This window comes from Alosa sapidissima, chromosome 1 (genome assembly GCF_018492685.1).
Source record: "Alosa sapidissima isolate fAloSap1 chromosome 1, fAloSap1.pri, whole genome shotgun sequence".
NCBI classification, from domain to species: Eukaryota; Metazoa; Chordata; class Actinopteri; order Clupeiformes; family Clupeidae; genus Alosa; species Alosa sapidissima.
Window position 1 is genome coordinate 15,933,964 of NC_055957.1, and position 120,079 is coordinate 16,054,042.

Below are 120,079 nucleotides of genomic sequence, written 5' to 3' on the forward strand. Positions count from 1 at the left end.
GCAATGTTGCATGGCCGTTCCTGAGCAATCCTGTTGGGGGAAACTTTCTCATTGGTATTGGACAACATTCTTTATATTTGGACCGTCAGATTGAAATTGACAATCATCGTCTGAACACATGGAAATGATCATATGATGTCCTGCAATCCAGCATGTAAAACAGGCTGCTGGATGGTAAAAGTTAAATTTTCTACGTCAATATTAACCCCTTTTAACTGCACACAAACAGTGGCATTTTGGGGGGCAGGGGTTGAGGTAGGTTATATATGCTATAAAGTCAATAAAGCAAGAATCCTCTAAATGAACCCCTTTCAGTACATCATTTAGGGAAACGAGGACCAGCTCTCCTGTATCCCGGTAGATTGTGATGAATGGTCCATACTCGAGAGGTCCTCCTGAGTATTTGCAAGCTGGTCCTACTCTGAGACGAAAACAAAAGTCACTCATGTCCTTTTCCCTTGTTGCCAGTGAATTTATGACTTAATTCTGGTTGAATAAAAAGAGGTGAAAACAGCCCTAAAACCAATGACAGCATATGTTCACTGTCTCTGCAATACACTGTTGTGCCGATCATGTGGGTGACATCTAACTGTGGTGTGTTGCTAGTGCACTCTGTCATGTACTCAATACTACAAAAATGGTTGACTAGTCTTCTGCTGAAGGACTGAGGGTTTGAAACATGAAACATGGCCACTGCTATGCAAAATCAGTAGCAGCTCACACGTCTGAGTCCTGAATCTGACCCCAAGATCCCGAGGTCTGGTGGACTGCTGCACAGAGAGTGATGTAGGCCTACTCTATCTCTCTCTGTCTCTCTTTCACCACTTGGAGCAGTGTCTAGTGGAGGCTCTGATCTCTGTCTCGAGTCCATATCTGAAGGGCCGCAGCTTGAGGCTGGGTGGGCACGACAGGCTCCAGGGGTGCTTGTTGGGCATGGCGGGCATGATGGGCTCCAGAGGGGCGGCCACCCTCACCGTGTTCTTGCCATAGAGGCGCTTCTCGTAGTCCAGCAGCTGGTCCCAGAAGCTGGCATTGAGGCGGATGCCCGGCCGGCTCTCCCTCACGCGGCCGTGGGCCTGTCGCAGCGTCAGCCCCTTATGCTTCATCAGGTAAGCCATGACCAGCGCTGGTGAGCGGCTCAGACCCACCGCGCAGTGTACCAACGTGCCCCCGCCACAGTTGCCCTGGATGCGTGCTGCCACACGCTCAAAGTGGTCCCCGAGGCGGGCGTGGGGCAGGTCGGACACGGGCACGCGTACACACTCCACGCCCGGGTACACGGGGCAGGCGTGGGACAGTGTGACGTTGATGATGAGGGTAATGCCTTTGCGGGCAACCAGTGCCTGGTTTAGCGCGGCATCAGCCCCACTCAGGAAGAGCGTGGGGGTGATCTGGGAGACAGACATTGTTCTTCAGGAAAGAAACGATACCTATCAAAGTACAGAGTTCTGATAAAAATAGGGAAACATACAAAATGTCACAATGGTATCTTAACAAGACTTGAATAGACATGAAGTAATCTGGAAGACAATCACTGTACCACAGGAAGACAACAGATAGCCCACTTTCTTAAAGCATTTACTGTCCCCGCAACAAAAGGAGGTTGCTAACATGCAACATTAACACAGACCAAAATAGCAACTTTACACAAATGTGTGATGAGAATTTGAATAGGGCAGATGTAATCTTAAGGGTAGAGATTAAGTTGCAGGAATACACTGTCACCATTATCAGATAGCACGTCCCTGTGTGTTTCCTGTAAAATTTGCATGGGAAAAACTGTGAACTTATATTTACAAATGGATTAAGAATGCAGACGTTTGTTCACAGTCATATTTAAACAGTGTCTGAAGGAACTCTATCCACTGGATCTCTGGAACAGATAGCACCTCCCTCCTTCCAGGTCAACACAGAGCACGTGTTTTCAGCACGTGCATTTTATGGTTGAAGATTAGAGCATAAGCTTTTTTTTGCAAATTTCAAAAAGCACTTTGATTCTAGTCTATTATTGATATTATTTGCTGTTTGGAGAAGTCATGTAACCCTCTATAGGGATATTTCCACTTTGTTTACATATGCACATGTACATCTGAGCTGTGTTCCCTCAGTGTCTCATAATCCTTTCTATGTGTTGTTTGTGCAGTGCTGTGCTGTTCAGTAACTGACCTGGTCCCTTGGTTTGGTCTTTCCCTCTCCTGTTTGAAGGGACTTCTGTTCTAGGACTTAATGTTAGAGTAGAGAGCCGAGATTGCCCCTTTGGTTCACTTAGAGACCCTAAAAAGGCTCTAAGGTCAAAATGGCCAATGGAGAGGGAGATTAAATTTAGACTATCTCAGCAGCTGGGGGCTAGCCTAGGGGGGAGACTAGCCCACTCATCTTCCTGACAGCTGTGCATTTAGTCATATATGCACCTACATCGCACACATTCAACAACCTACCATTTATAGAGTGTAATAATAATGATAATACTACTACTAATAGTAATAATGATGATAATAAGAAATATGACTGCAAACGGTGATAATTGGGGTCCAAGCATAGGAAGAAGTGGCCTTAGGTGGGAAAAGGTTGAGGATCACTGAGGAAATGGGACAGAGTACACCAAATTTCACTTTTCTACGTGAAGCAGATCTTGATATATTGACGTGGCAGTTAAAGCTCATATTATGATGCCCCTTTGTGGCCAATTTGTGTCATATTTGATACACAGCTTCAATGTATCACATCACCACACCAGTGCAGTAGGGGTTAGTTCTTTGAGTGCCATGAGACATATGACACCGAAAGAGCGTCATATATCAGAAGTGACATACTAATATGCCCAGCAATCTGTCAATCAGCAGAAACAACAATGAGATATATTGAACGTGACATACGAAACAGCTGCAAGCAGCCCAGCCGTGTCGACAGTAGGGCAGGGGTTAGTTCTTTCAGCGCCCTGAGATACATGCCACAGGAAGTTTGTCATACCAGAAGTGACATAATGAATATGTCCAACAATTCAGAAAGGGTTAGATTTTTGAGCAGGTCCGGTCACATGACTGATTGCTGTTGGGATTATTCCGGATTATTCCTTTGGCAGTCTGACGGACCACTTCATCCTGTTCCTGTCCCCTGAGAGTGACCTTTACCACTTCTGGCCTTTAAAGGCCTAATGCACAAGTTATTTGTCTCATATACATCCAAAGGGTGTCCATTCAGTGCTGTACTAATAGGCTGTCCCGACTTGCCCAAATCCCTTGAGCCCCATAGTACCGCTGACATGCTGAAAGGCTTATCCAGAAGCTGGATCAGGGGATATCCAAGAACATCAGTGCTCACTGCCAACTCAAATCTCCATGACACCCAGCGGCTGAAATACGCCACCGTGTGGCAAAACAATAACAAGAGTTTCCATTGACACCCATGACATCTGATGTGCTTGTTCTTTAATTCATTGTTACTCGTTGTCTCAACCTACAGGTCTAAACTTTCCTCACAAGGAGAACTGGACACTGAATGTCCACCTCTCTGTGTGCAACCCCATTTCCAAAAAGTTGGGGCGCTGTGTTAAATAAATAAAAACAGGATACTATGTTATGCAAAACATGTAAACCATATATTTGAAAAAAGACAACATATCAAATGTTGAAACAGAAAATGTTTTTGGGAAAAAATATATTCATTCTGAATTTGATGGCAGCAACATGTTTCAAAAGAGTTGGGACAGGATTTACCACTGTGTTGCATCACCTCTTTTAACAACAGTCTCTAAACATTGTAGGGAACCAAGAACCTAGAGTTTTGAGAATGAGATGTTGTTTCTTGCTCAATATAGGATTTCAGCTCCTCAAGCTCCTGGGGTCTTCTTAGTCTTTTTTTGTTGCATGATACACTAAATGTATCATGGACTCTTCTACTATTGATTTTCTGACATATTTAAGGCCTTCTCTTAAAAAAGACATTGACTGGATGGCAGCATATATGTCACTCAAAACCTGTATGTCATTCAGTACTAATTGTGCCTTTACAGATATGCAACTGCCTACTAATGCATCCCCATATCACCATCGATGCCGACTTCTAAACTGTGCACTAAGAAGAAGCTGGATGGTCCCTCTCTTCTTAAGCCCAGAGGATGCAGAGTCCATGATTTCCACATTCCAAATTTTGATTGGTCAGGATAGTTTTCCACTTCACCTGAGTCCATCTTAAATGAACTCTGGCCCAGATAAGATGGCAGCATTTCTGGATTTAATGTGTCTTAAATATGGTTTTCTCTTTGCATAGTAGCCTAAAGTTTTAACCAGCACTTATGGGATAGAGCATCAAACTGTTTTAGACAATGCACATTTTCCAAAGCCCATACAATGATTTTCATTACAGAAACAGCTGTTTTTAATGCAGTGCCATCTGAGGCCCTAAAGATCACGGCCTTCCGAAAAATTTTCAGCCCTGTCCTGTATTCAGAGATGTGGGTTCTCTGAATATTTTTAATGATATACACTTAAGATTATGAAATCCCTAAATTCTTTGTAATTTGAGAAGCATTGAGCATTAGTTTTATTTTGTTGCATATTGTTATAATGTTCCCAGTCCATCAGGGTGATAAATACCTCCACACCTTTATATCTTTCCCAATCATGGTTTCAGTTCACATAATTAGTCGTGAGATGTTCCTCCTCATGTTTTCTTTTGCATTTCACAACTTTTCCAGCATTTTGTTGCCTTCATCCCAACTTTTTTGAGACGGGTTACTGACATCAAATTCAAAATGTTTCAATATTTGAAATATGGTCTATATTAATATGCAAATTTTGCAACTATATATGGGTTTACATGAATTGCAGATTATCACATACTGTTTTTATTTACATTTTACACAGCGTCCCAACTTTTTGGAAACAGTGTTGTATTCTCTTAATTACATTCGTAATTACATTTGCGTTGCCTCTCCGTTGGCTTGTGAGCTCCAGAAATCGAAACTTAATCAGGCCAATGAAATCGTGTATAGAGTCGTTAGGTGGGCTTAACATAATGATTGATGGCAGAGTTGCAACGGTTTGGCTTGAATTCCCTGCCACTTGAAAACAAATAAGATGGATGTTGCTGTTGGCGAACAGTGTGACATGAGTTAAACTTTTATTAAGTTGGCAAACGTTTGAACTAGCCAACTAGCTCCGCTGGTGGGAAACGCATGGGACTCATAGCGCTGCCGCTGTCCTATTGCGTGCAGAGGGAATTTGAAAGACAACTGATTATCCCGCCCCTCGGACTGAGCACTGTGAACGGTGAGTGCCCAGACCCTACATTTTAATGTGGGTCTGGCTCATCAGGCTACTGAAATGCCCAAAGCACTGAAAAAAGAATCAAAGTAAAACCTCCAGTGTTTTTATACCTTAACTGGTTTTACTTACAAAAGTAAATAGAGGAAAGATATCCAGCTTGGCAGTCAGACTAACATCCATTATGTCTAGGATAGTTCCCCAAAAAAGTAGTACAATGAGGATATAGTTCAAACAGTAATTACACTGAAATAAAAAATCTCACATTTGAATACATTCTTTTCATCCCTCAAGCCCTCAAGTAAATATGATCATTGTAAACATGTCCAAAACATCTGGAAAGTGGCTGTTGTATCAAGTGGTTAGCGGTGTTCTAGGCGTCTCAGTCTTATCCATGAAGGCTGGACACAATCAGGTGGACAGGGTAGGCCAGTCGCACGTCCAGTGCCTCGTTGTGCTGAGCCAGAGAGGTTTGATGGTAGTGCAACACCAGGTCTTTCAGCGACCTGTACAGGTTGTAGGGTTCAGCAAAGCCGTAGCCATGGGGTGTGCAATGAATTATGCAATGCCCAACTTCCTGGTGCACCCTACAAGACAGTGTGATACCGGTAATGAGCAAAGCATCTTTAAAATGCAGAAATTCCTGAATATGTTTGCCATTTTATTTCAGCATTTACAAGGTGGTTTAATGTGTAGTATTTACACACAACCTGAAAACTCAAAGAAGAGTGTAAATAGTTCAAAAGTACTCGCAAATACTCACACCACGGAGCAGGCATAGCAGCCTTTTTTGCTGCTTTGGCGAATGAGGAAGGCTCCTTCTGGTTTTCCAAGGAGCAACTCCTCTGCCTCCGTTCGACTCAGGTCACCAACAAACCAGCTTGTCTCTTCCCACAATGACAAGCAGTCCTGCTGCGCCGCCAGAAAGTGCGGCCTGCAGAAACAGTAGTGCATTTGGGGTGAAATCGTTAAGCATAAGAATGAGTATAATTTTGACAATAGCTGATGAACTGCTCCTCACGTCAGATGTAGACTGATGATTTTACAAAGCTGCTTCAGATTGGGCTCTGTGCGATCCTCTTTGTTGGACAAAACAGGACTTGGCACCTTGCCATGGTGACATTCATCTTGCCAAAACTTTAGCTTACTATATAGCATTTTGACCCTTTGGGAAAATGCACAAACGAAAAAGCCTCAAACTCAAATACAATCACAAATTAAACTCAATGCCTTTCATTACAGGTCAAGGACTATTTTTACCAGCTCAACTAACAAATATAAAGACTCACCTGTTCAGATCTGCCATGACTCTTTCTTTGTGAGGATGCTCCGACGAATTAACGTTACACTGATTCTCAAACACAGCAAGAATATCACTGAAATCATCGATTGCTTTTGTAATTCTCTGAATATCCTAGAGCATGACAACATCAGTCAGTAATCTGATACAGGTTATGATGTAAATTACCATTAGACATTACAGTGCCTGGTTGACACTTAAACATCCAAAGAGTCCTGACAGAATCAGGTGATGGGACCCGTGAATTGCACACTTTCTTAACCAAAACAGTTCAATGGTTTATCAGCAGAAATACCTGTGTGTAAGATCCACAAAGTTGATTATATTCCTTCAATGTTTGGTCACACTGACTCTGATAACATTCCCTGGTGGCTTCAGGAATCTCCTTTGCTTTTTGAGTCTGAGAACAAGATGGGGAGATACATACAATTACAGTACAATATCCTGGACATTTTATTTATCACTACATCCTGGATATTTTGTCTCACATACCATACAGAAGCGAGAGACAGGGTGCACAAGTGCCACGTCCAATGCGGGATTGTATTGGGCCAGTGATCGGTTTTGGAAGTATCCAATGAGCTCCACAACTGAGTTGAAGCTAAGAGGTTCTATAAATCCATATTTCCCATCTCGATGAAGGATTTTTATGAGCTTCTGGTCACCATTTATTCTGAAGCATCATCAAATAGTCAACATGAGTCCACACAATGTACAGCTGTCTGCATTGATCTAGTTATTTTGGAAGCAATATCTTAACAGAAAAAATAAATATTTTTCACAGTATCAGTGGGAAGAATTAAAGTAACAGGTATTGTGGTGGCAGTTACCTCACAGTTAGAGTGTATTCTCCTGGGATCTTAGAGGAGGCATCTCTCACCAGGAAAGAGCCATTTGGCCTGTTTTGCAACTTCTCATTGACTAACTCTCTAATGGACAAAACATACAGTTTTCTTACCATTCATGATTTAGTCCAGAGAAACCAATTAAAACTATTAAAAAATACAAATGAAAATACACACCTATTTACGTAAACACACACATGATTCGTTAGGAGCCACAATGAAATTATCAGCCAATTGGCGATGTGAAAACTTGTCCAATGCTCACCTTGACACATCACCCCAGTACCATTCAGCATCCACTCTGTGAAGCCTAAGAGCCTCATGGTAGTGATGAAGACCTGCTTGAGAAGGATTTGGGATAAGGTGATTCAGGGACTTAAAACCTGATGTTGCAGAAATAAACTAAAACTAAAAAAAAAACTAAAAAAAGAGGTAAGACTGATTTCCATGGGGTTGTCCCTGTTCAGCATATTTCCTGCAGAGAAAGGTTGTAGGCTACTGTTCACAATTAATCAGACCTACCTGATTCTTCCTTGTCCATTTCTATGTAAAACAACAGTTCTTCAGAAATCATCGTCCACAATCATTTGAAACTATAACCTAGGCAACAAAACATAACATTGTCTATAAAATAGCACTAGCCTACTAGGCCTACTTCATATGAATAAAAATGAACATTGATAAAACAAAAGAGAAACGCTAACGTTAGAACTTAAACATCGAACGGATAAAAAGTTGAGTGTCAATATTCAAACAGCTCTAATTTGGTATATTGAATGGTCGTTACAACAATTTTGTAATAGGCTACTCGATGTCTATGATGACAAAATGAACTGTTAAAGTAACTAACTAGAAGGTTAGGAAGACGCTGAAATCCGACCGTACCATTACTGACATATAAGAGGGTGAGAGTGCTAACAAAAACGCTGATGCAGGATGCAGCACCACACAAACTGAGAATTGGATGCTACAATGTCCCGTTTTCGAAAAATAATCTTGCAATCATATACTGTGGGCTCACACATTTAGCTACATTTTGAATTATTCGAAAGTTTGTGTTCAACACTCACCCAAAGATGTGTAAGGAATAATGGTTTAATCCATTAGTTCTGAGTTGTTCGAGCTCAGGGGCCTACACCTATAGTCTGGTAGGAAGGAGGGGGGTCACCTGCACCCGAAAGGTATATTTTTTTAACCTAGTTTTTTGTAATCCTTAAGGTGTATAGAAAAGGAATTTTGATGTTCCCCACGCAAATTATTGTCCCATATGTGATTTTTTGTATCATCTTTTGTGTCCGTGCTTGATTTTCGGCTGTGAAAAATGAAAACTTTAAATCTACATAGAATCTGAACAATCTGAATACAGACACAATCCACCCCATTTTCTCTTCATCTTTCTACGAGGAATTGATAGATGTGAGGATTGTCATGATTAGATGATGTATGGTGGTATTAAAACTCAAATAAACACAAATGTAAAAAATCGGTGACATTGGATCACTGGAACTCCTCCACTATGGACCCTATTGATATATGTGTTCTAACTTTTGTATTTTTACAGTCTTTAAGATGTCTAATAAGCAAATGTTGATGATCCCTACTTGAAATATTGTTACTCAATAACTTGTTTCAGGTGACCACATGTGAGGTACCTCAGGTGGAGTCAACCCAGGAAGAGACAGACACCCGGGTTGTTCTGCACCTGCTGTATGCCGCTCAACTGGGGCACAAAGTGGCTGTGGTGAGGACTCCAGACACAGACATTTTCTTCATCCTCCTACACCACGCCTAATCCGTGCCGCTGACCATCTACGTCGAAATTGGGACCAGAAAGCACAGGCGGATCCTAAGGCCTAGTCCACACGTACCAAACCGATCTTTTTTTCCTCCGTCTTCCCTGGAACCGTATCAAGAATATTTGCGTCCAAACTGATCCATCTCAACACGACTCAACACGTTACTTCATACCCCAGGCCTATAGGTGGCACTGTGTCTTTACAGAAATCACCAAAACTTGCAAAACTTGCGCTTTGTGCTGAGGTGCGGCGATGACATCATCGATACGCAAGCAGGATGTGCGGTTTCGCTGTCTAAAAGAACTCAGGGCCTGTCCACACGGAGACGCTTTTTAGGTTAAATGCAGAGGTTTTGCTTCGTCTTGGCCGAGCGTCCAAACGAATCCTGTAAACGCACTGCCCGAAACCGCACTTTTCTGAAACCTGGTCCCAGAGTGGAGAAATCTGAAACCGTAGCCCGTTTGAGTTCGTTTAGACAGCGAAACCGCACATCCTGCTTGCGTATCGATGATGTCATCGCCACACCTCAGCTGCCCTGGACTTGCACTTATAGTATTGCCTAACAATACTCGTTTTCATACATGACATTACCTACGATTACACTCCGTTAAGATAAATATCACAACTGATGCTGCGCAGCGCCGATAGCTTATGACTTGGTGGACTGAACACTGTTTTCCCCGGTGTTTTTTTTATGCATTCTAGCTACAGTCAGTGACGCGAGAGAACTTAAGTTATTAGGAAAGTGCGGTGTAAGTTTAGGCTACATTAATTTGTGCGTAGTGCCAGTGTCATTCATTTATTTTACACGTCTTACAACATATATACATGCATTCACAGTCGAGTGAAATCAGATATAAGCATACAAAGACGCTTAGAACTCACGTTAAGCCGATGGTAGCACACTGAATGCGAATGCACGATTTGATGCAGGCAAAAGTATTGACTGTTACTAACGAAGGTTTTATAGCAATGTTATAAATGTGGCGACAGAATAGTAGTGATGGGGACGAGACCGCCTATGCCGAGTCCGAGACAAGACCGAGTCTTTGAAGGGTCGAGACCGAGTCGAGACTGAGTCCGTTGGTTTTCAAATACAGTCGAGTCCGAGTCAAGACCGAGTCTTTGAGGAAGCAAGTCCGAGTCGAGACCGAGTCCTTTAGGAGTCGAGACCGAGTCGAGACCAAGACCATAAAAACATGTCAGTTTTCATATTCATGATTTAATATCACCCCAATTAATAATCAACAGTTAGGCCCATGGAATTTCACCATTTTATGGGCAAGGCCACTTGGCCTTCAGTTGGGCATATTTGGTGGGGGGCACAAAGGCCACATGTCAGGGCACCAAGGCCAAAGTTAACTATACAGTAGTGGGCTATAAAAATAATCAAAGTTGTATTTAGCCTATTCACAGCAGTAGACCTGCATCACTGTATGAAACATTACAAAAACATGAAACATGACATATTACATAGAACTGTAAATCATCTGATCATCTAATATTTAGATGTCTAGGCTATATTTAATATTTATATTTATTTTATATTTGGCCTGTTATGGAATCATGTATTGAACAATTTAAGCACAGCTCAGCTTTAAGAAACTCAAATAGCCTAGATGCATGCTTAGCATTTTTTGATCATTAAGACTCCTTTCACAAACTCTTACTCAGCTGTATATCCTCTGATTTTAATATTTACCTATATCTAGGCAATATTTGTAACATTTATTTTGTATTTGGCCTGTTATAAAATCATGAAGAACGATTTAAACACATTTTGAAACACTTTGGGCACCAAGGCCAACGCAAGGGGCAAAGACGTGGCCGCCGTGAAATTTCATTTTCATTTTTTTTTATATGAACATAAAAAAATGCGCTGGTCTCGAGGACTCGGTCTGAAATTACGAGTCCTTCTCTTCCCACTGTGGTCCGAGACCGAGTCAAGACCGAGTCTTTGAAGGAACAAGTCCGAGTCGAGTCCGAGAAAGCAGAAATCGGTCTTGAGACCGGTCTCGAGTCCGAGACCGGACTCGAGTACTACATCACTGCAGAATAGCCTAGAACTTGGGTAAGCCTTGCGTTTAGTAGCCTAATTGCGGTGATAGCCAAAACTAATGTGAATCACGGACTATCCTACAACCAAAGAAAGTAATGATGTTTTATAAACAAAGTTCGGGTGGAGCCTTCGGGATGATTGACAGCAATTAACTCACCCACTGCCGCCGCAGGGTAGGCCTATTTAAGCCGACCTCCTTTTCCATACGTCACACGCTCCGACGTTAGAGAAATCAACCAGTCCGCGTATCGTTTGCCAAAGTCAAACATGGAACTAGAAATCCACGCCTCTTCCAGCGATCTGGAGGACAACTTCGTCCCGCCAACACCCGACACCCAGGGCCCTCCGTCGGGCGAAAATAATCCTTATCGTTCCCCTCGCCGCCAGCGTAGGGAACCCAGGACACAGGGTCGCAGAAGGTGCTCCTCTCCTGCCCCCGTGCGGGGCAGTATTTCCCGCTCTGCAGCCTCAACTCGCGGCAGCACCAGGACCCAGCGCCAGCAAGGCGACGACCCTACCCACTGGACAGTGGCTCGCATCCGCAGCACCCTCCATTCCCGCGGCATCGCGTTCCGTAGGTCGGATAGGAAGTTCCATCTCCTCCGCCTGCTAACGCAGTCGGATAGCCCGGTCCGTTCGCCCTCCCGCTCCCTCACTTTGTTTTCCTCCCCGGACCAGGAAGCAGGCTGCTCTTTCTGGCATCCCGGCGCGGTTCCTTCCGCCGGCCATTCAGCCGGACGAAGCACACACCACCAGCCACCCCGCGAACCAGGCTCGCCGACAGAACCTTCCGGCACCACACGCTTCAGAGCGCACCATTCCGCTGCTTCAGCCACAGCCACTGCCACGTCAGCGGCTCAGGCCCATTCCCGCCGACTTTCTTCCCGCCGCATCTCCGCCGTATTTCCGGGTCCAACCCCACTTCTCCAGACGGCCCCGGTAGCGACAGCGTCGCTACTCCCCCCACCCCTTCTTTCCCTCCCCCATCCACCTCCCCTAGCCAGGACTCGGTCCAGGGCTGCCCCACCTCCAGTCGTTCCGACGACTGCTCCCTCCCTCCCCCCTTTTCCCCCTCCCCTTTCCATTCCGGGAGCCACGTCTGCACTGCACGCCCCAACTCACCAAGCGTCAGTTAGAAGATTCACCTCGCTAGCTCCCCAGCTCCCTCACGAGTTAGCGAGCACCTGGTCTCAGCCGGCGCCGATAGCGACAGCGTCGCTATTCCCCCCTAACCCTCTCTCCCTCCCCGTCCCACTTCCCGCGACCCTGTCCCAGGTTGCTCCCCTTCCGGTCGCATCAGCGACCGCTCCCTCCCTCCCTCCCTTTCTCCCTTCCCATTTCTTCCCCGGCCCCGCGCTAGTCCAGCCCGCAGCAGCGGGTCATCATCAGCACTCAGCGAGTGCTCCGGACCACGACGTCCCGTTCCGGCTGCATAACTTTTCTTTAGCCACAGCACAGGCCCTGCCACCGCCTCCTCACGCCGCAGCATTCGAACCACCACCCGTCACAGCGTCCACCAGGAACCTCATCTTGTCAGGTGCAGACGTAGACCTTTCTACCATTCTTCCCTCCCTTCCTATTCCCTCTCATAACCGGGATCTAGTCTGCGGCGAACTGGTTTTTTCTCTTAAAAATTCTGGCCCAGCATCAAAAACCCTGTCATTTCCCGAGTTCACCGTAGCGTTTATTTACTACACGGAAGTCATCTGTTTCGCGTTCCCCAGCCGACGCAAAGAGCTGAACGACTACCTGGCCATCATCGCCGGTCTAGCCGTATCCTACGGGGGAGCTCATTTTTACACTTATCACCGCCTGTTTTCAGCTAAATGCGCTGCCAGAGTCGGCCTCTGGAACCAAAACCCCTACTGGGGCGCGCTCGATATGGAGCTCCATAACCGCGTTTTTCTAGGACTTAAGCCATCTTGTCCCCTCTGCAATAGCCCCAGTCACGGCACGGCCGAGTGTCCACTAGTCAACCCCGACCATCAATTCCCCAGCACCAGCTCCACAGCCCCTAAATCCTCTTCCTATGTTCCCCGCATCCCCGATGCTACGGCAGGAGAAGCCAGGGAAGAGGACGAGCGTTTCTGGAAAGGTCGAGAAATCTGCCGAAGATTTAACTTCGCTCAGTGTCGCCAATCCTCCTGCCGTTACCTCCACGTTTGCAGCTACTGCGCAGGCGCCCATGCCAAGTCAGTCTGTTCCGCACTCAAGAACATAAATAAAAAGTTTAAAAAGTATCTCTCTACTCCAATCATTGTTTCTGCTCTCCATTCAGAACTTCAGTCCAATCCAAATAGGGGATTTTGCGATTATTTGACTTCAGGGTTGAAGCATGGGTTCCATCCAGGTGTTTTAGCAAGACCTACAGAGTCTTTCGTTTGTAAAAACCTACAATCTGCCGTCAAAGATCCGGAGGTAGTCACCTCACTCCTAAGCAAAGAGGTCGAATCTGGTTTTATGATCGGTCCGTTCACCAAGCCTCCATTCCCAGTCTACAGGATCAACCCCATAGGCGTAGCTACGCGCAAATACTCAGGAAAAAAGAGACTTATCATCGACCTCTCAGCTCCGCACAATAGTACCACTCCCAGCATTAACAGTCTGATTCCACTAGAAGAGTTCTCGCTGCACTACCACTCTGTCGATTACGCTATCGCTCTGATCAAAAAGGCAGGTAGACGTTGCTGGCTAGCTAAAGCGGACATCACCTCAGCCTTCAAAGTCATGCCCATTGATCTCGAATTCTGGCACCTCTTCGGAGTCAAATGGCATAGGAGATACTATTTTGCAGTTCGCCTCACCTTCGGCTGCCGCAGCAGTCCCAAAATTTTCGATACGCTATCAGAAGCCCTGTGCTGGATTCTCCTAAATAACTATAAGCTCCCATTTCTCGTTCATCTTCTGGACGACTTTCTAGTAGTTATCCCCCATTCCTACCCACCGGCCCTAGGCATCTCTACGCTAACTGACGTATTCAACAAACTGGGAGTCCCACTCTCAGAAGAGAAAACGTGCGGTCCCTTATCCAGACTCGAATTCCTCGGCATCATTTTAGATACCGAAGAATTCTCTTCATCTCTCCCCAAAGAGAAAAAAGACAGAATCTCTTTACTGTTGAACGAGTTTATAACCTCACCATCTCACACCAAACAAGAAGTTCTCTCCCTTCTAGGCCACCTCAATTTCGCCATGCGAATCATTCCCCAGGGCCGCCCTTTCATCTCGCATCTCCTAAACTGCGCCTCAGCATCCCCATCTCTCGAAGACGTAGTATATCTAGATGCCCAGTGCCTGGCCGATCTCAAACTCTGGAGGATGTTTTTAGACGAATGGAATGGTTTGTGCATGTTCTACGACGACTGCCAATCATCTCCAGAAGACCTCCAGCTGTACACAGACGCAGCCCCCTCAATAGGCTTCGGAGGCTTTTTCAAAGGGCGCTGGTTTGCATCCCCCTGGCCACTAGAGTTCAGAGCGCTAATAACGGAAAACGAATCGTCAGCCGTGTTCGAACTCTACCCCGTAGTCATTGCGGCCCTACTCTGGGGGAAGGAGTGGACCTCCAAGAGCGTGCTAATCCACAGCGACAACGAAGCCGTAGTGCACGTCATAAATAACTCGCGCTCAAAATCGCCTGCGCTTTCCCCTCTTATTAGGCGTCTAATCTGGATAGCAGCCAGCTACCAGTTCATTATAAGAGCCGCGCACGTCCCCGGTTGCCACAATGAAATTGCTGACTCTCTTTCTCGTCTTAATTTCCAGAGATTCAGAAGCTTGGCTCCAGAGGCGGACCCGTACCCTACTCCACTCCCCAGCTTTTCGGAGACCATCTTCCTATAAACCACCCCCTCAGTTATCTTCAGCCCATCACGGCCGACCTAGCCCTCCAAGCCCTCGCACCCAGGACCATGCAGTCCTACTGGACTGCTTGGTCGTGCTTCAAACAGTTCCATGCAAAGCACTCACTACCATTTCCCAGTTTCGATGCAGTCACCATATCATCATTTATCACCTACGCCCACACTTCACTCGGGATCAAAGTCTCTTCCATTAGAGTCTACCTAGCCGGCATTCATTTCTTCTACAAACTCCTCCACGGCTCCGAATGCCCTTCCTTCTCCGACACCAGGATAGGCTTGTTAATCAAAGGTATCCGTAGGCATCAGCCAGTCCCCCAAGACTCCCGCCTTCCCATTACCTCAAGTATTCTCGCCACCTGCCTTGCTACCCTTCGCAAAGGGTTCATATCACCACATTCCGATTTCACCATCTCCGTTATGTTTATACTGGCCTTTTTTGGGCTGCTGAGATGTAGCGAGTTTACATGCCCTTCGTCTCTCTTCATCCCCGATGTCCACCCGTGCATCGCAGATCTAGAGCAGCTAGACCAAGACACCATTCGATTTACCATCAAACAGAGTAAAACCGATCAGTTCCGAAAAGGACACTCCATATTCATTTTTAACTCCACCTCAGATCTTCAGCCTTTCCAATACCTGTCTCACTACATCTCATACCGGTCAGCTCAAGCTTCGCCTACTAGCCCGCTCTTCGTGTCAGACGAAGGGCTACCCATCACTCGCCACAGATTCCAGACTCTCTTAAAAAACATTCTAGTCGAATCTGGTTTTCCCGCGGATCGCTACTCCGCACACTCCTTCAGGATAGGAGCTGCCACAACAGCTGCGCTCAACGGCTTATCGGAGCAACAAATTAAAATACTGGGCCGTTGGTCCTCGGATGCCTACCAGTCTTACATCCGCTCCAATCTAGCGGATTTACGACTCGCTCAGCAAGCACTTATGTAGTTGGTAGCGGCCTTTCTCTGTGATCTTTTGGGGTGCAAGCGGTCATCGCTCTATCGCGATGTCCGCTCCAGGCACTCCAGGACCACGGACAGCTACCTTGCCAAACACGCACTTCTCCCATACATTCTAGTCTAGCTGAAGCAATCATATAGAAGGGCGAACTAGTGAAATGATGTTTTATAAACAAAGTTCGGGTGGAGCCTTCGGGATGATTGACAGCAATTAACTCACCCACTGCCGCCACAGGGTAGGCCTATTTAAGCCGACCTCCTTTTCCATACGTCACACGCTCCGACGTTAGAGAAATCATCCCCCCTCCTCCCCCTACTCCTCCATTTCACCAATTGCCCTGTTACTCATCCTCCTTACACAGGGGGGTGCAAGCGGTCATCGCTCTATCGCGATGTCCGCTCCAGGCACTCCAGGACCACGGACAGCTACCTTGCCAAACACGCACTTCTCCCATACATTCTAGTCTAGCTGAAGCAATCATATAGAAGGGCGAACTAGTGAAAAGATGATTAGTAGGCCTACCTGCGTTAGCCAAATAAAGGACGGGACTGCACCCTTCACAAACCGTAAAATAAAGTTTATTAGTTTTACAGTTGACAGTTCACCATCAGTCCACACAAACAATTCTGGTTTCCTTGCACTAGCCATTTCGCCGTAGCCTATTCTGTCTGTTTTTAAAGCGCAAGTTTTGCAAGTTTTGGTGATTTCTGTAAAGACACAGTGCCACCTATAGGCCTGGGGTATGAAGTAACGTGTTGAGTCGTGTTGAGATGGATCCGTTTGGACGCAAATATTCTTGATACGGTTCCAGGGAAGACGGAGGAAAAAAAGATCGGTTTGGTACGTGTGGACTAGGCCTCAAACGGGCTACGGTTTCAGATTTCTCCACTCTGGGACCAGGTTTCAGAAAAGTGCGGTTTCGGGCAGTGCCTTTACAGGATTCGTTTGGACGCTCGGCCAAGACGAAGCAAAACCTCTGCGTTTAACCTAAAAAGTGTCTCCGTGTCTCCCTAAATGTCAGCGAACTGGCAGACTACTGCACAACAATACTCGGCCTATACGTCTTCAGGGGAAGACGTTACAAGTGCCTTTAGAGGCAAAGGGAAGGTTGGGCCTCTGAAAAATCTGCAGAGTAATCCAATGCAGCCTTCAAGTGAAGTGAATTTAGTCAGATATTCTGTAGCATGTAATGGCAATTAATGCTGAACATAGGTATTGATCAGACATGTGGACTCGAGTCACATGACTTGGACTCGAGTCAGACTCGAGTCATGATTTTAATGACTTCAGACTTGACTTGATAAAATTCGGCATGACTTGCGACTCGACTTGGACTTGAATACTATTCACTCGAGACTTGACTCGGACTTTGCCTCTTTGACTTGTGATGACTTGACATGTCTCGAATCAAAAACTAAATTTCCTGATCGTGTACCAGTCAACCCAGAGACGCTTTCCCGCGACTAAAAAAAAATAAAAAAAATAAAATAGCGGAGACAAGCGGCCAGAGCACAGTTAAGTAGATTACTGCCACTACCCCCACACGCGTTACGCACTGTGTGTAGGGCACCAAGAGACAGAGGAAGGACCAACATTTAGCCAATCACTAGTAGCTTTACTGCAAACTGATTTGCACTCTTGTTAGAGAACGTTTGTCAAAAAGCACCAACAGCATGTTACATAAAGATGATACTTTTCGAGTCCTCTCCATTAAGATCCAACTTAAACTTATGCTAAGCTACTGCATTTAATTGAGAACACATCTAAGCACGCACGAGAGGGAGAGAAAACGAGTAGGTTCCAGCTGGCTTGTCATTGTTGATGATGATTGATATCTTCTTTTAAATATAAGAAACATATAAAAAGAAATCGTGGAGGCAAAAAAATACGATTAGAGGAGATTGTGAATTTATCCGTTTCTCACTAGCCTACTATACTGTTATAAACTATGAGATCCAGGTCACTATGACATAGCTGCACTCACTGTGATTTGGAAAGTGGACAAGAATATTATGAAGAGTTGTCTTTGCCTTGTGTAATGGAACTGGTGAGTCTTGAAGTATTCAATAATTTATTTACATGAAGCACATGATATGCCGATTGAAACGCATTCCACTCAGCTACTGTAGCTAGGTGGCTACTGGCTACCAGGCTCATAATTCACTTTTAATTGCAAACAGAAAATGTCAAGCAAGCATCATGTCATACATGCTTCTCTTTCCAAAGGAATGAAAGCTGTTTGTGCCAACTTAATATCATGCTTATCATTGTTAAAATTGTGCTATACATGTGGCACAAACAAGTTTGTGGACTAGCCATAGGCTATATTTGAACGGAGCTGGTAAAAAAAGATCATTATGAGAACGTGTGGACAGTGGCACACAATGGGCTTAAAGTGACCGTGCACCATTTACAAATTAGATAAACAGCATCAAATGTCTAGTATTTCTTAAGAAATTAATACTTTAAAACAAAATTACTGTCATTATTATCTTTTAAATAATATAAAACTGTTGACCTTGGCTTCCCTTATGAGTCACCACTGGCAGACAGCCTAATAAATTGTTTGCAGGCAAATCTGTGGCCTAGCGCAGTGAAATACCATCAGTCAAATTATTACTCGTCCTTACAGTGGGCTCCGCAATTTGGAAAAACATTATATATATTTGCAGCTGTGCTGAGTGTCATGTAGCTATCCATTTTGTAGAGATTACTCAGGTATGCACATGTATATATTACACAGGTATGCACATGCATATGTCGTAAAAGATTACAAGACAGAAACATTGAACATATTTTAATCTGTATTTATAGAAAAAATACTGTGGATTAGATGGAAGTGCTAAAATTATGATCGATAGTCTAATAATGGCATTATTAAGTGAAGAGTACCTGATGACTTGTTCAGGACTTGAAAAAGATTGGGACTTGGACTTGGACTCGACTTGGCTTTGATGTGACTTGGACTTGGACTCGACTTGCCCTTCTCTGTATTTACTTGGGACTTGACTTGGACTTGACTGCTAAGACTTGGGACTTACTTGTGACTTGCCAAACAGTGACTTGGTCCCACCTCTGGTATTGATACATTGTGACTTTGTAATACTATAATTATTTATGTCCTCAGAAAACTTGGTGATCAGTGGTCTGTGGAGCCAGATGTGGTGGAGGACATCGAGGCATTTAGATTGTGTAATGTATGGCCGGGCCCGTGAAAAATCGTGGGCAGCATCATGCTGAAAAATTGATTGGAGAGGATGAGACGCTTACCACCAGATCCAAGGTGGATCTGTCCCAGCTCCCGCACTGCAGAGACAACCTCGTCCCACACATCAACCGTGTCAACCACCGTCTGGCCATCTACAAGAGAGCAGCCACAACGACATTCTGGTGTTGTTCAGATTCTATGTAGATTTAAAGTTTTCATTTTTCACAGCCGAAAATCAAGCACGGACACAAAAGATGATACAAAAAATCACATATGGGACAATAATTTGCGTGGGGAACATCAAAATTCCTTTTCTATACACCTTAAGGATTACAAAAAACTAGGTTAAAAAAATATACCTTTCGGGTGCAGGTGACCCCCCTCCTTCCTACCAGACTATAGGTGTAGGCCCCTGAGCTCGAACAACTCATAACTAATGGATTGTGGTAACTGTGGAACTAATGGTTTCAATAAATATAATACCAATATAACGGTTTGAATAGTAACTCCTTACTATGGGAGATTTTCATTTGGACCAACATGTGACAATTAGGGATCATCAACATTTGCTTATTAGACATCTTAAAGACTGTAAAAATACAAAAGTTAGAAAACATATATCAATAGGGTCCATAGGGGAGGAGTTCCAGTGATCCAATGTCACCGATTTTTTACATTTGTGTTTATTTGAGTTTTATTACCACCATACATCATAATCATGACAATCCTCACATCTATCAATTCCTCATGGAAAGACGAAGAGAAAATGGGGTGGATTGTGTCTGTAGGCTGTATTGTTCCGATTCTATGTAGATTTAAAGTTTTTAATTTTTCACAGCCGAAAATCAAGCACGGACACAAAAGATGATACAAAAAAAATCACCTATGGGACAATAATTTGCGTGGGGAACATCAAAATTCCTTTTATAAACACCTTAAGGATTGCAAAAAACTAGGTTAAAAAAATATACCTTTCGGGTGCAGGTGACCCCCCTCCTTCCTACCCTACTACTAGTCCACACACCACAGGCTTCATTTGGATGAGACACTAGCCTATTCCAAGGATGTGAGTAGGCCTAAACATGAACTTTAAATTATTTATTTATGCATTGAACCAAGACAACACAATTGAAGTTGCCCTTTAGCCTATCTTTGTTTTTCGTCAAGTTGTATGGTATTTTCTGAATTGACTGGAAGTCAGCTCCTTAAGTTCTATCCGTCCCATCTTTTATGAAGAACAAAGATAGGCTAAATGGCAACTTCAATTGTGTTGTCTTGGTTCAATGCATAAATAAATAATTAAAAAGTTCATGTTTTAGTATCTTTCTTAACTTGTAGCTCACTTTAAAACCAACAACCTAATCAATTATGTAAATGTAAAGCCAGTCAAAGCCAGTAGGCTATTAATGTAGAATGACAAACAGGGCTGTGCACTAAAAAAAAATTGATTTACCAACTTAGCACTGGTGACACCAAAATGTTTTCTAGAGTGTAGCCTACAGAGGTATTTGTAACGATATGCTAGAGATTTTTATGGATTTTGCTACAAAACTATCAACCTCTGTAGCACCAGTGCTAGAAAGCCATTTACCTTGGAAATCTACATGTATGTGCTGCGGACGAGAGTAAAATAGCTCTGGAATGCCACCACACACTTCAGCTTGAGCTTTCAAAAAATGAAGACATAATGCTGGTAGACAAAGCATGACCAAACACTGTGTGTGTGTGTGTGTGTGTGTGTGTGTGTGTGTGTGTGTGTGTGTGTGCATGCATTATGGCATTATGTTCAGTTTTAGGCAGCTCTGGAGGGATCAAGATTGAGATGCTAAACTGAGATTTAGCAGGCTCCGGTGCTTCTGCAGGACTTCCCAGCTAGAGGCCACCCTGAGTCGTGCTCACCTGACCTGTCGACCCACAGGATTACATGACAAAGGAGGGGTTCAATGTTCCATCTCCGCAACGCCTTGTAACACAATTTGAAATGAGATTTAACTTTTTCTCCTAAACTATAAACCCGAGAAATAAGGAGCAATAAGAATAAAAAGAGAAGTAGACAATAGGGGTATTTTGAAAATCTAAAGTAGAACTTTAATTGGGCTAAGACAAGAAGAGGGCTATATTTTGCAAATGTTTATTTCAGGGGTTATCTCTGTAAGAGCTGATTTCTCGTGAGACAAAGAAAATACATTTTTAAGACAAATATTTACAGATGGAGACCAAAAGAAGGTTGACAAGATCTCAAGACAAGGCCTCGTTTTCCTCATGCATTAAACAGAAATGTAATTCCGAAGAAGGCTCTGGAATTCATGCAGAAAAGGTTGACTGAAGCATTTTGTAGGTCTATACCTTAAGTATAAGTATATATACTTTTTTGATCCCGTGAGGGAAATTTGGTCTCTGCATTTAACCCAATCGGTGAATTAGTGAAACACACTCAGCACACAGTGAACACAGTGAGGTGAAGCACACACTAATCCCGGCGCAGTGAGCTGCCTGCTTCAACAGCGGCGCTCGGGGAGCAGTGAGGGGTAAGGTGCCTTGCTCAGGGGCACTTCAGCCATGGCCCACTGGTCGGGGCTCGAACCGGCAACCCTCCGGTTACAAGTCCAGAGTGCTAACCAGTGGGCCACAGCCACCCCCTTAATGGGTATAATCACTTTTATAATCTGTGGGCGTTGAAATTATGACAACAAAATGATAAGTTAAATTCAAGTCTAGTTATACTATATGTTCAAGTTAGGTTGTGACCTGCACTCAGATGTTACATCATTGCCACTGCAAAGGCATGTCAAAAACTGCTATGTAAAGAATCCTTTTCTCCCCAAATCTGAATTGTGACATTACCGGATTACTGTATTTTAACTATAATGTATTTCTGAGGAACTGCAAAGTGTGCTTGCTCACGTGCGGCTGACCAATGGTAGAAGACAGTGAAATAATGTCGCCGTCGTTGTTGTCGTTGTTGTTGTTGTGGGTGAGTGAATGTGGACCATGTGTGGGGTGTATGGCGGTGGGGGGGGGGGGGGGGGATGGGTGGTTGGTTGGTAGGGGAGGGTCGTTATAATCAATAATAAATACTAAAAAGTATTGAAGGAAGCATATTGTGTAAAAGTAGAGATGAAATACTGATTTGATGAAATTCTGAAACTGTTCCCTTTTTTTCATTGAGGTTGTTTTTACCTTATTTGATGTACTTCCTGGTACCTAATTATGATGACTCACAGAAATTAATAATAAAGAAATTCTAAAAAAAATAATATTTATAATTATACAAATTTCCACAACAAAACTCAGACGTACCAGTTGACATATTTCCAGACAACCTCCTTGGCCCACTTTTGTGAGCATAAAACAGATTACTGATCTTCCTGAACGACTACAAAACAGGACACAACACAACTGACCTGCTATCTTTACTGGGGTTGTTCTTATTAAACAATTGCAGCATGAGCTTTATATACCTGCTCTATCTCTGTCACCATGTCCCTGGCTATATGGACTGGAATTCTCATGCTTTTCTCAAAGCTAAAGGTGGAGAGACACAATCATTTCAGGAATGATGAAAACTCTATATGTGTATTTTTATATGATCGCGTAAGCTAGTTCCTCTTCAATTAAATCATACAAAACCAAGCAACTGTAAACTGATGGAAGCCTTTCTTAACTAGTTTTAATGAGAAGTTCAAATCTTAATAGGTTTGGTGTAATATGCATAGAAGTCCTTGAAGACCATCAGTTTATTTTTGATCCCCGTTTTCTTGAGATCTCAACTTGTCTTGAGATAACAAAACAGTTTCCTGATAACAGCATAATTCCACATCTCAGAAAAGGAATGCATAACTTAAGACATCCAATGAGCTGATGGAGCAGTCAGCTTGATGTTGTGGTGTCACACATCGATGATCAGCAATGAGGCCTTGGGGGATTAGGGTTAGGGTGATGTGTGATGTAGCCTACGTATATCTGAAATTAAATAAAACAAACCCTGTTGTTTTCATCTTAGAAGCAAAGGCATGCTATGTGGCATCTTGTTGACTGAGTCAATGTGAAATGAAACACATTGTGATAATCCAAAATGTTTTTGTTGTGGAATTTCCTCCAGCAAGAGAAGCTATTTCAGCAGCCACAAAGATTTATTAAACGTGATGCGCTGTAGGCTGAGATATCAAATTATTTATGGCATTATCTTGGGAAAACATTGAGATGTGTTATCTCTAGATATTGATATAAATAAGTTGAGATCCTAAGAAAATAAAATATAATAACTCAGTCGAAACTCAGTCAAATCATGTGAAAGCTATACAAGATTTGTAATAAAGCTTATTAAAACAGGGTCAAAATTAACATTTGATGGCAGCTTAGGGCTTATGGTGTACACATCATGGATATAGGGTACCAATATTTTGTGTCAAACTATAAGTTATGTAAATTATTAATATATAATATGTATTAATATGTATTAATATGTATAACATGTAATTGATTCAGGAAAAAAATAAAAGATAAAGCATTTGTATGTAGCCATACTGCTCAAGGTTTTCTAATGTGACCTACAATTTGCTTCAATCCGGGAAAAGTTGTGACTATCTGGTTCAAGACTCAGTGTTCACAGACAGCTTACACTTTCTCTAGACATGTGGCCTTGAAAGATGTTTATGTGCACAGTGCTGCTACACTTACTGAAAACGTATTACCAGAAGCAAGGTCATTCTTTTTCTCTCTCTCTCTCTCTTTCTCTCTCTCTCTGATATGAGTTTGGTTATGTGAATTCAGCAAATTGTGAATTCAGCAAATTTCAACACAGCCAGTCTGCTGACACCAAGTCCGAGAAATTGATGATAAAAATGGTCCACTAACCCTCAGCATAAAGCATCATGTTCTTGAAAGAGTAACCTCATGTTCCCAAAGATATGGATGAATGATACTTTATGACTGAGTCCAAGCAAAAATAAATAATAGTAATCAAATGTCCTTTACTCAAAGAGGTTTGAGGTTTCATTATTGATTATGTTAATAGTAACACAAGTGCATGATATTAGGTTTGTCTTATTGAAACAAAGCTTACATCTAACGCTGCATCATACAACATAGCCCTGCACTGCCACTCTATGGACGCCTTGAATTATAACATGCTGCCATATCTGGGACAGTAAGTCGTAATTACGGTATATCAAGTATTATCTTGTTTTGTTGTGAACTTTAGGCCTATCACCTTGACAAAACTGAGGGTATGCTATTTTAAACCTACTAATAGGCTATACGCTATTCCAGTCCGTTGTTATTTTACCCTTTAAATAGCCCAATCAATGTCCAAAACATGCGACCTCTTGCTCTTAAGATTCTATGTTCCTTTTATGTTTATTGAAATTGCTAAATGTACACCTACACTACACGCCCGTGAAATGTTATTTACTTATTTATGTGGAAGCGCACAAATATAGGACACACATGACGTTTGACACCCGAGTGACCAATTGAGAGCCTGTCGTCAAGAGCTTCAAACATGATAGACACGGCCGAAGCTAGAGTATCGAATTATGGTGTTCTATTTTGAAAATGAACAATTTTACGCGTATAGATTGTGTTGCATACGAATGGTTTACTTAGGCCTATTTGAATTGGCGAATACGGGGTTTAGAATAATGTGAAGTTAGTAGCGTTACAAGCTTACTGCACTTCACGAGAAGTTTTTCCTCTACGAGCCTCCTCTGCAGGTTGTCAAGATCTGCTACCTTTATTCCACTATGGTGAGTTGGCTTCGTGTTACTGCCTTTAGTCGTCTGACTTTCACTCATGATAATGATTTTAAAGAATTAAAGGTTACTGGCTATGAAAACCTGTCGTGCGTGTTCTTGGCGGCTACTATGGGATTAGTCAGAAGATTTAAAAGGATTTAGGCTAGGTTGCTTCTGAGTGTCCTGTTGTTGGTAAAAGACCTGCTGCGCATGCAAGGCAATGCAGACATTCACTGCTTGTCAAAACCATTTGGAACTGTTATCCCAGTTCATATGTTTGGTCATTTGAAAACAGTCATGTGTAAATGTTTATAATTTGCATTTCAATTCAATTACATGTTGCGTGTATCTTTAGCCTATACATAATAACTGTCAGTTATTACCTTTTGCAGGCCTTTATCGCCACCCAGTAGACTCCTAAATTGTTGGGTAAACATTGTCAACAATATTTTGGTGTTGCAGTTTATCATGTCAATAATTATTTCAATTGTTGTTGTTAATGGGTTATGAAATGAATCATTCAACTAAGCCATTGGAAATTCACCAAGCCACAGGCCACAGGCTTCTACAAAATCAGGCTATTAGAATCCATTTTGTTGAAATTGCATAATTCCTTTTAACCACCTTTGAAAAAATCAGCACATGGTGCCTCAACTTCAAGTGGTCTGACAAAACTTATGTTCTCCTTCTCTCCCTATCCCATGCACAACTTGGGGAAAGGGTGAATGATTGATGCCACAGTCCTCTCAAATTCTTGTGATGAAAAGTATCATTTTAATTGTTTACTGTATATCTTCTATAAACTCAACCACATTCGTCAGAAGATGAATTTGTCATGCTTGTTTGCATACAGGAAGAGGATAACCCTGCGGCCCTGGTTGACATCTGTCTAGCCTGGGTCTGTCACAGCATGGAGCAGCTCTGTGTGAAACGTGAGGATGGATCGCTTCGTTTCCACCACTGCCCCGTCTTTCCCCAGCTGCTAGCAGACCAGCTGCTCAGCAAGATGGCAGAGGAAGGTGAGTGTGGGAGCACAAAGAGAAGGACAAAGATGAATGAGTGACCTGGACACTTTTCTACTTCACTAATCTACTGTGCCACTATTGTTTTAAAGGTAGTGTGTTAGTCAGTGGCGTGCCACAGAACTGGCTCATATGTATTGTAATGTGTATCTCTTCTACGATTTGACACCAGGTGTGTTAAATGATAGCACCATCGGAGTTTTCCGCAGCCATGAGCACCTGCGCCTCCGCCGTGTGTGCCTGCGAGCGTCGCACCTCTCCGCCGAGGCCTTCTGCCTCGCCACGCAGCCCCACAGACTGCAGGAGTTGGATGCTTCCAGAGTTCACGGCGGCTTGACTGTATCAGATGTGCTGCTCAGCCTCGCAGCCAACACTGAGTCTTCAGACAACCTGCAACGGCTCAACCTGAGCAGACTGGAAATGGGAGAGGGGTTCCTCGAGAACGAGCGTCTCAGCTTCAGCTCGATGCCGGGCCTGAGGACAGTGCTTCTGGCCGGCACGGAGCTGGACGACTCGGGGCTGCAGGACCTCTGTACCCTTCCTCGACTGGAGGCTCTGGACATCTCTAGCACTTGCGTCACTGACCTCACGTCACTGCTGGACTGTCAGGCCACCCTGATGTCCCTTTCGGCCCACGGCCTCAGACACCTGGAGATGCCTGCTGCGCGCCTCCTGCTCGTGCTGGGCCGGCTCGAACGGCTCCGGCACCTGGACCTGTCCGACGACAGACTGACCAGCGACGGGGACAGCGTGGTGGAGCAGCTGTTGGAGAAGCCCGGCATCCTCCCGGCGCTGCTGTCGCTCGACATGTCAGGCCGGAGGGGCATCACAGACAATGCGGTCCAGGCGTTTCTGGAAGCAAGGCCAAACATGACCTTCATTGGACTGCTAGCCACTGGAGCAGGCTTTAGTGACTTTTTCACTGTTAAGAGCAACCTGAAGGCACGTACCGAGACGTATACAAAAACACCTGAATACCATGACACTCACAGGCTGATAGTAATTGTCTTTTGTTTTCCAGGTTGCTGGAGAGGCCAACATCCACCAGATCAGTGAGGCCCTGAAGAGGTACTGTGAGAGGGAGTGCTTCATACGAGAGGCTCTAGTTCACCTCTACAGCCTGACCAATGACACGGACGAACCTCAGTCAGATGTCTTGAAGGCACAGTGCAGTTCTTTAATGCTATTGCTGTCCACAGATTTTTTATGTAGCTGTGTATGTAGAGAGACCTTAGAAAACTCTCTGTGTTGTGAGCTCTCCAGTTAAATTAGTAATAATGTAACAGCTGTGATCTTTTTTATTTTATATTGTCCTGAAAAAAGAGATAAAAAACAAATAGGGTGTTATATAATGTGCCTCTAATGTTATCTAATTAGTGCTGGACTTACCAAAAGCAAGTAACCAGTATCCAAGAAACAGAATTCTAGCATAGCTGAATTGAATTGAATTCAATTCTATCAATTTGAAAGAAAATTCATTTCAAGAAATCATTAATTTAGTCATAAGTGAAAATTGTAATGATAGTACAAATGTTGCCCTGAGTTGCATACTTTAAATACTGAGTATTGTTCTATTATTCACAGCTTGTAATTATGGGAATGAAAAGCCATGAGCAGTCATTGCATGTCCAGCTGGTGGCCACAGCCTGCATATTCAATCTCACAACTCAAGATAAGGTCCTGGGCATGCCACTTTGCCTTCTGAGAACCACAGTCCATCAGCTTCTGATCGCCATGAGGCATTTTCCAAACCATGAACAGGTTCCTTTGCACACTAAAAAACTTGCACACTCACACAAACATGTATTTGTCCTTGTAATTATGCATAAGCAGTACATTTACCAGACTTATGCATGTATAACTACAATATAATTATAATAATTTTTGACAATTCCTTGGTATATTTGTTAGCCTGACATAGTCATACTCAATTCTAGTCAGAATATGAGTCTGATACTGCTCCATTGGGACATAATTATGGGGCGTGTTTCAACCGATACAGGGGGGGAATGCCTCTGCACACAATTGGATAGACCTAACCAGTCAGAGCAACGAAATAGCTTACCGTGAGGTGTAGGAAGAAAACACACGAACCATCCTTCTTCTCCACAAATGCCTTAACATTGTTTTCTGGTCTTTTGTAAAAGTTAGTGCCGTAAGTCCCTTCAACATACTTGCAGTACACTGCCCCCCCCCCCCCTCTCCCCTACATACACAGCACATTATTTCATCAGGAAGCTTCTCCAACACACATATTGCACACTACCCTCTCCCCACATACACAGCACACTATCCCATCTCCCCTGTCATCCCCCCAACACACACACCAAGACCCCTGGCAGTTGGGTTAGCCCCTTGAGCCGTGGATCTGCCCAAGGTTTCTTCCTTGGTAAGGGAGTTTTTCCTTGCCCCTGTTGCTCTTAGGTGCTCCTTGTTGGTGCCCCCCCCCCATCCCAATCCTCCCCCACCTTTCTTATGCAGCCCTTGCCACTTAATCTACTAAACCCCTCTTCTACTGCACTTTTTACCCCCCCCCCATAAATGCACAAATAGGCTGACACCAGATATAATTTCACTGCATTTCTTACTTCCAGTAACAATATGCATGTGACAATAAACTTCCTTGTATCCTTGTAACTCCTAGCCTACAACACTCATTAGCGAAATCTAAGAGTAGTACGGTAGGCTATTAGTAAAAAACTGATAGCCTATATCCCCTCCGTTTTTAAAAATAATAAATAATTCTGTTGAACACTGATATGCTACAAACATGTTAAACAGCTGGGAAAGGCTGTCGCAAATCCCTCAAACAGGTGGTCAATCAGAGATTTCAAACGAACGAGGGAACATGTCGCAATGCAACAGCGCTGTTTTCCCTTGATGAAAGTGAAACCACGAGTTTTCACACATCTCTACTTTGGCCAAAGTTTTCAGAAATAATCGTTTTCAATGATAAAACCTCATTAAATAATATGCATTTTCCATTTGAGGTCTTAAAAGCCATGTATCCTTCTAGCCACAGTCTTTTTGTTTCAAACATAAGCCTAATCTGTGCTCAGATGACATGATAGACCAGGCGCTGTTGCTCACCTGTCCATAATCATAAAGCCCGATTTGATTGGTCCGCCTGATCTAGGGCGAGCATACTTGCTCCACAATGGAGCAATGCCAGACCGAACTTCCCGACATCAAATGTTGTGGGCGGGACTAAGTTCGGAATGGCACCCAGGCTACATATTTGTACCCCATGTGGATGATAAGGAAAATAAAGTTTTTAGCTGACAATACATGGCTGTGCCAATATCTTGTCAAAGTAAATGTATATGTAACATGTAAATGTTCAAAGTGCATGACGTTTAATATGTTGTATCACTCCCAAATGTTATGGATGTATGCATGTAAGGTACTGTATACTCTCACCTTTCTTTTTTAGTTTATGTTTCTCTTTAAAGTAGGAGTCAGTAATATTGGAGATCTGGTTACACATAATATCTGTATGGATAGAACATAGTAATGAAAGAATATTTCCTCTTCCTCTCAGTTACAGAAGAACTGCTTGCTTTCACTCTGCAATGACCGAATTCTACAAGATGTCCCATTTGACAGGTCAGTCAGTCCATATCTCTATGTAAACTTTAGGATAACCGTCGGCTTTACATTTTCGACACTGTAACAATTTGGCATGTGTCTGTTCAGATTTGATGCAGCTAAGCTGGTTATGAGCTGGCTGAGCAGCCGTGAAGACCACACCCTTCAGAGAATGGCTGTAGCAATTGTCTCCATACTGGTGTCTAAGGTACAGAGAGGATGAACTATGGATTTATTCTGGAAAAGTGTCAGTAACATCATTTACAAGATCCTTTTTGTGTTAAATTAATTTGGTGAAATCAGGGTGCTGTTTAAACATCAATCTAGGAACTGTGTGAAAGATAAACAAGTGGAGCCATTGTTTGTGTGGGCTGAGAGTGTTGTGCAGTCCTTCATGTGAACCTGGTGTGTGGCTTTCCACAGCTTACCACTGAGGAGACTACACGACTCGGTGCTGAGGCCTTTATCATGGAGGTATGTACTCCGCCAGTGGTATCATTTAATGGCTACGTCCCACATATTTTTCCATAAACTCAAATTTACTTCACTCCTTTTTATATTACCTGTTTATACATATAATGTAATACCACGTTATAATGTATTATATAATATGTTTCTTTGTTATTTCAGCAACTCCTCAGCATTGTCCAGCAGAAGGCTTCAGCTGGGGTGGTGGACTCCACCTTGAAGTTCGCTCTGAGCGCTCTGTGGAACCTCACAGATGAGAGCCCAGCTGCCTGCCGCCACTTCCTCCAATGCCAGGGCCTGGAGCTGTATACAGAGGTGCTTGAGGTAATTTAGAAGGTTTTACAGAAAAGTATCATGACTTATCTGTTGTGTTTATTGTTTACATGCCCAATTTAAACTATCCTGTAATCTTCAGTCCTACTACACAGAGTCCTGTATCCAGCAGAAAGTCATGGGTTTGTTGGTGAGTGGCACTGTCGTTGGAATGAACACTGAGCTGTAAATGTCTTGTTTTTGTGTTTTCTTGGTAAATTCTCAGTTTTGACTGTAAATATCCAAATGTACTTTCATATTTTTAATTTAATATACATTGCAACTCATCACTCACTCATTCACCCACCCTCACATACACAATTTGCTTTGCTCCGTAGAATAACATTGCAGAGGTGGTGGAGCTGAGGGCTGACCTGATGGATGAAGACCTCCTGGAGCACGTGCTCACTCTGCTGGGGGGTGCTGACGTGGAGGTTGGGGTCAGTTACTTTGCAGGTGGGATATTGGCCAACTTGACCTCCACAGGAGTATCAGCCTGGACCCTGGACTTGGAGCTTCGTGACACCATCCTGTCCAAGCTGGTATTCATATGTGTTTGTAGTAGGCTACTAATATGTGTATGTTAATGTGTTGGTTTTTAACAAGTTTGCAATGTATAGTTGGGAAAATGTGTCATAGCCAGTAAGTGACGTCTATCTCTTTATAGCATTCTGCCATCCTGACATGGACCCCACCCCAACATGAAATGGTATCCTATAGGTATGTGAGAAATATGTTGGACAATTGTATCACATCTGACTCATTACAATGACCAATCCATCTTTCATATGCTCTTACATCCATGACTTCTACAATTTGTTGGAGGGTCTCCATTAGCATACTGATATAAATAATGTATTGTAACAGTTAATGACACTAATGATCGGTTTCCTATGCAGATCATTCCAGCCATTCTACCCTCTGCTCAACAGCTCCCAGCCCACTGGAGTACAGCTGTGGGCAGCCTGGGCAGTGCACCTGGTCTGTAGACAAAATGGTGAGTGTGCAGGATAGGGATGCCAGCCAGCATAGGCAGGGTGTGTGCTTTGGGCAGATTCAAACCTCCAATTCAAGTTCAATTCTCGCCCAAGAGACCATTTAGTTAAGACATTTAAGTCCACTGTGACAGTCCCAGTTGCTACCATCTTAATGTTAATCGTATCCTCTGTAATATATGTCATTATGAAAAACACTTACTAGTGAGACATTAATATTGTTAGTAGGATTAATGGGTGTTTTGGATCCTGTCAGCAAGATAAGAGTTCATAAGAGGTTTAATTAAGGTAAATCTTATTTGTTTCTTTGTTGGTAGAACTTGAATGAAATCTGAGACATGAAGGTTATCATTAGTTGAGCGCACATATGCATAACCCCTCCCTCCATGCCACAGCCGAACTGTGGCCACACTTATACCTTTTCTTAAAATAGTTATATATATATATATATATATATATATATATATATATATATATATAGACTTTATTCTTGCACTGTTGCACTGTTGGACTTACTCATTTGCACTATTACCATGACACTCACTCACACAGAGCACCTTACTATGCACAGAGAATCACAGGCTCAGGGCCCCATCATGACATTCTAAAGTGCATCGTCACTCGTCAAAAGTCTATTCAAATTTAGTAGGATGTCCAGTTCACATTGGGAGGGGTTTCGTTATCAAACGTAGAGCGCATGGCGCAACAAGGGGTTCCTAGGTTTTTTAATCAGTCATATGGGTGTGTTTGGGGCGTAACATCATTTAAACCAATAAGAATGACATCAGTCATTCCTTTTAACGGCGCAAAGTGCGATATGTCAAATAAATGCATCGGTATTTTGGCATTCAACGGCGCATTTGAAGGAGGCTGTTTGCGAGACCGTATGAAATAGTCATTCTTAAACCATGCTTTAATAAAACCTAGCATAGCCTTCACGCATTTGCACTCGTCTATTATTTGAACTCATTGGCAAAGTTCACCAAGGTGTCAGTCAACTAAGACAGTTATATGGTGACAGTTACTTTCACTATTGACTGACAATGGGTTACCATCGAAAACATAGGCTGGAAAAAGTAACACTTACCCTAATATTGCTCAAATGACTGAATAAAACAACATTTATCCTGCAGAGGGGTTGCTTATATCTCGTGACAGTGCGTCTTCAGCTGTGCTCCATACGCCTCTCCCGCCTCTCCCCTAATCACTTTTAACCGTCATTACCAATTTGCAAATGATGGTGAATAACTACTCATCATGAGATGTACAGTATTTCGTAATATCTTTATTCTAATTATGTTTTCCATTGTAATCGTGCAATTTGTAATGCTTTGCATGGACGTGCGCTGGTGTGCGTTCATGAATAGAAGGATGGTGCATGCACCTGCCAATATGACTGTTGACATGCGCTCTTAAAATAGCATATGAACAACTCGCCATTGACTTCTGACCAGGTTTAGGTCGATAGCGATTTTTAGACAACGCGCCAGGCCCCTCCCTAGGTTGTTAATTGCCACACCCCTGGGTGCAATGTTGAAAAAAATAAACGTGCAAAATACCGAATTAAACTTTGCGCGGGTGGAGAACGAGTTTTATGCCATGCGCTGGTGTGCAAAATACAGCCCTCAGTCCCTGCCTCAGTCATTGCAAGCGCCTCTTGATTGATTAATCACCATTATGTGGATACTGTTTTTAGAATTGTTATTTAGTTAGTTATTTAGATTAAGAGTTAGTTAGTATAATTTGTATTTAAGTATATCCTTATCTTCTACTGTCCTTATTGCTTAGTTGTGTTTTTATATTATATACTTTTAATTACTTTTTCTGCTGTTAGTTAATGTGTGTTGTCTGTATGCTACTGAGACCTTGAATTTCCCCTGGGAATCAATAAAGTATCTATCTATCTATCTATCTATCTATGAATGATATTGGTAGTTAGGGTTAGACCTTGTGATTTCCCAGACAAAGAATGAATTTGTTTGACATTGTCTCGTATATTATCTTTGTCCTCTGTCAGCCTCCCAGTATGCCAGTATGCTCCAGGAGGAGGGGGGCCTGGACATTTTAAAGAGCCTCATTTTGCACCCCGACACTCATGACGATGTCCGCAAGCTAGCAGAGAGCATTGTGGGTATCTCAGAACAAGCTGAGCAAGCCCGCCGAGAAAGGTATGTTAGTGTTTCGAGACTGAACAAGACCATGTGTAGAAGCATACATACAGTATATATTGTGGTAGAACGTCACTTTTAAGAGTCACCAATCAATTTGTTTCTCATGCATCTCTCTTCTCTTGCTCTAGAGAGGGCTGATCTTTAGCATGCTGTCTACGGAGTGTCGGAACAGTGTTTAAATACATCAGAGTGGAGAGCTTCCTCTGCCTGTCCTGGACACTGTCAGCCTTGTGACCAGCTCCCGCGTGAGATAGCTTACATTTCATGTCGGACAGTTGCTGATAGCTCTTGAACCAACGAAACAGATGGTATTGTAAAAATGGACGTCAACTTTAAGTGGTTGTCCCCAAAATGCGGTGCAGCATACAGTATACAGACAGATGCCCTGATGTCAGTAGACATCAAGGTGTGGCTGTAGACTCTACATTGAAAAGTGAACTTTTTTATACGTTCTGCCATTTTGGCAAAAGGTTGTCGATATTTGAGCCCTAAAGCCAATCAAATTATAGCCCTTTCTCCAGTGGGACCCTAAGGAGACCCTTTGGAAAAATAAGGTGAATTAAGAATAGATTGAGAGTAATTTGAGATCTCCACTTGAACTTAAATTGGACTTGGGCTGACAAGAGGAGGGCTATTAGAAAAAACAGGTGAGATCTCAAAAAGAGTTGATTTATTTCTCTATCTACCACCCCGCACATTGTGGCGCCAAGCAACGGAAGTCTTGTTCATTTCACGGGGGCTGCCATGGCCTACTGGTTAGGGGTTTGGGCTTGCAACCGAAGGGTTGCCGGTTCGATCCTTGACCCAGTAAGAAAAACGTAGGTGGGGGTATACGCAAGTATACTTGGCCTATAAACCTAATTTACATTTCTCACACCCAACACAGTGATGATTTTTACGCTAAGCACTCAAGTTCGCAACTTGTCAATGAAAGATAGGTGTGGTCAGGCACATGATCAAAAAAATCACTGTTTTCACGCCACTAAAAATGATAACGCCACTGTCCAAGAAAAACCTGGTCTAAAGTGAAAGCTGCATGTAATGCACAGCTATTTTGAGGGTGCCCTGCCCCTGTCACGAAATGTAAGTTAGACATTAGCAACGAGTCCTAGGCAATGACTGTCTGTTTGGATGAATGCCCTTACAATTGTTATTCAGTCATTTGAATACTATTGGGGTAAGTGTTGCTTTTTTCAGGCTATGTTTTCGATTGTAACCACTTGTCAATAGTGAAAGTAAATAACTGAGTGTAAGACTTTGTTTTGTCATTGCCTATGAATTCAAATAATAGGCGAGTGCAGATGTATGTAGGCTATACTCTGCTTGTCACACACACGTTTTAGTAAAGTAAGATTTAGTGGAATCCTGGTATTGCATACATGGTCTCACATGCAAGCAGATTCCTTTGGCACTGAATAAATAAAAAACATGGTCTCTGTGGACAGCCCAGGCTCCAAAAACGGCAGCAAAAACAAGCTGGTCCATAAAAGCATAACAAACTGTTCCAGCAAATCATTGACAAGATGCGTGTTTAGGAGAGTTTCCATTACACTGGAGGGAGGGGGAGGGAGTAGCGGGCTAGCTCTCTGTTTTGTTTGACAGAAGTGACGTTATCCAACATTGCTTAGAGCACCTTTAACTACCATCAACATAATGTTAAAAGGTTTAAAATGTTCTCCACCCAGTTTTAAATCCAATTTTCCCCTTTCTACACACAATTATATATCATTGTGAAATGTGAATGTATGCTGAAATAGTTGTCCATTTGATAGAAGGTTAATAGCTGTGAAATAGCATAAGAAAATATAGCAGGCACTGTGTTATCATTTTAGTCACTATCAGACAAGTCCCATGTTAAAGGAACACCAGGCAACGTTTTCGTGTTAATTACTCATCTTATAAGTCGATAAGGCGATTGTTGCAAACGTGTGTATAATGGCAGAGCCGGCGAAGAAGCAGCGAAAACCCTTGACGGAAGATGCAAAGAAAAGGAAAAGAGCTTCAGACCGAGCGAGGGGGAGTTTCATAGAGAAAAAGCATCAGGCTTGCCTGGGGTCCCTTAAAAAGTTTAAGACCATTATCACTTTGCATTCGTAATGTTGGATGTTTATATAATGTATTAGTTCATTGTGTAAAACTAAATTATTTCTTGACCCTCTGAACTGGTAATTAAACTGTCATAACAGTTGTATGTAGCAATAAAAAGTATCATATCTATCTTTCTCATGTTTTATATGCAATGGTTTTGAATTTGTATAGAAAGTAGAATCCGGATACATCAGGGGCATTGCTCTTGATCAGCCTCTCTAGCCTCACTTTTCACTTTTTAGTAGTTTTACAGTGGCCATGTTGACCAGGTGCACCAAGTGGCCAAAGTAGACTACCATTAGCTGACTGGTCATTCACAAATAGTTCTGTGTGACACTTTGTTTTAAAATATGCATTTTGAATGATACCCGACAGAAACCAGTGTCTTTTCAAGGCCACACAAACATTTGTATGTTGCTAATATTTGTGGTGAATATGAACAAAACGGCTGACTTATTATGTATTAAATGTCTTATGACCTTTGGAAGCAACAGAACTGTGTCCTTCACTAAGATGCATCTAACTACAACCCCAAAACATAAAAAGTTGGGACATTGTGTAAAATGTGAATAAAAACAGAATGTAATAATCTGCAAATCTCTTAAACTCATATTTAGTTGCAAAAAGGACACAGACAATATATCAAATGTTGAAAATGAGAAATTTGACTATTTCATGGAAAATATATGTTAATTTTGAATTTGATGCCAGCAACATGTTTCAAAAAAGGTTGTGACGGGGGTAACAAAATGCTGGAAAAGTTGTGTAATGATAAAGAAAACAAAAGAAAGAATGTTTCACAACTAATTAGGGTAACTGGCAACACGATTGGGTATGAAAAAGAGCATCCAAGAGAGGCAGGGTCTCTTAGAAGTAAAGATGTAGGGGTATTTATCACTCTGTGTAAACCTGTGTGCACAAATGATGAAAATGTCATTTTAATGCTTCTTAACATGAAATTGTGACGTATTTAGGGAGTTCATCATCTACAGGACATAATATTATTCAGAGAATCCAGATAAATCTTTGCAAACAAGGGGAATAGCTGAAAAACAAATTGGATGGTCGTGGTCTTTTAGACCTCAGATGGCACTGCATCAACACCAGACCTGTTTCCAGACCTGTCATTGTATTAGCTCAAGACAATCTCTGATAACCATTGTCTATGTGCCCAGTTTGATACTTAATTCCAAAACTACAGCCAAAATTGTAACAGCTAAAATTGTATTGAGACATGATACAGAAAATACCACCCTCTTATCTGGGCCTGAGCTTGTTTAAAATGGACTGAGGTAACGCGGAAAAAGGTCCTGTGGTTAGACCAATCAAAGTTTGCCTTTCGTTTTGGAAATCATGGACTCATCTGGGCTAAAGAGGAGAGGGCCTATCCATGTATCCAATCTATCCAACTTGTTTTAGTGCTCAGTTCGAAACCCAACATCTATGACGGTGTGGAGGAGCATTAGTGCCAACAGCATGGGCATCTTGCACATTTGGCAAAGCACAATCAATTCTGAATGATGTATACAGGTTTTGAACAACATATACTGCTGTCTAGGCAATGTCTTTTCCAGGGACGACCTTGAATATTTCAGGAAAATAATGCCAAAATGAATTCTGCACGTACTTAAATAGTATTTCTCCATAGAGGAAGAGTCCAGGTGCTAAGATGGCATGTCTGCAGTCCAGATTTGTCAAATTAGGTGCATAATGGAATGAAAAGCATGACTAAGAATACCCCATACTGTTAAGCAACTGAAATCCTATATCGGGATCAGTTCCTAAACATTTACAAAATTGTGTTAAATGAAGAGGTGAAGCAGCACAGTGGTAAACATGCTCCCGTCCCAACTTTTTTTGGAACATGTTGCTGGCATCAAATTCAATATGAACATATACTTTCCATAAAATAGTCCAAATTTTCATTTTCAACATTTGATATGTTGTCTATGTCCTTTTTGCTGCTAAATATGGGTTTACAAGACTTCTATATTATGACATTCTGTTTTTATTTACATTTTACACAACGTCCCAACTTTTTCTGTTTTGGGGTTGTAGAAGTGTTAGGCTATGAAGGTTGGGCACTCACAAAATTTTGCTCAAACGTGCACCACAAATATGGAGGACAGATGGCACCATGCTTAAACACCACTACACAACTTGTAACCTTACAACTCACAAAGACAGCTGCAGTACTGAAACAGATTGGCCAGACATAGACATAGATCCTCTTGTAAAGAACACATGGATTCACCACCACGTGGATTCATTTCTATATAAGATTAGGCTGTCAGTTTGTCAAGCACTTCTCTGAAAGATTGACCATTGATTGACCTTGACATTGTTTGCAATATCTATTGATCTGAAAAAGCAGAATATGAATTGTAATAAACAACTATAAATAGATATACCTACAGAACATCACTAAGACACATGCAAAAAAATGTGTTTGGCTTTGTTGCTGTCTAAAAGCACCAAATTAGAACATTGCATATGGAAACTCCTATTTTAGTAACATTAAGCAGGCATGATATCCATAGCAGCTTATGTTTGTTCTTAAAGTATATCAGAGCCTGTGATTGCAAGGCATCCTTCTACCATATTGCCAAGAGAGCTGCTGTAAAATCCACCACAAATACCCCAGTCACATATTCTGTGTCATTCAATGACAGGTTAGTGTTAAGTGAGGCAGCATTACATCGTAACACATCAAATGTTGTCATCACACTTTACTTAGAAATACAAATGATCATAAATTAAGTGTAACCTGAGTTGTGTTGAACCTATGTGGTTCCGCCCTGCACACGCCAGGACTCAAACCTGCGAAACAGCAGCACCTCGGATCGGGAGTCGAGCGTGCTGATAATCGAGCTAAAAGCCCAGGCTGCTAGCTTTCATGCCACTCTTAAGGCATCGGGGAGTGAGGTTTACTAACGTTGCACACGCACAGCTATGCTAGCTGGCACCCGTTACATAAGCAATCATAAAATTGCCTGTATTAATTGTATGATATACATTAATGTTATACAAACATTAATATAATGTACTACCACAATGGTCTTCATTTAACTTTTGCCAAAATTATTTGGTAGAACATTTGTTTATTGTGATATAATTTTAACACCACGTTTGATCTGTATGAAGAGAATATTGCAGAGGTATTAAATCCACTCAAACGCTTAATATCATACTACTCATATCACAGTTGAAGGACTGCTGTGCTTACTATTTCACTATGTATTGTTTTCTACTGTACTAAAAAAGTGCATATTACTGTGGTCACGTAGTCCTACAGGCCCCACTGAAGATAGCCTTATTTAACAACCTGGACAACAGTTCAGAGCTCTTGCTAATTAGGCCTATAAGACAGTTTTCAGGGATAGAGCTTCCAATGTATCAGCCATATGGATGGAGATGCTTCAGAAGCCTCAGCCTGGGGGAAGAAGGGGCGGAGGGTTTTTCTCCAGTCTCTGGCAAATGTTACAGTTTTTCTCAGTCGCTTTGGTGCTTTTCTCACATCACTATTAACATTTGCATAGCAGTTAGTGCATTTCTCAAAACAATTAGTGCAAACTGCAAAACCTAGTGTATAATCTGCAAAAGCACGTCACTTGCTCAAAATGGATAGTCCATTCCTCAAAAGCAAGTATTTATGTCAATGAAACTGCCAGTGTCATCAAAATGAGAAGTCTTGACACCATCGTTTATGAACAAGATAGTCAAATGGCTTTGTCATGTTTTCATTACGACAGTTTATGCGCTCAGTGTTTTCCCATGCAAAAAAAGGTCAGAACTCGGTGACACTACCTGAAAATGCCCGAGACAGCACTATACAGTACTTGTACAGCCATTTGAAAACTACAGTAAAGTTACAAATTGCTGTAGTTAGGGGAGTAAGTGAGTACAAGACACTGAATATGTACGTTTCACAGTTTTACTGTATATGCTCTTTGCAATTCTACAGCATTGTGACAGAATTTGATAACTAGTTCACCAATTTTGTATGTAATGACTCAAGCAATGAAATGAAGACTATTCGTTTTATTGGGAACGGCTATACAGCATCCATAAGTAGTATAGTTCATTTTGACTGACATGACAAAGCAACTGATACATGTTCAAAAGCATTTGCAATTTGTTCAGAGGAAGGAGAAATTGCTACTATGATGTGCACAAATGACTAAATGTTGTGGAGTTTGAACTAATAGTTATGAGAATTTTCATTCTGATCTGAGAAAAGCACCAAACGACTGAGAAAAACTAATTTCATGATGGTCTTGCATAGTTAATTTAGATTTCCCACAAGTTCTGGTCATCCTCCTGCTTCCTCTTTCACCTCTTCCCTCTCTGAATCAAGCTCGCCGTCTTCCCTTTTCACATAACGCTCGAAAAGCACCATCACCACTCCCGTTAGCCAGGCCAGTACAGTGCCGGCTGCAAAAATGACAAACCCAATAGCTATGAAGAACAGATAGTCCTGGTGACCCAAACTTGGGTGGCACTGCGTCCGCAGATGAAGACCCAGCTCTGCCAGACGGAGGCCCCGCAAGTCCGGAGGGCCCTCACACACCGTCTGTCCCTCATCTGGAAGAAAAGCACACAGTCAAAAATGGGAGAACCAAATTAACATTCAGGAGCAAAAATCCTTCAGCTCAAATTAGTGCACAATTAGCAATGCACTCACAATTAGCCATTCAGGCTTTACTATTTATGGTCTGGAATTGATTTAATATTTTCTTTATTATGACTGCCACTAGTGCATCACGATCATGTTTTGTGAGAAATGTTTTTTATCCCACCAGTTTTTGGTTGGTGATTCCCGGGAAACTGAAACACTGGGGCACATGCAACTGGGTGGGCATGTAGTATGGCTGGGCGATATGGCTGAAAACTGTTTCACGATATAAGCATTTCATATCAGTCGATATCGATAATTATTGATTTTTTTTTAGATAAGGACCAGAAGGGAAAAAAAAGTTCAATTTAAAGACTATTTTAAACTTAAAGGACAAGTTCGGTAATTTACACTTAAAGCCCTGTTTTCAGATAGTTTATGATTAAATAGAACGTTTAAGATTGAAATTTGGACACATGCTGCCGTCCTGAGAATTTTCGGTTTCTGTGGTAGCAGCCCCCCACCTCCACAACGGCTGCATAGGTCCACTGGAACAATCTTTCTAAAACGCATTAAACTTTCGTTTACAAAGACGTGAAACTCACCGAGTGGTAAAGGGTGTTCACTGATATGCTCACACAAAAATCGCTGCAAAATATGCTTTCCAACAGGTTTTATCGTAGTTTTTGTCCAACTCCATTGACTTGTATTGGATGTGCTGTGAGGTATGGTATTACTCCGCTGCCGGAAACGGGTTTGTATTCTTTCTGTAGTCTTATGCAGTCGCGGTATCATAGGCTACGCTATCCAAATTATTGTCACGTCCATGGCTAATGCTAAAATGTCTTGCACGATGTGAATGATAGCCTACGTGAATCATTACGTTTTCATCTTGAAAGTTATACAGTCAAAAAAATAGTAAACGTACAAAATCATGTAGCCAAATTATTCATGTAGGCTAGGGTTAGTGTTAGGCTTATGATGTTAACATGACAGGTTATGGACATAACAAATAAGTTCATTTCCCGCCTGTTACAAACGTTACGTCACAAAATGTCAACCTTACCCTAAGTTCTTCCAACTCGGTCATCCCAGGACATATATTTCTCAGGCGAAAGAGCTTTTTGGGCGATTTCTTTTGACCTCCAGCAAAGTTCAGTAAAATGCAGACCGCAGAGACACGGTGATCCCCTTTCTGCAGATCCTCAACAGGTGTGCTCACATCCAACCCCAGAAATTCCAGCCACAACTTTAGCCTTTCTGGATCGTTGAAAGGAAGTCTGTGACAACTTTTTTTTTGCCACGAATTTTCCCGCAATTCGGAACTGCACAAAATCGCCCCATTTTTAGCTGTCTGTTGCAAAATACTTCAAGACAGCGATCTTCTGCTTCTTCTATGTATTCAATGAAATGCCAGTGGTTTGGTTGTAATTGGCAAGTGTACGGTGTAAGCTGCATTATCGCCACCAACTGGGCTGGAGTGTATTATTCAAGCTATCAACGGAAGAATGTACGGGTGTGAGGCGTTTGGAAAAATAGCTCCACAGTTTTACAACGAATGGTAAAACACCTGTTGGAAACCATCTTTGGCAGCGATTTTTGTGTGACCATATCAGTGAACACCCCTGACCACTCGGTGAGTTTCACGTCTTTGTAAACGAAAGTTTAATGCGTTTTAGGAAGGATTGTTCCAGTGTACCTATGCAGCCGTTGTGGAGGTGGGGGGTGCTACCACAGAAACCGAAAATTCTCAGGACAGCAGCATGTGTCCAACTTTCAATCTTAAACGTTCTATTTAATCATAAACTATCTGAAAACAGGGCTTTAAGTGTAAAATAGTGAACTTGTCCTTTAACCTTCCTCTGATTTTAATCACCTCAGTTATCAATCAAAGCAAACAGGGAAAAGAAATAGCAACACAATCATGAAAAACACTCAAATAAATAAATGTGCACATAAGTCTGAATGAAAAGCAGCACTGGTTGAAGCCTGGAAATATTTAATTTGCTAGTTTATCATAGTTTACTGGTTAGACTGTTCAGTTTCCCCACGTGTGTTTAAAGGAGAATTCCGGTGTGATATTGACCTAAAGTGTGTTGAAACATGATACCGAGTGTGAACGTATGTCTCATAGCTCACCTCGGCTTGTCCCCTGCACTCAGAAATCTGGCGCTAGTTAGCCAATGCTACCAACAGTTTTTCGTTGGGGGTGCCTCGGACATCGGCCTAGCCATGCAAATAAATCACTGTTTTACACAATTTACGAGGCTCAAAGTAGCTCCATACTTCATTGGTAGACTTCCGAGGGCCTTGCCATTTAAAACAAGACATTAAGAACTTTGAAAAAGCACTGGTAGTTTATTTACAAGATGATTTATACAGACAGTACTTTAAGGAATTTTACCGTTCGACGCCATCTTGAATTTAGTCACGATAAGTCGAGCGACGAGTACGAATGAACAGGTATAATAAGGCAGGGGTTCTCAAAGTTTTGATTGGTGAGGGCCAATTCAGGAACCCAAGATTGAACTGAGGGCCGCCAAAGGGAAGAAAAAAAAATGGAAAAACATTCCATTTGTAATAATTTTTAATGACCAGGTTGCATCTCTACAGTTTATATTTATTGCATTAAACACATTTTAATTCATAACTGAGGCTAAACCTGGCAAAACTTGTGAAAATCCTAAGAAACATTGCAATGCACACACAATCCCTGGGGTTCTCTACCCTCAACAGACACATTTGGGATATAACAGTTCTGGTTGCAGTCCATTTCAAGTACAAACTTATTTAGAACAAAGTGCCTTGCTTCTTATCAGCATAGGCCTTATTCAGGGCCAATTCCAGCTACCAAAGCACCACAGGAAAACCTGACGGCCACTAAACACCACTAAACGGAGATTCATTCTTTTCAAAGCACACAGTACAGTTGTACAGTTTTACAGATGTCATCATGGGCCGCCAGAAATGTTTCCGCAGGCCGCCACTGGCCCCTGGGCCGCACTTTGAGAACCTATGTGATAAGGGATCAGATTCCAAAAATAATTCAGTGGAAATGCATGGATTCAGTTGCTGCTACTGGAAGCAATTGAATCCATGCATTTCCACTGAATTATTTTTGGAATCTGATCCCTTATCATACCTGTTGGTTCGTACTCGTGATTTATTTGCATGGCTAGGCCGATGCCCGAGGCACCCCCAACGAAAAACTGTTGGTAGCATTGGCTAACTAGCGCCAGATTTCTGAGTGCAGGGGACAATCCGAGATGAGCTATGAGACATACAGTACATTCACACTCCGCATCATGTTTCAACACACTTTAGGTCAAAATCACACCGGAATTCTCCTTTAAGTTTCAAATGAATACTTTTTCTCCTTGGGACAAGCCCGTTTGAGTCTTGGAAAATACTTTTCCATTTGCATCGGGATTGAGATGATTAGAACTTAGCGGTCAATTTGAATGCAAATTTTTTGAACAAATTCGTGCAGCGTGCTAATGATGCCAACCAGATTTAATAGCAATTTAGCCAGTCGTCTTGCATGTTTGGATTACATGTGCATGAGGAGGGATGCGCCTGTTGACAGGGGGAGAGAGAGAGAGAGAGAGAGAGAGAGAGAGAGAGAGAGAGAGAGTGTGCACGGGGCAAGGACTCATTGAGAGTCTGTGTTGAGGTACTTCTATCGCCTACTCTGGTGGAGTTGCACGTACTAGCTACAATGCAAGATATATTTAGCCTATTTATTTATGGACAACGTAAGGCGGAAGGTGTGTGTCGAATGTTCTATCGAACATATTTTTTATTGATATTCATTGTCTATTGCGATACATATCGCTATCGTTTTATCGCCCAGCCCTAGCATGTAGCCCCAGTAGGCTGATAAGGATTAGGGGCCCCTCTAAAAGCTGCGGAGACCAAAAGCAAATGAAAGTTCGGAAAGAAGGATTTCCTAAAACTATTGCGCCCAAGATTACATATTTCTTTGAGGTATATTGGTCACAAGGTCAAATTACATGAAATTCCATCCATAAGGGGTGCTGCAACTGTCAACCGAGCCCATATGAGAACTAATTGTGGGCATGTGCATCTGTGCATTAAATCAGTTTGGGAGCAGCATTTTGTGTGCAGACGTTTTACATTCACACACACACACACACACGTAAAATAGACATATTAGCAGTGTGTAATGTCAAAGTGGCAATGCGGACACACACACACACACACACACACACACATTTGGGTGCCACAAGGAATACTTGTTGTTGCAGATTTGGCTCACTGAAGTAGTACACATATTTGTGCCACTGCATATGAGGATGAGTGTGGATTGAGAACATATGTTGTGGCACTAATTTTGGACATTCTCTGGAATTTATAAGCAGGAATTGGAGTTTCTATGCGGTAGGCTGCATAGTTTTAAAGGTGCCTCTTAAAATATTTCCTGCTCTTTCAATACTTTCAGTGATCTGATTCAGGAAACTAAACATGATCTACATCAAGACTTCAACTGCACATCAGTTTAAATAAAGAGTAAGGAGACTTGTTGTTTAGCATGATAACCTAACTGATATGATAATAATTAGTCATATACCCCTCTCATCTGAAATGCTCTGTGTTTCTGTCTGATAGAAGATTATTCATGTGTCTATACCTCACTGGGAAAGTATATGCTTGAGAGCCAACTGCTGAGGTGCAAATAAATTTTTATGATAATGTCATAATAATATAATAATATAATATAATATATAAAATAATATATATAATAATAATTGCTTTTCATAAGCCTTCCATTTGCATGCTTACATTAAGTATTCTGTAATAAAAAATTAAAAAAAACTCAGAAAAATGTGAACTGTAATCTTCTTTATAGCCCATCGTGTGCTAAGTACATCTGCTAAACTCAACCGCCTTACAGCTGACTTCAAACCGTCCCCGTCAAAAACAGCTATTTTCAGCCTCTGCTTACATAATGATATGTTAATCTTCAGTGCTGAAAAGGGGCTAGGTTCCTTTGCTCTCATTTTCTCTTTGGATTGTCTGGGATATTATTTCCCAACATAGGAGCCAAAAGACATGAATGACAATATGGCATGATATCATCTAACGCATATTACTTTCTCTTTCTGTGTCCTTTCAAATAGAAACAGCCAGCACAACTAGACACTTCAACTAGGCCAGCACATTAGGGAATCAGTTCGCAAATGGGGGAGGGGGCTTGATGTTATGGTGTTTTGGATGTATTTGTTTTTCTTGGGAAAGAAAATAGGAGAGGCATTAACTTGAGGCTTCTTCTCTTTGAGCAACATTTGACAGTCTAGGGGAATTGGGTGACACTACCCCAACCCTAGGCATATTGAATTACACATTCTGAAACTGAGATCCTGGTGAATAATTAAGAGTTCTTGCAGAAAACTTCAGGCAAACAAACTGCTGAAGTTAGCCTATCTATAGGCTACTGATGCTCATATGGGGTCAGATTCAACCAATAGCCTTCTCTGAAACACACAACAAAATTGGTTTATAGCTATGTTTAATCTGGGTAGCCTAACGAGGACAAATGTAGGCTACCTGCCAACATTTCTGACATCCACTTACAGACAAGCATACCTTGGAATCTAAAGGTGTCTATTTGCATCCACAAGCAAAGGTCCTCAATCTCGCACGCGCAGTTCCATGGGTTCCCGCTTAAACCGAGCGATCGTAGAGCAGGTAGAGTTATCAGCGACGTAACATTATGCATGGTCAAATTATTTCGACTGAGGTCAAGCACTTGAAGCGCAACGTTCTCTACGAATGCCGATGGGTGTATCTCTGAAAGCAAAGGATTGTCCGTTAACCTTAACATCACCAAACTTGCCAAGGGGCCAAATGTCTGGTCCTCAATCTTTACAAACATGTTGTAAGACAAATCCAGGTAGACAAGCTTGCGGAGATTTCCAAAGGTGGACTCAGATATTTCTCGGATTGAGTTGCTGCTGCAGTCCAAGTACACCAAATCGGATAAATAATTTAGCTGCAGGGCTGGCAGCTCATCCATATTATTGTTGGAAATAATTAGCTGCCGCGTGGCAAGGGGCAGGTTGGTTGGGAAGGTAGATAGTCGCTGTCCCGAACACTGGACAACGAGTTGTTCGTCGCACACGCACCGCTCAGGGCACCCCGCGGAAAGCGCTGGGGATGGAGCGCCTCTCCAACAGAGAACCAGCACAATAAATATCCGACACTGCGTGACCAGTGGGTTGGCAAATAGCATGATATTATTGTAATCTTCATAAAGTTCCTGGGTGTCTGCAGCTCGCCAATATGATATCGGTAGTCACATTTGATTATCGCGTTTGTATGCAAGGTCAAAACTGCAGTTATCTTGTTTTAAAGTGGCCGCTCCCACCGCTTACAAATTCGGGCGAATCGAAGATATAACCGCGCTACTGAAATGGGTAGCACTGTAATGCAAGCATGTCCTCAGCTTTAGCACCCCCTCCCAGCTAAACAGAGATGAGAAAGACACTCAAAAATAGACTGGATAAGAGTTGAGAAGGCTACAAGCCTGACTACATTCAATTAACCCATCCACGCGCTCCATATTTTTGAAGGCACTTAGGGTATATTTTCGTTTAGATTAAGCTATTTGCATGGGATCAATTTGCTGAACCATTTGCGAAAGAGCTGCTAATTTGTTAGTAATTCAGTCCACAAACTGCAAGGTTTTAGACCGAGCGGCATCACGGAATGTAGGCTGTTTCAGTAATTGCAATTCATTCGAATTACATCCAAGTTGCATAGGCTATAGGCCTGTATTTGGCAGACCCTTTGTCTAAAGCCAGGCTAGGCCGGTTAAAATAATGAGCCTACAAGCATCATAACAATATTACCAACAATATAAATAATAACATCAAATATCAACTATGAATAATATTAATTTTAATTTGAACAAAAAATAGACTAGGCTATACTACAAACCATAAAAGATATATAATTAGGCTGCTGTGCAAGGTGAACAGATGAGTCTCACCATTTCTTGAAAGTCTCAAAACTGTACAAGACGTATATAATTTTCATGTTGAGACAAAAAAAACTTCAATAAAACTGGACTTACAGGTAAAATAAATTTGTCTAACCTGTTTGAATTGACAAATTCTCTGGAACTACACACCCCACATGGCGCCAAAGCCAACGTCCCGGATGTTGAGCGTACCGGAAGAGAAGGAGGTGTCTTCCCTGGCCATCTTGTGGCAGCTTTACCCCGAAGTATTCGCATCAAGCCTCGTAGAATCGGAGGAGAATCCCGTTGAAGGGGCGCCATCATGCCCGGACATCTGCAAGAAGGCTTTGGTTGCGTCGTAACCAATCGGTTCGACCAACTATTGGATGATGAATCGGACCCGTTTGAAATACTCAAAGCTGCAGAGAACAAGAAAAAAGATGGGGCCGCCTCTGGTTCTACGAAGACCGCGGCGCAAGCTGCCAAGCAACCCAAGAAAGAGTCACAAAAAGATAGGAAGAACCCTTTGCTCGATAAGAAGGAGGACTTGCAGGCTCCAGTACCTTTAAAGAAGGAGGGTAAGTGTCTGTTTTGAAATACTTCTGCAGCTAAGCTTAAAACGTGGATGAATCCACAGTGAAAAAAATATCATGAGGTCAACATGGTTCCTGTCTGATGTTATGAACAAGTTAGAGGACATCTCAATATAGTTTTACTTGAAGTAATTATTTCCTATACTGTCGACTCCCTCCCTTTCAACAGTCTACTAGAATGGCAAAGACTGGTGATTTGACAAGTGATGCTAGATATGTGCGTCAATGCATGTTTACACGCAGTGTGTTGACTCGACTGCTTTGATAGCTAGCTAACACTAGCTGCTACCAAACTAGCTATAACTGTCAAGCAGGATGTTTTAGTTGGATAGCCACCTAGCTAACGTTAGCCAGTACGCAAGCGAGCCAAGTAGCCAGCGATACATTATCACGCCCAAGATAATGTAGCCCGTATTTTGTTTCGAGTTTCAGGCTACCAGGTTCGCAAGCTGTGTTGCTTTGGAAGTGATCGAGGCATCTAAAGCAACAGTCCAGTCTTAATGTTATAATGGTCGCACACTAACGTTAGCTTGTTTTGTGTGTGTGTGTTGTTATAAGCACGATACATTCCTTTCGAGTTGAAATGCAAGTTTGATATACCTGTTTCAAGAGGCGTTAAGTCTGGTCTGCCGTGTGTGTGGTGCTGGCTCATTTCCTAGCTCTGCATAACTTATGTCAATCCTATGTCTGTCAGATGACAACACAGGTTTTCAAAATAACTTAACTGAAAATATTGTGCTCTTCCCCTGTGGTTTTGTCTCGGTGAACAATGCTAAATTTGAGAGATCTTGATGGAAACTGTTAGTAATTGGATATTATTTACATATGATTTACCAAACGCTAAAACACGTTTGGAATGCATTCCACATACCTTGCGTTTGTGATCTGGAGTTATTTGGGGTTGTGATCTATTTTTAGGCATGAGGAGAGTTGGTAGGAGGCAAGAGCAGCAAGGACAGGCTGGTTCCCAGCAGCAGGGAGGTCAGGGGGAGGGTCGTCAAGGTGACAGAAGGCCAGACAGACGACCCCCACGTGAGCGACGCTTTGACAAACCAGCTGAAGACAAGCCAGAAGGAGGCGAATTCCCAGGGGACAAGTAAGTATTGTTTTCTACAAAACATATTGGATGGAGTGTTATACACGCTGTTTTCAGTCATGTGGCAATTGCACCTGCATAGAAAGAGAGACATTTACAAATCTGCAAAATTATGTAGAAATGCCACGTGGGTTGGCGTGATATAGACAGACAAATATTTAATTTAAATCAATATGAAATAGTAGCATGGGTACAAGTTGTGTGTGCCTAGATAAATGACCACTACCCAAGACATTTATGGGACATTTCTTTCTGTAATGCACTCATAACTGTAACCCTTCCCCTTCTGTAGACCCTCTGCAGACAGGCCTCCACGTGGACGTGGCGGTGGACGCGGGGGGCGCGGCCGAGGACGTGGAATGGGACGGGGTGATGGCTTTGACTCACGTGGCAAACGCGAATTTGACCGACACAGTAGCAGTGACAAAACGTAAGTTATGGATGATCGCTGGGGTTACACTACCAGACTAAAGTTTAGGGTCACTTTTCCATTACACCCCATTATAGACAGAATACTAGCTACCAGATTTGTTGCATTGTTTTCAGGGCAGCAGTTTTTAGATTACATTATGTGCTTACATAAATTACATTATTATCGTAACACCCCCAATTATCACCACTTTTGTTCAGAAATTCTAAAACAACGATGTTTTAGAACACTTCAAAATAACATTTACTAAATGAACCTTACATTTTTCAGTAGCCATAGGTGTGTAGATTTGAACAAAATCTGGTTTGGTTCTTAACCGGTGCATTTACTGCCTGAAATATCCGATTTGGTTTACCACGCTCGGAGTTATAGTGCTGGCCTGATGGGTCGCCTATTTACACCATTTCAACGGCACATGAACGGTTAGACCGAGAATTCTCGTCATGAAATTCAAATTCCACTGGAGCTCCAAGCGGTTGTGTACACGCAGCCTTATAACACTGTTTACAGCTCTTCGAGTCACGGTAAAATGTCATTTTTGGTACATAGCTAATTTAGATACACCTATGTTGTGGGTGGTTGCGTTTCTTTAGGAGTCCGCTGTCTTGGTTTGTATAGAAATGGATATTAAGTGACACATACACGCAAGACGGTGGAAATACGGGACCGGTGGAAATAGGGGGAGTTCCGATACATTATGTGCTTACTTTGCAAAAATCATACCAGTCCCATCCCTGAACATAATATCTGCATTAAAACATTCTTGGTTATTCACAGGTGGTTTTTATTTTATATTGGCATGTAATTTTATATTTGCATGTGAATGCAGGGGTGAAAGTAGTTTTGAATTCTTGCCAGTAGTAATTTATCATAGGGAAAAGTGTGCATGCAAAGTGTCAACACACCTAAATAGGGTATGTCAATTAATTTATTTTTGCAAAGCATTCATCAGGGCCTGTTATTTGGCTCTTCTGCCCCCTGCTTCTTTGAAAGGCCTCTCTGTCTGTTTACTCTTCAGGAAAAACTGTTCAATCACTTCTCTTTTTGCATGGCTTCATGGCTTTAGTGAACTTTCCAAATACATTTAGTTTGTTTCAATCTGTCACTTATATGTCTCCATATGAATGATGATGACTTACATCGGATAGAAGGTAAGGTACCGTGTGGTGCATTTCTTAATTAGTCGTTTGGTTATTGGTTGATAAATAAGACACGGTTGTGTTTTTTAGTTTTGAGACAGGTTTGAGTCAGATGCACTCATAGACAGTAGCCTAATCTGCCCGCAGATCTCATCAGTTTCATTTAAAAATGAAACTGGAGGAAGCATACACGAACATTTAGCACGAGGAAAGCATGTGTGGGGAGTGAGATGTGTGCATTAGCGCTGTCGTTTTGAAAGTCAGCCGTGCACATAGACAGTAGCCCTTCTGCCTTAATGCACGGATATCGTTGTTAGCTTAATTTCGGAACAATTTGGAACTGCTTCCATCTTCTACCAACCTAGCTCATTGTTGAACAACACTAGCCTATGCTACCCATATACAGTAATGCTACCGCCGTTGTTGAACTGGAAGTTTACTACTCGTCTACACCTAGACGTCACCCCCTCTTCTGAATAGACTGTTCAAGATTGGTTGGTGAGTGTGTGTGATGTGCGTTGTTACTGGAAGGGAGGGAGAGAAGGCAACTGGAGAGATGGGACACGAAATGCTAAAGCAAGCAAATGATGACGGTGAAATACTAGATATTTGTGATATAGCACTTTAATGTATTTCAGATACAGCAAACTGCATTATATCGAGTATATTTGGTATATTGCCCACCCCTAGTTGGAAGTGACATGTATTGATGGGACTTCAGGTCTGGTCTCAGGTCTCAGGAGTGTTGCTTTCCTGCTGAACTACAGTGTGTTTTTTTCAGGCTTGAATGGATGCAGAAATGTGTTTACAAAGTAAGCTGCAACATTTTGTCCTTATGCCAACAGGCAGAAATCTGAGGAGAAGCGTGGTGGGAGTGGATCGCACAACTGGGGCAATGTGAAGGATGAAGCTAAGTATGTTTATTGCACACATCTATTTCCCCTTCCGAAGACTTTCATCAGTAAAAGTAATCGAGTCTTCCCTATAGCATCTATACCGATCTATCTTCAGCCATGTAACACTGTTATTTCTCTGTTGTGAAGTCTACAATTTTGTTTTGCATGTTCAGTGTGTAACCAGTAGCAAAGAAATGCTTTAGTGGAAAAGAATGACACGGCCGTGAATGGTGTGCTGTGTTTCGCGTTGTAGTGAACAGGATGCAACGGCTACCAATGAGGAAACCCATGAAGGAGAGGAGCATGCGCCTGCTGACTCTGAAAATAAGTGAGTGTGCGCCTCTAATATGCCCCAACGCATTGACCCCAATATATATATACGAGCAGTATGGTTGGACACACAGCGGGTCTGTCTTGTGGTTGTGAAGAAATTAGTGTGAATAATGTTGTTAAGAGGGGAGGAGACTGTTTAAGCATTGGGCATTGTGTGTTTTCATCTATTTCTGAAGGGAAAATGAAGCGGAGGAAGTGAAGGAAGAGGGACCCAAGGAAATGACCCTGGACGAATGGAAAGCTATGCAGAACAAGGAGCGCACCAAGGTAGAGTTCAACATCCGCAAGCCCAACGAAGGCAACGACGGCCAATGGAAGAAGGGATACGTGCTGCACAAGTCCAAGAGCGAGGATGTCGCTGTGGTAAGAGCGTGTTCTCTTCTCTCACAATAGTGGGCGCTAGACACACTTTGGACGTTATATTGAGAGAGTTTGGCCAACTCCGTCATGTTTGATACTAGTGTTGCACAGTTATCGCAATCCTAACACTGATATGCTACAAACATGTTAAACAGCTGGGAAAGGCTGTAGCAGGTCCCTCGAACAGGTGGTCAATCAGAGATTTCAAACGAACGAGGGAACATGTTGCAAAACAGTGCTGTTTTCCCTTGATGAAAGTGAAACCACGAGTTTTCCCACATCTCAACTTTGGCCAAAGTTTTCAGAAATAATCGTTTTCAGGGATAAAATCTCATTAAATAATATGCATTTTCCATATGGGGTCTTAAAACCGTATCCTTCTAGACACAGCGTTTTTGTTTCAAACATAAGCCTAATCTAAGCGTGCTCAGATGACGTGATGACCAGGCGCTGTTGCTCACCTGTCCATCATCGTAAAGCCTGATTTGATTGGTCCGCCCGATTTAGGGCGAGCATACTTGCTCCACAATGGAGCAATGCCAGACCGAACGTCCTGACCTCAAATGTTGTGGGCGGGACTAAGTTCGGAATGGCACCCAGGCTACCAAACTCTATATATACGGCTCTGATTGGACACAAGTCAGGTTTATGGTTAACATTTTCATGTGTCAGTTGTTAATCTGTGGGAGAGCAGTAGTAGCTTTACACCAAGTCTGTGTATTGGCTGTGTAGTTTACACTAACGGGGTGTGACACATTTCTTCTGTAAGCTCATCTTAGCTCATCTCATAAGGTCCTTGAAATAAATATTAAGGTGTATGAATCATTGCAATCATTTACTCTCTTGATGTAATGCAGAAAGCTGGTGGTGGTTTGATTGACTCTGGAGAAGCTGAAGCCGAGGCATACCAGAAGGTGAGGGCCACGTCAGCTGCTACAGTCTCTCTGTGATATTCCACTGTGTGAATAATGTTTCAGTGACCCATTAATACTGCTGCATGGGACATTGATCCATGATGGTTAACTTGAATTAACGGTCATAACGGTGTTGTTACTGTTGCTCGGTTAAATGAAAACAATAAACCGCTCCCTGTGGTTAATGTCAATAGACCTGTGCAAGTTAGCCATTGCCACCCTCAATGGCCCATGTTTTTTGTCTTGGTTCTCAGGGTGCTGACGATGGAGCAGGAGAGCATCACTTCCGCAAGCCAGCCAATGACATCACCTCTCAGCTGGAGATCAACTTTGGAGACCTGGGCCGCCCTGGGCGTGGCCGTGGGGGCTCCCGTGGAGGCAGGGGGGGCCGTGGAGGAGGAGGAGGAGGGGGAGGGGGAGGCGGCGGTGGCGGCGGCGGCAACCGGCCAAGCCGTGGCGGAGGTCGATCTGAGAAGGTGGGCGGGGGGAACAATTACAAAGTATGTGTTGGATTCTTATTTTTTTTACAAAATTTAAATAATAGCAGTGCAATTCTCTGTCGCATGACATCTGTGCAATATAGATGGACTACTTTTAATGATGCTGTAATGTTAATTGTTATTATGTCAAGTGTCTGCTAAGAAATATAAACATGAAAGTTATTGACCTCTCCTTGCTGGATTCAGGAAGGCTTTGATATGCCAACTGATTCTACCATACCATTGCTGGCACAACACCCTTAGATTAATTAATTGTACATGGGTGTAATACCGTGACATCAGTTGGAAGTCTTGTTTCATCCATTTAGTGTGTGGTAGCCTCATTGTTGATTTTGTGTGCTTGGCACAGCTAGAACCCATCTTGAGACCCACGGCTTTTCCAAAATGTATCTGGGTATATAGAATACCGTATAATAATATTCAGTGACACATCATCTTGGATTAAAGGTGTGTTTTAACGTGGTCTCTCTGCATTTGATGCCCACAGGCGAGCGGCGTGTCTGTTCCCAACGTGGATGACCCAGAGGCCTTCCCAGCCCTGGCCTAAATCTCAGCACTGATACCAGCCACCCAAGATGCCCCTCCGGGCCCTCCTCTACGAGGCTTGCATGCTTACGGATCCTTCAATTCTTAAAAAAAAAAAAGAGAACGGGAAAAAAAAAGATTTTAACCATGATACAGACTGTCATAAATACCATTAACACTGAGGACTGAATTCTACCCCTTTTAAAAGGAAATTTAAAAAAAGAGCAAAATGGACTTCTCTTGTTACACTGAAGCAAATTATTGGTAGAGTTTTTGTATTTAGAAACATGATAGCAGGGATGTTTCATACAGTATTTTTTTTTCCAGAGATTGTGCATTCTTCATGATTTTATTTTTTATTGCTGCTTGAATGTATGCATTTCCAAAACAGTTGAAGTGTGTTGCTGGCTCCTGCTATGCTTAGAGCATTTTGGCCTCGCCACCCTCACACAATGATTTTAAAATTTTAAGAGGATTTCGGGGATCACCATTGGGCTAAACTTATAGGGGAATGTTGGGCGATGTGATATTCCAGGAGTAAGACCTCCATTCCCATTTTCCAATCATTTAATTGTAGAAGACCAGGCATACTTGTGTGTACAGTTTTGAAAACCCTGACATGGTGTTATCCAGCCGTGTGGGGTTTGGTCAGTTTTTTTTTCTTTTCTTTTTCTTTCAGCGCTTGCCATTGAAAGCAGATGCTACTGTTTTTCTTGTTTCTTTTTTGACAGCTTTGTTTTGTCGTTGTGTGGACCAGTGGTCTTAGTACTTGTGCTTGTCCCTGACCATCGTTGAGATGTGTCCCTGGTCTTGTAAAGGCAGCCATGGACCAGTGTAAATTCAGGCTGGTCCTTGTAGGTTGTAATGGTTGTCTTATAGAAACCTTAGGACCACTATCAGAAAAAGAAATGTGTGTATATATATATTTGTGCTTGTGTGGATGTGTGTGCGCTTGTGTGCAGGATTGGTTGTGTGTTTGAGTGTGTGTACGTGTGTATTGAGTGAGTGTGTGAATGATAAGGACTTATATTTTGAAGTACTCATCTACCATGAACGTATCCTCCCAAACCTAGATCCCAAGGTAAAGCAACTCAGTTTCTCCTTGAATTAGTTTTGTGTTGATCATTTCTAGTGCTTATTTTCTAGGTTATATTGTGGATTTATCTTGCACTTAGTAATAACATATCCCATTATCGCATATACGCACGAATTGTCAACAGTACAATGAGGATTGTTTTTATGACCCAACCCCCACCCCCTTCTTTGTGGTCTCTGCCTTTTGTTTTCCTTTTTTTAATTTCTCAGAATTACAATAATTCAGTGTGGAACAATAGAGTGCTATTAAAAGAATAAATGACAGTCTTGCCCATATCTGGATGTCTGATATTGCACCTGGGCAATGGCAGTATCACTTGGCTCACGTGTGATCAAAAGCGTATTAAGTTAAGACAGAACAATGGAACACAAGGAAAGTGAAATGGGGAAAATTAAATTCCAGGGCTGTAGATTGACTCTCATCCCAAGCACTTGTGTTCTTTTGTGAAAAGTTTCAGATCTCGATTCTCAATCGAAGAGCCGTATTGGTCATGCAGACATGGGTGACATTGATATATTTTATTTTGTTTTGGACAAATGAGACTTGCAAACATCCCTGTTCAATAAAGTACTTAGAGGTGTTAAATGTACACCACCGTGAGTAGTGTGTGGATTGGTGTTAAAAGTGGTTTTAAAAAGATAAAACATCACTTGTATTGGTTTTATTTCCACAGATTGTACTGGCTTTCACTGCTGTAAATGTGTTGCTTGGTTCGGTCTTGGACATTTTCAGGTGGCGAGATAGAAGGAACGTGGGCACGCCTATCCAATGATGAAAGAAATTCTCACTAGTTGCTTGTTTTAAAAGCTGCCCAAAAAGAATAAGATATACTGAATTACATGTTTCGTATCTACTACCAGGTATTTCATCAGGGGTTGCTCCTTTCATGTTCATTTGTTGCTTTTGTCTAAATCAGATGTAGCCTATGTTATTTACTAATCTGCTTCGTAGCTATAAGTGTGGTGCTGTCATCCAAGAAGGATTCAAGTAATTTCATGTGGCAAAACGTCATTCTCCCACCTTAGCAAACTCGCAGGGACCTCACCCTGCACTTGACAGGTCTGCCAGTCCAGTTCTACTCACTTTCCTAGCCTTCCTGAGAAAGCATGGTAAAACCTTTAATGTAAATAGCTTTAGAGGAAGTTCGCTGTTTGTGAATCCTGTCAACTTAGGGGAGAAGAGAAACACTGCCCTTTGGTAAATTAGTGAGTACATTAACCTCAGAACATATAAAAACATATATGAACATGGTGATGGAGATACAGGGAACACTTCAGATCACGTGAGCGGATACGTCACTCTTAAACCAATCCAGTGACCAGAAGCGAAATCCGTTCTGCGATTACAGAACATGGGAGTCTAAAGTCGAATATTGTTGCGGAAGTTTGGAGCACCGAAGTCAGAACATCGTCAATGTGGCTTTTGCCTTGCATGCTGGGCAGAGAAGAAAAGCCTCCACCATGACGTCTACTTTTCTAAAACTTTTTGCAGCTGGGTTTTATGGACTTAGCTCGTTCTTTATTGTTGTCGTGAACAAAAGTGTCCTGACGAATTACAGGTAGGCTAAAAACTTAGGCGAAACTTTTGCCCAGACTAAAAATGTATGGCAATATGTCACCAAGATTATGCAATGCAATGATGTTTCATGTTGAATTTGATATTAGCGGACTATAAAGCCGCTATTCTTTTGTAATAAACCCATCATAAACCTATTTTGCCGAGTCATAGAGAAATTCCACTGGGTAGAATTGAACAAAAATGCACGTCTTGACGCAGCAAATGTTTGTTGCAGATTCCCTTCGTCGCTTTGTGTGGGAATTGGACAGGTACGTGATTCAGCAATATTTCCTTTGAGGATAAAACTGCAGGGCAAGGCATTCTAACAGTGATTGATTGTTTTTTCTCAGATGCTGGCCACTGTCATTGTGTTGGGGATGGGAAAAACGTTCAAAGTGATAACTTTTCCTGACTTTGATAAAAGCATACCACGCAAGGTGAGTGAGACACCTTCATTCATTGCAAGTAAACAAAAAGGTGTGGCCCTATTTTTAACAGCCTATACTGTCCATTATGTCATGGCATCATTGCTCTCCACTATTGCTCTGAAGTCATCACATGTGATTTTATGTGTAATTTGTCTATGCTTGTGGCTTCTGGGTCACATGAATAAATTTGTATTCTGACATGAGTCACAGAATTTCAGCATCCAGCCCATAGAGATCAAATCTTGTCACACATAGCCTGAACAAAAATGTTATTAGATTTTTTTGCAAGAGTAGTAGATTGCCATAGATCAGCTGCAAGTATAATCGTTATTTTATTGCAAGAGCAAAATGTGACGCTTGTGCCAATAACACTATCATGTTTTTCAAACAAATCATTCTTCATGCAGACATTTCCTCTACCACTTCTTTATGTCGGTAATCAAATATCAGGACTGTTTGGGACAAAACAACTGAAGTAAGACATCACACTACACTGCACACAAGTAGGCCTACCCCAAACAGTTTATGGTCGGAATGAATGTAACTTTTTGGAATCATTGTCTAATGCATTACGTGTGTATCAACACACCGTTATTGTAATCTATGGTGTTAGATACAGTATTTACTATTTAGTGCTTTTATTAAGGACAAATAGGCCTACATCATACAGTGCAGTCAGATTAAAGTGCAAGCTGTTAACAGGTGGGTGTAATCTTTGAAACACTTACTTTCATTGCATGGTCAGCATTACCAAAGTGGAGAAAGACCTTTTGTTCATTTGAAATTAATTACTACTTGGTTATCATGTAGCCTATTTTTTTGTCTCCAAGTCTCCCAATGTTCACAGTGCTCAGAAGATTCTCAATTCTGTTTACAATGCTGGCAGAGGGGATTCTGCTAAAGTATGTTTTCATTCCATTTTTTACCTGAAATATCAAAACCAAAAATAAACTAATCATCAAATGAACCAATGAACTTATCTTTATGTTTTCAGAAAGACATTTTCTCAGGCCATTCAGCTTACAGTATTTGCCATGATTTTTGGAGCTTTAGTTGCTGCAAGGTAGGCTCTCCATCTGTGAAAAGAAATGAATCATTAGCCACAGAGAAACGTGTATGAACTATTTTGATGGTTCAGTAGAAGGGGATGTGGAGTGGGTAAATAAGTGGAATATCTCTGTTTTGACATGGTCTGTGTGTTGCAGCTCTGATTTGGCCTTTGACCTGCAAGGCTACATATTCATATCAGTCAACAATGTATTGACTGCGGCCAATGGGGCATATATGAAGCAAAAGCTTGACTCCAAGGTTAGTGGTTGTTTTCACCTTATGAGCACACAACTACAGTACTTGACGTGTTTGTTTTGGCTCTGAAAAAATAAAAATAAAAATAATACATTTTATATAAAAATTATTTAATTATTTATTATATATAAAAAATATATATACGAATTGTATACACAGAATTACATTGTTATAGTAGACATAAGCACTTTTTTTTTAAAACAAAAAACATAATGCAATAAGATTATGACCTTTGGTTTTTTGTGAAAAGATGACAATGTGATGTTTAGATGGTTTCTAATGATACACACAAATGTTTCAGTCCATCTTGTAAATGTTCTCTCAGGAACTGGGCAAGTATGGGCTACTATACTACAACGCACTGTTCATGCTCATTCCCACTACTGCTTTTGCGTTTTTTACTGGGGACATGCAAAAGGTAAAGCTGTTTGAATATGCATCATTTTACTTTCTTTGGTGTGTCACGTGTATAGTATACTTTTATATCTGTTTTCAACATTTTTTCAGGCGCTGGATTATGATGGCTGGTCAGATATTCTCTTCATTACTCAGTTTATACTGTCATCTGTTATGGGGTAAACATTTTTTTTTCTGCTGGGCATTTCATATTAATATTAGTTATGTTTCATTGTGTTCTGTAAATATACATTGTTGTCAGAATTTACTGTATTGATATTAATTGAATTCTACCTCCTAATCACCTCATATTGTGTAATATGGACGGTAGGAACACAAAAAGTGCCATTTGACTTTAGCCAGTCCTGTTCCCTACACTTCTTTTACTTAGTAGAAAACATGACTAACAGTTAAACATTGGCTTTGTGCCACAGACCATTTCTCCTATCAAAAAAACACACCCAATGGTATCTAGAAAGTTAGGTCAAAGGCCAAATATTTTACAGTAGTGAAAAAAATATTGTGTTTTTTTTGTCAACAGTGTGCAGTTGTTTTATTCTTTTGTAACCTACAAAATTATTTTTTTATGTTTGCAGGTTTGTTTTAATGTATTCCATTGTGCTCTGCACTCAATACAATTCTGCACTGACAACCACTATTGTGGGTTGCATCAAAGTAAGTAGCATGTATTTAGACTAAAGTTAAACTTTGAGAACTTTAATAGCATGTCTAAAATATCACTGTTCACTTTCTACAGAATATTTTGGTTACCTACATGGGGATGTTCTTTGGCGGAGATTACATCTTTAACTGGGTTAACTTCATTGGATTAAATATTAGGTAAAGATAATTTCAGTGACTGCTTTTTTACAAGTGATGCATCACAGTGGACATTGTTAGTCTTAATGACACCTGTATACCTTTGGTGGACATTATTATTTAGCCCATCAAATTGAGTCAAGATAAACAGCTTAATATGCTTAAGAATGTAATTAAGTGTAGTGAGTTCTCCAACGTTAATGTATTGATACTTCATTCAACAGTATTGCTGGCAGTTTAGTGTACTCGTACATCACCTTCACAAAGGAACAAGACCAGAAAAGTAAGTATCCCCCCAAACATTTACACTCAGACAAACACATGGAATGGGCCTTGAAGTCTTATTATGACCGCCGCGCAGCGAAGCATTAGCTTAGTAATAGAGGTTTAGTCAGATTTTTTTATTTTTTTTTGCATGTCCAAATTTCCGTCAAGGATTCCCGGGACACCATCGTTTTTCGTTTTGATCTGTAGCCCCCCCGCTGGACTGGACCCCCCGAAAGGAGGGTAGGGCAGACACAGTTTTCTGTGAATATCTCGAGAACCGTAGGGTTTAGGAGGACCATTTTTTTTGTATGTTGATCTCAAGGGGCCATGTCAACCCATTCCATAACCACTCATTTCATGTATAGTGCCACCTAGTTAAACACAAAAAAGTAAAAATGAGGTGTTGTATTCGCAGGTATCTGTGACCTAACATAGTCAAAACTGCACGAAATTGGAAGTGTAGGATCATTATGACACCCTCTGAATGCACGCCAAGTTTCGTGGAATTCCGTTCATGGGGGGCCACACAATAAATTAATTTATGTTACTATACACCAACTGGCCTGTAGGTGGCCGGAGACAGTTTTCTCGAGAACCGTAGGGCCTAGGAGGGCCACCTTTTTTTTGTATGTTGGTCTTAAGGGGGAAGGGCGAAATTGAACATTAGGCCTACCAGAAATTAGATTTGGTGATGGCCTTGGAGTCTGGCTGGCTCATATTCAGTGAGGTTAAGTTTCATGCAAGAATTGAGGCTGTCATCATTTAAGGGCAACTCCACGCAAAACTGTCATATCCATAACGCCAACTAAATAGCCTACCATGGCATTGTGTTGGCGTTATGGATTGGATACGGTTACGGAGTCAAGTGAGGTGGGATTTATATAAATTACTCAGATATACCTACGAACTAAAATAAAATACATTTTAATGAAATAGGCCTATTTTCAAAAGAGCCGCATGCGGCTCCGGAGCCGCAGGTTGTCGACCCCTGGCCTAGGATGACCAATTTGTTCCGTATGTTTGGCTACAGGGGTCATGTTAACCCATTCCATGTGCACACATGTGCATAAACAGATACACACGCACACACATACATTCACAGTAATCATACGTATGACACATACTAACACAGTAGACATATGTACGCATGCATGCACTGGCGCCTTAATGCAGGGGCTTACCTGGGCTTCACCAATGAGGGGCCTCCTAATAATAATAATGATAATCAATAATATTAAACGGCCGTGTCCGTATTCGCGGCGTCAGTCATAGCCTACTCTGGAGCTAGCCTAATTGAGCACATCGCACTGCTCTACAATGACATCCATGCAGAGGCCCCCTTTGTCATCTCTTCTAAAGTGTAACAAAATGTAACAAAACTTAATAAATTCCAATGGGTGTGTAGAGGAGCTAGAGGAGAGGCTGAAACTGAATGACAAACTTACAAACTCTGGAGATAACGTGGGTTGGATTGAAGCAACGATAAACGAATGACGTGGATTCCTGTAACTGTCCATGAAAACAGAAGGCATAGCAGGTAAATATCGTAGCAAATAGCCTGGCAAATTTCACTTGTCTCACTGGAGTGAACGCAGAACATGGGCTGTTGCGCAAAGAAATGAATTAGTGATTAGCATCTCCCTTCACCAAAAGCTAACCCATTCGCACAAATAATAGCCTATGTTATGTTTTCTCCATTGTTAACGTGAGATGTCTCCATGTAGGGTAGTATAGTGATAATGCATAAGGTAGCTAATGTTCACGTCACATGAGCCAGCATTTCTGTAGGCTAAAAGTATTTATGTCCCTCCCAAGCTGCGTTAAAATGGTGTGTTAAGTGGACAGAATTTCAAAAAAACTCCTGGGGAACACCCCGACACGACAAACACATGCACTTTTGAAAAGCTTGAAACGTCCATATGTGTAGCCTAACGCATCTTTTAACTTAGCCAGCCAGTGTTGTAAGAGTTCAACGCTTGTGTTCGTGCAGTAGGCTAGCCTTTTTGATAAGCGATGTCAGGGGTAGGCTGACGTGATTAAGGAGGGCTTTCTGTTCCTGTTTATGTAAAGGTTTTACATAGGCTCAATAATGATAGGCTACACTGCATGTTATAGGCTATATTAGGGGGGGGCTTAAAAACATATAGCCCAGGGGCCTCAGGTGGTATTAAGGCGCCCCTGCATGCATGCACATGCACAAACACACATACACACACACACACACATAAACATAAACGTGTACACGCACACATGCACACAATTCAAGAATTTCTCAGAATTAAGAACAGGCAAGATGGGGGTGGGGTTGTATAAAATGATTTTACATGTGAAATCTATGAACTAATCATGTTTTGGTACTTGTTGTCTAGCAGATACCAGTGAGAATTGAGTGTGGATAATGCAATTTAGTGAGACAGTTAGAATCATATAGGCCTTTCAGCGTGATTTATTTTTGTGGAAAAAATGTGCTGGACTGGGCGGCGGTCATATTTTGTACCGCTCTGCGGTACATCTAGTTAATATATACATAGTAGTCACCAAATGTGTCTCTACTCTAAGTATTACATGTAATGAGATACCATTTGTGCTTTTGTGTAGACTTGTGTTAACATTTTTCAAATGCATTTTTATTAGCTCTGCTCAAAATACTATATAATATAAAGATATTTTTTCCCCCCTCAGAAAAATCTTAAGATTTAAAAAAAAGCTGGATATAACTTTGAAGAGTGTCCACCACCCACCACCATATAGAGCAACAACATCAAGGAAACTGCTGAGGCATTTATGTTTTACAGCTAATTCACAGATGTGTTCATAACTTTGAAGTGTTCTTTTGGAAACACTTGGATACCTCACATTTTAAACACTTTTTTATCCTGAACATTGAAATTATTTTAATTTTGTGTGTATGTGGGCATATTTGAACCTAAACATGGATCAAATGGTTCAATTTCACATTGAAAACAGAAGTGTTATTTATAGTTATCGGGCTCTTTAGATGTGCTGTTGTCCAAATAAAGTCCGGGAAGCATTTTGCACCGTGAAGTTGCATAAATGGTTTACCATTTACTGACAATGCACACAATCAATCAACTGTGCTCTCTTGAATTTAATAGTAAACAATTGATCTCTCTTCAATTAAATAGTGACCCAATCTAAAGTAACTAAGTCACTTAACAACCAACAAATGCAGTCAGTAATCTGGAATGCTAATACAAGTCTGGCAGTATCAACATCTGTAATGTATCTAGGATTCGTTTTCATACAATTTCTTGTATGAAGTGATAAAATATCACAAGTATCTCACAAGACTGTTATCTGGTGGTTAACCATATTTCTTACTGGTCCATTATATTCACTTTAACCACTCATGCCATTCTAACTGACCTTCTTAGAAAACCTTTTTTATTAATATGATAAATGGTAAAATCCAAGAAAAAAATACAGTACATTACTGATGTCAACATGGAGAAATTAAATGTAACTTGGACATTTACAGCAGAGGAAACAAGAGGAAAGCAGAGCTGGCTGTACAACAAATTATTTTTTAGGTTTCAGCATTAGAATCTGAACATTTTGTTTAAAAATGTGTTTAGTTTCTTGTTCAACTCTCACAGATGTCATTTCATTCAGCAGTATTGCTGACAGTTTAGTGCTCCTACATCAGCTTCACAACGGACCAAGAACAACAACAAAGCAAGTCATGCATGAAGTAGTATTCACACAACACGCTTTGAAGACACAAGTTCAAATTCCAGCATTAAATCAGTACGAGTAATGTTCATCTTTACATCAGGCCTATCTATCCTTAATTTGGTCAACATTGTAACTGCAAGAAAAGCTCAGACCAGTAAGGCCCACGAGGCCCACTACATAGACCACTGCAATACAGTAATTCGCAGCAGGGAAATGTCCAACATTCAGCCGTCTGTTTCACTGAGGAAATAGCTCATAAGTTAAGATCCAGTCGAATATGTCCTTTCTTGATGATGTGTTTTGTGGGCATTTCAACAAAAGACAATGAACGAAGACAGATTTACAGTGTGGCTATCAAAAAACCCCCAAAAAGATCTGTACAAGTTAAGAAATCTATACAAACTTTACATGTCAAGTACATGTTATACATGCTTTTCTAACACAAAGAAACAAGTGTTAAGAAAAAGCCAGAGAAAGCTAGGAATATTAAAAAATAGAGCTAGTGTGCTGACTATCGTGTTTTGATAAAGAGACATCACTGATGTCAAATACTGCCTAACAAACCTTAGGGATATCCCTGCTGGCTTATTTAAAAACAAAATGGGTTGCAGGTCTAAGACTCGAAGTTATTTTTTATAAACTACCGTAAATGTGTTCAATAACATGATCTCACCCATTTCATTCCGAATATGAACACAAAAAGAATAAAAGTGCATCTTCATGTGCCTGAACTCTCCACAGTTAAACCTCAGTAGCAGAGTCAAGTTAACCTTACAAATGTCACTCCCACTCCCCCTCCCTAGTTAAAATGGCTTTGACAGCAAGTGAACCACTTAATATACTTTTATAGAAAATATATATTATATATATATATAATATTTATATATAGTTATAAAAATATTACAGACAATCTTCCATACAAACAGAGAAAAAATGTTTCCTTCCATCCTGTATGGACAGTCCCTGGAAGATAGGGTCTGGATGATATAAACAAACGGGAGTGATGTGAGCTGCCCTCTGTCCTCTCCACTCCTTTGCTTTGCGTTTGGGTGGTGTGTGTGTGTGTGTGTGGGTGGGGGGGGTGGGGGGGGGTTAAGAGTTGGAGGGCCACTGTGCTGGGTACAATCAGAGTGCTGCCTATCATCTTGGCTCTGAATTTGGTCTGGGATTTGGTGTGTGTGTGTGTGTGCTACTTCAGTCCTCCTTTGCCCGGGAGGCCTCCAGCTCGGCCAGAGGTTCGCCGTCAGTCCGGCACTTCTTGGCTAGTGGCTCATACACCTGGCAGTCATTCTGGAGCCCCACCGCCCCGTTGCCATTGGAGCTGGGCATCTCAGCGGGGTCGCAGCCGTTGGAGTCCTGGGCCGACGACGCGTGCATGTGGTCAGGGCCATTGGACTGGACTGGACCCTCACTCTTGACCTCACTCCCAACACACAGGAACTGCGCAGACGGGTACATCCCAGCTCCAATGCTGCTCACGCCTAACAAACATCAGCAGAAGAAAATGCAGTAAGCACTTGGAGCCATTAGACCATCGCAGGTAATGAATGTAACAACTTGTATTATGTTACTAAAGTAACATCTTGTATAGTTACAAGTTAAAACGTGTAATGTAACAAATAGGGCTGAAACGATTCATCTAGTTACTGGAATAACTCGATTACAAAATTTACTCGAGGCAAAAACCCTGCCTCGAAGCCTCGTTAAATTTCTATGACGCGCACTATACGCGCAGGGATTTTATTGTTCCACACGGACCGTTGTTCGGGAAGCACACCACTATTGCGTGAATCGTGATACATTCTGAATCATAGATTATGTCTAGGTTCTGAATTAGCTGGCGCGATGGAGTCAAGATGTCCATAAATGGCAGAGAATGTCTAAAGTTTTCAAGTAAAGTTTTGGGATCATTACATACTCAAAAAAAGTTAAAGAACAAGCATCTGAACCGAAAACATGCACTCCATGCTGTTTCACCAAGCGTCAATAAAGTAGGCTATCTATTAATCTATCTAGCCTATCTATCATCTATCTACGTAGCCTATAGCCTACATTGATGTTGGCTGATTTTAATCACATACTGTATTTGTAGCGATGTCGTGATATAATATTTAGCTTTTTTTTAATAATAATGTTATATAATGTTTAGCTTTTTTTAGTTTTTAAGTAGTAAACTTATTCACGTTCAATTGCAGGACAGTATGCCTAAAAAAGAACCCATTTTATACACGCATGCATGCACCCTCATCTTCCCTCACGCGTGCACACACACACACAGGTTGCTGGGTTACCGTAGCAAATAGGCTCACCCCAGACATTATTTTTTAGTAGCCTAATGGTAAATGCTGCAGGTGTAGAAATCTACATAAAACAGATATTTACTTTGATGTCAAGTCTAAATTACAGCATGAAACTTGTTGTGCATATTAATACATTCAATTGCTTTCCCTCTTCTCCCTCCCAGCACTTCACAACATAGCTGGGCGAACAAAGCTGTCCATACTAAGTCATGCACAAGAGGCTGCAATTTTACAGAGAGCATTTTGAACATTATTTAATTGTTGGCACTGGCACTTATAAACACTAAATGGGTAAATGCAATAAATGGGCTTAGTTTTGGAGCCAAATGTTGGAGTTAGAATAAATACCTCTGTGCCAATTGCTTGATCATTTTACAGCCATGTCATTTTCGTTATGCATTATTTGTTTTGGTTGTTTAAAAATGCAAAAAAAAAAAAAATAAATAAAAAAATATGATTAATCGATCGATAAAGTCCTAGATTAATTGATTACAAAAAGAATTGATAGCTGCAGCCCTAGTAACAACGCCATGCCCTTTGGCCAAAGGATATGTTTGTCAAAGTCAGTGCATGGAGGAGAGGGAGAAATCTCCCTTCATTCAACTTTCCCAGTGTTGTGTAGTTAGACAATTTTTCCAATGATCAATTAGGTCAAAATCAAACTAAGTAGAGATTCTCGGAAAGTCGATAAATGCAGGCCCGGGTGTGGGGGCTTCTGGGAAACGGCTGGGGTCGGTCCTCACCGTTGTGGTTGAGCCCGTCGTCCCGCTCTGATTGGCTGGTGCTGCTGCTGGAGGCGGTGGGGGGCGGCGAGGCGGCCCTGCTGGAGGAGGCGCTCTCCGTCTCGTCCAGCAGACGGTCCATGTAATCCCTGCAGCACAGCAGCCACAGCAGGTCAACACTCACACCCAACATACAGTAGCCAGCCCTGACCACTGACACAGCTCGGCCAAAAGAGTGACCTTCGAGGTTTTAATAATTAATAAATAAGTTAATACTATTTCAGCTACTAAATAGCAACGGTTAAAGGACAATTCCGGCGCAAAATGAACCTAGGGGTTAATAACACATTCGTACCGGGTTCGAAAACAGTCACGTGACAGTTCAGCTCGTGTTGCTCCAGTCCAACGTCGTACAACGTGAGCTGAATTGTCACGTGACTGTTTCCCAAGATGGTGCCAGCCTGTATACGTGATCGGTACTGTTTCTAAACTATCTTTTTAATAAACTGTCTGTACACTTACAAAGTTCTCAATACTTTGGTTTACATATAGGGCCCCTCATTATGCTACCGTGGAAGTGTGATGCAATTTTGAGCCTTGTTAGTGGTATAGAAATAGCGATTTCTTTTTACTTTGCGTGTGCCCCGACTAGCGCTAAACGCTTATTAGCGGTTTGTGGTAAAACTGGTCACGTTCGATTAGCATGAAAACATATCCCAGAGAATGGACGAACTCGGTACACATGTGTTATTAACCCCCAGGTTAATTTTGCGCCGGAATTGTCCTTTAACTATTGTAACTGGGTAGGGGTTGTGGTCACTTACGTCACTCCAGGGTGAAGATTGTATTTCCTCTTGCCAAGTCGAGTTTGCTGTGCAAAGAAATCGTACCGCTCAGACTTCTTCCACATGTAGTAAAAAGCCACACATTCACCTACGGACCTTGTTCTCACCTGCAAACCCAATGCAGCATGAACAAAAAAATGGCATGGCTATTAAAATCTATTCAATCAATTTTCAGAGGGAACGAGTAACACAAACAGATAAAATCTTAAGGCTCTAATGACACACAATGAGCAATGCAATGTGTTAATACCAACCCGCACAAACTAATGGTAATTTAATGAACTGGGCAAAATATTTTGCTGATTTAATACCATGCAAACACTGGTGGTTCAGCACACAGACAAGGAGGTTCTCAGTACATCTATTCGTTTCAAGTAAAACTTCTAAAAATCATAGATGACAAACTCTTATTTAAAGTCAACCTGCGTCATGTCTCTGTAGATGCAAAAAAAAAACCAAATGCTACAAATTACTCTACCTATTTAAGCTACCTTGCGCCGTTCAACATATAATCAATAAAGTAGCAAATACTGGTATCACCACCTGTTCTCGTTGCATGGTTCCACAGCACAGTAGCCATACGTAGTGTGCGTTGCGGATTGAAATTAGTGCCCTACAATCTCATTTAATCAATTTAAGATTTAAAACACACTTCTCACCTTGTTGGCCTGTATTAAATGAAAATCTTTCCCATAGGCTTTCAAGCCCTGTTCAAAGTTTCTACACTCTTCCTCTGTCCAGACAGACAACTCTTCTGTAAAAAGATACATCAAACCACACTCAGGAATACATACACATCTGAACATATACCGAAATCTAGCAATAATTTCTGTTCAATTATCTTAAAGGTGGTATGTTTGCCTTGCTGTCCACTGTGCAAATAGGAGTGAAGGTCTGTTACCTTAAAACCTACTAGAAATGACCAAGCTCATTGGTCCTCTGTTGCATCAGATCTCACCTCTTGCAGCTTTCACATTAAACCTTAATCTTCTAAGGGCTTCATCAGGGTCAAAATCACACTTCACCAACTCATACAGGGCCTGGAGGCAAAGAAGCGACACACATCACTACCTTCATCTGAAACATTTCCAGAGTAGATTTCTGTCCTGTATGGATTGCTCAAATGACTGTAGCATGTGCCTTATCCCCTCTGGACTTACAAGATGCAATTTTAGCCTTAGGCACAGTTTCATTTTCTATTTTAAAAATATATATAATAAAAAATAATAATAATAATAAAAAAAAAAATTATAATAAAAAAGTAATTTAGTCACTAGACAATAAATTGTCCTAAATTGAATCTAATATTACCAACTCTGATTAACGTGTTTTACCTGCTCATTATCTTTGATATGTGTTCCTTCTGGGATGGCATCTACTCCCCTCTCCTCTCCTGTTCGTCTTGAAGCCTCGGATAAAAACTCCACAACCTTGTTTTCCGGAAGAAATTCAGGGTTCCACAGTAGCTGATCATCATTTTCATACACTGCCAAAAAAACACACACATACAAATATTTTAAGTACGGAGGATTTTTTATAAATATCTTGGTGCAAACACCAAGTTTAAAATACTACTACCTAAAAGTTATAAACAGACTGGAACATGTCTTGGAAAGCAGAAGTTCTCATCCTTCTGTATTAACAACAAACACAATGAAGAATCCATTTCATGTATCCAGTATGTTGCCCTTTTAGTATTATCTTCATGTGTGAAAACAAGACCACACGGAGCATAGATCTCACCTTTTTCATTATCTTTATATTTACACAGTCCTGACGGAGTTTCAGCTTGATACATGGAGCCAACCATGATTTCCTATCAAGACAAACAAACGACAAAGTTACATTTTATAACAATAGTTAAAAAAAAAAAAAAATCTGTTAAAACAACAAACAACATATACCTTCTTCCAGTCCTCAGAAGGAATATAATCTTCATCATCTTCCGATTCTTCTTCAACTTCATTATCTAGGTAAAAAGAAGGAACAGCTGGTTGAAACAATCTCTTCAACAGCCACACGGTTCTTCAGATGTGGCAGCACATATGTGACATTAAGCCTGAGCAATTAATCAAATTAACTGATTAATCGTTAATCCAAGGATTCTGAAAACAATATCATCATAATGATCATTTTGCTGCATTCCATTTTGCTACAATGCTCTTGTTTGTCTCGAGTTGTAAATCCAGTGCATCCTTTTGCTTTACATCGGTAACTGTTGTACACATGTTTTACGCAGGTTTTTTTTTATTTATTTTTTTCAATCAAATAATAATTCAATTACATTTAATCTATTGTATGTTTAAATTCAGAAAATGTATGATTATTCCAGATAAGTCCATGCTTGAGTATTCATGTTAAATTAATTTGATTTCAATACTGACCAAAATTAACATGGTTGTGATTTTTTCCATAATCGAGCAGCCCTAAAAGTGGGAGGACATTTGTCAGTTGTCCTCTGGCCAAGTTGCAGTTATGCTTTTACATTTCACAAGTTATGTGTGATTATTCAACAGATAACATTGCTGAACTATTTTTAGGGAGTTTCAAACAAGTACAAAGCAACTATTATAGTACAATATTCACATACTTTCAAAGAACTTCTGAGGGCGAATGAGTTCTGCAGTCCCGTGAGATTTGATAGAATGAGTGCAGCCATCAGTGGAGGGTCCGTACTCCTCAATTTGATCTGCAGACATGTTCCTTTCCTCCTAAATGCATACAAAATCATTTATTTAAAGTATATTTTGGGGCCTTCAATGGTAAAGGACAGTCAAGAGTGACGGGAAGCGAATGGGAGAGAGACCGAGAAGTAGGATGGGATCAGGAAAGGACACAAATGTCACATGCTCATGGGTAAATCTCCCCACCTTTGTTATGCATGTATGCATTGCTAATACTTCTCTTTCAGACATACAGTGGCTTGCAAAGGTATTCGAACCCCCTGGAAAATCATCAGTAGCCCCGTTTACATGGACACTTTTAATCTGATTACAAACTGAGTAATGGCTCGATCGGAATAAAAATGCCTCATGTAAACACCTCAACCGATGGGATTCAGCCCAATCCGATTTCCAATCTGATCGTGAGAGGTGGTGTACTCCGTTCTGATAATCTGATCGATTGTAAAATCCACCCATGTGAACAGGTACTCCAATTGTTGGAATACATTTCTTTTTTTCTGCGCAGGTGTTGGTAAGAATGCAGAGTGACGTAAACAAATGAGTGGCGGCAATACAACTAGGAGCTTCTTAATGATTAAATGTGTGTTCCATGTAACCGCAGATTAAACGTCAATCGGTTTATTTTGCGTTCATGTAAACGGTTCGGTTGAAATATTTAATCAGATTCATTTCAATCTGATTGGAAAAAAAAAAAAAAAACATCCATGTAAACGCGGCTAATGTTTTCTTGTTTGCCTAATCAGTGTTTTTATAAGCACATATTTATCATCTCTAAAGGTTAAATTAGAAGCCTGTTAAAATAAAAAAATAAATAACATTTTACATATTTTACATGTATTTACAAAAAGCATAAATACTACATCTAGTGAGGCCATGGTGAATTGAAAGCGTTTGGAAGCTGACCTTATTTCTTTTTGGTTCTGCAGCACCTCTACTGCTCTCATCATTAACAATATCTTCTACTTCATCGTCATCTTCGTCTTCAGCATCTTCCTCATCCTCCTCCTCATCTTCTTCTTCTTCATCCTCTTCTTCCAGGGAGACAGCATTCCCATAGCCATAGAGATTTAAGAGCTCTTGAATGGGCATTTCTCCCTCCTATTCAAAACAAGGACCACTGGTATGTTTACACTGCCACTAATAATAACAATCATAAGCACCACCCTGACAAAACCCCAAGAACATCACATAGAAATGCTTGCGCTACTGTGCATACAGTGGTAATGAGTACTCTTAACAATCTAGTGTCCGATGTCTGCTGTGTGCAACGCACCCTGGCCAGGTCCTCTATCTCATTGCTAAAGTTGGTGTCTCCCTCCCGCATCTCCTCCTCCTCAAGTGTCCGTTCATCGTCGTAATCATGGACTAACATATCAGGTGAAGGATCGAAATCTATGTTGTCCGATCCGGTCGAGACTCCTAAAAATGTTAACACGTATTGAAAAGGACACCATAATATCGATGCGACTGGTTCAATTAATTTACCATCATATTATTTACCTGGACTTGAATCCCCACAGGAGGGCTTGGGGAGGAAGAAAAGAAAACATATTAGAGACCTGCATGTGATTATCAACCAAGGAAGTCCTGGCTGTTATGTAACAATTATGAATATAATTTATTGGACAATAAGTGTATTTGTGCGGCTTTTGTTCGTTCCATCTTTGCCCAACCTGGACGAAGGTAACACTCAAAAAAGCGCGCCCTGTAACGTAATAAGCCGAGCAGGTAACGTTAACCTTTGCAAAGTTAACTTATTTAAGCAAAAAAAAAAAAAAAAGGAAACCCACTGGATTGAATAAGCACTGTTTGAACAACAAGTCTACCACTTATAAGCCACATATTCTTTGATGAACTTGTTTGGATAAGGGCTTTGCCACTCATGTTAGCTCGCTAGCTGGTTACGTTAATTAAGTTAAGTTAGCCAACATCTCTTGCTGGCTGCCTTTATCTAGCTGGCTAATATGGCAACAGTCTTTCAATAATGTGAGCACGAATTCTATCTACATTGATATGTCTCAAATGTAAGGAAAAATAAGCGCACATAAGAGGCCACTCATTTGTCTAAGAACAACCGTAACATGCCTTCGCTCGTCCCCACACAGCTACGCAACTAGCAGTCTATAATATTAACTCCCGATATCAAACGTAGGAAACGTTAGCAGGCTATGCAAGCTATCCTGGTAGGGATTAGCCAATAAGTTTTTCAGAATATAAAGCTAAAACAACTTCAAATATTTTGGCCACACAGCGATGCGACTCCTTACGTTTTACTAAGCATTTCCTCATTTAATATACATATAATGGGGGGAAATAAAATAACTTATATTAGAGAGCATCTTTAAAATTCTCATCTTACCTCCGCCATATTTGCGATTTTAAAGGGTCACGTTGAGAGGGTCAGTCGTATTTCCCGGATGAACATTCTCCTCCCCATCTACCTCTATGCTCCACCCACTCTGAAACCTTTTACTTTTACTAGTCTATTTAATAAGTCTCTGCTTTTACTGTCCACACTTCTGTATGTAGTACGCTTATGAAAATATGGTATTCATTGAACATAATGTATTCGTAAATCCTACAAATCTTAAACGACATTATGAAATTAATAAAAACGTGTAATTATTCCCAGTTAATCGCGTTTTTATTTGCACGAAGTAAGAATAGCTGAAAAATAATGAGGACGAGAAAAGTACAATCAGTTTGCTTGCTCGCTCACATATGAATGGTTTATTTTATGACATTATGCCACATGATTTATTTATCATGACATTACATTTTACCTTAGTTTGATCTATTTACAACCTGTTTTATCTAAAACGTCAATGTTTAGGGTCTCATCAGATGCATTAAAAAAATATTCATAAAACGAAAATCTTTAGCAGAGGATGGTTTCGATCCATCGACCTCTGGGTTATGGGCCCAGCACGCTTCCGCTGCGCCACTCTGCTGTAATCACTGGCAAAGCAGCGTAGTACTAGACCCTTTCAAGAGAGTTCCATTATCAGCATCATAGTTGGCCCCACAAGGCTTCCGTTTCAACATTCCATATGTTATCTTAATGCAGAGGAAGTAGATTGGGAACCAAATAGAACGTTCAAGCATTGTTTTTGTTTTTATTGTTAAAAGGGTCTATAGATATCGCTTATGTAGGTTTATGTATTGCGTGTTTTTGTTACCGATTCTTCACAAGTCATGCAAACGCCAACTTCTCTCATAACAGTGCTGAGCAAAGTAAAGTAAAGTAGAGCAAAGCAAAGTATTATACTATGAACCGAAAAGGTTGGTCACAACACACAAGAACACTAACACAAGCACCTTACTGCTAATAATCACTTCCTGTGATATCCTCCTATCCTCTGTGGTATTATTGTATACTCCAGTTGCCGCTGTTAGACATAATTGTTACAAAGATGCTTTTCTGTGCTTGTAAGCTACGGATATGAGCAGCTTGAAATAACGCTATCTTTCTCTCAAAAACGTCATTCCCTGACCGGGAATCGAACCCGGGCCGCGGCGGTGAGAGCGCCGAATCCTAACCACTAGACCACCAGGGATGCACATGCACACGTGAAACATGTAGATAGATAAACAACTGCAGAAGAAATATAACAGAAAAGAATACATATTTATTTCCAAAATAAAATGCAGACAATATACCTCAATAACAGAGTTCAGTCACCACGCTTCCACATCTTTGCAAAGTAAAATCATGAGGCTACTGTTTGAACAGGTTTGGTAGTCGGATAACATAACTTTAACGTTACATTAACATGATCAAAGTCTTACAAACTTTTATGAATGCAGTAATTGGAAATAACTCAAAAACAATGTATAAACGTTTGCTGACTTATTAGTGGTGTGTTAGCCAATTAATTTACCGCTCATTATAGACATATAGGCCAGTCGTCTATGGCCAGTCAAACAGTTAGTGAAATGAAATGGCACATTCATGTCCAGAGACATAACGTAGCCTAGGCCTACTTTTCCTCGAGCATCACCACTTAAATAGATAGATAGATAGATAGATAGATAGATAGATAGATAGATAGATACTTCATTGATCCCCAGGGCCTTCCAAGCCGCCCAACCACTGAAAACATTCTGCAGTAGCCTAACAAGCCAGGTTTTCTGTACATGAATAATAAAATGCACCTAATCAGGTAACCTGGCAGCCTGTTTTTCCTTTAGGCTTACTCAGTGGGAGAACATGATGCCAGACAAATGAGAAACATCTACTTCCTCTCACCTGCAATATGCTGAGGCATGTGACATTGGTTGCCTGTATTGGCCATACAATGTACATTGGTGTTTGGCTGTTTTGCTTGTGTGCTAGATATATAGGCTACAGGTTTAATCTTGATATGTTCTACATTATTAATCTGTTTAATGTTTATCTACAATTAATTTATTCATTCAATCTCTCGACTTTATGTCTGTGTGTATTGTATGTATTTTATCTCCCTTACAAAACTTCACTTTTGTTTTCAGTCTTGCTACCTGCTCATCTAGTTTAGACTCTTCTTTTTCTTCACCTTCATCCTGTCCCACCTCTATCCCTCCCTGTACTCCCTGTGGTACTTGACCCTCTTTTTCCCTCTGCTTCCTCTTCTTCCTCTCTCGAAGAGCGCAGGGCAGACAGTTGGCCAGGAAGAGAAGAGCAAAAAGACAGATGAGAGAGAGCACTGCTCCTAACCCCACTTCTAGATCCCTATCTCCCACAGGCTGCTCTCTCTCTCTTCCCATTCCAGGGGAGAAATAAACGGCACTCTCTTGATGATTGGGGGTCAAAACTGCCCGTTCTAAATCATTCCTGGTTATTAGACCATCACCAGTGTTGGCAGTATAATCACTGGTAATGTTCCCTATGATAACTTTGTCACCAAAGTTACTGTAAAAGTCCTTTTCAGATTCCAACAGCATGTCAGACACATCAAACATGTCAGGGTTGGAGTCGCCCCCTATTGGCCAAACTTCTGAGTCCAGGTTCACTCTTATCCAACCAGAACCTTTGGCCAGTCTTCTGGTTCCTCCCCCATCTCTCACCACATTGGCTTCAATATCGTTAGACACTGGCTCACAGGTGGAAACGAGGAGTTCTGCTTTGACCAGAGGCCCACCCCCCTCGCCTTGGGCCAAGATGCGCTGCACAGGCTCCGGTGTCACAGCAACCACAGATTCGGCCAACGAGGAGAGACGTAAGGAGTGCGGAACACTGGTGAATGCTGAAACCAGTATGGCAGTGTCATCATTAAACTGGAGCCAAACACTAGCAGACGCCTCCTGAGAAACAGTAGTGTGGAAGAAGAGGGGTTTAAATGCCGCGGCCAAAGAGTAGTAAACATTCGGGTCAGTTTCCCATACGTGGATTAAGCTTAGTCCAAGACTACAAACTTAGTCTAGGAGTAGGCCTAATCCATGTCCAAGAAACTGGACCTGGAGTCTTGTTAAAGGCATCACTTCAGATCAGTATCTCCACATACCTGTCCATAGTTGTAGAGAATATTGTGTGCTGTTACAGCAGCGGTAACAACAGACTGGTGAGCAGGGTTACTATTGATGACCAAGCCCAGTCCACCAACCAGCTGCACTGAAAGATCACCGGGGGTCACTGTTTCAGATGAGACCACCACTTCAGCACTGCCAAGCACACCATCCCACTGGCTTGAAATCACCTGAGGTTGATTATGTGAAAGAGGAAAGAGGGAAAACATAAACAAATAAAGAAATAAGGTATGGGCACAGAAAATGCAAAGTAAGCCTACATATCCAGGTGTGCAAGGCGCATATCCATTCCACTGAACATTAATTCGTCCTAAGTCCTAACTATAAAGGCAGCATCTCCAAAGTGCTTGGCTTGCCTCTTTTGTATACTAACATGTAGTGTAGTTATTCCAGGCTCCAAGCCAACCAGATATCCCTGCTTGTTGAGTGTTGCAACCCGTGGATTTCCCACACGCAGCCAGTCCCGAACAAGCTCTGTCACATCCACAAACCAGTCAGGTGATCCTAGAATGTAGGTTGGCTGACCCTTCTTGGTAGAGGAATGAGCACTAAACTGTGCCAGGACCTGTACAGTGGATCTCTGAAAAACTGGAGTACATCTGAAAGAAATAGGCACAGGGGTGGTTAACTAGAGTTTATAAGCAACAAATAGCTACTATCTTTTGAGTCATAGAGAATATGTTACAAAAACGGAATGAAAATTCAAACCAAGATATGTATAAACTTCCCCATATTTTTATGACAGTAGGAGTGATGGGTATAGTTTACACTACAGCAACATGAATCCTGTGCATGGCATTATGGTAATTACTCTTCCTTCCAGCAGAGGGCAGAGCGACACTATGAACTGTAGGGAGCCTACCTGCCCTGGTTGAAGAAGCTCCAGCCATCGATGGCACTGAGGACATAGTCTGAGAGAGAGATACGTAGGGGGACCATAGGGGCCCAAACTGACAGACAGACTGAGCCTCTGAGCCTACCCAGGAAGAACTCCACCTCTACACACGTGCTGCCCACTCCTGATTCACTCCCATCAACAAAGAGGGTGGAGCAGTCGCTTGATACCTATCATTTGGGAGCGGTAGGGATGCAAATGAGACACCCAACAATGTACAGCACAAAGATACGACACATTTCTTCTGGGAATATAATAAGAATGTTGACACATGAACTTTGACAGTTTTTGATGATCCTTTCCATGAGCCATCCTGTTACCTTGACGATGTCCTCGTTAGCAGATTGACACCTTACTGCAGAAGTAACATCAGATACCTTTCCATCATCCCCAACAGCCAACACAATTACAGGAAGGGTCACTGGCTGGCTGGTTAAAATTGCTGTATTTATGATTGTACTGCTCTGTTGAAGAAGAACAGAAAGTAAAAGAATCTCATACACTTTGACGGCTCAAACTCTGTGTATTCCACTGGACTCCTAAGTTCAAAGTCTGTTACAGGTGCTTACCTCTGTGATGGGAGCAATGCCCACAATATCTCTGTCAGTGAAAGACAGGAAACTCGTCACTGCCCCATGTGGGGATACATTGGTATTACGACTTGAGTACTCCGTCCACCAAACAGTGGTCACGGTCATGGCCACGCCAAAGCTCCTCTTCAAGCCATCAACCAAGAGACAAGCAACCTCCAGCAGGTCGGTTTGACTGAGGGGGCAGTGGGGTCAGACAGTGAGGCAGTTTGAATGTCATTGATATTATTCTGAGAGTGCTTAATACAGTTATTCTAGAACTACTTTACACCAGAAATGACTTTCAAGAAATGTTTAAAAACTCATCTGTTCACATTGCTCTTAAGTGCTTTTCTTACACCGTTATGGTTTGTATATTTATAGGTTTTGTTAGAATATAGAACATATCTGGTTATCGCATTGGACAAAAGCGTTAAATATAATAATCAATATATAACACTAAGAATAATCAATGTATTTAAGCCCCATAATGCTTGGATTGTGCAGATGTTGCAGTCATGGGTTATTCCATGTCAAATCACCCAGAGGCTCACAGGTCACCCTGTCAGAAAAATGTACATATGAAAATTAAAAATTAAATTGAAATCTTTTTCTATTTACAAATCTGTATCAACAGTTTTTTGAAAGCTTTTAAGTTTTAAGTCATTTTAAGCATGACGAACAAGCCTATTGTCCAACTTCAAACATTTATGCCACCTTTGATATGACACCCACAGCTTTGAAACTCAATGACTTGAACTAACTTTTTCTGTATAGAATTAAAAAAAATGTAATTAGATCAAATGTATCTGATGTAATTAATCTCTTGCCCTGAAATTGGCCATAATTTCTAAAAAAAATAAATAATAATAAATAAAATAATAATTTCTCATTCAAATAGTAAACTATGCTAAAAAGAAACTAGAAAACCCCCTCATATTTTTCCCAAGTCATATATAGATTAACACTAGAAGCGCCAAGAATTTCAAAACTACTAGAACTGCCGAAACATCTTGACCCATACATTTTAAACTTGATATTCAACTAGTAGGATTTTTCATTAAAAAAAAAAGTTAAAAGCAATAAAAACGGCCACTTGCGGCAGTGCTAGGCCATGTAGTATCTTTAGTCATTACTATATTACTGGAGTGTTTTTGAAATGTGCTTGAGATTTTCATCTCTTCATTTCACCATCTGGACAGTTAACAGGATTGTTTTAATTTTTACTGTTTATCCTTGTGTATCCGAAGATGATCTGGAGTTGTTGCTGAATACCCTTGTTGACATGATTTTTTAAAATATTAAATAGGCGTACTTGAAATTCTATCAGCGTCACAAAGTGGAATACAGTGTGCAAACACAATTTATTTGCTGACATATTCTCAAAATACTGGCAAATATGCACCTATATGCAACATTCAGATAATTTACATTTATGTAAAAAGAATGACAAAACATTTTATATATAATTTTACATAAGCACCAGGCCTGCACTGCACTTACTGCACAGAGCCTGAAGGGGGCACAGGAAGTCACAACACTGGCAAATGAGAAATAATTGCTTTCGTCAAACAAATATTTAAACAATCATTCAACTGAAATATAGGCTAAATAATCTGAATATTATACAGTTGTGTATATGACATTATATTTAGGCAAACAAATAACCCCACTTGTTCACAGTGTCTTCGTGCCACTTATCGAAGACATTTAATATTTTGAAGGGGGGGGGGGGGGGGCATCATGTTACCAAAGAACCTCAGCAACAACTTCAAATTTCAGGTTAGGTCAGGTTAGGTCAGGTTAGGTTATCCCTAAATAAGAATACTGGTAACATTCTGATATGATGACTCTCCACATGGTGAAATGAGGAGATGAAAACAGGCTTTTTTGAAAATCGAGCATTTTTCCAAAAAAGCATTCTGACGCTTCTGTATAGTAGTTTTGACAACTGCATATACCTGGATTTAGCTGAATGAGGAGCACTGAAAAGGGGAGTTTTTTTTTTTCTTTTTTTCAGAGCCTTGTAGGGGAAGTACATACAATATCTGATCTGATTATACATATACTTCATACAATTATAACAACTTTACAGTTGCCTTAAAGCTAGTGACGTCTGCATGTCACATCAAATGAGCTATGAGGTTGGAAATTGGACAAAAAAGCTTCTTCACCAAAATGCTTAAAGTTACTTAAAATGGCCATAGTTAATTTAAAAAACTATTGATGTTGACATACTATTTCAAATATCAAGTTTGGCATAGGAGCACCTCTGATTTTTTTCTTCAGATTTTTCTAAAAGGGTGACCTGTGAACTGGAGGGTTTCCAAAATAAAGCTATGTTGCAATATTATTAATATGATTAATATGATTGAGTATTACCTCAATTTAGATGACTGAAAAACAAAACATGCAGATCAGTGTAGTGTAGTTTACCCATAGGCCTACCTTAGATAAGCAGACTGAGTTCCCACTTTGTGACAAATTATTGAGACGGTATCATGCTTGGAGCCTGTGGTTCTCTCTAAAACCACACTCCAGAGGTCAGAGTTCATGGATGGCTGTTCAATCACGGACACCAATCCTTTCTTCACCTTCAGCCTGCAGCAATACAGTCAGAAATCACGACTCCGACACAGTCACCACCACAGCATCAGACTTCACCTAAACTAATCCACTCACCTAATAGTTACGGAGTCTCCCGTGAAATTTGACCTCAAGTTGACAAAGATCCTAGCTGGCTGACCGGTGCGAACTGGACCTCGACAAAAGCGAACGACAACATTGTAATCCAGCCTCAGCTCCTCCTCGCCCTGCCCGTCCGAACACACCACTGTCCCTCTGGCCGTATCCCGATTGTTCTCCCTATGGGGAACAGCCACGGCCCCCACATAGTAGAGCCTCTGCTGCAGCGGCTCGGTATCGTCCTCGGCGCATCCCAGGGGAGGCGTCTTGAAGTCGGAGACAGCGCCGGACGAGGAATAATAGAGTTGGATGCGATCCGAGGCAGGGGTAGAGTTGTCCCGGAGTGCGCTGGGCACGTTTTGGCGCCGTCGCGCACGGTTTCGTTGTCGGTGCCTGCGCAGGTATCTCGCTCTGGGATTCTGGCCCGGGTTGGTATGTGGTGACTGATCCAGCTCAAACCAGTCCTTGGGTAAGGTGAGGGAAACTACGCAGAGGCCAAGTGGGGACTGTCAGAGATAAGTGAGACGAAAGACGATGATTTTCATTCAGTCATTCAGTGACACTGCACTACCACAGCAGGGTAATAGGCTAGTAAAAATAGTTAGCTAGTAAAAATAGTTGGCTAATAAAAATAAAAACTCTTGTGCTAGACCCACTTACACCGTAGGTTATATTTATGCTAGCGTTAATATTGCATCAGTACAACAATAATAAGTAGTCCAAACTGTCTCTGAGTAAGTGTTGCAACTGTGCAAGACAGTGACATTACCTGGGTTATACAGGTTGCTTTTTGTTCCTCTGTCTCTTTGAACGCATGGAGAGTAATGCAGGTTCCCTTGCTAACATCTCCCCTCATGTGAAATAGCACTCTCACTTCAGACCTCTTTCCTTTCTCCCCTTCTTTGGCCCTCATGACAGTTTTTGTGAGAAGAGATGCTGAGAGAGGAGGGGAAAGTGGAAGGACAGGTGTGGAGACCAGCTTAAAAGCAAAAACACAAAACCAGAGATTCAGCAAGTGGAACAGTTGGGACAAAAATCCAGATTTAGGACAGATTAGGAGATGAACTGTGGTGAAAGTGGTATCTTTAATACATCAAAATATAAAATGTTTAACAAATGTTTTTGGACTGAATCTAAGTTTAGATTTCAAATGATATTGCATAGCTGTTAACATGGTTCATCATACTTCATCTGATTTAGAAAACAAAGAAAGGCACCCTTCCTGGTGCATTGTGATTCAGCTGAACCTGTCTGCCTGTACCTGTGTGACAGAGTAAGGCCCAAAGGAAGCCCGTACTCCTGCCTTAGAGCTGGTCCCCGGAGGAGGCATGAGGAGTAGGGGCTGGCTGTAAGAGAAGGGGCTGGAGTTGGAGAAGATCACCCCCAGATCAGCCTGCGAGAGGGAGAGGGCGCTCCACGGAGGGGGCACGCTGATCTGCGCAGGCAGAGAGACTGGCGGGGGCAGCTGTGCACCAGCTTCAGAGAGGTGGAGGAGACACCAAGTAAGTATGGAAAGAGCGTTAGGTTTCTGAACTTTCTTGTGTGTGTGTGTGTGTGTGTGTGTGTGTGTTTTGGGTGGGGGCAGTGGAAGCAACACAGTCATTAATATACATTGTTTTCAGAGAACTCACTCACCAAGGGCAAAACAGGAGCAGAAGAGTATTGCCATAGTGACCCCTCTTTCACAGGGGGAACTGGGGCAGTCAGCTGCACTCATCCCTGCATCTGTGCAGAGGAACACATGCATGGGCTCACACACCCTGTCACACATCAATATGCACAATTGTGTAGGCCAACACAATTTGCACCTTAATGTTGCACAAAATGTGCAGTTGCAATGTTGGTCATTTCCTGTGCTGTCTGGCAATGCAGTGCAGCTTAAGTGAAAAAATCTAATCTGCAAATTTAAATAAAAGAAAATAGAGAATCCTTATCCTTTTGTCGGACACCTGTTGTATGTTACAATACAAAAAAATCATTCATTTAAAATAGAAGTCTATGAATAATACACTTTCCTGCACCTTTTTACACTCTTTAAAATAGCGACACATTAACTTACCTTATATTGAGCGGTCCTCTCTACTTTAGTTGGCGGGTTGCTTTAGTGGCCTGTGAGATATTCACTGTCATTGTGCTCTCCAAACATATTCCTCTTACACGAAACAGATCTAGCTGAGATGAAAATAGAAAACTTCTTTCCCCTCTGTCACAATTGGTCAGAGATATTTTTTGTTGACATTAAGGTCGTGAGGTACAGGAACTGCCATAATTGTTAGTCCTTTTCCTTTGCTTTAAAACATTTTGTTCCCTGAGAATGTGCTCGGTAGGATTTGTCAGTATCACTGTTTGCCTGCTCCAGCTCACTCTTGCGTTGCTCTCTGTTTTTTACCCCCCCCCCCCCCCCCTTTGCTTTCCCTCTGTGCTAGATTCACACAATACGGATTTATTCATTTAAACAGCAAATAATCCTTATTCTTCCCAGTCCCTCCCCCTCTTTTTCCATCTTTCTTCTCTCTCTTTCTCTCTTTTTCACGCTCTCTTTCTCTCTCACCCTTTCTCGATAAACTCCTCACATTAAAGGAGGACTGAATCATTCCCAGACTGATTAATCACCTTCTCAGAAGTCGCTTGAGTAGTCGGTACCCATAGCTCTCACGGTTTCTTTTCTTTTTCTTTTTTTACGGTTTCCTTCGGGCAGCTCCACTCTTCATAATTTTATTTAATAAATATTGTCAATTTCTGTAGTACTGATTAGGTCCAAAATTATTTTTTCTTTCTGCAAGAATACAATGAAAAGATGTCTGTGAATTATTCTTAAATCTGTGTATTCTTCCTCCTTCACTCCAACGTAATCTCTCATACTGTGAATATTCCTCCTTCTCTGTTCCTTGCTAGTGCGCCCCTTAACCCTTGACAATGTGTCCTTTAAATTGCCACAGGGAATCAACTCTAAGCAGCCCATATTAAATACATCTTTATCCGTCTTCTTTATCCATCTCTCATTATCCTCTGATTAAAGGATAGATCTGTAAGTGACCCCACTAAACCCCTCTTTCCTCCCTCTTACTATCACGAGGCAGAAGGCCCAGTGCAGTGGACTGTGCACTCTCTTCCATTTCGTAGACAATGCTACCAGGCAAGTTTATCAGGCAATACCGAGTTGGGACAAGGTTGATATTTAGACGGCAGGCTGCTCTTGAGTGTGGGACAGTGGGGAAAAGAACACTCCTTTAAAATCTCTCAGTTTCATCAAGCTCTCGCTGTGACACACTTCTGTGTGCTGATATCCATGCTAGGGCAACAGAAGGAGCTTAGGGGCAATGTCCTCACCACAGGAGGCTTAGTGTAAACCTATAGCATTAAATTTCACAAAGCACCGATGACACTCATATTACAATAGTTCTTTCTCTCTCTCTCTCTCTGTCTCTCTTTCACTCCCTCTCAGACACATATGAACCCACACAATCTTTCCTCCAACTTAGTGTGTCTTATTTTCTTGTGAGCCAAAACCCCCCAATATGTTAAGTAGTTTTACCTGACCATTCTATTATCATGTCACTTCTGATTCACTGACATGGTTGCACATGACAGTTGCACTGACAGGCTATGGTTGCACTTAGCACGGTCATAGTAATTCTTCTCCGTGTGAAAACGGGACCGTTTCGTGATCGAGAGCACTTTTGAAAGTGCATGTGCTCTGTGATTTTGTTTTTGGCTTGACTTTTTTATGTGCCGACTTAATGCCTCTGATACGTGTGATAGAGGGACGGATAGTTGAATGTGGGTGGTATGCATTTATCTTCATCCCTTCGCTTTGTTCTCACTCACTCCTCCCTCTGTCCCTCTCTCCCTCGCTGTTAATCTGTGCATGTAATCTGTTGTCATCTGTCATTGTTCCATGATGGAACCTTATTCAAACTAGAGTTTTAATCCCTCACCGTGGCCAGCCTAAGAGTCCGGCACACTGTTCACTCTCGCTCATCAACAGACCACACTACATCACACCACACATTCGGTATGCCACGCAGACATAACACGTGTTCAGACACATACTCTTGTGTCATTTCGACTCACGCCACCTAACATATACACAAAACCGAGTGTTCCATTTAAAAGGACACAAGCAGTGTTTTCTATCAGAGTTAATGCATAATCTGCATTCTCTGTGTCATTCTACCTTAAGAAATACACACCCCATATACAGACTGACAGACAGACACAGCACAAATACAAACACTCTTTCTATCTCTCTCTCTCTCTGTCTCTCTCTCTTTCTGTCTCTCTCTCACACACACACACATGCACATACCAAAGATTATTGGCTGGATGCTATTTTTTTTGTCAAAAATTTAAGCATTAAAATGACAGAGGCAGGCACAGTTGTTCACTCAAAATAAATCTCAATTAAAAAGAAACGCAGTAATAAAATCCCCCAATCCACTCCGTGTAATGGTCCAAAACCACCACAGTAAAAGCCCTGAAAACAACACAAATGCATTAGACAGACACAAAGGGGTGGGAAAGAGGGAGAGGATGCACCAAAATGAGGTTAGTCGGGGGGGGCACGGGGCATAATGAAATAAATTTAGAGCAAGAAGCGTGTGTAAATGACAGAAATAACACAAACAGGAAGACGACAGAAAACGCAGCAGGAAACCACACATCTGCAAAAGTCTGCATTCCTCCACCCTCCTCACCTAAGCCTAGCTCTCCCAGTCATAGCTGCTCAGCTTGGAAGTTTGTGATTCAATCTGTGTTAAAAACTCTTTTACGCAACCGAATTTGTGTTGTCTCAGGAATGGGCTTTATTTCAGAAAATGCAATTCAAAGAAACATACTTTTATGTACATGGTTATGAAAATACCCCCGCCCCAAAAAAGAACCCCCCAAAACAGTAAAAATGCACAATGCAAAATAAGGCCAAGCATCACTCAGATAAATAACACTTTGGTGATGAAGATAATGACAACAAAACGGTGAAAAAGATTCTCATTTAGTTGTATGAATAGTCACTGTTCCGGTTAGACGAAGGCTCTCTGCTTGAAGTCACTGTGAGCTTTTCCAACGCTGCTGGGGAGAAAACAGAATAACAAAATATCAACAGAGAGTGAAATATATATGTGTGAGAGTGAGGAAAAAAAGAAATCGCAACACCCACCTGGATAGGAGTGTCTCTTGAATGTGTTGTTGTTGGGTTGCAGGCCGGCCTGCTGTTCTCTGTTATAGTACACTAATGGCATGATACACATAGCGTCAGTACATTTATCCTAATTTCAACGTCATTCTCTGTGTGTGTGTGTGTGTGTGTGTGTGTGTGTGTGTGTGTGTCTGACCCACCACTTTGGCTTTGCGTAGGGCCAATCCATCGCGTCTGCTGTCTCTGAGACACTGTAACACAGAAATACATGTCACATCACACACATTCACTAAAGGTATATGTAAAGTATGAGCATGACAGCAGCTAACGGAATGTTTTTCAGTGGACTGACATCTTTTGCGGAGGGCGTTGTATGTAGGTTTCCCGAAGCGGAGCAGAAGGACTCCCAGCACCAGGACAAGAAGAAGACCTGTGATGGCCTTATATGCAACCACCTCCCCACTGCAGCCTGATGGTTAAGGGGAAGAATTGTGAAATTACTGAAGGGATAGAGAGATTCATTATGGCAATTACGTGAAGATACATTTGATGCCTTCATGAGGCCTTGTGCGGAGGGACTTGATATGTATGCTGCTCTTGCACAGACGTACCTTTGGTTGATTTGGTGGTCTGAAACAATTAGGCAATTTAATATGTGATCGACATGCCCTCGCTAGCTTTACATATACAACCCAGAGAAAACCCATCACGCACCTGTGCACTGAACATGGAGCGCAGTGCAATTCTGGCTTGTCATTGTCCCATTCCTATGAATATACAGGCCGGCGGTCATAGACCCAGAGGATCCCCAGGCCTGGAAATGTCCACATTTCATATTGGGACAGAGACCTACGAGTTTGATCTTGTATGGGCTTAAAAAGCAGACAGATTCATCTCCACCTTCGGGCCAGGTGAGGCGGACGGCCCCCTTGCATGGGATTGACCATTTCACTCTCACCAGGGCTAGCTCATGGAATGGCTGTGCAGAAGCCACCACTGCTCTTGTTGATGTGGCTATGGGATGGGAGGTGGGCACAGTGGTGGCCTTTGTCGCTTTGGTTGGTGTACGACTGGTGGATGAGGCATTCAGGTTTTGGCTATCTGTGTCACAAATAAAATAAGCAAAGTTATTAGGGTCATTGCAAGGCAAGATACAGTTCTGAAAATGGACTCACTGACTGGTGATGATTTTACTTGAAAATACATAAAAAGTAGGATCCTAACACACATTAAAAAAACGTTGGTTTATGGGTCTAAGGCACTTTCACAAAGATGTCTGGCAGTTGGTGAGAGCATAATGCAATAGGTTAAATCATCCTTGCAATGTGTTAATCAAGAGCAATATACAGTATGTCTATTGTATGTCCTTGGTAACCATGATTAAACATAAATATACATTTAGTGATATAAATTTAGGGTAGTTCATAATTCTTTATTTTCATGTCACGTAAGATTGACAAATATTACAATTTTCGAGCTGACTGTAGGCTTCATTTGATAGCATTTTTTATTGAAGCACACCACACTTTGACAAGCCTACTGTGAACCTAAAAAAATCAACCTTCACCTGGCCTGGGTGTGCCTATTTGTTTTTAAATATCTAATACTAACAGTAATATGGCTACAATTTGTATATGGTGTCCCACAGAAGACATACAGTGATATGCTCAACCACCCTGTAAATACTCTGTCCAAAGTCACAAAAGAGCTGAATGTGGGACCTGTCGTGAGTGGGGTCAGGTTTAAAAAGTCTATTAGTCATTGCAGATTAGGACCCCTATAATGAGGATAACCCCAGATTACCACCCGACTGTGATGGTCTGTCAAGTCCTGGATTAAAATATACCCTGTAATCTCTGGGATTTAATGCCACAAATTATGTGAATCATCTGTCTGTAGGATACATCGGAATTTTTTTTTTAAATGGAAAATACCCGTCACGCAAGTCAGCGGAATTAGAATTTAAGTACAGATTAGATGTCTTATTAAGTGTACAAAGTTACACTTTACCTTCCCCCTTTGCAGATAATTAAGCTATTGTTACTTAGTAACTGATATTTTAAAATGTATAAATGTGCATGCATATCATCAGTCATGAAGTGGTGCATCCCTTCACCGTCATCCATAAATAAATCCTGATTTTTGACAATTCTGCTTTACAATCTATTGTAAGTGTTCATTGCATGTGATTTAATTCTAAAAAGTGTTTTGTGTTCTATGCACATAGGCTCACCTGTGTTAACAAGAAGCAGGCCCAGAAAAAGCACCAGCAGCTGCAGCCAGCGTTCCATTTCAAACTGACAGAACGGAGGACCAAGCTATCAGCTCAACTCACAAATGTACACAAAATAACTCTATATATCCTGATAACACTACACACATAAGCAGAAGGCCAACGAAAGTATATTTGATACATTAGAATAAAGTTAAATGCTCAAGTGGCGGCAAAGCATCATACGGTCCAATAATATCAGTACAAGAATAAAAACTTTATGTAATATTCTTTAGTTTGTCTTTATATTGTGACAATGGCTTCACACTTGTCCTTCACTGCAATGTAATTACTTTTTAACAAAAACAAGACTTACCTCAAAGCAGTGATGACAGGAAGTTTACTGAATGATAGACAAACTGAAATGAAAGGAAATGTGCAGAGGTGTATACTTTTCTTCTCTCTCCTTTTCCCCCACTCTCTCAGGCCTCTCTCACATTCTCTCCAATGAATCACTCCGTCTCAGTGTTTTGACTTGATGTCTTCTGCAAAATGCAGAACTTCCTTACATCAAAGCCAGGAAGAACAAGACGGCTAGAAGAGAAAACACTTGAGTGGGCTGAAATTTTAAAATGCAAAAGAAAAAGAGCAGGAAAGATGCTTTTAAAAAATTAACAGTATTAATAGACTGATGACACAATTTTGGACAAACCTAATGCCTGTAAAGGTGTTCAATGGTGGAATTACGACTTTCTCCATCACTGTCGTTGCAGCTCTGGACTTATTATGACCTCTGGTTCCAGTCTAAAAGTGTTAATGTATTTACTACATTTCATTTAGTCAGGTTTCTACGCCTAATCCCACCCCCATCCTCACACATCACTTCCCACCAGAGGGATCGAAAATTCAGGGCCGTGCATGCTCACTTTCAGTCTGCCATTACTCATTTCTTCCTCTCGGTCTACGCTTTTGTTTCTCCTGCTCCGAACCCCATCTTTTTCATCTTTCTCATCTTTCGCCTCTGGTTTACCAGAGCCGTAGACCTGGTGAAAAAACCCCAATGTGTGCATTGTCGCCTCTTCATACATCAACCACCTAGTCATAAACACTTCCTGATACCTAAAACATCAGGCCTGAGGTTCTGTGTAAACGTGAGATGGGACTTTGTCATTGTCACTTGCTCATCTTTGCCAATTTCTAGCTTTGGCACCAGCAGTGACTTTCTGACCTGTTGCTCACAATGAGATGCAAATAAATTTTCAATTTGTCATATTAATTACTTTACTTCCTGTCGTAGTGATGGGTTACTTCTCAACAATCAACTGTGGGACATGACACATACTGTTGGGGGCGAGATGGAGAAATAGTCAAACGCAACTTCAAAACACATAAACAAGGCGGGAGGCGGAGTAGGCCTACAAATGGTTTTAGGTATGTGTAAACATAAAAAAAATCCCTTTTGAGTGGAACACAAAATCAGTGATGATTAGTATGTGGTGTCGCGACAGTCTTACTAGGCTATGTGTGCATGTGTGTGCGCATTAGGGCGTGGACAACAACAAGAACATGATAAACTCATCACACAGTCGCTTTTCTCATAAATCAACTTCAGTGTTTTATTACTCACACTCAAAAAAAGAACACTTTGAAACAGGCTACAGTCATCACCACCAAACCAATATATTCTTGTTTTTCTTTTTTTTAAATGATATTTGTCTTTGTTTTATCCCTAACGAGGCACATCTTTGTGCTTCTACGACAGCGACCCCATCCCCCTCCCCACCCTCAATCAGATCACGGGCCTCGGCACAGCTCCTTCCTGCCGGTGGCCAGGTGCCCGGGCTTCGCACCACCTGAGTCGTAATTACTGAGTCTGTTGGTTCATTAAAGCCAGTGGCAAGGTGGGCTTGATTGAAATGCCCACCAGTCCCGTGTTGATATCTTAGTTTTCTTCTCATTTTCTTCTTTTTTTTGTTTCTTTGTTGGTTTAGTCAAGGATTGCTTCAAAGTACAAAAATAAAAAGAGCTGGACACCTGCTCTGGGACTGGGTCAGAGCCGACTGGTGCGGGGAGCCTCAGCGCGGAGCTGGGTTGGGCTGAGGCGTGCTGGCTAGGCGGGCCAGTGGAGTGCCAGCCTGAGCTCAGTGGCCCGGCGATCGGCCTGCCTGTCTGTGATGGCGGTGAGTGAGTTGGTGCACTGCCATCAGGGGGGCCCTGGCGCCGAGGCTACGGAACACCCTCTCAGAGTGATGCATAGTGCCATGACGACCTTTCACTACGCACACCTGAACGTGCCGTTTAATACACTTTGTTTTGGTTTAGATCCCCCACCAACCCAACCGCTTATCCAGTAACTGATGATTTTAACCCCAAAACAGATCAGCACAACACCAGTTAATACAGCCTGTATCAACCAGGACTTTTACTCTTCTCTTCAAACGAAACTAAAATGTCTCAACTCTGCTGTCTTGACCATCGACAGTAACACACATCTGCATAGAGGAGAACTGGGGAGGTGCATTAGCTGACATGGGGGGGGGGGGGGGCTCATGGTAGGGGTGTGCGATATATATTGTGCAGTATATATTGTCTACAATAATAACTCAAGTTTAGTATGTTAAATGTTGTTCTCTCATTGACGCCCAGAATAAGGAAAAGGCTTAACGTGTTTTATTGTTTCAAAATAGCATTCATGTCACCAAATTTGCCTGACATCTCAAATGTGATAAGCACTATCTCTAATGAAAAAAGATACTTATATGAGTTGTACATCAAAATATCAAGATATTTATTTTTCAATATCGCATACCCCTAGCACACGAGTGCTGGTTGCTGCATAATCAGAGGGGTGCTGCGTAGCCTCTTCACCCAACATTTTACACCCATCCTTAGGGCCCCATCTGTCGTTCCCTTCAGTGTGCTTTCGGTGCTAAAGAAGTAGAATAAGATATGTTATATACTTCCCTTGTTTAATGATTCCTGTTAGTAGTATTTTCATTTATCATACAAATCACATATATTCTCAAATGGTAGTGAACTTACAGAAATAAACTATGTCTTCTCACCATTGTCAAGCATTGATTTATGTTGTCAAGCAGTACATGGGAAGAGGAAGAGGTTTATCAGAAGGACAGATGAAGGAACAATGGGGGGAGAAAGGGAGGTACCGTCAATGTAAACCAGGAAAAGATGAAAGCAACCAGAGTTGTGATTATGGCCAACTATGGCATTCAAGATGACAGTCTGAGATCAAGACAACACAACAACTGTAGAGCCCCCACACTTCTGTTATGGGGAAGCTTCTGAGGACCACGTATGGTCTGGATGTCACAATAGGATATCAGGTGACTAGAGAGGGCATGGTGCTGCAGATCTAGCATTTGCACATAAAGGAGGGATAGACTGTTGATCGGAGTGGTGAGTTTTCACAGCCCGTCACTGATGCTGCACTTACTACCAGTGTAGTGTCATGAATTCCCAACACTTAAATGTTAATGCACAATTACACTGATCTATAAAACAAAACAAAACAAAAAAAACAAGTCAGAACAGTCGAACTCTTTCTGACAGTAAACAAAGAAACATTTAAATTTTTTGAATGCAATCACTGCTTCCAAGGTGTGTCCTGTGAAGAAGTCCGACTTGATGATGTGTGTGATATAAGGAGTGCTTTGGAGCCTGCTGGAGGACGAGGACTGTCCCATCACCGGGCTGCGTTGCCTTAGACTCCTCATGGGGGGCCTCCGTTTGAATGCGAGGGAAAGGAGGAGAGCAAAAACAGTGCAGTGTGAACGAAGGCTTGCACACCCATCAAGCTTCACACAGGAAGAGGAAGAAACGCAGGTAGGTAGGGCAAACCACAAATCTGATGCCAGGAGCGAAGGAAACGTGACAAGAGGGGGCGAGGAGGATAGAGGGATAGAACGCAGGTGACAGAGGGGGGTGGGGGGAGAGAGAGAGAGAGAGAGAGAGAGAGAGAAAGAAGGAGAGTGAGAGAAACAAATGGATGAAAGAGACAGCATCATAGGCTGGGGAGTGACCGAAAGAGAGAGCCAGACAGAGGGAGAGGGGAAGGTGAGAGGGACAGAGGGACTCAGGAGTAGGACTGCGGCACCCTGAATCCAGACTGATAGACAGGCCTTCCCGCGTTTGGCTGGGAGGGCGGCAAGCTGGGCCCAGTGGGGTAGCTGTAGCCCGCTGGGTAGGGATACGCAGAAGGGTAGGGGGCTGGGCTGGGGCCAAACTGCCCAAAGGGAGGCCCGGGGAGGCCAGAGAAAGCTGGCTGGGTGGGGTAAGGGCAGGGCCCAGGGCCAAAGCTGGGCCGGGAGGCTGCATATCCTGCTGCGGGGGAGAAAGAGGACCCCGGGCTGGGGTAGGGTGGAAACTGAGCTGGGGGATTAGCGGGGCCTGCTGCGGCAGCGCTTGGGGGCTGGGCTGGGGGAGACACGGGGAAGGGGCTGTAGGGCAGAGCCGAGCCGGAGGGATTCTGGGGGGAGTTTGAGAAGCTGCCGCTGGACTTGGCCACGCTCTGTGGCTGCGGCTGCGTCTGGCCTGGTTGCCAGGGCGAGGATGTCACCGCTGGATCCTGGTTGGCGCAGGGCGGTGTCGTCATGGCGGCCGCGTTGTCACCTGTCACCGCCTGGCTCTTTTGGCGTAAAATCTCCTGCAGCTTCTCTATCCGTACTCGTCTTTTGTGCGCAAGGGAGCGGAGGGAAAGGAAGCGATCCAGGAAAGAGTCCAGAGACAAAGAACCTTCCAGAAACTCTTCTGCTAGTGTCTGAAAGACATAAATAGAAAACAAAATGTCATAACCATACATACAAAATGTCATAACCATACATACAAGACACTGTAGCTCAGTTTGATTATAGACAGACTCTCACTCACCTCAGACTCTGCCTCTGTGCTAGTGCCCTCTGCCTGAAGACGGGAGAACAGCATCTCCGGTGACACCTGCCCCATTACATTGTCTGTGAGAGGAGAGAACGGTCAGTATCCAGTTCAAACATCAACACACACACACACACACACACACACACACACACACACACACACACAAAGAAGTACCCCATGCCAATCGTGAGATATGGTGAAGGGTATGTGATGATGTGGGGCTATTTTAATTCCAAAGGCCAAGGGAACTTTATCAGGATGCTGGATCAATGAAATTACTGGCCTGCCAGTACTCTACCTGCCTCTATGGAAATTTAACATAAGGGTATGTATACTTCTGGCCCCTGTATTTTAAGGAAGAACATTTATTTCTTTACGATACATTATTCATTCACAAAGAAAATTGGTGTCCTTAAAGGTTGGATTTTTCCTATTTTTTTAAATTAAGGCATAAAAGGTTGTATCAGCGCTTGCGTGGTAACTTCACTTCTGTTGATGTTCAAACAAAACAGAGAGCTAGCTAGCAACTCCCTCCCCCTCCCTCCCGTGCAATTGAAACTCTCCTAAACGCGCATCTCATTGGTTATTTTGCCTTTGAGTGATTGCCAACACTTGTTGGTAGCAATTGTTTTTGTGTACAGATCTCGGAGCCTAGGCTGCCTACATAGACATGATTTTGACGGCCTGCTTATGGGGCAGGCAGCTAGCGGATCGTTAGGAAACATTAGATGAATGTGATCATTTATGTTTGAGCCTTTTTTTGTGCCTGAAATCACCAATACAAAAGATTATTTTTTTTATTCCTCTTTTTAGTCAACCTTAGCATGTGTATGTACAGGGTATCGTAACACCCCCAATTATCACCACTTTTGTTCGGAAATTCTAAAACAACAATGTTTTTTAACACTTCAAAATAACATTTGCTAAATGAATCTTACATCTTTCAGTAGCCATAGGTGTGTAGATTTTAACAAAATCTGGTTTGGTTCTTAACGGGAGCATTTACTCCCCGAAATATCCGATTTTGTTTACCACGCTCAGAGTTATAGTGCTGGCCTGATGGTCGCCTATTTACACCGTTTCAACGGCACATAAACGGTTAGACCGAGAATTCTCGTCATGAAATTAAAATTCAACTGGAGCTCCAAGCGGACGTGTACACGCAGCCTTACAACACTGTTTACAGCTCTTCGAGTCACGGTAAAATGTCATTTTTGGTGCATTGCTAATTTAGATACACCTATGGTGTGGGTGCTTGCGTTTCTTTAGGAATCCACCGTTTTAGTTTGTATAGAAATGGATATTAAGTGACACATACACGCAAGACAGCGGAAATACGGGACCGACGGTAATGGGGGGAGTTCCGATATGTAAACTTATGAGCACAACTGTACATACATACATTCATACATACATACAGTGCTGCTTGAAAGTATGTGAATCCCTTGAACAGTTGGGACATTTCTGTTTAATCAATTTTCTTTTGTTATCATCACCAGTTTTTAATGAACTGTCAGATGTGTACTTTTTAGAGATGCACCGATATGGAATTTTAGGGCCGATAACGATAACCGATATTTATTGTTTTTTTGTGGCCGATACCGATACGATAACCAATAATATTACTCTTAAAAAAATTGTGAAAAGTGATTTGGGGAAAGCATTTAATAAGCATAATTTTATTGCAGTAATTTTACCTACCACCAAATGATGGACAGAACTCATAATAGTCCTCAATAGTACAGCAGTCAACATAACAGTAGCCTAGCCCTACAGTATGTGTGGCTCCTGTAAGTGAACCTGACATCAGTGAATTGCGAGTGAGTGGCTAGAGAGTATGAATCGTTTTCATTTAGGACTAAACACTCATAAACGGCTCAGCTGGGAATAAGCTACAGTATAGCGACCAAATCAGAGTTTGTGAGGGAAACTTAGGTTGCGGGTAACTGCGGGTAACTGAATAAAGCTGCAACTCCTCAGACTGTATCTTATGTCCGTCTACTCTGTTGCGCACAATCTGCTGCAGCAGAAATGAAAGGGGTTAGCCCCGAAGGTTTTAATAACTTATTATGATGACCTGTCTGGAACTGAAGCAGGAATGGTTAGCATTTCTAGGTAAAAATACAAAACCCAAGCTAAAGTAATGCAAATATAATACTAAAACACAACTTAGAACTAGGCCTACTTATGTACTCGTCCCACTAACGAGTTTGTTTATTTGTTTCCCCGCCCAGCGCGGTAAAGTGCAAACACATCAGCACAAGATGACTCTAGATAGGGCTGAGCTCCGCTCTGGTAAGGTTAAATGGCGGATCATTCACGAGAGGATTTTGAGATGCACAGATTCCCAAATGAACGCATATCCACAGATTTTGTTCGAGTGGTGAAATACATTCACACCGCTGACATTATATTGAGGAAAAAGTATAGCCAACCAAGCTCAAGTAGCTCATGGTAGCCAGACGGACGTAGGCCTAAATTAGGACTTAGGCGCAAATTATCGGCCAGAATTCTGTTATCGGACCGATAATAATATTTTCATTTTTTCACTTATCGGCCAATAATATATCGGCCGCTGATATATCGTGCATCCCTAGTACATTTATCAAATGCATTGACTTGTTTAGAGGGGATTGCATGAGAAGCCACAAAAATCATGAAATTAATGTATGTACAAAAGTAAGTGAACCCCCAGCTGCATTGGTGAAGTCAAATAGGTAACTAATGTAAAACATATTTGGGTGCTGAAATTCAGTTGAATCAATTAAACATATCAAACATACTAACATCAAACATATTAATCAAACAGACTTCCTTTGGAAAGGGTTTGAACAGTCATGACTAAAAGAGAGAGGAAATCCACCAAACCACTGTAGTGCTAAGGCATCTGCCCTGCTCTCAAGAAACAACAAAACTGGCCCATTCAACTTTCAGAGGCCTTCTGGAAGTCCATTCTCTAGACAGGTGAGTCCAAAATAGAATTATCTGGTCACAATCCAAATTGTCCTGTTTGGAGGAAAGCCAACACTGTATACCAAGAAAAGACCCCCTCTCAACAGTGAAGCATGGTGTTGGAAATGTGGAGGTGCGAGGCTGTTTTTCTGCCTCTGGACCTGAATGACTCCATATCATCCAGAAAACTACAGTATGAATTCTCAGGCCTATCAACAAATTCTTGATCTGAACCTCATGTCAGTCAGGGAGATGAAGCTAGGGAGGAAATAGATTTTATAACAGGATAATGACCCTATAAGCATTCAAGTAAAATGACCAAGGAATGGCTTAAGATAAAGATAATTCATACCTTGGCCTAGTCAAAGTCCAGACCTCAATTCAATAGAATTTTTTTGGCTAGATCTGAAGCGGGCAGTACATGCCAGTTGACCCTCCAACCTCTCAAGGAGTAGGCAAAAATCCGCGGAACCAGATATGAGACAGTGGTTAATGGGTACAGAAGACATTTGGTTGAAGTAGTGCTTGCAAAGGGAGGTGCTACAAGAAATTAACTACATGGATTCACATACTTTTGCAAATGTCATATTTTGAATTTTTGTGAACTAAACCACTTTTGTTGAATATATAATAAAACTATATAGCTTTGTGTGTACATGATGTATGTGAGTAAAGTTATAATGTACAAATGTTATAATGTACAAAGTTATAATAAAACTATATAACTTTGTACATTAGATGATGTATGCGAGTATGTGAGGCATACCAGAACAGTGAAACCAATGAATGTACATTATCCTAGAAATCTAGACGCGCCCCTAGCAGGGCTAGTCTAGCAACTCTCCGTTGGCTTGTGAGCTCCAGAAATCGAAACTTAATCAGGCCAATGAAATCGTGTATAGAGTCTTGGGCTTAACATAATGTATAAGTATATATACTTTTTTGATCCCGTGAGGGAAATTTGGTCTCTGCATTTAACCCAATCGGTGAATTAGTGAAACACACTGCACACAGTGAGGTGAAGCACACACTAATCCCGGCGCAGTGAGCTGCCTGCTTTAACGGCGGCGCTCGGGGAGCAGTGACGGGTTAGGTGCCTTGCTCAAGGGCACTTCAGCCGCGTCCCACTGGTCGGGGCTCGAACCGGCAACCCTCCGGTTACAAGTCCAGAGTGCTAACCAGTGGGCCACGGCTGCCCTAATTATTGATGGCAGAGTTGTAACGGTTTGTCTTGAATTCCCTGCTATTTGAAAACAAATAAGATGGATGTTGCTGCTGGCGAACAGTGTGACACGAGTTAAGCTTTTATTAAGTTGGCAAACGTTTGAACTAGCCAACTAGCTCCGCTGGTGGGAAACGCATGGGACTTATAGCGCTGCCGCTGTCCTATTGCGTGCAGAGGGAATTTGAAAGACAACTGATTATCCCGCCCCTCGGACTGAGCACTACGAACGGTGAGTGCCCAGACTCTACAGTACATTTTAATGTGGGTCTGGCTCGTCAGGCTAAATGTACATACCAGAACAATGGAAATTCTTTAAGCTACACTGTCACAAGAAAAACAGGATTGTCTTGACTTCGCTCTTGCTAACTCATGGTGCACACTGTTTGTTAAATACTCCCCGTTGGAATGTTGATGTGTACTGTTGCTGTGATGGTTGGGGTGGGGAAAGAGGGTTGACAGAAAGAACTAGAGGCAGGGTGCTTCACTTGAGCTGTTAAACTGCGTTCACATGAGCACCAGTTCCACTCGCCCTTATTATTCCCTCCAGTGACAATTACCCTTAAGACTGAGGGCCAACTGAACATGCAAGAAGGCAGCTCTTAAGAAAGGTGTTTCCAAACTTCCTTTGTTTCTCAACCATTTCCCAACATATGCCTCTTCTCTCTCTAACCACTCGCTTACCTCTAAGAGCACACCGCTGCTTGTATCTGTCTTGCACTTCCTCCAGCTCTGAGTAACGTTCCACCAGGCGTTCCCTCTCTCGTTCTAGCCTCGGCTTCATGTCCAGGTTTCTCTCAGCCAGGCTACGGTTGGAGGCCAGGGCCATCTCCCGCTCCAGCTGGATGTTTTGAATCTGTAGAGAAGTAGATGAACACGAGTCAGACCTTACTTGGATGGTCTCCTATAGCACACCGTAGGTCTTCTACAGAACAGGCCTACCTTCTACAGATTACAAACAAACTATCTGTCAGCTAGTTCTGGGTATTGCCTGAAACCACACAATACGGAACACATCACGATACAGAGGCCACAATGTGATGCAGACCGCAATACATGTTGATTCTGAATAATGACCATGTCCAAAACAGAATTCATTCTGACAGTTAGTTCTAACTTCAGAATTCTATTCTGACAGCAAAGGCAAAGCCTTAAGGCACAACAGAATTGAGGCCCACAAAGAAATACTTCTAATGAATGGTTCTGCTTCAAATCTGACAGATATAAATTTTAATTTAAAACGTAAAATGAACTTTTCTGTTGTTTCTTAGGTATTTAGTTTTTTAGATGCTGTATCAATACAGCAACATCTGTATGTACACCTATTGATACAGCAGTACATCACTATACATCATATTGATATTTCCAGCACAGCCCTACTGTGGCGACACTGTTGTGGCATTCACAATTTATGGTTAAGGGTTTGGTGACGTTCAGCAAAAACAACAATTTTAAAGACTGAATTTGAATTTCAACAAACCATCTGTAAAGTCTCTGTAAGCAGACTATTCAAGAAATGTGTTGGCAAAAGTCAAATAAAACTGGCAGGCACGTATTAGTTCCAATGCAGTTGGAATGGTGGATTTTCATGTTAGCACCTTATATCACCTTCAGTTACCCCACGTCTTGTTTTGAAATTGTTATTTCCCTATGTGGCTTTACAGCGAGCCCTTGATGATCAGGGATAACATGATGCGCCCAGCCTGACAGTAAAATGCGTCTTTGTATGGAAACTTTAAGGCTTGTGTTATGTAAATTGTAAACTAGGTCACATGCATGGAGATAGATACCTCAACTATCTAGTTGGGGATATTATGCAACTGAGCAAACAACTGATTTAGGTTATGTCCTCTCTGCGCAACATTACCGAAAAATAATCATATACACTACCATTAGAAGGTTTGGAATAGCAGAGCAATTTTCATGTTTTTGAAAGGAAATCATGCCTGTTTTTCTTTTCAAATAAGCTAGACAGGGTCAGAAGCACACTGTAGAATGTATCATTAGAAATCCCTTTTGGAATTATGCTTGTACGACTAAAGAAACTGGTCTTCTTCTGAGCATCAAAACTTATAAAATGAATTATATTGGTCACATCCCATGTCAAATCAGATAAGACTGCAGCAGCAGCACCACTGACAGATTTAGTTAAAACCTTGTAATGAGTGATATTGAGGGTAGTACTGGTGCAATTGTGATGTGATCGCATCACAATGTGACCATTTTCTTCTGGAAATGCAACCTGTTATTGCACTAAGTGGACACTGAAATTGAATTACCATACATTAAGGCATTTCCTATATGTACTGTGCATTTTTGGGTTCAATGCAGTCATGCTTTGTTTTGCTCTTACTATTTTCATATCCATAAATAGCATAAAAAATGAATGAAAATAGCAACTAGAAGAAATGTTTAATTGGAAATAATTATTGATACAGTATAGTTGCTAACAAAATGGGTTCATTTCTAAATGGAGGTGTTTGGATCACAGAGAAGAAGCTTGGTCAGGCATAGAACCAATAAAAAAGATGCCAGAGCATTGCTTGACACTTTCTGCCTGGTTCAGATTACACTATTTCAGCTTGATTTTGCCACTATTTTGTCATTGGCGACAAACTTCCAGCGTTAGGCCCAAATATGAAGGTCAGAAAAGACACCCAACGAGGAACAGGTCTTGTAGTGGGAAACTCAAAGTCCAATCACTTGTTTTTTTTGACGTCCCACAACACACTGCCAAATATTCTAGCATGAAAAATTTTAAGAAAGGCCATAATTTCCTTTCAACATGCCATATCCCTGTGGACAGCACTTGAATGGAGCCAAATTTACTCTATGCAAAATGTATAGCGAAGACCAGTCAAGCTGTGCTGCTTCAAAATTTGTCATTTCTGAAAATGAAAAATTCTCTGATGAAAGCATATGATCAATCACAGTGTTTCTTGAAATACTGTGATTGATCATATGCTTTCAGTACTTGTAACTTTGATAATATCCTGACTATATCACTGATTCATTTCACACATTATTTGATTGATAAAATTGATGTCTGTAAAAGTCAATTATCGAATGCAATGCATTATAATTACATGCAATGTATAGTTTATACAAACTATTTAAACGTTTTTTACTGTCCGTTATTAACTTATATTTGGCCAAACTGCCACAAACAACAAAGTATACTCGCTTTTTCTGGAACACATCTTCAATGGGCTACCTCGTTTTGCATTGCATTCGATAATCGACTTATACAGATTTTCCTTCGAGAGGAGCTGGTATACATGTAGGGGGACAGCTGTTAAGTGTTCTTAACAGTCTTCTGTAATAAACTCTGGGTTCACTAACTACGATTTGGGGCTATAGTCTATACCGGGGCAAGCTCTGTAGTGGTTGATCAACAAACAATACTGTCTCCACAGCTTATTTGATGTGTTTTAATGCAGAAAAAGACCTCATCAAAGACCTCATCAACATTTAAACACAACTGAGGCAGTTCACTGCAAAGGACCACAATGTAGACACAGACAGCAACCAGGGCGCCCAGTAGACAAGCCATGTTACTGTAATTTTTGTTAAATTATAATGTTTTCTGATTATTTTTACAGCTATTATACTCTCAAAATGCATGATGTTAGAAGCTATCTCTGGCAGAGATTAACTTTTTTTTGCTCATAGCATTGATGCTACAGAGGATGATAGTTTTGTAGCACAATCCACAAAATCTCTAGCATCAGTATGTAGTTACAAACACCACATCTGTAGGCTACACTCTAGAAAACATTTCAAATAGTTTTTATAGCACATGCTATATATATATATATATATATGTAGCATTATACTGCCCTGTTTGGGCAAGAATATCTTGAGAAATATTATTCCTAGACTGACCAAACTTTGTAGGATGGAAGACAAACATGTTCTCAGCATGACTTGGCCATTAGAAGTATGTACTGCATGCCCATTGATTCTATATAAAGCCCTTGATTTGGGAACAAAGTGCAAAATGAGTGATACTGTGATACTGATACAGTGATAGCTCTTTAGTGTACAAAATGCCAGTGTTGCACCATGTTTCATTCATAGATCAATATATAACTAATATACTTAGTTAATTACATTGTATGCCTCTGCTTTTTCATTCTTGTCCCTGGGGTAAAACAGTGATTTTGACTAGTGATTTATCTATGGTACAAAATTGGCACTTTGTACACTAAATTAAATGCATATACTTTGGGCTACTTCCACATACATGTATTAATATCAAAGGCTAAAAAATATGAAGACATAGGATTTTAACAGACATATTTTATAAGCCTTGGTTTAAGGACCCATTCATGGTGTAGCATGGAACAAAATATGTGATGGTGCAGCACCCACCTTATCTGAGTTTGACACTTAATGACCCTGGATTTAATAAATTATAACAGTCTGCTTGGTTTGGTGGTCTGCATAGACTGAAGTCTGACACAATTGCTAGATACACAAACAATGAGGCCACATTGACACTGTTATCGGCTATTTGTGATTTTCTTTCACTCGCAGGGTGTCCGAAGAAATAAATAACCCACCTCATCTGATTCCAGTGCCATCGACTCCACCCGTTCCGAGTTGTCCAGCAAATCCTGCAACTCGGATTGGCTGAGGTCCTGAAGCTTATCCATTAATTTGCCAGAAGAACTGTGGTAAAAAGCGAAGTGAGCAGTAGGGTTTACATACCAAATGCTGACACAGAGAGCGGCACAACAATTAAGGCAACATGCGGTGTCTATAACAATCAGACTGTTCAGAAATACCACTAATCCTACAAATATCATGTGATAGACCGGAGTTTCAGTCACTGCAGTAGGCCTAGATTCCGATCATGATCATAACATACCACTGACAAGTCAAATTAAGTATCAACCACTCTAAAGTGAAAACACTGGACTAAGACAACCTCCGCTTTCTATGCGTCCATTGTTTTAAATAGCTAAACTGGTATACTACGTGTAAGGAGCCAAGCTAATGTGAAGTTTGCGAACCCCCAGATAACGTTTAAGCAAGTTTAGTAAACCAATTGCTATTGACAGGCTACTGACTAACGTTATAGCTAGGTAACGTTAACATTAATTCACTCTTAACCTACTGTAGTATGTCGACAATCGTAAATGCAAGGGGTAGTATACCTTTTCGGATCGAAACTGCAGGCTAGAATGACACATGCATATATTTTTCTAAACAAAATTGTAATGCAACGTTAACATTACTTACTTGCTGCTAGCAAATCAAATATATTGTGGCATGGAACACATTGACGGGCATCCAACTTAATTGGAGGTGGATGACGTAAAATAAACACGGAAGCACTGACCTCAATTTCAAAACAAAAACATATATAACGTTATCGATAATGTCGGAGATGTCCACCGTGACGTAAATTTTACCAATGGTTGACAACTAATCTGGTCTGATCTATCTCGATTTTGACGGGAGCTACCTAGCTAGCAAGCTAATAACAGCCAGTGAGCTAACTAGCAAGCTTACTGGCTAAACCGAAAACGATATAATTACAACGAAAGGCACTTGCTTGCGTGAGCGTTAGCTACAGCTAACTTCAGGAAAGCCCACCGCTCGAGCTCAGTATTCCACAAGGGTCAACATCTGTCTGCCGTCCAATATAATTCGAAATGGAGAACCAAGTTATATCCACATGGGAGTATAGACTGAGAACCCACAAAAACAATGCTAGAAATGTTATGATGATTGAGAGGTTTCTTTTTCATCAGGGAAAGTTTTACTTCGGACTGACATAAACCAGCGCCATGTTTGGTCTCAACCATCAGACAACACAGAGGGGTAGTATAACCAATTAATCTATTACTTTACCCCATACATGATTAAAAAGGCATGGGACGTCATATGTTATTTCTAATCTAATGAGTAATTACTGTTGTCTTGAACTGTAGCATGACATACGTCTACTCAACAAATACGTTCATCAATATCTAAAATAACGTTACCCGTTGTGTAGTGAATGGTGTATCCGTGTTATCAGCTGACTCGAAGGGAAACCCCGACGTGACGGGAATATTCCATCTGAGAAATGCCAGCAGGGAGGCATTGCAACCAGAGACAAATTATTATGTCAAATGGCTAGTGTTGTTTTCCTGTGGAAATTGTAGCACCAACCACCGTCACCTAGTTAGAGTTCATACGAGTTTGCCATAATGCTGAATTCTACAAAAAGAAAATGGCATATACTGCAAAGGCAGGTCCACACATTTACCTTTATTAAGAATACAATGACACTACAACATATTCAGTTGAAGTGTGAGTGAGTGAGTAAGTGTGTGTGTGTGTGAGGGACAGAGAGAGTGAGAGAGATTTTCAGGCAGTCCATTTTCAGTCTATTTTTAGACCTTTTACTGCAGAATATGACAGAAGTGAGTGAAGAATCATGGCTGCAATGTTGTATACCAAGAGTGAGCCAAGAATTCCATGGAATAATCGGTGCAGCTATAAAGGAAAAACAGATAAAGGGGAAGTTCAGATAGAGAAATAAATGAAAAAGATGACATTCTAACAGTTTTGCAGGGTAAACATGTCTACAATCAATGAACTATTGAGGCTTTAATGAGTTAATGCAAAATGTTGTTGCACATTGCAACATGTTTCTCATGTTAAAAAATTGTTGTAAATTCATGTAAAATCAACACCAACATACAACAGGCGAAATAGTATTAAACAGATCCCATCATCAACCAAAATTACATTAACATTATTACTGTGATCTTTTAACAAGGAAAAATTGAAGTCACTCACTCTTGGAAGTTGTTCTTCACATATAGTTCTTTCTAGTCCCCACTTGCCATCATGTTCATCAACATTTAAACACAACTGAGGCAGTTCACTGCAAAGGACCACAATGTAGACACAGACAGCAACCAGGGCGCCCAGTAGACAAGCCATGTTACTGTAGGCACATCTTTTTAGCTACAGTAGAGAGCAGTACAGTGGTATTACAGCAGTATACAAATAGTTTCAATACGTTACTTCAATACATAGTAACTGAAAAAGTGAGGCATGAAATTTTCACCAGACATTAGTATTCACAGGTAATCCACACATATAAAAAATCTAAGCATTAAAGGTGCTCTAAGTGATGTCACATGGTTTCTAAGCTAAAATATTTTTTTATCACATACAGCAAACATCTCCTCACAGTCCGGTAGCAGCCTGTCCCCTGAATACACTGTAAAAAAACAAGGTCTCTGTAGACAGCCCAGGCTCCAAAAACGGCAACAAAAACAGCTTGGTGCAGCCTGGACCATGAAACATAAAAAACTTTTCCAGCCATTCACTGACGAGATGCGCGTTTAGGAGAGTTTCAATTGCACGGGAGGGAGGGGTGAGCTAGCTCTCTGTTTTGTTTGAACGTCAACAGAAGTGACGTTACCCAACATGGCTTAGAGCACCTTTAAAGGGACACCAGGCAAGCCTGATGCATTTTCTCTACGAAACTCCCCCTTGCTTGGTCTGAAGCTCTTTTCCTTTTCTTTGCGTCTTCCGTCAAGGGTTTTCGCTGCTTTTTCGCTGGCTCTGCCATTATACACACGTTTGCAATAATCGTTTCGTTAGCCTGCCTCTGTGCTGTAAACTGATCCTGCTTCGGTCGGCGGGTAGGATACACCGAACTTGCAAGTGGGATATTCTTCCTACAGGCAGTAGGCGAGAGAGCTTTCATTCGCCCCGTAATGAGTCATTTAACCATATACCGACTTACGAAGATGATTAATTAACACGCCTGGTGCCCCTTTAAAGTCCATAAATAAAGTTACCCCAGCTTATATTCATTTGCACAGAAAGGAATTACTCTCAGATTCCAGTTCGTTCCTTGCCTTGGTGTACTGCTTTTTCTTAGCCTGTTCAATACTTTTTCCCATTCCACTTTATTACATAACTCTACTTATGGACTTTAATGTGTGGATTACCAATTGAGTTACTGTAATACTAATGGTTGATGAAAATTTCACGTGAATAGCCTCAATGGAAGATGAATGTAGTTTGCGCATTCAATACTTCAATACTATGTCTTGTCTGTAACAAGCACAACATAATAATGACTTATAATATATGTGTACTGCAACAATGAATCAATGAATCGATTAGTTGTCAACTATTACATTAATCGACAACTGTTTTGGTAGTTAATCAATTTGTCTTAACTATTTTTTACGTTTAAAAGGAGGCAAGAAGACAATTTTGTAGTATTTTCCTTAAAAAATAGATGTTTTGTGTATTTTGTGTTTACTGTCATAGAATGTGATGTTTTGCTCACATTCTATGACAGTAAATGTTGTGTGAATAAAAGAATGCATTTGAGGCCATACTTTTTTTCACCATTTTTTAACAGTTAAGTAATGGTTAGACTAACACTTACATACACATTTGATAAATATTTAGGTACTTGAGTTTTTTGTTTCATATTCAGTTGAAAAGAAAAGTACAGTGCAAGGCCTAATCCGCTATTTAAGGTTATGTTTTAATGTTGTGATGTGACTTTAAAATACAATGGAAAGTCAACAGTTTTTGCATCTAGCCAAACTGAGCCGCCCAATTATGTCAGTTTACAACACAATATCTATAAACTATGCGCCTCTGACTATCCGTTTCTGATCGCCAAAATCCCTTTATCTGAGATTGACTTTTTAGGCTTTGGACTTTATGATAACTGCTATAGTGGGAACGGCTGAAGTGCCCTTGAGCAAGGCACCTAACCCCTCACTGCTCCCCGAGCACAGCTGTAGCAAGGTAGCTCACTGCTCCGGCTGTTTGCTCTGTGTGTTCACTAATTCACGGATGGGATAAATGCAGTGACCAAATTCCTTGTATACCCAAGTATACTTGGCCTAGAAACCTGATTTACATTCACATTTTACATTTACATATAGATGATAACTTTGTGTTGGGACACCAGAATATGCATGACAACCATTCAGACTTAACATTCCTACCCTTTTCTACTCCCACTATACGCCATTAGTCTTTTACTGTACACTACTCACATGTATAGCTATTTGGCTATTTGGCTGATAAGGCTTATAGCATTAATCTATATGATTTTTACCTATGCAATCAAATGTATGAAATATCAGTTCATCATAATAAACCATGAAATTTCAACAATGGTGCCACTGTGCACTGCTAATGAAATAATATAGGGGAGCCACTAGTAAAACTTTGTATCATATAAACTTACCAATCGTCTGTCAGGATATTTAGAGCAAGCAAAAGCAAATGATCCTCCTGTTACAAACTTAAGACAGTAAATATATTAGATGCAAAAGAAATCAATCAGAACACAGCAGCAGGGTTGCAAGAATTCACGTTATATCAGATAAAAAGATCAAGATCAAGCCTAAAAGCATAACAGTTATAATAATACAATAATTATTCCCTTGTGCCTTCGATGCGGTATATATTTTCCCTCCAGTTAGTTAAAAAAATGATGACATACCAATATTCCAATTATCAAAGGGACCACATAGAGGAAAGGCTTGAATATCATGAAGTAAATTGGTGCTGCCAGAAGAACCTGAAGTAGCCCAAGAACGACTGACACCACCTGGAGAAATAATGATAAAGGATCACACATTGGTTACTTTCTGCATTTATCATTGAATGTGTGTGTGTGTGTGTGTGGGGGGGGGGGGGGGTCATATTGACAGTACTCGTGACCTTGAGAAACAGAGATCTATGTGAAAAATAGATGTTGTGCCAGACGTCCGACGTTTGATAACGTTTGATAACAAAACCACCTGCAATGTGGACTGGACAAACCCCGAAATTTGTTTAAGATATTCGCCAGTGACCATGTGTTTTACATTGCCAAAATATAGCCCATTGGGTTACAATCGAAAACATAGCCTGAAAAACACCTACCCCAATAATTTTTGCCAAAATACCTAGGCGATCATTTACACGTCATGCAGGGTGTCCAAAACAATATCATTGTATCCTTAAAATAATGTGTTGAATTGATATTTGGAGTTCAGAGAGGTGTCACGTCATTAGTCAAATTAATCTCTAATCTCAACTTCATGCGTGACGATCGTTAATCAAATAGGCCTAACCAAACTGACAGTTCAAGTTCATGAAAGTATTAGAATAATAGGTCATGTAGGCCACTGCTTGCTGGTACTCCCGCTTTATTAGTAGCCTATATTATCATGTTTGCAATATACAGTAAGATACACCATTTGGCTGGTATATCTAATAAATTAATGTGCAGCGACTGCCCTTTTTACAAGTTCCAAATACATGGCATATATGGCTGGATTATCGCTTGGTGAAAAACGGAATATGGCTCAGCACCCAAACTTAAATCACGTAGGCCTAGTTGTGTAATTTCTCCCTCAAACTATTTGATCTAGTCCACTCTCTTCCATTCATACAGTAGCTTAAATTCTTACTGGAAAATAGATGCAGGCGGACAGCAGTGCGCTCGAACGTATCTTCACTTATTCTAAAAGATTCTACAAAATTAATATGCCTACATAGACAATGTCTGTTGGCTATTATTTTCAACCATATAATATAAATATAATGTGGTGAGCTGATGGGGCAATGAGGGGAGATAATGGGGAACGGTACCTAATGCCCAATTGTCCTAACTGGACTCACCTGTGCAGGACACAATATAGGCATGCAGGTGAGCAACGTGTGGGGAGAGGAACTGGGACTGATTGAGGGAGAGAGCATTGGTCATACGGGGTGTGAATTATGCTGGTCGCGGTCATTAGGATTGCTGCCAGTGAAGAAACTGTAGTGGGGGGAAATTTAGCATAGGCCCTATATAAAATCTAGACTGACGCTGCAACTGGCGGGCGTATTTTGGAATACTGAGTTTTTGGGATCAGGAACTCACTGGAACTTTACAGCCGCTGGCCACTGCCTGGACATCTGACAGCTCGACCCCCTGTCCATCGCGCCCCAGGGAAGTCTCCTTTTTAATGTTTTTATGAATGACGGCCGGGTTACTCTAGTGCAGGGGTGGGCAAACTTTTTGGCTCAAGGGTTTTGAAAATTGGCCTCTCACAATTTATAAATAGTCAGTAGTGGGAACTACTGTTGCCTTCATGATTTCCTTTTAAAAGTTTCTTATAAGAAGGAGATATCAATTATCAACAATGGCAAGCCAGCTGGAACCTGCCGCTCTCTCTCCCTCTCGTGGGCCTCTCCATCAGGCAAATGTTATTTAAATAAACTCCTGGTGTATTTACAAACTTTTCAATGCCTCGTTTTATGAGTAAACATAGTTGTACTACTGTAGAAGTTTCGTACCATTCAGGGCATTATTAGTGGGGTAATTTACGAGACAAAAGTTGGTACCATTACGACTGCAGAAACTCATTCATTTCTGACAGCGCTACTCGACCAGGGTTCGACCAAGGGAAAACAGGTTCTGGGAGGGTGTTTGGCTCGAGGTCATGGTGCAAAGGACCCTAGGGTGAAATTACTCCGAACCATCACTTTAAAGAGGAGTAGAAATTAAATGAAATGAAATGAAAATGTTACATTCTGTTATTTGGGGGTGACAATAATTGTGCCATATAGGTGTCCCAACAGATGAGATCTAAATAAGAACTGAATGCAAAACCCTCTAAATCCGTCTGAGCACTTTTCTTTTAAATTAACATTTTTTTAATCAGGCTCCTATACATTTTTACATAAAAATCAATATTTCAGACCAGGAAGAAAGTGGCATTTAGTGAGTTTTGAAGCAAAATTATTTGATTAGCATAGGCCTACTATGTGTGAAGAGCTTTCACTCACCATTGTTATCTTATTTTTGACAGAGGTGGCATTTTTGGTTTTTGGGTTTTGCATCTGAACTCTTCAACTGATTTATTTCTTGTGAAAATATATGTTTGAAAGAGAAAGGTTCCTGGGTCAAAGTTTCACCAAATACAGTAGGCTAACCCCACATAAATGCATGAAATACTTTAAAACAACTTAGTTGACTATCTTGATACACCATTGATATGCCAAGCAAACATTGAAGTGATAATTGCAATGGCATAACAAGATTACTTCAAAGAGGATTTTCCTTTGTCTCATCCCAATGGAAGCCTAAAAGATAGAGAGGCAGCATGCGATTTTTACAGTATAGGTCATATTTTCAAGCATTGGCCTTACAGGTGTGGGTTGAGCATACACCTTTTTTATTATTATTTAAACCTACATAATATTGAAGACATGTCCAGTGTATTTGCACTTACTGCAGCAGCCTCTGGGTCATACTGGCGAAAGATGCGGTACAACTGTGAACTCCCCTCTTGCGTTGATGGCATCATAGTGGGAGATTAACCTCATAGGCAACACAATCTGTAATTGTCTGTGCCAAATAAGAGAAGACAAAAAAGGAGTGAGAGTTGATCAGAACCATATGCTGTCCCTAGTGTAGACATTGCGAAACAGGATGCAAATGGAATGTGGCACAGATGGAGAAGAGAAACTCCTCCTAGACCGAAAACGCAGACTCAATGTTGGTTTTCACGAAACTAGCCTTGATAAATAGCCTAGATTAAAAATCTTTATGTTGGTTACCAAGTTAAGTGCCATTTAAAATGTTAAATCTCTTGGAAAGAAATAGCAAAGCTGTCTGTTTTTAAGGTAGTTCTGCCGAATGCAATTTTAAGTGAGTGCATCCCTGAAAGCGCATCCCAACTCGCACGACCGCTTAACTAGGCGATGCTAACAAATAATTCGAGTTCTTACCGTGACTGCCACAGTTGATGACTGTAGGCTAGGCCTATATCGAATTCTGGTTTTCTTCCCAAGCGTAATCGTAGGCTATACGGTGAATGCGCAACTGGGGCGTTTGAGACCCCTCGTCAACAAGGGCGGGGTGAAAGTGGTCGACACAAAAAAGATTTTCGGTAAACCATTTGAATATTACGCAACTTATTTCTGTGCCTTGTACCCACGAATAAAATTAGCTTACAACTGTGACCGCGTTAAAAGTCGAACTTTCATCAAACCCCAGGTAAGCTGCCTTTTCACAGCTGAGGCGCATTAGTCAACAATATTTAATATTTAAAGTGGATGTCCTATTCAGCCTTTTCTAATCACGTAGCCTAGCCTATGGGCGTACACATGTGTATAATTTACAACATTACTTAACCATTTTAAATGTCCTATTTAGACTTGAAAATGGCAGTATCAATATCCAGAGATTTGTCTGTCACTGTGGGTGAGGACGTTGTTGCTGATAAACTAGCAGATAAACAAGCTCTGTTGCAAAATTTCGAGAAAAGTCAATCCAAAGCTTTAGGGGTAAGTCATGTCACGATATTACAACCTTGTTTGTTCAACTCAGTTTGATACGTTTTGTTTTTGTTTTCAATTGGTACACGTGATAAAGATTAAAATCATGTACGTTTACAGTCATTATGCATGCATGCATGGTGTATATGTACATGTGATTTCCTGCAGATGGTTCAACATGAATATTAAACATGTCATACTTCATATATTACAATTTGGGCCTATGACATGTGTGTATGGCACCACAATAAGCTCAGATAACTCACCTGTTCTTTCTTGTCAGGTCTCCCAGTTGATGCTGGGACTACTCGTCATGATGAACTCCATCCCACTCCTGTTTACTGATTACACTGAGATTTTAACTTTTGGAGTGCCTTTGTGGAGTGGCCTTGTGGTAATATTCTTATTATCTAAATATCCTGGTAACTAAAATATTATTGTTATTATGTTAAGTGTAAAAAACTGTCCACAAGTATCCAGTTAAGTGTTTTTAAGTTAGTCAATGATAACATAGCTATGGTTTAACCATAATCAGGCTGGCCCGGTGTAGGCCTTCAGTACAAAATGTATGTGCTTCACACTTCTCACATGTTCAATAGTTTGTCATTGCAGGGTGTCTTGCCATAACGCTAGAAAAATACATCAACAGGAAATATGTGAGTTCAACTCCTCTTGCACATCAGATTATTTCTATTTTTTCAACCCCACAGGCAACTTTCTTAAATTGTATCTCTCTCTCCTCTCCAGCTCTTCTCCTGTGTTGCCATGTCAGCAGCAGCCGTGCTAACATCTGCCACTGCCCTAATCATCTACTTCACTGACATCACCAAGCACCCAGCAGAATATTGTGCTTCTCGTGAAGAGTGTTCACACAAACATTATGCTATGGTGAGTGAGTTGTTGTGCCAGAATTATGGTTTGTGCATTGTTGTTACTAAAGTACTGAAATAATGCTACTGAGGGTCTCTATAGTCTTATGAACTCTGTCTCTCTTTCTCCTTTCCTCTGTGTACATATGTTTCTGTCTCTCACACGCAAATTCTCAGTTGTTAAGTACCGGTGTAAAGACATCCCTGGCATTCTACACCATGATCCAAACCATCATCTCTATCATCCTGACAGTTACTTTATACAAAGCAAGGAAGCACCTTGACATTTATGAGGTAAGGGTCCTTCGATGCCAAGTGTTTCTGCTTGATTCCGAGAAAATACTTTATACAACTATATAGGCAACCTATACACCATTGGTGATATGGGACATACAAGGGGTAATTTGAACTGATGCAATTTGAACTAACACATTTTGCTAATCACAAAGGCTGCAATTAATCGTGCAGTTTGCAACTCTGTCCCAATGGTTAATCCTGTCACATTACTGTAATGTCATTCTCCTTGTGTGACAGACAGTGAAGCTCCTAACAAGAGTGTTATGCTTCTCATGCACTACGCATGCTTACCAATCAGAAGTGGCAAAATTTGGAATATCGAACTGAAGCTTGACTTTCAAAAATGATATTGCAAACCAAATCACAATATATGTTAGAAAAATCACAGTTAGATATTTTCCCCAAATTGTACAGAATTCCAAATTCTCTCCAGAAAATACAAATGAAAAGAAAATGGGAATACTTTATATATTAAAATTACTTTATATATTGAAATATAAAATTATAATTTATCAATACAGCATTAGTGAGCAAGTTTTCTTTTGTTGTCTTTACCAAAGCAAGCTGATCCTTTTTGATAAAAAATTCTAACTGAGGTTGAAACACAATCTCAGAAATTACACAGAAATCACACGCCTATAGTTATACTTGCCTTGCACAAGAAGTATATATTGACAAGTAGCTGTAACATTATAGTGTGCTAACACCCCAACACCCCAACAGTATTCTAACGTTAGCGTAGGGATACTGCTTCCTATATGCTTGCACATAACTTAATAATTAGTTTTTGTTGGTGTGGTGGTCAATGTTGATATTGTGCTGGGCCGCCACAAATAAGTCAATGTATGGGAAACACTGCAATCAACAATATATTAATGGATAGCATCTAAACAGAATGGGAAGAAGAATCAGGGACTGATACATTAGATGTTGCTCTGAGCTGGGTGAATGTAACCGGTGGTTACGAATGTAACCGTGGTTCTATGAAAAGTGGAAGACCGCCAGAGGCGGAAACAGAGTGGAAATGTCATGCGCTCGCGCATTGGCTACGAGAACTTATTGATTGGTTGTCATCTCGTGACCTCATGACGCCCTAATATATATATATATTGATACTTCATGATCTTTCTCAATGGTCATTCTTGCAAGAACTCTGACCAAGAACTCTGGCGGTCTTCCACTATTCATAGAACCACGGTTACATTCGTAACCAGAGTTATATTTCATACTTCCAGACTGCCAGAGGCGGAAACAGAGTGGAAGACTTATACCACCAAGTCACGAGGAATAAAACACCTCAGTCAGTCCAGCTGAATTCAACACCTTTATTTAGTAACACACAGGTTTATGCAAACCACACCTAGACATCACTGGGTAACACGGCTGCAGAGACTGGTGGAAGTGACACCACATTCAACCTGTAAAACCTAGAAAACATACATGGCGATGACCAAGTAGCCGCAGAACATATATCGGAAAGAGTTATCCCCCTCAATGCAGCCCAATAGCACACGTTGAGTGACTCCTCACAGAAGCAGGCGCTGGTCTATCAGCAGAACGATAAGCAGTGCTGATGGCCTCTGAAACCCAATGTGCCAGTCTCTGTTTTGACAGGGCAGTTCCTTTCTGGCAGGCCCCAAAATGGACGAACAGTTGGTCTGTCACACTCCACAGTCACAGAGACATACTGCTGGAAAGCACGCACTGGACACAGTGCTAAACGTGAATCGTCAACAGAATTAAATGCAGCCAAGGTCAGCGGCTGATTAGCAAATTGTGGGGACAGCACCTTGGGTAAAAAAGCAGGGTTAGGCCACAGAGTAACCTGGCTGTGATTAGGACCCCATCGCATACACTGAGCACTCACAGAGAGGGCATGAAGTTCACTAACTCTCTTGGCAGATGTGATTGCCAACAAGAATGCTGTTTTGATGGAGAGCCATTAAATATCCGCATGCTCCAATGGTTCAAACGGTGGTGAACACAGGCCATCAAGAACGGTGTCTAAACCCCAAGAAGCAAAATCAACATGTGTGCGTGGGTGCAACCGCTGTGCACCTTTAAGGAAAGCCACTACTAACTTGTGAGTGCCTAAGGAAATGCCTTCTATAGGTGCCCTATAGGCCGCCAACGCAGCAACATATACTTTCAAAGTAGCTGGAGAGCGTCCTTCATCTTTTGTAGAAACTCAAGTATTGCCGTGACAGGACATTCAGAAGGGTTTAGCGTATGAGTAGCACACCAAGCAACAAAAAGCTTCCATCTGTTTGCATGCAGTGCTCTAGTGGACTGAGCACGGGCATTCAGAACAGTGTGTTTGACCCCTTCCGAACAGTCCACGAGACTTTGGTTCCCCCTAGTGGCCAGACCCAAAGTTTCAGACTCTCCGGGCAGGGGTGCCACAGCGAACCTCCCATTTGGGACAGCAAGTCCTTCCTCAGGGGCAGCGGACTGGGTGGACCCATTGTAAGTGTCAGCAGCAAATGAAACCATGGCATGCTTGGCCACCTGGGGGCTATCAAAAGTACCCTGTGATCCATTTCCCGCACACGACTGAGCACTGCCCATATCAATGCTATTGGTGGAAAGGCCTACAGCCTCGGCCACTCGTGAGCCAGAGCATCTCTGCCCAGAGACTCCGTCTCCATCTGTTCTGCGTACCACAGAAGACAATGTGTTGCTTCCCTCGAGGCAGATAAATCCTCGCTCACTACCTTGCACAACTGACAGACTGAGAAAGTAATTTGTCCCCAGGCACTGTTCAATGCCTCACTTAAGGGAAGAGGAGAGATAGACTTCTCTGCATAGTCTGTCTGCCTCTTCACCCCCTCCATGTTTGGTACTGTCTGTCCACTAGCCACTTGTACCACTGTCTTTATGCCTCACTGTTTGCGTGCTATATTAGCACATTAGCACCCATGCATAACCCCCCCCCCCCCCCCCCTCCATGCCACAGCCGAACTGTGGCCACACTTATACATTTTCTTAAATAGTTAAATATATAGATATATAGACTTTACTTTACTTTATTTCTGCATTGTTGCACTGTTGACTTACTCATTTGCACTATCACCATGACCACTATCACCATTGCACTACCACCATGACACTCATTCACACAGAGCACCTTAGAGCACCTTACCATACCTTACTATGCACAGAGAATCACAGGCTCAGTCCCTGCCTCAGTCATTGCAAGCGCCTCTGATTTATTAATCACCACTATGTGGATACTGTTTTTAGAATTGATTTAGATTAAGTGTTAGTTAGTATAATTTGTATTTTTGTAATTTGTATTTTAGTATATTGTTATATATTGTAGTAAGTGTTAGTATAATTTGTATTTTAGTATATTTAGCATATTCTTTATCTTCTACTGTCCTTACTGCTTAGTTGTGTTTTTATATTATATACTTTAATTACTCTTTCTGCTGTTAAAGAATGTGTTTGTGTTGTATGTATGCTGCTGAGACCTTGAATTTCCCCTGGGGATCAATAAAGTATCTATCTATCTATCTATCTATCTAAATCCACTACTGCTGTGCCGTAAGTGTTCCAAATTCTCTGCACAACCCCCCCCACCCCCCCCCCGAGACAGGGTATCCGCCGCAACATTGAGGTGACCGAGAATGTGCGTTGTTCGTAGGGAGAGGAAGCTTATCTCTGCCCAAGTCAGGAGTACCTGTGTCAGATGAAGAGATGGAAGGGACCTCGTACCGCCCTGATGATTTATGTGAAACACCACCGAGGTGTTGTCCGTCCAGACCAACACATGTTTTCCCATCAGAACACTCTCGAAATGCTTGAGCGTCAGGAAGACTGCTTGCAACTCTAGGATGTTGATATGTCACCTATGGTTCACCTACGGCCATCATGCGCTGAGATACAGGGACATGACGGGGCGGGCGTACGACCGCCTGTGAATCCTTAAAGACTGTGTCGATCAACGTGATGTGAGCGAGATTCAGCAATGCGCACTCTTCTCTCCAATGCCTCCTGTGCGGCTGGCCCGAACAGGTGGCCCGGTATCAGTGGCATTTGGCGCAGGTTGTTACGGCAAACCTCCGGCAGAGGCGACTGTGCTAGCCACACCTGCCGTCTTGCATGAACAAGAAGGCCCAGGGCTCTACCGCAATCACTAGCTACAGCGCCGAGTGCTTGTAGCGAAGCATCAATCAAGCCAGATACAGAATCATCATGACTAGTAGAGTCTAAGGTGGAATGTAAAGCAAGAGAGGACCCATAGAGTTGCCGACATGACCCAGTCTGGCCACAGTGTTGTAAATTTTGACCAGGGCATCATCAGAGTACGCCTGCACTCCTTATTGGGGCAACGCACATCCTGGCGCAAGGCTTCATCGGGTGAAACGATGAGAGACGCCACACAGGGCTCTGAAGGTGGCATCGAGCCAAGACCAACAGCGTCCGGTGCAGTCATGTCCAGTAGCATACGACCAACACGATCTGGCCGAAATGACAGAGCTGACTGGAAAGCTGCTGATACAACATTGGTGAAATCCTTGCTGTGTGGTAGATGCACATTTTTTGTCCCGGGCACAGAGCGGCACAGTAGGTTGGGGGCCCGTCGACGCCACTGGCAAATCCAGCTTCAACTTTGCAAGTGCTCTTTTAATATTGTCACGCAGTGACAGAGCTACGAATGACACCTCACTCCCTGTTCCAGTCTCACTGCCACTAACTGAAGGCAATGGGGAAGGCTGAGAAAGTGGTACATTGACAGGAGGCTGGCCAAGAGCTTCACTAAAGAGGGAATCTGTGGCTGCCACCGACACAACATCACTCTCTTCTGTATCTGCCATCAGAGAATGTGAATGAGTGTGAGCATTTAGCTGTGCTGCACAGTCCACTCCATCAGCATGGCCATCATTAAAGGATAATTCCGGTGTGATATTGACCTAAAGTGTATTGAAACATGATACCGAGTGTGAACGTATGTCTCATAGCCCATCTCGACTTGTCCCCTGCACTCCAAAATCTGGCGCTAGTTAGCCGATGCTACCAACAACTTTTTCAGTAGTGGTGCTTCGGCATCGGGCTAGCCATGCAAATAAATCACTGTTTTACACCCATTTACGGGGCTCAATGTATCTCCACACTTCATTGGTAGACTTCCTAGGGCCCTGACATTTAAAACGAGACATTGAGAACTTTGAAAAAGCACTGGTAGTTTACTTACAAGACGATTTATACAGACAGTATCTTCACGAAGTTTAACGTTTGCAGCCATCTTGAATTTAGTCACGATAAGTCGAGCAACGAGTAAGAATGAACAGGTATGATAAGGGATCAGATTCCAAAAATAATTCAGTGGAAATGCATGGATTCCAGTTTCTTCCAGTAGCAGCAACTGGAATCCATGCATTTCCACTGAATTATTTTTGGAATCTGATCCCTTATCATAGCTGTTCATTCTTACTCGTTGCTCGACTTATCGTGACTAAATTCAAGATGGCTGCAAACGCTAAACTTCGTGAAGATACTGTCTGTATAAATCGTCTTGTAAGTAAACTATCAGTGCTTTTTCAAAGTTCTCAATGTCTCGTTTTAAATGTCAGGGCCCTCGGAAGTCTACCAATGAAGTGTGGAGATACATTGAGCCTCGTAAATGGGTGTAAAACAGTGATTTATTTGCATGGCTAGCCCGATGCCGAAGCACCACTATTGAAAAAGATGTTGGTAGCATCGGCTAACTAGCGCCAGATTTTGGAGTGCAGGGGACAAGCCGAGATGGGCTATGAGACATACGTTCACACTCGGTATCATGTTTCGATACACTTTAGGTCAATATCACACCGGAATTCTCCTTTAACTGCTGAAATGGCGCTTGTAAAGCGCTTGTAATCTTTGCACTGTTTTGGTGAGCTCATCCATACGCTTAGCCAGCGTGGTGGATGAAGATTTGCGCTTTGATTTAGGTTGCTCTTCGCTGTCACAATGTTTACATTTAGTGCCATGCACATAACCGGTAGCAGACAAAACCTCTGGTGCATTCGGGCACACGCTGGTCAGGCGTTGTTGACGAAGTTCAAGTGGCATAATGCTACACTCCGGGCAGGGATTAGATAGCGACTCTCTCAGGTGTTCCTTTCCCAGACACAATGGACAGCGGTCATGTCCGTCTAGCATGTCCATCCCAACCAGGCATTGTGAGCAGAAAGCAGGATGCTCCATAACACACAAGCTCCAGAAGCGTGGAGAAACAACACAAAGCCGTCACAGCTAAGCTAGGTCGTTACGCAACGCTAAGTGAGACGATTCAATAGCTTGCTGGTAACAGTAAGCAAACGCAATTCGAGAGGCGGGAATGCTAGCGTCGCCGAACGAGGGAACCCTGGAAGCCAAAGGTACTCGTTTGGAGTAGAGATTGATAAAACTAGGCGGGGGGACCCTGGAAACCAATAGGTACTCGCCAGCGATGGGAATGTTTACAAGATGTAGCCTTGTAGCTAACTTACCTGGTGTGGAAATCCTAATTCCAACAACGCTTTCTCAGGCTATCGTAGGCACCAAACGAGGGAACCCTAGAAACCAATATGTACTCGTTGGGCTGACGGTAAATCCAAACGCAGACAGCTAGGTGGGGAAGCACATTGCTAAGCCCAATAATTAAGCTGCACCAGTCTCTGGAGAAAAGTTCTCTGCCAGACGAGAATGAAAAAGAGAAAGATCATGACGTATCAATAGATATATATTAGGGCGTCATGAGGTCACAAGATGACAACCAATCAATAAGTTCTCGTAGCCAATGCGCGAGCGCATGATATTTCCACTCTGTTTCCGCCTCTGGCGGTCTGGAAGTATGAAATAGAACTCTTCTTGTGCATGTTTAAATTTTATTCAGTGAATCAATACATTACCATACAGTATATTGATTAAGTTTCAGGACAGCCAATAGTAGACAGCATGATTTCTTACCGGCTGATTGAGCACTGTATTTTGAGACAGAAGAATACATACAGCTCTTTGAAACAGCAGGGATTCTACTGTATTTGTCTTTCTTATTTCAGAGAATCAGCAGCTAAGGTGTCACAGAACGACTAAAGTGGTCACATCAAGACATCTAGTGGTCCTCATTATGTTCTATATGTGTATACATTTTACAACATTTTGTATAACTCTAAAGTTACTTTTTTTACTGTTATGTTACTGTTTACTGGTATCTTTGCTTTCATTGGAAACTCATATTTCTTGCTGTTGTTTGTAGCTGTTGCCTAATAAGCAGCCTTTTGTATATCATGTGGCAGACTTAATGCGACAGGACAGACATGTGGACTCGAGTCACATGACTTGGACTCGAGTCAGACTCGAGTCATGATTTTAATGACTTCAGACTTGACTTGATAAAATTTGGCATGACTTGCGACTCGACTTGGACTTGAATACTATTCACTCGAGACTTGACTCGGACTTTGCCTCTTTGAGTTGTGACGACTTGACATGTCTCGAGTCAAAAACTAAATTTCCTGATCGTGGACCAGTCACCCCAGAGATGCTTTCCCTCCGCGACTAAAAAAAAAAAAAAATAGCGGAGACAAGCGGCCAGTCCAGAGCACAGTTCAGTGCTGCCGCTACCCCCACATGCGTTACGCACTGTGTGTAGGGCACCAAGAGACAGAGAAACGACCAACATTTAGCTAATAACTAGTAGCTTTACTGCAAACTGATTTGCACTCTTGTTAGAGAACGTTTACAATGTCAAAATGCACCAACAGCATGTTACATAAAGATGATACTTTTCGAGTCCTCTCCATTAAGATCCAACTTGAACTTATGCTAGCCTACTCCATTTAATTGAGAACCCCATCTAAGCACGCACGAGAGGGAGAGAAAACGAGTGGCAGGTTCCAGCTGGCTTGTCATTGTTGATGATGATTGATATTTTCTTTTAAATATAAGAAACGTATAAAAGGAAATCATGAAGGCAACAAATACGAGATTAGGGGAAATTGCGGATTTATCCGGTTCTCACTACTGTTATAAACTATGAGATCCAGGTCACTATGACATAGGCTGCACTCACTGTGATTTGGAAAGTGGACAAGAATATGAAGAGTTGTCTTTGCCTTTGTTTAATGGAAATGGTGAGTCTTGAAGTAGGCCTATTCAATAATTTGTTTACATGAAGCACATTGATATGCCGATTGAAACGCATTCCACTCAGCTAGCTAGGTGGCTACTGGCTACCAGGCTCATAATTCACATTTAATTGCAAACAGAAAATGTCAAGCAAGCATCATGTCATACATGCATCTATTTCCAAAGGAATGAAAGCTGTTTGTGCCAACTTAATATAATGCTTATCATTGTTAATATTGTGCTATTCATGTGGCACAAACAATGTTTGAGTTTGTGGACTAGCCATAGGAATGGAGCTGGTAAAAAAGATCATTATGAGAATGTGTGGACAGTGGCACACAATGGGCTTAAAGTGACAGTGCACCATTTACAAATGAGATAAACAGCATCACATGTGTAGTATTTCTTAAGAAATGAATACTTTAAAACAAAATTACTGTGTCATTATTATCTTTTAAATAATATAAAAGTGTTGACCTTGGCTTCCCTTATGAGTCGCCACTGGCAGACAGCCTAATAAATTGTTTGCAGGCAAATCTGTGGCCTAGCGCAGTGAAATGCCATCAGTCAAATTATTACTCATCCTTACAGTGGGCTCCAAAATTTGGAAAAACAATATTTTTATTTGTCATGTAGCTATCCGTTTTGTACAGATTACTCAGGTATGCACATGTGTATATTGTATGCGCATGCATATATCGTAAAAGATTTCAAGACAGAAACATTGAACATATTTTAATCTGTATTTATAAAAAAAAATTCTGTGGATTAGATGGAAGTGTTAAAATTATGATCGATAGTCTAATAATGCCATTATTAAGTGAAGAGTACCTGATGACTTGTTCAGGACTTGAAAAAGATTGGGACTTGGACTTGGACTCGACTTGGCTTTGATGAGACTTGGACTTGGACTCGACTTGCCCTTCTCTGTATTTACTTGGGACTTGACTTGGACTTGAGTGCTAAGACTTGGGACTTACTTGTGACTTGCCAAACAGTGACTTGGTCCCACCTCTGCGACAGGATGATTACCCTTTGGAGCTACCAATAATGTTCATCTTCCATCCCCTAGAGGGGCGTAGAGGGAATTGTAATTGGATACGTCTGCTCACATCACTTAAAAGGCACTGGTCTAAAGTGCTTTAAAGGGACACCAGGCAACGTTTTCGTGTAAATTAATCATCTTCGTAAGTCGGTATATGGTTAAATGACTCATTACAGGGCGAATGAAAACTCTCTTACCCGCCCCTACTGCCTGTAGGAAGAATA

At 41.6% G+C, this 120,079-nt stretch overlaps 12 protein-coding genes across 30 annotated transcripts in view; 4 read left to right on the top strand and 8 right to left on the bottom strand.

Annotated features, from left to right (window-relative positions):
• The window catches only part of si:ch1073-184j22.2 (dual specificity protein phosphatase 18), a 2,368-nt gene extending 77 nt beyond the window's left edge, over positions 1–2,291 (bottom strand). Inside the window, exons 1-2 of one of the 2 annotated variants that reach the window (XM_042101810.1) lie at positions 2,167–2,291; positions 1–1,448 (exon numbers count right to left, since the gene is read on the bottom strand). The exon at positions 1–1,448 is cut by the window's left edge and continues 77 nt beyond it. In XM_042101810.1, coding sequence (XP_041957744.1) covers positions 819–1,406 — 588 coding nt within the window. In that variant the 5' untranslated portion in view covers positions 1,407–1,448; positions 2,167–2,291 and the 3' untranslated portion in view covers positions 1–818. The remainder of the gene's footprint in view (positions 1,449–2,166) is intronic. The other variant, XM_042101801.1, reaches the window with a different exon arrangement.
• Positions 2,292–5,366: 3,075 nt separating this feature from the next.
• LOC121677879 (phosphatidylinositol 3-kinase regulatory subunit gamma-like) lies at positions 5,367–8,249 on the bottom strand. 3 transcript variants are annotated; one of them, XM_042056978.1, is made up of 10 exons: positions 8,114–8,249; positions 7,932–8,009; positions 7,675–7,747; positions 7,395–7,493; positions 7,057–7,237; positions 6,860–6,964; positions 6,554–6,678; positions 6,286–6,429; positions 6,028–6,198; positions 5,367–5,851 (listed from the first exon to the last, which is right to left on the bottom strand). In XM_042056978.1, the coding sequence occupies exons 2-10, from the start codon at positions 7,981–7,983 to the stop codon at positions 5,653–5,655; spliced, it is 1,149 nt and encodes a 382-aa protein (XP_041912912.1). In that variant the 5' UTR covers positions 7,984–8,009; positions 8,114–8,249; the 3' UTR covers positions 5,367–5,652. The 3 variants fall into 3 exon arrangements, with proteins under 3 accessions (XP_041912912.1, XP_041912900.1, XP_041912921.1); XM_042056966.1 differs by having other exon boundaries at positions 7,675–7,750; XM_042056987.1 differs by having other exon boundaries at positions 6,554–6,612; positions 7,675–7,750; positions 7,932–8,248.
• Positions 8,250–24,742: 16,493 nt separating this feature from the next.
• On the top strand, positions 24,743–35,803 carry si:ch1073-82l19.1 (protein zyg-11 homolog). 3 transcript variants are annotated; one of them, XM_042104553.1, is made up of 15 exons: positions 24,743–25,042; positions 25,884–26,049; positions 26,225–26,994; positions 27,074–27,214; positions 27,637–27,813; positions 29,594–29,658; positions 29,749–29,848; positions 30,064–30,114; positions 30,271–30,432; positions 30,524–30,571; positions 30,759–30,962; positions 31,088–31,140; positions 31,353–31,417; positions 33,433–33,583; positions 33,715–35,803. In XM_042104553.1, exons 1-15 carry the CDS (start codon positions 25,040–25,042, stop codon positions 33,722–33,724), a joined length of 2,166 nt encoding a protein of 721 aa, XP_041960487.1. In that variant the 5' UTR covers positions 24,743–25,039; the 3' UTR covers positions 33,725–35,803. The 3 variants fall into 3 exon arrangements, with proteins under 3 accessions (XP_041960487.1, XP_041960479.1, XP_041960470.1); XM_042104545.1 differs by having other exon boundaries at positions 30,271–30,423; positions 31,320–31,417; XM_042104536.1 differs by having other exon boundaries at positions 24,744–25,042; positions 31,320–31,417.
• Positions 35,804–39,834: 4,031 nt separating this feature from the next.
• On the bottom strand, positions 39,835–47,542 carry LOC121719240 (leucine-rich repeat-containing protein 52-like). Of its 3 annotated transcripts, none has more exons than XM_042104672.1 (2): positions 45,897–47,169; positions 39,835–40,258 (listed from the first exon to the last, which is right to left on the bottom strand). In XM_042104672.1, exons 1-2 carry the CDS (start codon positions 46,540–46,542, stop codon positions 39,987–39,989), a joined length of 918 nt encoding a protein of 305 aa, XP_041960606.1. In that variant the 5' UTR covers positions 46,543–47,169; the 3' UTR covers positions 39,835–39,986. The 3 variants fall into 3 exon arrangements, 2 of the variants coding, with proteins under 2 accessions (XP_041960606.1, XP_041960617.1); XM_042104683.1 differs by lacking the exon at positions 45,897–47,169 and adding an exon at positions 47,443–47,523 and having other exon boundaries at positions 39,836–40,258; XR_006034211.1 differs by lacking the exon at positions 45,897–47,169 and adding an exon at positions 47,408–47,542 and having other exon boundaries at positions 40,150–40,258.
• Positions 47,477–55,742, top strand: serbp1b (SERPINE1 mRNA binding protein 1b). Of its 4 annotated transcripts, none has more exons than XM_042104603.1 (9): positions 47,477–47,849; positions 48,783–48,960; positions 49,253–49,390; positions 51,375–51,443; positions 51,679–51,753; positions 51,932–52,121; positions 52,976–53,032; positions 53,287–53,532; positions 54,020–55,742. In XM_042104603.1, exons 1-9 carry the CDS (start codon positions 47,594–47,596, stop codon positions 54,077–54,079), a joined length of 1,269 nt encoding a protein of 422 aa, XP_041960537.1. In that variant the 5' UTR covers positions 47,477–47,593; the 3' UTR covers positions 54,080–55,742. The 4 variants fall into 4 exon arrangements, with proteins under 4 accessions (XP_041960537.1, XP_041960550.1, XP_041960544.1 ...); XM_042104616.1 differs by having other exon boundaries at positions 53,287–53,508; XM_042104610.1 differs by having other exon boundaries at positions 51,935–52,121.
• A 737-nt stretch (positions 55,743–56,479) lies between these two features.
• Positions 56,480–62,980, top strand: LOC121719220 (UDP-N-acetylglucosamine/UDP-glucose/GDP-mannose transporter-like). 2 transcript variants are annotated; one of them, XM_042104662.1, is made up of 13 exons: positions 56,480–56,711; positions 56,946–56,979; positions 57,061–57,147; positions 57,546–57,613; positions 57,969–58,040; positions 58,133–58,201; positions 58,344–58,446; positions 58,769–58,861; positions 58,951–59,018; positions 59,436–59,514; positions 59,597–59,679; positions 59,883–59,945; positions 62,608–62,980. In XM_042104662.1, exons 1-13 carry the CDS (start codon positions 56,614–56,616, stop codon positions 62,741–62,743), a joined length of 1,053 nt encoding a protein of 350 aa, XP_041960596.1. In that variant the 5' UTR covers positions 56,480–56,613; the 3' UTR covers positions 62,744–62,980. The 2 variants fall into 2 exon arrangements, with proteins under 2 accessions (XP_041960596.1, XP_041960601.1); XM_042104667.1 differs by having other exon boundaries at positions 59,883–59,941; positions 62,608–62,806.
• A 328-nt stretch (positions 62,981–63,308) lies between these two features.
• mier1b (mesoderm induction early response 1b, transcriptional regulator) lies at positions 63,309–72,680 on the bottom strand. Of its 4 annotated transcripts, none has more exons than XM_042104591.1 (14): positions 72,532–72,680; positions 71,673–71,697; positions 71,446–71,591; positions 71,076–71,270; positions 70,079–70,199; positions 69,873–69,914; positions 69,393–69,457; positions 69,232–69,304; positions 68,823–68,974; positions 68,447–68,528; positions 68,148–68,242; positions 67,468–67,514; positions 66,665–66,792; positions 63,309–65,102 (listed from the first exon to the last, which is right to left on the bottom strand). In XM_042104591.1, the coding sequence occupies exons 1-14, from the start codon at positions 72,538–72,540 to the stop codon at positions 64,816–64,818; spliced, it is 1,467 nt and encodes a 488-aa protein (XP_041960525.1). In that variant the 5' UTR covers positions 72,541–72,680; the 3' UTR covers positions 63,309–64,815. The 4 variants fall into 4 exon arrangements, with proteins under 4 accessions (XP_041960525.1, XP_041960499.1, XP_041960516.1 ...); XM_042104565.1 differs by having other exon boundaries at positions 67,468–67,595; positions 72,532–72,675; XM_042104582.1 differs by lacking the exon at positions 72,532–72,680 and adding an exon at positions 71,846–72,521 and having other exon boundaries at positions 67,468–67,595.
• A 1,908-nt stretch (positions 72,681–74,588) lies between these two features.
• Positions 74,589–82,207, bottom strand: tmem132a (transmembrane protein 132A). Its single transcript, XM_042111120.1, has 12 exons — positions 81,886–82,207; positions 81,462–81,551; positions 81,088–81,302; positions 80,596–80,805; positions 79,824–80,332; positions 79,590–79,742; positions 77,142–77,337; positions 76,893–77,036; positions 76,540–76,742; positions 76,051–76,276; positions 75,656–75,847; positions 74,589–75,455 (listed from the first exon to the last, which is right to left on the bottom strand). Exons 2-12 carry the CDS (start codon positions 81,541–81,543, stop codon positions 74,589–74,591), a joined length of 2,997 nt encoding a protein of 998 aa, XP_041967054.1. The 5' UTR covers positions 81,544–81,551; positions 81,886–82,207.
• Positions 82,208–84,613: 2,406 nt separating this feature from the next.
• Positions 84,614–87,688, bottom strand: LOC121719245. 2 transcript variants are annotated; one of them, XM_042104700.1, is made up of 7 exons: positions 87,552–87,688; positions 87,197–87,260; positions 85,678–86,064; positions 85,316–85,432; positions 85,164–85,214; positions 84,985–85,056; positions 84,614–84,896 (listed from the first exon to the last, which is right to left on the bottom strand). In XM_042104700.1, exons 2-7 carry the CDS (start codon positions 87,252–87,254, stop codon positions 84,820–84,822), a joined length of 762 nt encoding a protein of 253 aa, XP_041960634.1. In that variant the 5' UTR covers positions 87,255–87,260; positions 87,552–87,688; the 3' UTR covers positions 84,614–84,819. The 2 variants fall into 2 exon arrangements, with proteins under 2 accessions (XP_041960634.1, XP_041960643.1); XM_042104709.1 differs by having other exon boundaries at positions 84,614–84,893; positions 87,552–87,687.
• A 2,142-nt stretch (positions 87,689–89,830) lies between these two features.
• vps37c (VPS37C subunit of ESCRT-I) lies at positions 89,831–102,354 on the bottom strand. 3 transcript variants are annotated; one of them, XM_042104635.1, is made up of 5 exons: positions 102,239–102,354; positions 100,808–100,916; positions 96,927–97,098; positions 92,063–92,145; positions 89,831–91,952 (listed from the first exon to the last, which is right to left on the bottom strand). In XM_042104635.1, exons 1-5 carry the CDS (start codon positions 102,337–102,339, stop codon positions 91,269–91,271), a joined length of 1,149 nt encoding a protein of 382 aa, XP_041960569.1. In that variant the 5' UTR covers positions 102,340–102,354; the 3' UTR covers positions 89,831–91,268. The 3 variants fall into 3 exon arrangements, with proteins under 3 accessions (XP_041960569.1, XP_041960585.1, XP_041960577.1); XM_042104651.1 differs by lacking the exon at positions 102,239–102,354 and adding an exon at positions 101,806–102,064; XM_042104643.1 differs by lacking the exon at positions 102,239–102,354 and adding an exon at positions 101,490–102,064.
• A 132-nt stretch (positions 102,355–102,486) lies between these two features.
• Positions 102,487–109,114, bottom strand: si:dkey-9i23.16 (uncharacterized protein LOC571915 homolog). The gene is made up of 6 exons (XM_042104741.1): positions 108,999–109,114; positions 108,500–108,615; positions 105,736–105,843; positions 105,478–105,534; positions 103,041–103,211; positions 102,487–102,734 (listed from the first exon to the last, which is right to left on the bottom strand). Exons 2-6 carry the CDS (start codon positions 108,572–108,574, stop codon positions 102,621–102,623), a joined length of 525 nt encoding a protein of 174 aa, XP_041960675.1. The 5' UTR covers positions 108,575–108,615; positions 108,999–109,114; the 3' UTR covers positions 102,487–102,620.
• Positions 109,115–109,128: 14 nt separating this feature from the next.
• Positions 109,129–118,104, top strand: tmem176 (transmembrane protein 176). Of its 2 annotated transcripts, none has more exons than XM_042104720.1 (7): positions 109,129–109,266; positions 109,426–109,556; positions 109,831–109,969; positions 110,160–110,203; positions 110,295–110,435; positions 110,594–110,710; positions 117,742–118,104. In XM_042104720.1, exons 2-7 carry the CDS (start codon positions 109,434–109,436, stop codon positions 117,754–117,756), a joined length of 579 nt encoding a protein of 192 aa, XP_041960654.1. In that variant the 5' UTR covers positions 109,129–109,266; positions 109,426–109,433; the 3' UTR covers positions 117,757–118,104. The 2 variants fall into 2 exon arrangements, with proteins under 2 accessions (XP_041960654.1, XP_041960662.1); XM_042104728.1 differs by having other exon boundaries at positions 109,831–109,941; positions 110,147–110,203.
• Positions 118,105–120,079: the final 1,975 nt, after the last annotated feature.

Coding starts and splice junctions, on each gene's coding strand:
- LOC121719240 (XM_042104672.1), bottom strand. CDS start 46,542: ATGCTATTTGCCAACCCACTGGTCACGCAGTGTCGGATATTTATTGTG. Junction 40,259..45,896: donor AGACACCTTTAGATTCCAAG/GTATGCTTGTCT, acceptor CTTTTCTTCCAG/ATGAGGGACAGACGGTGTGT.
- LOC121719220 (XM_042104662.1), top strand. CDS start 56,614: ATGACGTCTACTTTTCTAAAACTTTTTGCAGCTGGGTTTTATGGACTT. Junction 58,202..58,343: donor GGAGCTTTAGTTGCTGCAAG/GTAGGCTCTCCA, acceptor TGTGTGTTGCAG/CTCTGATTTGGCCTTTGACC. Junction 58,862..58,950: donor TTACTGGGGACATGCAAAAG/GTAAAGCTGTTT, acceptor ACATTTTTTCAG/GCGCTGGATTATGATGGCTG.
- si:ch1073-82l19.1 (XM_042104536.1), top strand. Junction 26,995..27,073: donor CTGTTAAGAGCAACCTGAAG/GCACGTACCGAG, acceptor TTTGTTTTCCAG/GTTGCTGGAGAGGCCAACAT. Junction 31,141..31,319: donor CATGAAATGGTATCCTATAG/GTATGTGAGAAA, acceptor TTTCCTATGCAG/ATCATTCCAGCCATTCTACC.
- vps37c (XM_042104635.1), bottom strand. CDS start 102,339: ATGCCTCCCTGCTGGCATTTCTCAGATGGAATATTCCCGTCACGTCGG. Junction 100,917..102,238: donor CACCATTCACTACACAACGG/GTAACGTTATTT, acceptor TTTTTACCACAG/TTCTTCTGGCAAATTAATGG. Junction 91,953..92,062: donor GCACAGAGGCAGAGTCTGAG/GTGAGTGAGAGT, acceptor TATGTCTTTCAG/ACACTAGCAGAAGAGTTTCT.
- tmem132a (XM_042111120.1), bottom strand. CDS start 81,543: ATGAGTGCAGCTGACTGCCCCAGTTCCCCCTGTGAAAGAGGGGTCACT. Junction 81,303..81,461: donor CTGCTCCTGTTTTGCCCTTG/GTGAGTGAGTTC, acceptor ACCTCTCTGAAG/CTGGTGCACAGCTGCCCCCG. Junction 77,338..79,589: donor ACTCAGTCTGCTTATCTAAG/GTAGGCCTATGG, acceptor CTGCCCCCTCAG/TCAAACCGACCTGCTGGAGG.
- si:dkey-9i23.16 (XM_042104741.1), bottom strand. CDS start 108,574: ATGATGCCATCAACGCAAGAGGGGAGTTCACAGTTGTACCGCATCTTT. Junction 105,535..105,735: donor CTTTGATAATTGGAATATTG/GTATGTCATCAT, acceptor TACTGTCTTAAG/TTTGTAACAGGAGGATCATT. Junction 103,212..105,477: donor AATATCCTGACAGACGATTG/GTAAGTTTATAT, acceptor TCTCTACTGTAG/CTAAAAAGATGTGCCTACAG.
- mier1b (XM_042104565.1), bottom strand. Junction 68,975..69,231: donor ATATAAAGATAATGAAAAAG/GTGAGATCTATG, acceptor TTTTTTTGGCAG/TGTATGAAAATGATGATCAG. Junction 68,243..68,446: donor TAATGTGAAAGCTGCAAGAG/GTGAGATCTGAT, acceptor ATCTTTTTACAG/AAGAGTTGTCTGTCTGGACA.
- LOC121677879 (XM_042056966.1), bottom strand. CDS start 7,983: ATGATTTCTGAAGAACTGTTGTTTTACATAGAAATGGACAAGGAAGAA. Junction 7,751..7,931: donor AATGGACAAGGAAGAATCAG/GTAGGTCTGATT, acceptor ATCCTTCTCAAG/CAGGTCTTCATCACTACCAT. Junction 7,494..7,674: donor TACTGGGGTGATGTGTCAAG/GTGAGCATTGGA, acceptor TTTGTCCATTAG/AGAGTTAGTCAATGAGAAGT.
- serbp1b (XM_042104603.1), top strand. CDS start 47,594: ATGCCCGGACATCTGCAAGAAGGCTTTGGTTGCGTCGTAACCAATCGG. Junction 51,444..51,678: donor AATGTGAAGGATGAAGCTAA/GTATGTTTATTG, acceptor TTCGCGTTGTAG/TGAACAGGATGCAACGGCTA. Junction 53,033..53,286: donor AAGCCGAGGCATACCAGAAG/GTGAGGGCCACG, acceptor CTTGGTTCTCAG/GGTGCTGACGATGGAGCAGG.
- tmem176 (XM_042104720.1), top strand. CDS start 109,434: ATGGCAGTATCAATATCCAGAGATTTGTCTGTCACTGTGGGTGAGGAC. Junction 109,557..109,830: donor GTCAATCCAAAGCTTTAGGG/GTAAGTCATGTC, acceptor CTTTCTTGTCAG/GTCTCCCAGTTGATGCTGGG. Junction 110,436..110,593: donor CACACAAACATTATGCTATG/GTGAGTGAGTTG, acceptor GCAAATTCTCAG/TTGTTAAGTACCGGTGTAAA.
- LOC121719245 (XM_042104700.1), bottom strand. CDS start 87,254: ATGGAACGCTGGCTGCAGCTGCTGGTGCTTTTTCTGGGCCTGCTTCTT. Junction 85,433..85,677: donor GCTCCATGTTCAGTGCACAG/GTGCGTGATGGG, acceptor CTTAACCATCAG/GCTGCAGTGGGGAGGTGGTT. Junction 85,215..85,315: donor CAACGCCCTCCGCAAAAGAT/GTCAGTCCACTG, acceptor TCTGTGTTACAG/TGTCTCAGAGACAGCAGACG.